At 45.4% G+C, this 138,982-nt stretch overlaps 12 protein-coding genes and 1 long non-coding RNA gene across 19 annotated transcripts in view; 4 read left to right on the top strand and 9 right to left on the bottom strand.

Moving 5' to 3' along the window:
* Positions 1-21,297: 21,297 nt before the first annotated feature.
* On the bottom strand, positions 21,298-23,746 carry mmachc (metabolism of cobalamin associated C). Its single transcript, XM_056415583.1, has 5 exons — positions 23,476-23,746; positions 22,795-22,992; positions 22,552-22,704; positions 22,300-22,476; positions 21,298-22,216 (listed from the first exon to the last, which is right to left on the bottom strand). Exons 1-5 carry the CDS (start codon positions 23,563-23,565, stop codon positions 22,058-22,060), a joined length of 777 nt encoding a protein of 258 aa, XP_056271558.1. The 5' UTR covers positions 23,566-23,746; the 3' UTR covers positions 21,298-22,057.
* Positions 23,747-23,751: 5 nt separating this feature from the next.
* LOC130194480 (fas-binding factor 1 homolog) lies at positions 23,752-31,435 on the top strand. Its single transcript, XM_056415557.1, has 11 exons — positions 23,752-23,855; positions 25,361-25,438; positions 25,767-25,809; positions 25,954-26,105; positions 26,176-26,257; positions 26,566-26,682; positions 26,789-26,865; positions 26,958-27,037; positions 27,111-27,199; positions 27,456-27,590; positions 29,664-31,435. The coding sequence occupies exons 1-11, from the start codon at positions 23,769-23,771 to the stop codon at positions 29,828-29,830; spliced, it is 1,107 nt and encodes a 368-aa protein (XP_056271532.1). The 5' UTR covers positions 23,752-23,768; the 3' UTR covers positions 29,831-31,435.
* A 1,853-nt stretch (positions 31,436-33,288) lies between these two features.
* Positions 33,289-41,992, bottom strand: LOC130194473 (mucin-2-like). 2 transcript variants are annotated; one of them, XM_056415545.1, is made up of 6 exons: positions 41,710-41,992; positions 37,753-38,135; positions 37,536-37,707; positions 36,424-36,960; positions 35,376-35,533; positions 33,289-34,649 (listed from the first exon to the last, which is right to left on the bottom strand). In XM_056415545.1, the coding sequence occupies exons 1-6, from the start codon at positions 41,774-41,776 to the stop codon at positions 34,605-34,607; spliced, it is 1,362 nt and encodes a 453-aa protein (XP_056271520.1). In that variant the 5' UTR covers positions 41,777-41,992; the 3' UTR covers positions 33,289-34,604. The 2 variants fall into 2 exon arrangements, with proteins under 2 accessions (XP_056271520.1, XP_056271519.1); XM_056415544.1 differs by having other exon boundaries at positions 37,536-38,135.
* A 2,260-nt stretch (positions 41,993-44,252) lies between these two features.
* LOC130194443 (importin-13-like) lies at positions 44,253-69,299 on the top strand. Of its 2 annotated transcripts, none has more exons than XM_056415498.1 (23): positions 44,253-44,282; positions 44,992-45,078; positions 50,633-50,758; positions 50,902-51,258; positions 51,980-52,233; positions 55,300-55,440; positions 55,911-56,052; positions 56,663-56,829; positions 56,971-57,091; positions 57,719-57,866; positions 57,960-58,141; positions 58,293-58,319; positions 58,618-58,752; positions 60,273-60,425; positions 60,503-60,583; positions 60,697-60,834; positions 61,896-61,992; positions 63,878-63,930; positions 65,761-65,827; positions 65,942-66,000; positions 66,485-66,574; positions 67,162-67,343; positions 67,450-69,299. In XM_056415498.1, exons 2-23 carry the CDS (start codon positions 45,010-45,012, stop codon positions 67,544-67,546), a joined length of 2,886 nt encoding a protein of 961 aa, XP_056271473.1. In that variant the 5' UTR covers positions 44,253-44,282; positions 44,992-45,009; the 3' UTR covers positions 67,547-69,299. The 2 variants fall into 2 exon arrangements, with proteins under 2 accessions (XP_056271473.1, XP_056271472.1); XM_056415497.1 differs by having other exon boundaries at positions 44,255-44,361.
* A 574-nt stretch (positions 69,300-69,873) lies between these two features.
* pfas (phosphoribosylformylglycinamidine synthase) lies at positions 69,874-83,253 on the top strand. 2 transcript variants are annotated; one of them, XM_056415490.1, is made up of 27 exons: positions 69,874-70,020; positions 71,447-71,569; positions 71,960-72,095; positions 72,365-72,470; positions 72,947-73,139; positions 74,409-74,514; positions 74,602-74,742; positions 74,886-75,010; positions 75,358-75,486; positions 75,575-75,706; positions 76,245-76,373; positions 76,459-76,532; positions 76,611-76,767; positions 77,162-77,223; positions 77,430-77,591; positions 77,660-77,887; positions 78,920-79,150; positions 79,402-79,582; positions 79,695-79,778; positions 80,500-80,655; positions 81,238-81,503; positions 81,590-81,797; positions 81,884-81,966; positions 82,071-82,185; positions 82,263-82,412; positions 82,503-82,643; positions 82,757-83,253. In XM_056415490.1, the coding sequence occupies exons 2-27, from the start codon at positions 71,449-71,451 to the stop codon at positions 83,068-83,070; spliced, it is 3,930 nt and encodes a 1,309-aa protein (XP_056271465.1). In that variant the 5' UTR covers positions 69,874-70,020; positions 71,447-71,448; the 3' UTR covers positions 83,071-83,253. The 2 variants fall into 2 exon arrangements, with proteins under 2 accessions (XP_056271465.1, XP_056271464.1); XM_056415489.1 differs by having other exon boundaries at positions 71,422-71,569.
* A 12-nt stretch (positions 83,254-83,265) lies between these two features.
* si:dkey-183n20.15 (RING-HC_RNF170 domain-containing protein) lies at positions 83,266-87,255 on the bottom strand. 3 transcript variants are annotated; one of them, XM_056415594.1, is made up of 6 exons: positions 86,995-87,255; positions 86,642-86,722; positions 86,030-86,141; positions 85,472-85,545; positions 85,195-85,305; positions 83,266-84,466 (listed from the first exon to the last, which is right to left on the bottom strand). In XM_056415594.1, exons 2-6 carry the CDS (start codon positions 86,654-86,656, stop codon positions 84,158-84,160), a joined length of 621 nt encoding a protein of 206 aa, XP_056271569.1. In that variant the 5' UTR covers positions 86,657-86,722; positions 86,995-87,255; the 3' UTR covers positions 83,266-84,157. The 3 variants fall into 3 exon arrangements, with proteins under 3 accessions (XP_056271569.1, XP_056271567.1, XP_056271568.1); XM_056415592.1 differs by having other exon boundaries at positions 87,015-87,255; XM_056415593.1 differs by having other exon boundaries at positions 87,050-87,255.
* A 1,728-nt stretch (positions 87,256-88,983) lies between these two features.
* hook1 (hook microtubule-tethering protein 1) lies at positions 88,984-99,982 on the top strand. Its single transcript, XM_056415513.1, has 22 exons — positions 88,984-89,317; positions 91,151-91,236; positions 91,354-91,426; positions 91,565-91,615; positions 91,756-91,888; positions 92,558-92,625; positions 92,743-92,802; positions 93,542-93,625; positions 93,901-94,064; positions 94,160-94,300; positions 94,670-94,871; positions 94,944-95,054; positions 95,152-95,239; positions 95,675-95,741; positions 95,832-95,972; positions 96,976-97,063; positions 97,167-97,198; positions 97,294-97,376; positions 97,467-97,567; positions 97,880-97,981; positions 98,057-98,125; positions 98,563-99,982. The coding sequence occupies exons 1-22, from the start codon at positions 89,273-89,275 to the stop codon at positions 98,722-98,724; spliced, it is 2,151 nt and encodes a 716-aa protein (XP_056271488.1). The 5' UTR covers positions 88,984-89,272; the 3' UTR covers positions 98,725-99,982.
* Positions 99,983-100,076: 94 nt separating this feature from the next.
* LOC130194519 (cytochrome P450 2J6-like) lies at positions 100,077-106,175 on the bottom strand. Its single transcript, XM_056415613.1, has 9 exons — positions 105,503-106,175; positions 104,881-105,046; positions 104,638-104,790; positions 104,398-104,558; positions 104,117-104,293; positions 103,885-104,023; positions 101,399-101,586; positions 101,166-101,307; positions 100,077-101,063 (listed from the first exon to the last, which is right to left on the bottom strand). Exons 1-9 carry the CDS (start codon positions 105,692-105,694, stop codon positions 100,888-100,890), a joined length of 1,494 nt encoding a protein of 497 aa, XP_056271588.1. The 5' UTR covers positions 105,695-106,175; the 3' UTR covers positions 100,077-100,887.
* Positions 106,176-106,269: 94 nt separating this feature from the next.
* Positions 106,270-109,544, bottom strand: LOC130194468 (cytochrome P450 2J5-like). Its single transcript, XM_056415539.1, has 9 exons — positions 109,289-109,544; positions 108,797-108,962; positions 108,542-108,694; positions 108,302-108,462; positions 108,027-108,203; positions 107,802-107,940; positions 107,006-107,193; positions 106,771-106,912; positions 106,270-106,670 (listed from the first exon to the last, which is right to left on the bottom strand). The coding sequence occupies exons 1-9, from the start codon at positions 109,478-109,480 to the stop codon at positions 106,495-106,497; spliced, it is 1,494 nt and encodes a 497-aa protein (XP_056271514.1). The 5' UTR covers positions 109,481-109,544; the 3' UTR covers positions 106,270-106,494.
* A 1,800-nt stretch (positions 109,545-111,344) lies between these two features.
* LOC130194469 (cytochrome P450 2J6-like) lies at positions 111,345-115,255 on the bottom strand. The gene is made up of 9 exons (XM_056415540.1): positions 115,012-115,255; positions 114,703-114,868; positions 113,594-113,746; positions 113,354-113,514; positions 113,032-113,208; positions 112,800-112,938; positions 112,036-112,223; positions 111,782-111,923; positions 111,345-111,685 (listed from the first exon to the last, which is right to left on the bottom strand). The coding sequence occupies exons 1-9, from the start codon at positions 115,201-115,203 to the stop codon at positions 111,510-111,512; spliced, it is 1,494 nt and encodes a 497-aa protein (XP_056271515.1). The 5' UTR covers positions 115,204-115,255; the 3' UTR covers positions 111,345-111,509.
* A 2,227-nt stretch (positions 115,256-117,482) lies between these two features.
* Positions 117,483-136,647, bottom strand: LOC130194470 (cytochrome P450 2J6-like). Its single transcript, XM_056415541.1, has 9 exons — positions 136,456-136,647; positions 136,142-136,307; positions 120,257-120,409; positions 120,017-120,177; positions 119,700-119,876; positions 119,457-119,595; positions 118,157-118,344; positions 117,903-118,044; positions 117,483-117,806 (listed from the first exon to the last, which is right to left on the bottom strand). The coding sequence occupies exons 1-9, from the start codon at positions 136,645-136,647 to the stop codon at positions 117,631-117,633; spliced, it is 1,494 nt and encodes a 497-aa protein (XP_056271516.1). The 3' UTR covers positions 117,483-117,630.
* Positions 126,472-129,135, bottom strand: LOC130194521 (uncharacterized). Of its 2 annotated transcripts, none has more exons than XR_008831849.1 (4): positions 128,931-129,135; positions 127,548-127,723; positions 127,355-127,393; positions 126,472-126,648 (listed from the first exon to the last, which is right to left on the bottom strand). It is a non-coding gene; the product is annotated as an uncharacterized LOC130194521 (long non-coding RNA). The 2 variants fall into 2 exon arrangements; XR_008831850.1 differs by lacking the exon at positions 128,931-129,135 and adding an exon at positions 127,864-128,884.
* A 2,114-nt stretch (positions 136,648-138,761) lies between the features above and the next one.
* Positions 138,762-138,982, bottom strand: part of LOC130194518 (cytochrome P450 2J2-like) — a 6,045-nt gene continuing 5,824 nt past the window's right edge. The window contains exon 10 of the mRNA XM_056415612.1: positions 138,762-138,982. This exon is cut by the window's right edge and continues 1,013 nt beyond it. The gene's annotated coding sequence lies outside the window, so the exon portion shown is untranslated.

The raw sequence follows: 138,982 nt of genomic DNA, 5'->3' as shown, positions 1-138,982 counted from the left end.
ACGGCCTCGTGGCGTTTAAAAGCCACGACGTCGTCCGCTTGTCAGAGTTTTAGCATTTTCCGTGCGTCATTCTACGCCACGGCGTCCACGGCGCTGCCTGCTGGGAGGTTGTGAGCATTTCTATTGGCTCCCAGCGACTCTCAGCGCGGTGACCGCTGAGCCGGCGGCTAGCGGCTAACAGCTAGCGGCTAACAGCTAGCAGCTAATGGCGCTAACGGCGGGAACAACAGCAACACCGGCGACAGAGTTGACGGTGTTTACCTGACGGAGAACCTTAACATCGTAAAAAAAACGGGACTTTATGTGTGACGCCGTCTGTCAAGGAAACGCTCGCAGTTTTCTTAAAGCAACACGACCGCTTAAGTTTGGGAACTCTGTCAAAATCATGCGGCAACAAAAAATTTACAAAAGAAAAGTGAGATTCTTTGTGCGATGGACAAGCGGTCGCTCTCACCTTTTGCACACATTACACGATGTACACACACATTACACAATGTACACACACTTCACACGATGTACACACACTTCACACGATGTACACACACTTCACACGATGTACACACACATTACACGATGTACACACACTTTACACGATGTACACACACTTCATACGATGTACACACACTTTACACGATGTACACACACTTCACACGATGTACACACACTTTACACGATGTACACACACTTCACACGATGTACACACACTTTACACGATGTACACACACTTTACACGATGTACACACACTTCACACGATGTACACACACTTTACACGATGTACACACACTTTACACGATGTACACACACTTACACGATGTACACACACTTTACACGATGTACACACACTTTACACGATGTACACACACTTCACACGATGTACACACACTTTACACGATGTACACACACTTTACACGATGTACACACACTTCACACGGATGCACTTACTTTGCAGGTCAGTCCAGATGGTGTGGAGCACAAAGCAAAAAAGCAAGAACGGCGTTCTCGTTGCTCTCTCTCTCTAATACACACACACACCTACACCTACACACACACACACACACACACACACACACAGACAGACTCCCTTACATGCATGATAAATCTCAAGGGCAAAGCTAAAGTCGGAGCCACGAGCCCGAGAACATTAACACTCCTGTTTTGGTCTCTCTTTCCACGCATCACCACATCCTCCATCTGACACTGTCATCAGCTCACACACACACACACACACACACACACACACACACACACACACCTGGACCTTCGATGCATCTGTTAAATCTCTGGGCTGTCGTTGTCAGATCATTTGTTCCAAGGGGAAGCTCGAGCTGAAGGATCTGCTCGCTGCTGACGTCCATCCTCCTCACGTTGCGTCACGTTCATGAAAAAAAGATAATTGACCTCGGAGAGCGCGACCTCTGGGCCAACCGACGGACCCGAACGCATCCCCGAAGCGGGTTAGCAGACGACAGAATGTCGCGGCTTCCGGGCCGGCAGCAGTTTAAGGCGGCGGTGCTGGCGTTAACCGGTCCCAGGACATCGTGAAGCGGTCCGTGAAGGAGCTGAACGGTGCGAGCAGAGGAAGGTTTGCGTGGGCGGATTACCCTTTACCCACAAAGCCTCACTCAAGACACTCAGAACGAGGACAAAGACACTCAGAATTTACTCAAATTAGCGACTAATAAACATACAGTGATGACAAAGAGACACAAAACAACTCAAAGTAGACGGAAACAACCAGAAAACTAGAACGGGCACTCGGTAGAGCGCATACCTTCGCATATCACAAGATTGGGCATTGAATTATGAACATGTTGGCATTAGTTGCATGCCAATTGGATAGAAATTGACCGTGCTATGGTAAAACAATTATTTTGACCTATCCATGACCTTGACCGTGACCTTTGATCCGATTGATCCCAAAATCGAATCAAATGGTTCCCGGATAATAACCAATCATCCCACCAAATTTCATGCGATTCGGTTTAAAACAAATTTTGTTATGCGAATAACACGCATACAAATAAATAAATAAATAAATACACGGCGATCAAAACATAACCTTCCGCATTTTCAATGCGAAGGTAAAGATGCAAACCGGCTACACACACACACACACACACACATACACAAAGACTCACAACGTAACCGTAAAGAGAGTCAGAGTGGGTTCACTCCGTCACGAGGAGCCCAGTTCTTTCAGAATAAGAGCGCACCCCGTGACCTTTATTTTTTTTATAACTGCTGGTTTTAATCACACCGACTTTTTTTTGTCTTACATAGAAAGATAGAATAACAACAACCCAGATAACAACAAACTTACTGCAAAGAGACTCAAATAGATGGCAAAGAGACACAAAATGGCCACGAAGACCCTCAGAATCGCTCCATAGAGACCCCAAAGGACGACAAAGAGAACGAAGAGACTCAAAATCACAACAAAGAAACTAAAGCTGATCCCAAAAAGACTACAACGACTACGACATGACTACAACATGAAATGACTATCAAGCCTCTGTGATCCAGGAGAGGTGGGGGGGGGGGGGGTCTCCTGTCGGAGCCCAGGGGCCCGTCGCCTCGTGAAGACGTGGCGGTGAGACCCTCTGGAGCAAAGCGTGGCGTGTTTTGCAGACGACGAGTTCAAAGACGTTGAAACGCGTCGTTACTCAGAGAGTCGTCGCCCCGCGGCGCTGATCCGGCTGCGGCTGGCATCGAGCTGGAGAGACGGATGAGAGGGAGTGGCGGCTCTTTGTGACTCCCGACCTCCTCTCGTCGTCTCTTGACAGATGTGTGTGTGTGTGTGTGTGTGTGTGTGTGTGTGTCTGTGCGTGTGTGTGTGTGTGTATGTCTGTGCGTGTGTGTGTGTGTGTGTGTGTCTGGTACATTCGTGCATTATTATGCAGAGGAGGAAACATCACCATCCCGCTGTTAGCTTGCAGATGTCCTCAAAGGCGACACATATGTCCTCACTGAGTGTGTGCGTGTGTGTGTGTGTATTATGTCTTTATTTTGTCGCTTCTTATCGAGTTCTCTCTGGTTTTCGTGCTCCATGAATCATGAGCAATAAAGAACACACGGATGCAGGATGGATAAACGGTAGTTTTTCCAAGACTTTTACTTTGTTAAATGCCGAGAGAGTGATTTTAATTCTTATTGAGAACAAGAGAAGAGGAGTTCACGTGAATAAAAACTATGCAAACTTCATAAGACTTTTTATACTGTGAGTGCGTCTCGGATCCCAGAGTTCATCAGATTAAAGCTGGTTAGCCTCGTTCTGTGATACCACGTATGGTCTGCCTTTCTTTCCTTTTTCTTTCTTTTTTTAAGCAAAAGTTTATTCAATATATTTCTATTCCGTAATTATATTTCTACATGGCTGTTTTCATGACCGAAGCACAAGAGATCACGCGATGCAGCACAGTTTTAATCTGGTTTATAGCGACATATCTCATGTATTTAAGTTCTTGTAACGCTAACTGTGTCCGACTGCCGCAGTTCACATTAAAACATTCAACTGTTGAAACACGAGGTGGCTTTTATTGTGAAGGTCGCATTTTATTATTCACCGGCTTTCTTTCTTGTTTGTGTTGTGACTGCACTGTAATCACAGTTCACAGAGGGAAAAAAAATCTTAAAATTCAACTGCAAAAAAAAAAAGTGTAGTTTGAAGTTAAAATTTCAAAGATTTCCGTTACGTTGTCTTTTGGTTCATTTTAAGTTTAAGTGGTGTCCGTTGAGATTGATAGTCAGGCGCTACTGTGTATGCATGCAGGGGTAGGTGTGTGTGTGTGTGTGTGTGTGTGTGTGTGTGTGTGTGTGTGTGTGTGTGTGTGTGTGTGTGTGTGTGTGTGTGTGTGTGTGTGTGTGTGTGTTTGTGAGTGCATTTTTCTGCCGTAAGTTCCTCAGATAACCTCCACTGTCAGGACAGGAATCAGCTGAGATTCTCAAACACACACACACAAACACACACACAAACAGTCCTGTCTGAATTATTATTAGGTTTCCATAAATCGACTGCAATGGAAATTAATTAATTATTTAAGCTTCAAAGGGACATTTTCTAAGGATATTTTAATATAGTGGCCAAACGGTGGTACTACACTTTACGGGTCTTTCCCCACACAATGACATCGGGAAAGAGAGCTCAACATTAATTTTGTATGTATGTGCTTATGTGCTAAGGTGTTTTTTTCCTGCTCCCACACTGTACCCCTCTCGGGGCATAGTCGGGGGGTTGGTGTTTTTTCTCGCCTTCTTCTTCCCTCATGTTATGCTGTAATCTTTCATCCACCCTTTCTTGTAATTTCGATGCTTTTGTACCTGTACTCTGGCAAACGACAAATAAATATATCATCATCATCATCATCATCATCATCATCATCAGTTTTAATCTGGTTTATAGCGACATATCTCATGTATTTAAGTTCTTGTAACGCTAACTGTGTCCGACTGCCGCAGTTCACATTAAAACATTCAACTGTTGAAACACGAGGTGGCTTTTATTGTGAAGGTCGCATTTTATTATTCTCCTGCTCCCACACTGTACCCCTCTCGGGGCATAGTCGGGGGGTTGGTGTTTTTTCTCGCCTTCTTCTTCCCTCATGTTATGCTGTAATCTTTCATCCACCCTTTCTTGTAATTTCGATGCTTTTGTACCTGTACTCTGGCAAACGACAAATAAATATATCATCATCATCATCATCATCATCATCATCAGTTTTAATCTGGTTTATAGCGACATATCTCATGTATTTAAGTTCTTGTAACGCTAACTGTGTCCGACTGCCGCAGTTCACATTAAAACATTCAACTGTTGAAACACGAGGTGGCTTTTATTGTGAAGGTCGCATTTTATTATTCTCTTTGGCTCTCTTCGAAGGCGGTCGCTTTTTCTCTCCCTCTCCTCCCCATGACCTTCCCTCCCCTGCTTGGCTTCTCTCGTCATGTCTTGTCTTGTTTTATACTTGAGAGACTCTCTCCTCATCGCTCTTCGAACTAAAAACCATGGACCGATCAACTGATCATCTGATCAACTGGTCTCTCAACGCAATTGACACCGTCTTCTCGACGAGAAGCTTGGGTTCGGGGGAACCTGCCCGTCCTGCCGGGATGTTGCAGCTGGTTACACGATGGACGTGTCGTGTGTCTAGCAGCCCTTTCCGTGGAGGACGTAGATGACATCTACCTATTCGGAACTATGATTACAGGATTTCTGCTGTTTGGATTTGGCGTTGCCCTGGTTTATCGGAAAATTAAGGAAACGGGGACAGCCGTTAAAAACCCCCTAAGGCTGCCCGACGAAATTGGATCGATTTGAATTTTTATGGGAGGAAAGTGGTGGAATAGCAGGTGCGAAAATTGGATGTAGCTGCTGGAAGACCAAACAATCCCAATCTTATCTGCTTTCGGCTCCCTCAACCAGAACGGGCCTCGGTCAAGGCCGTTACTGGAACAACAACTCCCCTGAAGATCGCTGAAGTGAGAACCTCTCTCATTCCCTTCCCCCTATCCACAGACACCTGTGGTTGTTTTTCTCCCAGGACCTTTCAAGGCTATCTCCATGGCAACGACCATCTTGCGGACTGAGAACTTTGTCTGTTGTGGCCTGGGGGAGGACGACATACCAGAACACGCACACACGAACTTTCAATAATACTGATTGCATTCACTACCCCCCTCCCCCCATCCCACGCCTTCGCCTGCTTTTTACCCCCAGTGTGACCGGACGGGGCTGTGCGGGCGCTGCTGAGTTGGCGCCGGACCGGCTGGCTGCTTGTCGGTGCTGGTTACCTTCTGCCCCCAATGGATGGGCTTAGATCACCCAGTTGTTGGATTACCTCCCCTCCCCCCTTCCTACTCGTTGCAAGTTATGTCTAAATGTATGTGCTTATGTGCTAAGGTGTTTTTTTCCTGCTCCCACACTGTACCCCTCTCGGGGCATAGTCGGGGGGTTGGTGTTTTTTCTCGCCTTCTTCTTCCCTCATGTTATGCTGTAATCTTTCATCCACCCTTTCTTGTAATTTCGATGCTTTTGTACCTGTACTCTGGCAAACGACAAATAAATATATCATCATCATCATCATCATCATCATCATCATCAGTTTTAATCTGGTTTATAGCGACATATCTCATGTATTTAAGTTCTTGTAACGCTAACTGTGTCCGACTGCCGCAGTTCACATTAAAACATTCAACTGTTGAAACACGAGGTGGCTTTTATTGTGAAGGTCGCATTTTATTATTCACCGGCTTTCTTTCTTGTTTGTGTTGTGACTGTTTTAATCTGGTTTTAATCTGGTTTATAGCGACATATCTCATGTATTTAAGTTCTTGTAACGCTAACTGTGTCCGACTGCCGCAGTTCACATTAAAACATTCAACTGTTGAAACACGAGGTGGCTTTTATTGTGAAGGTCGCATTTTATTATTCACCGGCTTTCTTTCTTGTTTGTGTTGTGACTGCACTGTAATCACAGTTCACAGAGGGAAAAAAAATCTTAAAATTCAACTGCAAAAAAAAAAAGTGTAGTTTGAAGTTAAAATTTCAAAGATTTCCGTTACGTTGTCTTTTGGTTCATTTTAAGTTTAAGTGGTGTCCGTTGAGATTGATAGTCAGGCGCTACTGTGTATGCATGCAGGGGTAGGTGTGTGTGTGTGTGTGTGTGTGTGTGTGTGTGTGTGTGTGTGTGTGTGTGTGTGTGTGTGTGTGTGTGTGTGTGTGTGTGTGTGTGTGTGTGTGTGTGTGTGTGTGTGTGTGTTTGTGAGTGCATTTTTCTGCCGTAAGTTCCTCAGATAACCTCCACTGTCAGGACAGGAATCAGCTGAGATTCTCAAACACACACACACAAACACACACACAAACAGTCCTGTCTGAATTATTATTAGGTTTCCATAAATCGACTGCAATGGAAATTAATTAATTATTTAAGCTTCAAAGGGACATTTTCTAAGGATATTTTAATATAGTGGCCAAACGGTGGTACTACACTTTACGGGTCTTTCCCCACACAATGACATCGGGAAAGAGAGCTCAACATTAATTTTTTAAGGTAAATAAACTTCCCAAAGTATTTCACGATCCACGAAATATCCAGATAATTTCTTCTGAATTTCAAACTCTGAAGACAAACTTTTGTTTTGCTTCATGCGCCACTAAAGCAACTTTCATAGGCTGTCTCACTTTATCCAGGAGACACACACACATACACACACACACACGCACACACACACATACACACGCACACACACGCACACACACACTGGGCTCAGCGGTTATAGAGCAGGAAGCAGAGGCTCACTCCTCTCTCTCGCCTCTCCTCCCTTTATCTGTCCTAACACCTCACTCCAACCTGCTGGGCTCACAGCGCACTCCTCCCTTCATACTTTCTCTTTCTTTACCCCCTCCTCCCTCCATCCCCCCATCCCCTCCAGCCCAACACACACACACACACACACACACACCCCGACCTCCTTTCGTTCTAGTTGCACTGAGCAGCCTCTAATCCTTCACACGGCCTCTCGAAAAAACCTCGGCCTGCTGGATCTCACAGCTCTGGAGCTTCTCTTTGGGAGAGACAGACAGACAGACAGACAGACAGAGAGAGAGAGAGAGAGACAGAGAGAGAGAGAGAGAGAGAGAGACAGACAGACAGGCAGACAGAGAGAGAGAGACAGACAGGCAAACGCATACGACGAAGAACACCAAACACCAGAAGCTCCGGAGCGATGCTGCTGGAGACGGACCTCAAGCATCACTGAGTGTTTTGTGAGTGTTGGTCGAGCTCGTTCCTCCGAGGGCGCTCCGGGAGCGTGAAGAGGCCATGAGTCAATAAGACATCTCATCAGTGCTCACACACACACACACACACACACACACACACACACACACACACACACACACACACACACACACACACAGAGAGAGAGAGAGGCACGCAAGCAACATACAAAACAGCCTCTCAAGGGTTAAAAAGATGAGCGTTTCGTTCTCCTCCTCCGTAGAGACTCCGCTTCGCTCGCTCTGTTCTACCCGGCAACAGCAAAGAATACAAGCAGCAGGTTACAAAAAAGAGTTAAAAGTCAACAACTGTTTGTGCATCACTTTCAGCGTGACCCCACTTTGAGAGCTCAAACACACACACACACACACACACACATATATATATATATATATATATATATATATAAATAAACACACACACACACACATGCAGACTTTCCAGCGTGAAAGCCTCGCTGTAGAGGACATCGTGCGGGAGCAGAGGAGAGTGTGGCTGTCAGCAGGATTCCCTCCGCTAGCTCGCCCTTGAACGGCGTTCAGAGGAGGCGGAGGAGAGAGCGAGCGGGGACTCATTTGCCGGTTGCACCGGGGGAATGTCACATCCCAGTCGCCGGGGAGAGAAGAAAAGGAATAACGTAGGAAGAAAAAAACCAGACATCTTGCACGTCGACGCGTGCAGAAACACACAAATAACGTCACGTAACAAACCAGAAGTCAACTTTTTCTTTTGGTGCTACGTCACTTTCAAACAAGGACGATGTGGGGATAGTTTTTTAGACTTTACTTGGGCCACACTCATAATTGTGGCGTTCCAAATAAGCTTTAATTTGACATAAATCGATTCAAACTGCTCGTCTATTGATCCTAATGAAACACATAAAGTAGCTAAATGGGAACTCCTGAGCTAACGGTACTTTGCCAAATGGCCACAATCCTGCGACGCGCTGGACCTCTGGTCGTCACGTCGGTCCAGAGACGTTTCTCCAGTAGCCGCTGGGTGTGTGAAACAGGCCGGTCAGGAGGTAGCGCTTCTAAAAGGAGAGAATCATATTTCTGCCGGGCTGGATGTGCGTCCTAGAAAAAGTCCACATAGTATGATTAAAACCAGACGGCGCTATTTATGTAACTCTATATTCATTAAGCTGAGGGCGTCTGCAAACGAGACAGAAACTTCGTCTCGCTTCTTGTTCACGCTTTTTTTTTTACCGCCGTGGACAGAGGCGATTTTGATGATTTAAAAAAATTAAAATAAAAAGGGGTGAAAAGTGACATTGAGCTGGGGTCAAAGGTCACGAGAGGCCGACGGACAGATGTTTCTATTGTGTAATAAAAGTGTAATAATACACTTTCTGCACTCAGCATCCGGTTCCCTCGTCTTCAAGTCAATGTTTTTTGTTTTTTTGATCTGTTATTGATTAGATGACTGACATATGACATCACTTTGCACGTCTTAAAAAGGACGGTTGGTTAAAAAGCGGCTAGCCCCTTGATATGCTGCTATAGGCTTATAGCTGCCGGGGGACGTTCTAGGATGCACTGAGTACCTATCTCCTCTTTTTTCTCTCCTTAAGGATGAATTTTCATCTCTCCATCACACGTTACTAACTCTGCTTTCTCCCCGGAAGTCCTTTTGACTTTACGTCTCATGGGGTCATCGGACCCTATGAGACGACATAGATCCTATCTGCTGATGGATCATCGAGGTCTGGGTCGTGGAATTCCTGCTCCTGACTACGCCACTGTCCTGTTGAGACTCCGCCCACTGTTGAGACTCCGCCCACTCCTCCTCCCCACCGCCATCTGCCTGATGGATCGTGGAGGTCTCCATCGTGGAATATGCCTACTATGAACTATTCATACACTCTGTCATATTCATTGAATGTATTTTAACTCTAAATCTGTCCTTCTGGTCACATTACATCTATTGCATCTGTCCATCCTAGGAGAGGGATCCTCCTCTGTTGCTCTCCTGCAGGTTTCTTCCCTTTTTTTTCCCCCTGAAGGGTTATTTGGGAGTTTTTCCTGGTCCGATGTGAGGTTTTGGGGCAGGGATGTCTATGTGTACAGATTGTAAAGCACTCCGAGACAAATTTGTAATTTGTGAAATTGGGCTATACAAATAAACTGAATTGAATTGAATTAAAGGAGACGCGAGGAGACGAGTCATGTGACCAAAAGCACCTTAAACCTGTGTTATGCAGATTAATATTAATTTATGCAACAATCCAAAATCCTTTTAGTTGAGGGAACCGGTTCGATGCTAACTCCAAGGTTGGTCGACGAACATACGTCATCCCTGGAGCACACACACACACACACACACACACACACACACACAGCCTGGTAACAATCGCTGGCCTCTCATCTCGGTTGTTCGACTTACAGTAGCTCTCCTTTTTTTCGAGTCTCTCATCTTTGGCTTTCCACACACACACACACACACATGTATGAATCCATGCAGAACTGGCACCCGTTGGACTGCCCGGTTCTGGCTATTTTAAAAACCTGCGGTAACTTATGTTAAGTACGGTTTGATCTTTTAAGATGATTAATAAACGAGGTTAACCCCGCGGCTCCCGGCGGTCTGTGGAGCGCCGCGTCGTCTTCAAACAAAGTGCAACTACGCCGTCAGCGGAGGGGAAGGAGGGCAGAGGGTGATTGATTTAGCCTCTGCACCAGCGGCCTGGCACTCTAAATGAGATGGAGTGATGGGGGGGGGGGGGGGGGGGTACATAATGCCAGGTCAACCCCTCACTTTTAGTGTATTTTTCTATCCCCCACAACCTTTGTTGATACCCATCTTTAGTTCTCTCCTCCTCCTCCGTGGCCCCGGTGTGGTCTCTTCCCTTCATCATTATTTTTTCCCACTCTTTCTTCCTTCAGCTCCTCTCTTCTCTTTCTTTTTTGTTGTTGTTGGCAGGAGCCATGGTTTTATTATCCAACCTCACCTCTGCAAGGATGGGTCAGATACTGCAGTGGAGCCGTCTTCACTTGGCACTCAACGTAGAGAGAGGGAATAACACACACACACACACACACACACACACACACAGCTGAGGGAGGTGGAAAAAGTGACATGCAGGAGGTAAAAAAGTCGAGCGGTGCCGGGATGCCGGTTCCGGTTCTGTGCTGCCGGCTCCTGGCGAGCCTCCATCCATCCTGACAGCTCAGTGTGTCACCGGGTCACGCCGAGGCGGGAGAACGAGGGGCGAGCGACCGCTTCAATCGGCCAAGAAATGTGCAAATCGAGCCAATCGGTGATTTTGTATTTTCTACTAACAGAGCTAAGACTTTTCTATATAGGCAGGACATTGAGAGTTTTCCTTTGGTTGTATAGAAGTCATTTATCTTCATGTGTTAAAGCTGCATTCTCTCTCCTGACCACCAGGGGGCGACTCCTCTGGTTGTATAGAAATATATGCTTCATGTGTTAAAGCTGCATTCTCTGTCCTGACCACCAGGGGGCTCCTCTGGTTGTATAGAAGTCTATGCTTCATGCGTTAAAGCTGCATTCTCTCTCCTGACCACCAGGGGGCTCCTCTGGTTGTATAGAAGTCTATATAGTGACTCTACTTCTCTCTTGATGTATTCCCTCAGTAAACATTGTCAACATGAGTTTATGTCTCAGTCTCTAGTTTCAAGTCTTCTTCTATACAGCATGATGTCATCATTTATACTTTATGGTCATTTAGAGTCACACAGACCATCAAATTAAGAAGGAATCATCTTAATCATATCAGAAGGTCAAACACGACACTTCACAGATTCAGGACCATCTTTTGGTATTTTCTGTCCCAGTTAGTGACTCAGAGTTTAACCCAATGACACAATCAGGGTTATTTTGACAGCAGAGCCGCGTAGGGAGAGCCGCGTGGAGGAGTGAAGTCAGGGCGCCGCCCCTTTAAGAGATGGATTCTAGCCTCAATTTTTAGATTCTGCCCGAGGTTGAAGAACGTTTCCTTCCAGTGACGCACAAATAACTCCCGACCCACGACGTCCCGACGCGACCCAGCGCTCCTGCTTTGAGCTCGACTGAAAATGGCGGGGACGACGACCCGACCTTTGACCTTTGACCTGCTGACCCCGCCCAGCCCGACGGAGAATCTCCCTCTGGCGTCGGCAGGACTGTCGAGGTCAATCAGAGGTCCGACAGAAGGGGATTCCCTCGCGAGCGCCGCCATTCCCCGGAAAAAAGCAAAGCCATCTCACGTCTCTCTTCCTCTTCCTCCGTTTCTTCTCTTTCTTCTCGCTGTCAGAGGACGAGCGTGTTCCGGAAGCCTCGGATCAGACCTCAGAATAGCAGCTCAGTCGCTCCTGTAATAGAACTCGTCTTCCTCTGAGAGTAGCAGCTCATTACCGCAGGACCGCCCCCGAAGGACCCCCCCCCCCCACCAGCTCACCCTTCTCAACACGACCTCGCCCCTGAGATGGAGCCCCCCCCCCCCCCCCCCCATAAACATGCTAACCTTTGTAATCTCCAAATTAACTCTCTTCGTTTTTTGTGTTTTTAACTTTCCTCTCCTCCCTCACTGCAGCTGCCTCGTTTGACCATCTTTCATTCACACACACATTCGCACACACACACACACACACACACACCTCCAACGCCCCCGCTCCCTCCGTCCCCTTACAGGTTGGTCCTGTCGACACCTTTCCTGATTTGGACGATTTTTTATGAGAATTCCCCACCTCAATCTCTACTTAACCTTCCATGGGGCTTCCCAGATCTGCTCTGACACACACACACACACACACCGGGTAACACACACACACACACACCGGGTAACACACACACACACACCGGGTAACACACACTCGCACACGCTCGCTCTGTCGGCGCCTTAATGAGGTCTCATCCCGTCTTTTACTTTCTCTACTCCTCTGCTCTTTGACAGCCCCGGTGTGGTGTTGTGTGTGTGTGTGTGTGTGTGTGTGTGTGTGTGTGTGTGTGTGTGAGGAACAGTCCTTTCTATGGATACAGCTCCAGCAGCGGGTCTCGGTTCTCGGGATGAAAACAAGGCCAACAGGATCCTTCTTCATGGAGATAAAATAAGGTAGAAAAGGTCCGACAGACACACAGGACGATGGACCCTGAGTGTGTGACCCTGAGTGTGTGACCCTGAGTGTGTGACGCTGAGTGTGTGACCCTGAGTGTGTGACACTGAGTGTGTGACCCTGAGTGTGTGACCCTGAGTGTGTGACACTGAGTGTGTGACCCTGAGTGTGTGACCCTGAGTGTGTGACCCTGAGTGTGTGACCCTGAGTGTGTGACCCTGAGTGTGTGACGCTGAGTGTGTGACCCTGAGTGTGTGACCCTGAGTGTGTGACGCTGAGTGTGTGACCCTGAGTGTGTGACCCTGAGTGTATGACCCTGAGTGTGTGACCCTGAGTGTGTGACCCTGAGTGTATGACCCTGAGTGTGTGACCCTGAGTGTGTGACCCTGAGTGTGTGACATTGTCGGTCTTTGTGCTAAGCTAAAATAATAAAATAAAAAGAAGATGCAGTTCCACTGTTGACCTGCTGGCGGCTCCACAGGCGTCTGTTCTTCATTCTTAACATCCTCGCAATATGACACCTTTTTCTTTAAAATAAGCAACTTTTTGTAATTTGTAATTTTATGTTCTGTATATTTCCTCTCGGCCTAAATGTGACCCCCCCCCCCCCCCAATTGTACAGCCTTCTGATGGTATTACCCCCCTTGAAGCCTGGAAGGCCTTCAAATTAGCGGGCAAAGGAAGTTAAGAGAAAGCTGCTTTTGGCGTTGATATTTCCACAGAGGGCTGAATAGATGAGTATTCTTCTTTCTGCATTTGATATCCCAAACCAATCTGTCACTACAAAAAGGACCCTGAAGGCCACACGGCGGCTAAATGGAGTAAATGTGTGTTCTTCGTTCCTCTTTAGAGCCGACCGGCGTATCAAAGCCGTCATGTGACTCCAACGCTCGCCGGTCACTGTGTTTTTGCGAGGGCCTGCAAGGTAACGGTAGGAGCTTTCCTTTGTGTTGTGTCAGATTCAAGAGCTCTCAGAAGCTCCGGCTGCACTCGGCCACCGGCTCTCTATTTATAAAAAAAAAGAAAAGGGAGAAAGAGAAAGTGCGTGGAGGCGTGGGAGGAGGGGGAGGAGGAGGAGGAGGAGGAGGAGAGCGTTGTGTTGTGTCAATATTTTAGATGGCATGAAAACCACGGTCCATGTGTGACTCAAGTGAGTAGAAAGGAAATGTCACACACACACACACACACACACACACACACACACTGTGGCCTGGCCTATAATGGTACCTATTTAAAATGCCTCCCGCAGGTGCTTCGCTGTGTTTGAAGCTAAATTGCTCGTCATAGCAGGTCAGAGTCTGAGAATGAAGGATCCCTCTGTTCTCTCATCACACCTTCTTCTTCTTCTTCTTCTTCTTCTTCTTTTCCTTCTTCCTTCCCTCTTCTTTTTCCTAACCCTTTACTCTGCATCTACCAACCAACAGAGTGGTTTTTTTAGAGCCTGTCTCTTTAATAGAAGAAGCCCAATCTGCTGTGATGCGCTCGGATGAAGGGCGGTATATATTTTAATGAGCCTGCATGTGACATAGAATCACTTTTTTTTATCCCACAAAATAAACAAATGTATACCGCCCTTCATCCGAGCGAAACACAGCAGATTGGGCTTTTTTTTTCGGACTCTTGATTTTTTAGCGCCTGTCTCTTTAAGAGAGACAGATGAAGGGCGGTATATATTTTAATGAGCTTGCATGTAGCATATAGAATCTCATTTTTCTAATCTAGGGAGCACACAAAAACTTTTTTTCATGATCCTGTGTTTCCCCTTTAAGGTCCACTTTAATGAGCAGCAGCACTTACAGGAGATTTATTACATACTTTGCTCTGACCGTTAAATAACAAAATAAAACTAGCGGCTCACACTGGAGGAAATGTACCTCTCAGAGAGGAGATGATTTACATGCAAATATATCAACATGCACACACACACACACACACAGTAGTGTGTGGAGTGTTTTTATTAAGCCTGCGGCTTAAAACACGGGATGCATGAAGGTGTGGGTGGATGGTAGGCACACACACACACACACACACACACACACACACACACACACACACACACACACACACACACGCACACGCCGCTGGAAGCTTTTGGCTAACGAGTAATTCTTGTTTACATCTAAACTCAATAAACTGAACAGTTTGTTCTTGATGGTTACTGGTCTGCAAATCTGTGCACACACACACGCACACACACACAGACACATAGACACGTGCACACACGCACACACACACACATAGACACATGCACACGCACGCACATACACACGCACGCACATACACACACATAGACACATGCACACACACACGTACGCACACACACACAAAATGTGTTTTCTTTCCATCTTTACGGCAACAAAACAGCCCAAAATCTCAGAATTGACCAGTAGATTAAACACAGATTAAAAAATTTCTGAGTCTATATTACGACATCATTGTCATCTCAACCACACACAGGTGGAGGTTAGAGGGTCATCTAGACCACACACAGGTGGAGGTAAGAGGGTCATCTAGACCACACACAGGTGGAGGTAAGAGGGTCATCTCAACCACACACAGGTGGAGGTAAGAGGGTCATCTAGACCACACACAGGTGGAGGTAAGAGGGTCATCTAGACCACACACAGGTGGAGGTAAGAGGGTCATCTAGACCACACACAGGTGGAGGTAAGAGGGTCATCTCAACCACACACAGGTGGAGGTAAGAGGGTCATCTAGACCACACACAGGTGGAGGTAAGAGGGTCATCTAGACCACACACAGGTGGAGGTAAGAGGGTCATCTCAACCACACACAGGTGGAGGTAAGAGGGTCATCTAGACCACACACAGGTGGAGGTAAGAGGGTCATCTAGACCACACACAGGTGGAGGTAAGAGGGTCATCTCAACCACACACAGGTGGAGGTAAGAGGGTCATCTAGACCACACACAGGTGGAGGTAAGAGGGTCATCTAGACCACACACAGGTGGAGGTAAGAGGGTCATCTAGACCACACACAGGTGGAGGTAAGAGGGTCATCTAGACCACACACAGGTGGAGGTAAGAGGGTCATCTAGACCACACACAGGTGGAGGTAAGAGGGTCATCTAGACCACACACAGGTGGAGGTAAGAGGGTCATCTAGAGCACACACAGGTGGAGGTAAGAGGGTCATCTAGACCATACACAGGTGGAGGTAAGAGGGTTATCTAGACCACACACAGGTGGAGGTAAGAGGGTCATCTAGACCACACACAGGTGGAGGTAAGAGGGTCATCTCAACCACACACAGGTGGAGGTAAGAGGGTCATCTAGACCACACACAGGTGGAGGTAAGAGGGTCATCTCAACCACACACAGGTGGAGGTAAGAGGGTCATCTAGACCACACACAGGTGGAGGTAAGAGGGTCATCTCAACCACACACAGGTGGAGGTAAGAGGGTCATCTAGACCACACACAGGTGGAGGTAAGAGGGTCATCTAGACCACACACAGGTGGAGGTAAGAGGGTCATCTAGACCACACACAGGTGGAGGTAAGAGGGTCATCTAGACCACACACAGGTGGAGGTAAGAGGGTCATCTAGAGCACACACAGGTGGAGGTAAGAGGGTCATCTAGACCATACACAGGTGGAGGTAAGAGGGTTATCTAGACCACACACAGGTGGAGGTAAGAGGGTCATCTCAACCACACACAGGTGGAGGTAAGAGGGTCATCTAGACCACACACAGGTGGAGGTAAGAGGGTCATTTAGACCACACACAGGTGGAGGTAAGAGGGTCATCTAGACCACACACAGGTGGAGGTAAGAGGGTCATCTAGACCACACACAGGTGGAGGTAAGAGGGTTATCTAGACCACACACAGGTGGAGGTAAGAGGGTCATCTCAACCACACACAGGTGGAGGTAAGAGGGTCATCTAGACCACACACAGGTGGAGGTAAGAGGGTCATCTAGACCACACACAGGTGGAGGTAAGAGGGTCATCTCAACCACACACAGGTGGAGGTAAGAGGGTCATCTAGACCACACACAGGTGGAGGTAAGAGGGTCATCTCAACCACACACAGGTGGAGGTAAGAGGGACATCTAGACCACACACAGGTGGAGGTAAGAGGGTCATCTAGACCACACACAGGTGGAGGTAAGAGGGTCATCTAGACCACACACAGGTGGAGGTAAGAGGGTCATCTAGACCACACACAGGTGGAGGTAAGAGGGTCATCTAGACCACACACAGGTGGAGGTAAGAGGGTCATCTCAACCACACACAGGTGGAGGTAAGAGGGTCATCTAGACCACACACAGGTGGAGGTAAGAGGGTCATCTAGACCACACACAGGTGGAGGTAAGAGGGTCATCTAGACCACACACAGGTGGAGGTAAGAGGTCACAAGAGGTCAAAGACGTCCCACGAGGACCTCATCATCACGGGTACGAGGGCCGGTAAACAGGAAGTAAGAGAGAACAAACAGAAGAAGGAGAAGAGGGAGGTCGTTTCTCTCGTGGTCGACCAGCAGCAGCTCATCCTGAGGTGGCGGCCTCCGAGTTGCTCGGCAGCTGTGATGTAATACTTAATGCATGCGGCGGCTAATAACTCCGCTCAGGGCACCGTGAGAGCTTTTTACCGCGAGCCGTGCGAGGGGGCGGAGCTAATCTGAAGCGGCGTGAAGCATTTTATTCACTTTCAACAATCAGCCAGGCCTCGTATTTTATTTATTTATGTATACTATCTTTTCATGTTGATTCGGTGCTGCTTTTATTATTAAGTCAAATCTACTTTCGATTGGCGGATGCAACCAAACTCGTTGCACCAGCTGGGGGAATTGAAAGTTTTATTCAACTATTTTTGTCTACGTGGTAATACTAAAAACACCTGTAGTTCCCCTTTAAAGGTGCACCGTGTAAATTATCAACAGAACGTGCGATGAGGTTGCAGAATATGTTGAAGAAATATATCGAATTTTATAGCAAATATATATATGTAATATAATATTTATGACTCTTAGGCCTTTCAAAATACTAAACCAAGACAATGACCAAATCATACATTTCTTTTTATCTAATATTTCCACTACAGCTGCAGCTCATCGGCTCTCTAATTTCAGCGTGACAGAGCAACCCGACTGTGTCCATTTCATTTCACACCGTTCTCAGGGGAATGAAGCTAATCCAGAACGGCTGTCCCCTACATCATGTAACTCAGAGACACTGACTAGCAAGAGACTCAAGATCACCACAGAGAAGTGTATTACTACAAAGAGACAGAACATGACTACAAAGAGACACAAAACAACGACAAAGAGACACAAAACAACTACAAAGAGACTCAAAACAACTACAAAGAGACTCAAAACAACTACAAAGAGAATCAAAACAACTACAAAGAGACTCAAAACAACTACAAAGAGACACAAAGCAACTACAAAGAGAATCAAAACAACTACCCATTTGCCTCTCCATTGCCCCCCCCCCCCCCATTGATCTACTCATTGGCCTCTGCAACCACAGCCAATCACCGCTTGGCTGCCAGGGGGTGGATTCTGAGGCTTAATTATGCTAATCCAGAAAACTGACGGTTTTATTTAAAAAAAATTAGAGAAAGAGAGACATTCAGAGACATTCAGAGAGAGAGAGAGAGAGAGAGAGAGGAAGTTCTTTCTCTCCTGTAGATCTACATCTCTGCGTCACAATGCTCCTCACTTTTAAATACTACAACAGCAACATTTAATATTAAAGTCTGAATATGACGAGATCCTCTGGCTGCCCCCCCCCCCCCCCCCCCCCCCCCACACACACACACTCATGTTCCTCCTCTGTTGCAGGTGTGCTGCTGGCCTTTCCCCTCTCTTCTTGTTAGCCGATGTCTGTGGGCGGATAACAACGCTCCACTGATCCACAACTCATCGCAACACAACAAACACGTGCACGACATTTATTTGACTGTGCGTCACGGTGAACGTGAGCAGCAGAAACTGTTCTCTGAGCAGGAATGTTGGTCGACATATCAGATCAATAATTCAGCATGAGGAAAACACTGGTGGGAGGTGTGTGTGTGTGTGGGGGGGGGGGGGGGGTCTTAACTCGTCCACAAGCAAAGGCTTTTCAAGCGGTGGACGAGTTCACTGCTCAATGCAGCGTTGTTCTAAAACCACAAGATATTAAGAGTCTGAATGTAATGGGAGGAAAAACAGTTATTAGTTATTACAGTTATTAGAGTTATTACAGTTATTAGTTATTACAGTTATTACAGTTATTAGTTATTACAGTTATTAGAATTATTACAGTTATTAGTTATTACAGTTATTACAGTTATTAGTTATTACAGTTATTAGTTATTACAGTTATTACAGTTATTAGTTATTACAGTTATTAATTATTAGTTATTACAGTTATTAGTTATTACAGTTATTACAGTTATTAGAGTAATTAGTTATTAGTTATTAGTTATTAGTTTTTAGTTATTACAGTTATCAGTTATTACAGTTATTACAGTTGTTAGAGTTATTAGTTATTAGAGTTATTAGTTATTACAGTTATTACAGTTATTAGAGATATTAGAGTAATTACAGTTATTAGTTATTACAGTTATTAGAGTTATTGCAGTTATTAGTTATTACAGTTATTACACTTATTAGAGTTATTACAGTTATTACAGTTATTAGAGTTATTGCAGTTATTAGTTATCACAGTTATTAAACTTATTAGAGTTATTACAGTTATTACAGTTATTAGAGAAATTAGAGTTATTACAGTTATTAGTTATTACAGTTATTACAGCTATTACATGTATTATAGTTATTACACTTATTACAGTGTTTGTCTGTGTGTGTGTGTGTGTGTGTGTGTGTGTGTGTGTGTGTGTTTGTGTATCTGTGTGTTACCCTCCGTGTGAAACAGCCTCTGCAGTCCTGCAGAGAGCTCGGCAGTGCAGCTCCCTCGCACTGTGTTGAGGATGCTAAACCGAGGGAGGAGGGGAGGGGGGGAGAGGGGGGGGGTCCCCCTCCTTCACCCCTCTCGCCCTCTGTGTGTCTCATTGCCTAAATGTTCCACTCCCACGCACAACAGTGGATGCCAGGTTTACAGCTGTCGGAGTCATCAGAGGACAACAGAGACCCGGAAACCTTCTGAGGGTTTTGGGGCCGATCCCTCCTCGTTCCCAGAGGCGCGAGCAAAAGAGAGACGGCGAAGAGAGGGGAACAAACCCAAAGTTCCCTGATCCCGTCTCCTTCTTGTTCTCTCGTGTTGTGCCAAGTGCGTTCCCCTGCGGTAAAAGGCCTGGAAGATGGAGCCTCCGTCCGACACCGGCATCCCGAAATGGGACAAAGCTGCTTCCTGGACTGTTGAGCTGCGTCACAAACTTAGATGGAAACTGAGAACTAACAATGACAGTTCATTTGGGACGTGACTTGTGAGCTCGCGGTGGCAGTTATCTGCAGAGTTAACTGACTTCAAGGCGAGAGGAGAGGGAGAGAGAGAGAGGTGGAGCAACAAAAGAGGGCTATAGGGGAGAGATCGAGTATCTGAGGGGGCATAATTAAGTCCACGGTCTGCCTCTCTGCAGGCCTGCAGCATACTGCTCTAAAAATGCTGATTCAGTACACAGATAGACAGAGTAGCACAGGGAGGGAGACGGGGGCGCAGTAAGAAAAGAGAGGGGGAGAGAGAGGGGGAGAGAGAGAGAGATGGGGTGTTTCAATAAAGAGGCAGCTCAGTGGGACCAAATGTCCCAGATGAGAAACGCAAAGTTTAACCGGTGAGGGCCGGAGGAGTGAGAATATAAAAGCTGCTTTAAAAGGAAGTAAAACTCAGAATGAGAGCCACCCAGCAGCGGAGGAGGCTGGTGGGTGTACTCTGTCATTCGGTGGGAGGCTTTCTGCAGTGTGTGTGTGTGTGTGGGGGGGGTCGACTTTATTGAGCGTTGAACATCTGCAGATGTTTCAGAGAGAAAGAGCTGCGGTGCGAAACCTCACTGCGTTTTATCTGGATAACAGCGACCTCTAGCGGTGGGACGGGAGACTACAGCTGCTGCACTGACTGCTGCAGAGCCGCTGATGGAGACAGTGGCCGACTGTAGAAGAGGAAGAGGAGGAAGAGGAAGGAGAAGAAGATAAGTTGCCGTATGCACAAAGTGGGCTGTGCTCACACATTTAATGATGTAAATGTGAATATTGTAAATAATGAAACAGAAGCTACGGCGTGAGTAATGTCTTAAAGTGTCGCATCAGCAAAACTATGCAGCGTTACATTTTTCATAAAATTGTGTCAACGTTGTGAATATTTCTTTGTCAATTACGACACGGTCATGAATGAATGAATTCAGGATTTCGACGGAAACAGCTGCATTTTAATGAGTCTTATCCACGAAGACTCTGTTACGCTGACGCAGAGACTGCAGGATTAAATTAACTCAAATAGAGGCAAGGGTAATCTCAAAAAGTAAAAATCGTTAATTAAAGTGAAAGGTTTTTTTTGTAAATGGAGTTTGGGATATATCTTTATTTAACTCCATGAATAAGAAATTACGACCATCAGCCATAAAAAATATAAAAGTAAAAGTGCATGTATGAACCCCTCTGCTAAGAGACTCATAAGATATATAGGAAATTACATGTGAATAAAGAAAACACAAGGATATCTATATAAATAAATATATACTCAATATATACTTCTTTTTTTATGACAAGTTTTCTGGCATCTTATGTTTAAATATTTAAAAATGCAGCAATATCTAAAGGAAACTGTTGGTGAATTTAGGAGAAATCTATAGATGCAAATAGACTAAGTAGTTAAATAAACTCTTTATTGTATATTTTTTATGTTTTATTTCAACAAGTCTTACCCAAAAAATGTTTTCGAAGCAAAAAAAAGAAAAGAAAACGGGCACAAAATCTCAAAATTGATCAGTGAATTAAATAAAAACAAATTAAATCAGGAATGCATTTCTTTGTATTCCTCTTTGCGGTCATGCACCAGCACACAAAGATCCAAAATTTAAAGGCAGTCTGGGAGTTTTTTTAATGAATCCTCTTGTGTTGATAGTGTCAAATGACACAAAGTCCAAAGAGTGTTTCTGTGTGACACGAGCAGCAAGGACACCAGGTGCATTCCTCTAAATAATGCGGTCCCGACACTCACAAGGTGCATGCGAGGGCATCCCGTATCGACCTTCATTCCCACCGACGCTCGCCGTCGGACGGGAGAGGACGTGCGATGCTTCTTCTTCGGCGCAGCCGGGATCAGCCGTGTCCGTACGCCGCCGCCCGCTCGCCTTCTCTGGGCGCGAAGCCCCACGTCTTGAGCAGAGCGACCCGCTTGGAGGGCGGAGTGGAGAAGTAGTCCTTCTGCCTCTCAGAGTAGATCTGCACCGGAGTCACAACGTCTCTGTAGCTCCAGTCCTGAGCACACAAAGTGCCTCTCTGGTTAATTATTCAATTAGAAGATTGTCGTGTGTGTCTCGGGTATTATTGAGGTTCTGTACCCGCCAGTGGAAGTTGAACGCCTCCAGCAGCTCTATCCTTCCCTCCCTGGAGGGCACGCAGTCGGGAGGATCGGGCTGCGGCGTCTCCGCGCCCGGCGTCACGCCCCCGAACACCAACAGCGCCCTGATGGCGAACCAGCCGCCGAACCTCGGGTGCACACACACTCCGAACATCTTCTGCAGGGGTGAGGAGATGATGATTGAAAACCTATATATATATCACACGTTGTTCTTTAAACCAATCGGCATTACCTTCCCAGCCCAGGGTTGCTCTGTGACGTCAGACTGTTGGTAGTAGAACGCCGCTCCGGACACGTGAGCCGCGGTCTGCGCCACAAACTTTGGCTTCCTGCTGGGCAGCATCTCGTAGTCGTACCTCACGTCCACCTCCTGTCCGGGGAAACACTGCAGGGCGGGGTAGAAGGAAAGTGCACATGTAATCCTATCCCATTTAGCAACTGATGTGCATTATTTTTTCACGACGTCACCGCTCACCTGGGAGACGGCGGAGGACACGCAGTGTTTGACGCACTGGTCGATGGGGTCGGACAGCCCCTCGTAGCCCCTCTCCTCCACGAAGGGCAGGAAGGCCTGCTCGAACATGGCGGGAGTGCTGAGCACCAGCAGGGCCAGGGTGTCATCGGGGTGATCCAGGCGCAGGGTGGGAGGCAGCATGGAGTTATACCAACCCACCTGTGGGACAGAGAGTCAAGGGAGGCACAGCATGGCCACTTTATTAGACCTGAACCATCTAGTTCAATTCAACTCAACGTATCGGTCTTAAAGTATACTTTTATATGGTTATTTAATTGCAGTGTCATATAGGTGTAATTTCAATAGTGTGATTATTAGTGAGGTCATAGTTCGTGGTGGTGTTGTGCACTATATTAAGGTGTCTCTATTATTATGACCACCCTCAAACTACAACTTCAGCAATAAAACAGGTCATTAAATTAACACATTTCCGACAACGCCAACAAAAACGGATCATAATAAACTTGATTGAATAGATTATACAATGTGTTCCTCTTAAAGTGGCCACTGAGTGTGTGTACTCTGTCTGTAGGCTACTGATGTCATGTGAAGGTCGGTGGATGTATTATGGGATATGTCCAGACGTTTAAGCCTTTCTTGTTGTCAAGGCAACACATTGGTAATAAATTAGTGCCACAATACCTTCAGAGGGTAGATTTCAAATCCAACTTTTGATAAATGGTCTTTTAACAGTCCTGTAATACCTTCCACATTGGCAGTGGAAGCCGCCATTTTTACGCGGCAACACAACGCGTTGCATTGTGGGATGTGGTGTTCTTTTGACTCATGGACGTCAGAAATAACTCTGGCCTCTTGCCTTTTCTCACCGCAATACTTTCTCCCGACGAACACGAACGACTTCAATATAATATACGACACAACGTGTTTTGGAGAAATTCTGCCGAAGCCAGTCGTCACTATCAACTACATTTCCCATGAGACCCCGCGCGGCGACGTCATACGCAATCACGTCGCCGCTGTTGTGGGCTGCTGGATTTAAAAGTGGAGTCGCAAGATTTTCTGTGAGTAGCCTGATGATTAGCCAGCTAACATAAACCTGTGTCGTTGTCGTAAAAAAATGTATTATGTTTTCAGCGACAGTTGGTGTGTTATGTATTTAACAGAAGATTACATTATGTGTTGAAGAAAATAATTACTTTGCCAACGTAGACGGCAATGGTACGTTACGATCGCTGAAAAGAATAGTCACCGTAAAGCTGCTGCTATTTACAATTATTTTACGACAAAGACACTGGTTAAACGTTTGTTACTCCCCCTTTACGTTAGCTGTATGTGTTTTAGTGTGTGTTTTGCCATAATGTATCTGCTCTGCCGAAGTGTCCTTGAGCATGGTCACGCATTGGTCCGAAATCTGGTCCTGGAAGCTCAGGAGATACTGGTCCCGTCCTGGTCCCTAGTTGTCTTCCCATTAGACGCCGAAGTTAGCTTCCTTCCTGCATGCTATTTAAAAAAAAATTGTAATAGATAAAGGAGAACTCATCCTGTTTTTAGACTATGTATTGGACCAGATCCAGATTTTAAAATAATAATAAAAAAGACCTAGACGCGTCTCACAGACCAGAGACATTCTTGATCAAAATACATACAAATAAGAAATAAGACAGACATAACTGTTTTTTTTCCTCACATCTAGACCACTTTGGACCTGATCTGTAAATGAACCCTAATGTACCTGGACTAATTTATCCCAGGGAAGCCAAAACACACTTTTAGATTTATGAAACCTTTATTGTATTTGTGAAAAGGGTTTGAAGGGGACATGTTGATTATTTTGCACACATCTAGAACACATTGGACCAGGTCCATATCAAAAGACCATATTACTAGATCTGGACTATGTTTACCCAAAGAAGCCTGAGACAAAAATTGTCAGTCTTGTGTGAAAATTCAACAACAAAAATACGTTTTTTTTCTGTTTCAAACCCCACGACAAGGTTCAGTGTGGACTGGTGGGTCCAGAACTAGATTATAACGGAGAAAACCAGTTTCAGATGTATAAAATCCTATTATTATATTGCAAACAATTTAGATTTTATTGGTTTTTGAACCAGCATTGAACCAGATCTAAAACCATTATAACTAGTTTTAAAGAAACCTGGACTAGATTTTCACAGAAAAGCCGGAAGCTCTTAAGAACAAATTTGTGGACATGCAAAACCTTTTAATGAAGCTTAATAGGGAGCTTTCACTGCTCCCCCCCCCCCCCCCCCTGCACATCCAGGCCACGCTAAACCAGGTCTAGCTCAAAAACCACTACACCTACTTCATTATCATTCTGGCACCTCGGACACATTCATCTGAGTAGCTACACACATGCAAATATCCAGGCGTGCTGTCATGTAAAACCTCCACAAAGTGTCAGATCTCCCCTTTATAAACATGTCTAACGTTACTGTGTCGCTGTCTCACGCTGGTTTTTTTTCACAACACTGTCTCGTGTGATGTTTTTAATTTTTAATTTTGCACTCAAAGGATCAAGAGTTAAAGACACGCATCTCTTTTTCAGTTCAACGGCGTCATGAACTGGGACAACCAGCTGAGCTCCATCCTGTCGGTGGCAGAAGGCAGCGTTGCGAAGATGAGGGTGAGTAGATTCAAAGGGCCTTCGTCTTGTGTCTTAGTCTCGCTGAAGATAACAGCAATTCATTGTGTGTGTTTGTCTGTGTGTGTGTGTGTGTGTGTGTGTGTCTGTGTGTGTGTGTGTTCTTAAAGGAGCCTTCACCCTGCTCTTGCTTGTTGGTTGTGAACTGTCATAACTGGAGCTGCCTGTAGGGGGCAGTAAAGCCCCACTACATATTTTTTTAACGGGGTAATTTATTCCTCTAGATTTAAATATGCAGTGGTGATAGTGAGAGTTTGGAAACTCTCGACAGTTCTGAAAGTATTTTATAATTTTTTTTATGTGTCCACAGGAGAGACTGACCTCACCAGGAAAATTCTCCAAAGGAGGAGAAGGTGGGTGACCTCTAGTGGAAACGACCTATTTCTGTGTGTGTGTGAGAAACTTCTTTCCTCGCGGTGAAGCGTGGATAACGACAGGAGTGCCAGCGGTTTGTTTGACCTCATTTACCCCCCCCCCCCGTGCCTCTTCCTCCCCAGATTTGTTTCCAACGAGGGAGAGGGTTCCTCCCGCTCTTCCTCCGCGAGCCCCCCTCCTCCTCCTCCGACAGCCCTCCTCTTCCCCCCTCGGCTCCCCCGTCCAGTGGGCCGACCTGGCCGCCGTCCAGTCACAACTCCAGATACAGAGCCAGGTGTGTGTGTGTGTGTGTGTGAGGTTTAAGAGTCGCCGTCGCTGACGGGATCCCGGTGTGTGTTTTCAAGGCGATCGAGTCGCTCGCCCTCCAACTCCGTGACGTGGGGAGAGAGAGGCAGTCTCAACAAGGCCTCATCCAGACGCTACAAGGTAACACCGGCTGCACCGCGACCGCCTGCCGGAGGTCACACGGGGTCACGGAACACAGCCACACCTGAATACCTCCCATCGACACACACACACACACACTACCGGGACACGTGTTGAAAATGATGCAGCGTCTCACCACGAAGGAATCATTCTGACGTCATTGTTGACGCATAAATCAGATGACAAATTGGTCGTCAAATTCAAATTTCATTCGACGCAGAATTTGTTCAACAACACATCCCTTCCTCGCCGTCACCTCTCTTTCTCTCTCTCTCTCTCTCTCTCTCTCTCTCTCTCTCCTTCTCCAGAGGAGGTTCACCGGCTCAGGGAGCGGGAGAGAGAATCGAGGAGGGGGCAAAGTCCGGGAGCGGAGGTGAAGATGGAGCACCTGCGGAGGGAGGTGGACCAACTGAAGGCGCAGCTGAGTGAGTCACGCGTCACGGCAGCGGCACGCGGGCCCGATTCCCGGCGCCCGGACCAGCGCGGTCTCGTTCACGGCTCTCTTTCTCCTTTTTTGCTTTTTTCCGACAGGGCGACAGGGGGAAGACGCGACCCTCCAGCAGTCAGAGACCCGGGAGTCCAGGAGACGCTACGAACACAGCTGCAAGGTACACACACACACACACACACATACACACACGCACACACGCACCTTCTTCCTTCGGGTGCTTCACCTCTTCCTCTCGTGTGCTCTGTCCAGACACTGGAGGAGCTGACGGACAGCTGCAGGGAGACCACCTCTCAGTATTCTCTCACAAAGCGAGAGGTCCGCCAGATCAGGTGTGTGAGAGTGTGTGTGTGTGTGTGTGTGTCTTTCTGTGAAGTCACTTTTTAAATGAACTCTCTACAACAGAACCACTGTGTCGGATCTGAAGGACGAGGTGAGGAGACTCTTCCTCAAAGAGCGCCAGCCATCACCGTTGTTGTCGGCGCACACATCAGGCATGTCTCCTCTCATTGTCTAGCCCTCACACACACACACACACACACACACACACACACCATTATACACTATCTAAGGGGAGACACGAGAGGGGAATATGCTAAAAAAAAGTGTAACGAATAGATATCGTCATGCAGCTTCCTCAGCTGAGTACTTAAACATAGCCTCAAATACTTCAAATTGATCAGTGTGTGAAAAACCACATTAATGTTTCATATTATAAACCCTTCCACCACGTCTCGCTCCGGGCTTCAGGGGCGTCGGCTGCCAGCCACAGCAGAGGGGTCAGAGTTGAGGAGGCGGAGTCCGACTCTGAAGACTTCAGCCCGACCCCGAGCCTGGCGGAGGTCAGCTCGGATGACCTGTCATGGCTGGACGACAAAGACCCCGGTGAGGACGAACGGCGTCTGAATGAAGTAACAAACCAACGTCGCGTGTTTCCATCGTGTAATCCTCATGAGCCTCATGTGCTCCAACCCAGAGAGAATGAGACCGGGGGGGGGTTAGGGTTAGGGTGAACCAGCCGGACGCGCTCCGATGGCGGTTTACAGCAAGACGGGACGTGTTGTTTCCCCTCCCGCCCCTCCCCCACACATCTGGCTCAGCCCGCGGTCTGATTCATCCCAGAAGATCTGACTCAGCACTCAGTCAGTTAAAGGAATAGATTTACATGGTGGCGAATGTACCCGTCTCACATGTGTGCTGGACGCTCACGGGGATGACAGGAAGTCACTATATTGATATATTCATACATTTATTGACATTTACATATATTTATTTATATTTAAATGTATATTTATTTATATTTACAATCAATTATAGTGACATGTATATATTTATTTATGTGTACATTTACATATGTATATTTATTTCCATATATTTATTTATATTTACATTTTCATATATGAATATTTATTTACATTTATATATTTTGATTTACGTTTATATATTCGTATTTACATTTACATTTATTTGTATGTATTTATACGTATTTATTGACATATACATATCTTTATTTACATTTATATATATTTATTTATATGCACATTTACATATGTATTTACATTTATATTAATGTATTTATACATATTTATTTACATTTATTTATCAATTTACCTTTATATTTATTTACATTTATATATATTTATTTGTACATTTATATATATATTTACATTCATACATTTCTATTCACATATATATTTATAGACTTCTAGACGTAGCGAGCCGTTTCCAGGCTTCACGCTCAGCTGGTGGCCGCTTCCTGGAGTGGAATCGATCTTCTCCTCTCGGTCGAAAGGAGAGAAAGTGCTTCAGCTTATATTTCAAGTCATTCTTTTAAATATATATATATATATATATATGTAGAAATATAAATATATTACAGGACTGTCTCAGAAAATTAGAATATTGTGATGAAGTTCTTTATTTTCTGTAATGCAATTAAAAAAACAAAAATGTCATGCATTCTGGATTCATTACAAATCAACTGAAATATTGCAAGCCTTTTATTCTGATTTATTGCTGATTATGGCTTACAGCTTAAGAAAACTCAAATATCCTATCTCTAAATATTAGAATATCATGAAAAAGTATACTAGTAGGGTATTAAACAAATCACTTGAATTGTCTAATTAACTCGAAACACCTGCAAGGGTTTCCTGAGCCTTGACAAACACTCAGCTGTTATAAATCTTTTTTTTTACTTGGTCTGAGGAAATATTAAAATTTTATGAGATAGGATTTTAGAGTTTTCTTAAGCTCTAAGCCATAATCAGCAATATTAAAAAAAATAAAAGGCTTGCAATATTCCAGTTGATTTGTAATGAATCCAGAATGCATGACATTTTTGTTTTTTTAATTGCATTACAGAAAATAAAGAACTTTATCACAATATTCTAATTTTCTGAGACAGTCCTGTATATATAAAGAAAAAGAAAGAAACTCAGTCACACGTGTGCATGTTGGTGTTCTTCCAAAGCTTTTATTCCCTCTCCAACCCTTTCTGTGAAACCAGTCAGTTCTTGGTAGGTGTGTGTGTGTGTGTGCGCGCGTGTGTGTGTGCGCGTGTGTGTGTGTGTGCGTGCGCTGCTCACCCTTGAGATTTACCGTCGCAGAAGGTTGATGTTCCCGGAAGAGATTACTATCTTTCCTCTAAATGTTTCCCAGAGTGATTTGGAGCCATGAAGCCCAGCTAATTCGCCGATAGTTTCCACGCACACACACACACACACACACACACACACACACACACACACACACACACACACACACACACACACACACACACACCTACCTGTTTCATAGTTATGGGCAGACAGTTGAATGTTTTCCAGCCTAATCCCAGGAGAAGCACTCAGTCACTTTCTCTCTCTCTCTCACACTCACCCACTCACACACCCACTCTCACACACACACACACACACACACACTAACTGCTCCCTCTCTGCTCTTCCTCACTTCCAGCTCCTCATCAGAAGCCTCGAGTGCGTCTGAGCGTTCAGTCCAGACGGAGCGACTTCGCCGGTCCGGGATCAGACCTGGAGGAGGGCGACGATGACGAAGGTGACGATCGCCTTGATGAAGATGTCAGCCCAGATCTAGGATCCGACCTAAGTCTTGATGACCTCTGACCTTTCCTCGTCACGACTGTTTTGGACTTTGGACTCGGGAAGGATTCTCCCGACAGAAGATTATTCCTTCAGGCTTCTTCGTGTTGTCGCTCTTTTATTGTGAAAAGCCCAAACTCTAAAAATAGAATCAGCCCGGATAACACTAACGAGCATACGGCTTATTTCCTCTGTGGTCTCGAGAGAAAGGGAAACCAAGCGGCCGACTTCACATGGCAACCGAGGCACAAACGAGTAATTAAGTCAGCCTGCTTAGTGATGTGACTGTTTCTTAAAGGGACAGTAACGTGAAGCGGGGTTGCGACTGTTTCTTAAAGGGACAGTAACGTGAAGCGGGGTTGTGACTTTCTTAAAGGGATTGTAATGAGAAGCAGGGTTGTGACTGTTTCTTAAAGGGACAGTAACGTGAAGTGGGGTTGTGACTTTCTTAAAGGGACAGTAACGAGAAGCGGGGTTGTGACTGTTTCTTAAAGGGACCGTAACGTGAAGTGGGGTTGTGACTTTCTTAAAGGGACAGTAACGAGAAGCGGGGTTGTGACTTTCTTAAAGGGACTGTAACGTGAAGCGGGGTTGTGACATTCTTAAAGGGACAGTAACGAGAAGCGGGGTTGTGACTTTCTTAAAGGGACAGTAACGAGAAGCGGGGTTGTGACTTTCTTAAAGAGACAGTAACGAGAAGCATTACTACAGTAGCCGGGGAGGGAGGCAGCAGAGAAAAGTGTTCTTTAGAAACATAAACATATTAATATAGGTGGAAGAGGACGCTCTCTTCACCGCCATGGACAAAAACATCAGTTTAGCTGCTTCCTGTTTGTCTTAAAGAGAGAAATGATAATGGCTCAAGACCCCCGTCTGACATGAAAATATACTAAAATACAACGTTCACATAAACAGAGATAGATGTTTGTTTTTCCAGGTGTCTAAAATAGGTCCGTCCCCCCCCCCCCCCTCATCCACAGCAGGAAATGCCTCTCATGCTGGTGCATCCTCTACCTTCAGCAGAGTTCCCGCCATTAGGGGGAACTTTCTTTTGTTGTGGCGGGGAACTCTCCGCTGCTATTTTTAAACGGTTTATTCACGAGGAACCCAGAAGGACCCGACAGGCCGCGCAGGTGCGAGACCGAGCCGGTTGGATTTCTTTTCACATGTTTTGAATGGCGCGTTTGTAAAGGAAACAACGGCGCGGCCCCCGGTGGGAGCGCGGGCCGCTCGAGGGGCCCGCCAATCCTCTAATTTATTTATTTAAATAATAGCTGTCTCCACACGCTCAGACTGGTTGGAGGCAGCTGTCGGAGCAGAAGCTCCTTTGCGGGGAACTCTTCAATCAGAACCGTCACGGCGCCACGTGGACTTTTACATCTTTAAATCATCACTTTTTTGTATTTATTTTCTCTCTGGTTGAAGCGTCGCCCGCGAAATCTTTAAAAGAAAGAAGATCAGTTGCCGCCGAGTGAATGTGACGCCCTCCGCGCCCACGTTTCGAGCCACTGGAAATAAATTCGGGGTCCTGCCCGAGCGGCGTGCACAGCAGCTCTGTGATTGGCCGGACCACAAGGGTTCGGTTTCAAGGGTTTCAAGGAGTTAAAAATAAACTCTTTCATGGTTCCAGATAGTTTTTATGTTGTTTTTTTTAGGTCTGCGGGACTTTCATCTCTGGCCACGACGACCACAGTGGGCTTATGTTGGAATAGCCCCCCACACACACACACACACACACACAAGTTGACCACCGGTGCATTAATGACTCGCCCCGTGTAACCGTTGAGTTATTGAAGAAAACGTTAATCTCTCACGGTCACCGGGGGGAATCCAAAAATGGTGAAAAGTCAGGATGAGTTGAAGTAAATAGTCACACACACACACACACATCAGGCTTTTTAAAGGATTTTAGCAAGACGGACAATTTGTTTTTCAATGCGTGGGAAACGAGAGCTCTTAAGAAATTAAAAAAGGAAAGAGTTAGCAACCAAATGAAATAAATAAACATAAATGGTTTCAATTAAATAGTTCATCCACAGGGTGCGTAAAGAGGCCGTAAAGTAGTCCGTCAATATGAGACGGGAGTTAGCGGGTAATAAAATACTTTTATTTATTTATTTACTCATTCATCCAGACTTTGCTCTCTCTCCCTCTCTCTCTCTCTCTCTCCCTCTCTCTCTCTTGTTGTTTCTCCTTCCTCCTCATGGCGTCTCTGAATGAATCCATTAGTTGTCGAAACGGAGTGATGTCACCTCGCGACGCCACGGCTGTGCTGGTCGGGCGTCGGAGGAGCAGAGTGATGGAGGCTGAATGCACTCGACCTCCATTACGCTGCTCCTCTGGACCTCGGGCATCCAACCCAGGAGAAATGGGATGGAGGAGGGGGGGGGGGGGGTGCTTGGCGGTTTGATTCCTGGTAATGCAGCAGAAGTTAAACAAATCCATCGCCATTACCCCCCGACACCACCAACCCTCCACTGCCAGGTCTTTATATTTATATAAATACACACAAATACACACACACACACACATAGAACTCAGTTAAAAGTCCTTTTTTAATGTGGTCATGTCTGACATGAGTCACACAGGCTGTTAAATAACCCCCCCAGACCCACATTGAGGACCCCAGACCCACTTTGAGGACCCCAGACTCACTTTGAGGACCCCAGACCCACTTTGAGGACCCCAGACCCACATTGAGGACCCCCCCAGACCCCGGTGCAGAGCTGTCCAGTGGGCCGTGGTGATGACGCAGACGTCTCATTGGTCGACGAGAGGCGAGGTCGAGCGGCACCGAGCGGTCCGCGAGCGCACCGTGTAAACAAACGCTCGCCTTGTCTGTGATGAAGAAGAGGCTCATTCATTTGTTGTTGTTGTTGTTGATGAATCGGACCCGTCTGCTGCTGTTTTAATTGCATTCTGCAAACTGAAAGCCTGCAAGAAGATTACGTTTTGTCTCCAGCAATAAACGTCTGTGTAAAAGATGAAAAGTGTAACTCTTTAAAAAACACGTTCAACATTGAACCTTCATCATGTAGATTATGTGAAGAGGAGGAGGAGGAGGAGGAAGAGCACATGCGTTTCTATTTTGTAGACCAATATTGGCCGAAACATTTATTTTATCTTTTTAAACGTTGTATTGGGATGAAAACTGTCGCCTGATCATTTATATAACTATTGTGTTTCCGGAAGAAATATGTTGCAATGACAATTTCTATTGGGGAAATAATAATAATAATAATAATAATACATTTATTTTATAATTGCTACAATGTAGCACAATAGTTTATAAATGTAGCAAACTAATTGTTTAGTTACTAAAGAAAATCATATTTGTTTCTTTTTGTCTCTTCTCTGTTGTGTGTTTTATATTTATTTGTTATACATTTCATGTCTTATTGTCACATGTGTTGTGTGTATTTTTTGTTGTTGCCATTATTAAATAAATAAATAAAAATAACTCTAATAATTGAGACCTTGAGGATGATTTCAAAATACCTTTAATCACAGAACACCAACCGTCCATGAACCTCAACGCATCAGGAACACTCACAGAACATTACTTAAACTCTTAAACGCAGAAATATCAAGAGTATAATTTAGAGCTGGACTTTCAGACGGGGACAACAGGAAGTGATGAAGTATCTCTCCCTCCTCTTCCTCCAGTCGAGACTTGTGTCATCGAGGAACGAGCTCTGGAGATGTTTTTAGGAACGTTTAACGGGGATTCACTCGCTCTCCATCTGGACTCGTTCATGGCACAAAGATGAAATATTATATATATATATATATTTATATTATTAAGTGTCATCTCCTCGGCGCTCGTCCTGGACATTATATTCTAATCAATGAGATCCTGTCGGTCCGTGTAATGTCTTCCATTCGACGAGGATGACGAGCTGTCTGTGAGGCAATCATCAGTAGTATATGAGAGAGAGAGAGAGAGAGAGAGAGAGACACTGGGAATGACTGGGAAAGCTGAAAGTTAGTTTGAATATAAATAGAGTTTGCAATGAAGAGCTGTTCCAACACTGTAAGGCACTCTTTCATGGACACAAGACTCCAGGAAGAAGAAAAAAATGACAACAAAACACACACTGCACATATCAAAATCAGGTCAAAAGCCAGCAGGACCTTCAAAACAAAATATGGAGAAAGAAAAATGGGGAAATAATGAAATCTCCCCTGCCACGCCTCCACACACCCACACACACTCACACACACCTTCAAACATCCACACACTCACACACACACACTTTCAAACACACCCACACACTCCCACACACACACCTGCAAACACACCTGCAAACACACCCACACACACACCTGCAAACACACTCACTGCTATGCTTCTTCTTTTTCTTTTTTTCTTATCTCTCACACGAAAACATTTTTTTTCCAATCCTGAAAAAAAAATAAAGTGCAACTTTTTTTTTACACTATAATTATTCTTATTCTGAATCATATTTCTTTTCTCTTGGCTTCTTAACACTGAATTCGACCCTCGGGCGTCCAGGTGTGAACCGCCTTTTTCTTTCAACACATTATTATTACGCAACTCCAACCACCCAAATATGGGCGTGTCATGTGACGCTGTTCAACGCGGGGCTTCTTCTCTGTGGATCGACGCTCGGCTCAAAGCGACGTCTTCGGTGTCTCTTGTCGTGTCTTTTTTTCTCCTACGTGTCGAGGGGTCTGGAGGAGGTCGCTCACGCCTACCCAGCATGCACCGTGTTTTTCGGGGTGCAGGTGTAAGGAAAGGAGGAGGGGTTGAACAAGGAGGGTGTCCGGGCCTCCGTCAGTAGCTGTACATGGACAAGGGCGTGTCCTCCATCATGTCGTCCTGCAGCACAGGACACGGAATAACACCAGTAATTATACACGTGAATGTAGTATAGGTATTATATTTATGCTTTCTAACTCTTTAAAAGGGTTATAAGTTGTAATTGATGGTTAATAAATCATATATACTGTTTCATAGGGATAGTTTAGATGTGTTGAAGTACAGAAGATACAGTATGAGTTAAAGGTAAATAATCTGACTGTGGATGAGCACCTCGTGGACTTATAAAATATATATATATATATATATTTTACAAATATATATATATATATATTTTACAAGTGCACGAGCATATCCCTTTAAGTCTGCACGTTTAATAAATGCAAATACATAATACTACAGCAAAGATAAGTTGTAACCGTATATATATACACTGTAAACACACATATATACACACACATATACACACATACTTACACATATATACATATATTTATACATATATATATATATACATATACACACACATATACACACATGTATACATATATACACACATACACACACATATACACACACGTACACACACATATACACACAGGATGCACTGGGGGAGGGCTCCCTCTCCCAGGATGCACTGGGGGGAGGGCTCCCTCTCCCAGGATGCACTGGGGGGATGGCTCCCTCTCCCAGGATGCACTGGGGGGAGGGCTCCCTCTCCCAGGATGCACTGGGGGGAGGGCTCCCTCTCCCAGGATGCACTGCTTCGAGGCGACCGCCGCTCACCATGGGGAGGTCCTGCAGCCGGCGGAACTCCGGCCGGTTGTCTCTCTGCCGCAGCTTGATGAAGAGGAGCAGAGTGATGATGACGGCGGTGATGATAAAGGCCGACACCAGGCCGGCCAGCAGGGGGTCCAACGTGGGCGGGTCGTGGACCATCGTCGCTGCAAACAAGAGGGGGGGAGAAACACAGATGGAGAGACTCGAAAAGAAAGATGGAGGACTTGTTTCGAGCTGCGAGGCTAAAAATAGACGCGGGACACGAGTGTCAAACACGGAGCGGTGACGCCAAGCTTCCCCGAGCGGGAGTCATTTATTTAGTGGAGGAGGGGGGAGGAATCTTTAGTTTATTCTGTGTGCGTCTGTTTAATCTCTTGTATATTCCTGTGAGCGCCGTGTCTCCGCCGCCGTGTTCCCGGACGTGGATGTTTCCATGGAAGGATATTTTGTAAACGTAGCTGTTTTTTTTCTTCTTCTTTTCTTTTTTTTTTTAAACGTATCATACCCTCTGGTTGAAAGAAGTCACAACAACCACAGAGCAGCCGACGCTCCCCCGGCTCCTCCGGGCTTCATGGAAAGAGGCGCGAGGGGCGCCAGGCGAGCGGCGGCCTAATAAAAAAAAACACGGCGAGCGAGCCAGAGAGAGAGAGAGAGAGAGCTCTGCATTTGAACTGCCTCCAGGAGTCGGCTGGTGGGGAGAAACGAGGAGGCGAGGAGGGGAGGAGGCGAGGAAGGGAGGAGGGGAGGAGGGGAGGAGGCGAGGAAGGGAGGAGGGGAGGAGGGGTGTCCTCCGCTTCGTGACGACATCGTGGTAAAAGAAAGAAAACGTCGAGACCAAAAAAAAAAGAGGAGTGAAAACAGAGCATTCTTGAGGCCTCGAGTCCCATGACTGCGTCTGTCTCTCCCCCCACCGAACAGAGAGATAATTGTGGAGTGCTTGGTGGTGACGGTGAAGATGTAGACGCCTGGGGGGGGGGGGCATGTGTGGAGGCTTGTGCTGGAGAACAGAGACACAGCGCGCCTTTGTCGAGGACGCCGACGCAGAAGAACTTACGGTCGTCGCCGACGTTGAGCTGGGACGGGTTGTCGGCGCGGGGCTTGGCCTGGGCGGAGGGGCTGCTCTGAGGGCCGAGGGTGGTGGTGGTGGTGGTGGTGGTGGTGGCGGGCCCCGGCTGGGCGGAGGTGGACCCGGGAGGAGAGGAGCCGGCGCCGGACGTCGAGCGGCCGATGGCGGTGGCGGTGGTTTCGGCTCTTGCCGGCTCAGCTGTTTGGACGGCGGGGGATGGGAGGGTGGTGTTGAGAGCGGGCTCGTCTGACGGTGTCACGGGGTCGGGCAGCGCCGCCGCGGGATGGGTGGTGGTGGCGGCGGTCGGTGTGCCCGCCGCGGTGGTGGCGGTGGTGGCGGTGTGAGTCGTGTGGGTGGGGCCAGGGGTGGCGGCGGCGGTGTTAATGGCGGTGATGGTGTTAATGGTGGTGGTGGTGGGGGTGGGGGTTGTGTGGCTGTGGCTGTGGGAGGTCGGGGGAGGAGGAGCCAGAGGCCGGGACGTCTCGTGCTCGCCGTCGGCCTCCGCGGGAGAGACAACGTCCGTATCTGCACCAAGAGAAAGAAAACACGGCGGTTTTAATTGGCACACGTGACCTCGTTGAGTTATGTCCAGTAACCTGCTGTCTGAGGCCACCTTGACCTTTGACCTTTCGAGCACAGAGAACTCCGAGGAGCCGACGTCGACTCGGTAGAAAAAGTTCCAACCTTCAGATCTCACGCGCGACAGATAAACGGAGGCGTCTCGCCTGTGAATATGTTCGGGAGTGAAACGTGTGAACCGGAGAGTGTTTGTGAGAGAGTGGGGGAGGGGAGGGGGGGTGTATTACACTTCTACCTCTCTCACCCCCGTGTGAGAAGTCACACAGCATTTGATCACTCCTCGACACCCCGCCGGCTCGTCTCTCGGCTCCCGTCCCCCGGCTCTCAGCTCTCCTCTTTTCTTTTCTAAAGTTCTCTCTGTTATTTTAAATAAATAAATCTGGAGGGAAAGTTCCTCGTTTGTGAAACGTTGTCGACAAGATAAGGACTTAAAGATCGAGCCTCTCGGCGGCCCCCCGTCACCGACACACCGAGACCACGTCGTGTTTCCTACATTTAGAAACGGGCTGTTGCATGGGTACCTGTCTTCAGCTCGGGGTCCTCGGGGGCCTCGGGGGCGGCTTCTCCTTCTGCCGCGGCGTTGCCGCTCGGACCGTCGGAGCCACCCGGCGACGGTGCGGCGGCATCGTGAGTGGTGAGCTCCAGGCTGGACCCGACCTCGGGGGTCTCTGGAGCCACGGGGGCTTCAGGGACCTCAGGGGCCACGGGGGCTTCAGGGAACTCGGGGGCTTCAGGGACCTCAGGGGCCACGGGGGCTTCAGGTACCTCGGGGGCCACGGGGGCTTCAGGTACCTTGGGGGCTTCAGGTACCTTGGGGGCTTCAGGGACCTCGGGGGCCACGGGGGCTTCAGGTACCTCGGGGGCTTCAGGGACCTCGGGGGCCACGGGGGCTTCAGGTACCTCGGGGGCTTCAGGGGCCTCGGGGGCTTCAGGGACCTCGGGGGCCACGGGGGCTTCAGGGACCTCGGGGGCTTCAGGTACCTCGGGGGCTTCAGGGACCTCTGGGGCCACGGGGGCTTCAGGGACCTTGGGGGCCACGGGGGCTTCAGGGACCTCGGGGGCCAGGAGGGCCTCGTTTTCAGAAGCGGAGGAGGAGGAGGAGGCAGCAGCTCGGACGTCATCTGTTGAGGAGAGAGTCACATTGAGAGAATCATCGGCCTCAGAGTCATTAACGGCTTATTGGCTCGTCACACACACACACACACACACACACACACACACACACACACAACCCCATGTCAGTCAGCACAGGACACCTTTTGGATAAAGTTTATCCCGAGAAAGTTATGGGCCCCTGCATGTTCTGATAAATAGCTCCTGCACAGTCACATGACTCCATCAGAGGCCCCACGACAGGAAGTCAACGTGTCAGAGCGGCTTCATTTTCTTTTGCGTCAGGAGCTAAAGGATGCGTCCATTTTGGATTTTTTATTATTTTTTAAATGAAGCTCCTCCTTCACGTGCTTCTCGTTGCCTCTCCTGTCACGACGCCAAACCGCCATCAAAGGCCCCAAAAAGAAAAGCAGCACTCGAACGCACCGCGAAGACGAGAGCCAGCGGCCGACTGGCGGCTACGTTCCTCGCCTGCGAGAAGGGGAGTACCTCTCCCAACCAGCAGGTGGCAGTGTTCTGTGTTGGTCACCGGAATAAAGGCGGGAAACCAGCAGACGCCATTGTTACGATAAAAACGTGAAACATGGCGGTCGTTTGCCGACCCGCCGACAAACTAGAAGCTCAACGACGACCGGTCCGGCGCGTGAGGCCCCTTAAGACCCCTCCGGGGACCGGGGGCCGCGGGTTGGGAACCTCTCAACGGTCACACAGAAACACATGTGAGTGGTTTTTTTTTCCGCGAGAAATGAAGTTGCACTCGAACACACCGCAGAAACCAGCTGATGACGTTGTTCCAAAAGGAAGACCGTCGTCGCTCTCTTGGTCCCCACACACACACACACACGCAGACACACACACACACACACGCAGACACACACACACACACACACACACACACCTGTTGATGAAAACCAGAGCACCGCTGTAACGTAATGTCATTACCGCTCACTAACACACAGCCATGATGCCTTTCATTACCTCCGTAATCACTCACTCGGCTCATCAGCCCACACAGAGAGAGAGAGAGGGAGAGAGAGAGGGAGAGAGAGAGGGAGAGAGAGAGAGAGAGAGAGAGAGAGGAGAGAGAGAGGGAGAGAGAGAGAGAGAGGAGAGAGAGAGAGAGAGGAGAGAGAGACAGAGAGAGAGGGGAGAGAGACAGAGAGAGAGAGAGACAGGAGAGAGAGAGAGAGAGAGAGAGAGAGAGAGAGAGAGAGAGGAGAGAGAGAGAGAGAGAGAGGAGAGAGAGAGAGAGAGAGGGAGAGAGAGAGAGAGAGAGAGAGGGAGAGAGAGAGGGAGAGAGAGAGAGAGAGAGAGAGAGAGAGAGAGAGAGAGGGAGAGAGGAGAGAGGGAGAGGGAGAGAGAGAGGGAGAGAGAGAGGGAGAGAGAGGAGAGAGAGAGAGAGAGAGAGGGAGAGAGAGAGGGAGAGAGAGAGGGAGAGAGAGAGAGGGGGAGAGGGAGAGAGAGAGAGAGAGGGAGAGAGAGACCCGTTTGAACTCTTAACTGATACACAAACAGACATAAATAGACGAAGGCGCTGCCCGGCTGCAGAATACTGGCCTTGTTCCCTCACTTGACCTCCATGCGCAGGTCAAAATGCTGGAGTAGCACGTTGTGTGTGTGTGTGTGTGTGTGTAGAGTAGGTTCATAAAGAGAAGCAGTGTTTCGCACCGCTGCACTCTCCTTCTCACCGGATGCTTCAGGCTCCCGCTTCACCCGCTACTGTAAAGTCCCAAAGAACCGGAGTGTGTGTATGAACCTGAAGGCATCGTTACACCCCCTTTCTATTTGGAATTTCACTGTTATTTCTATTCGATTTTGGTTGTTTTTGTGTGTTTATTTTCATATTTACTTACAGGTAAAGCCCAGCTGTCATTCCCCTCAGCGCACTCAAAGTAATGATATCATTAATTGTAATAAAAATCTCTTATTTCACATGTTTAGTCCGGACGGGGCCTCCGGGCTCTCGGCTCCTGCAGAGTCCTCGGCCTCATTGTGCCTCACCAGAGTCTTTAATTCACTGCACTTAGTGGGCGGCTTCCTGATGTTGTTCATTGTGTCACAGCTACACGACCGTGTGAAAGAACGTTAATTATACCTGTAACCATATGCAGTGAAGATAACTTTATTTTGGGGTCTTTCAACACGGATAAAGGACGTGTTACTAAAAAGGTGCAGTCGTTAGGTCGTATAATCATTCAAACTTGAACAAAAAGAGACGATAAATAACCGAGCGTTCACGTTCGAATGTATTATGTATTTTATTGCATCGGTCATAAGGGGTACTTTTTGGTTTCTGATGTTTTTTGTAATATATATTTTTTAAATTGTTAAGATATAAACATGTCTCGAAATATCCTGGGCAAAATAATTTGAGGTATTATCCTGATAATCATCCAAATATGCTTAAAACTCAAAGAATATTGTTTTAGTGCATCAAGTCGGACAAAAGTGAAATATAAACCATAAAACAGTATTAAATACGGTTATGTTTGATCATAAAGTCCACTTGCATGAGTCATACATTAATACATATAAATAACATTATATGGTTATTCCAATAGATTTCAATCAGGCTCTATTTTCTCCTTCATGATCGACAGTCACTCATATTCACGATTATATGTGTTCAATTATTATTTTTTATCAACCATAATGAACACATTGCAGTTACATAACTAGAAGAGTATATAAAGAGAGTAATTGGTTATAAACACCAGGACATGTTAAACCAAAAAAAAGAAGAAGATTTGTTTCTTTTTAACGTGTTTTCTGTTGTTGCTGCTGCTGGGAAATACATTACGGACAGAAATAGAAGATTTAAATTGCATTTAAAGGTTGTTGTTGTTGTTTTTAAAATCACATCCTGTATGGTGTGTGTGTGTGTGTGTGTGTGTGTGTGTGTGTGCCATGTACATGCAGCTCCACACACACACCGTGAAGTGTGGTGGCTCTGCTTTGACATCTGCACATACGGAGGTGTCATATCTCTCCCCCCTTAAGGACAATACATGTCAATAGTCTCCCTTTTTGTTTAATTAAATCACTGGAGGGTGAGGGGGGGGGGGGTTGAAAGCAGGTAGAGAGAGAGAGAGAGAGAGAGAGAGAGAGAGCGGAAGTTGGGTAAGAGTTCAATACAGGGTGTGTGTGGGAGAGGAGTGCACATATGTAATGCAAGCAGAAGGAGGAAGAGGAGGAGGGGGAGGGAGGAAGTGATGTGACAGATAAAGCGTGAGACTGTGAAAACAAATAGAAGAAGGGGAAGAAGAAGAAGAAGAAGAAGAAGAAGAAGCTGTGAACAAAGTGACTTGATCTCACAGAGGGTTTGGAAGAAACACACAAACACACACAGATACACACAGTTCACGCTTTTCTTTATGGTGTAACAAACTTCAGACTGTCAGATTAAATCTCTGCTCAAAAACACACCTGGAGGCAGGTGAGATCGTGTATGTGTGTGTGTGTGTGTGTGTGTGTGTGTGTGTGTGTGTGTGTGTGTGTGTGTGTGTGTGTGTGTGTGTGTGTGTGTGTGTGTGTGTGTGTGTGTGTGTGTGTGTTTGTTTAAAGCAGTGTTCCAGCTCCTACCGTCAGCAGCGGCTCCGCCGTGAGCCAGCAGCAGCGCGCAGAGCGACAGCCACACTCTGGGCTCCATCGTCGGTCCGCCGGGCAACACGGGAGAGAAACACCGGGACCGAGACACCGGGACCGAGACACCGGGAGAGAAACACCGGGACCGAGACACCGGGACCGAGGCTCCGAGGGACGGCTTCACAAATCCCAGGAAGGCTGGAGGCTCTGACTGTACCAGCCACTGCAGACGGCAGCTCGGTGTGTGTGTGTGTGAGTGTGTGAGTGGCTGGAGAGACTGAAGGAGGAGTGTGTGCGCCCCCCATCCCTCTCCCTCCCTCCCCCCTCCCCATCCCTCTCTCTCTCTCTCTCTCTCTCTCTCTCTCTCTCTCTCTCTCTCTCTCTCTCTTTGCCACGTGTTCCCTGTTCAAAATAGTTAGTGAGAGCCACTGACTGTGTGCCACCTACCCGCACGGTGATAGAAGAGCATGCATAAAACAACACAGGCTTATTATGGGATGCACAAAACACAAAAACAACTATGTATACGTGTAAATAATATTATTATTACTAGTATTCATGTTGTTGTTTTTTAAGTGTATATAGCTTTAACCATGTTTATTGTATTTGTCCATGCTGTTTATTTATACCTGGTGTTTTGTGTCTTTAATTTAATGTAATTATCTATTATATATATATATATATATATATATATATATATATAATGATTTTCATGGTTTCCTTTGCGGCAATCAAAAAGGCAGTCTACTGTGAAGGAAACCATGATGATTATATTTTAAATTTGAATGATTTTTATAAGCATCAGAAATTAGTCATGACTCATGAGTATAAAGCCAGTATTATATATACATATGTGTGTGTGTGTGTGTTTGTATGTGTGTGTGTGTGTGTGTATCATCTAAGGACAATGAGTTCTGAATTAAATTATGTATGTTGTTAAATGTGCAGGATTACAGCAGCAAAGGGCTAAAGTGCACACCAGACATGTCTTGGCGTTATGCTTTATGAAGAAATTAATTAGTAAATTATTATTCATAAAGTTAAAGTATATACTCTCAGGTATGTGATTTGATCCGGAAGGTTAAACTAACTGTGTCATCATCACTTTTGTTTTTGCATGACTGGCGCTTTCTGCAAGTCGTCTTCCTGTCGTGTGATGCCTCACTTTGACCACGAGGGGGCAGTGTTGCGCTATAGATGATTTTACCATGAGAAGAAAAATATACGCATTATATAAAATGGCAATAATATAATAATAATAATATCCATCCATCCATCCATTATCAATACCGCTTATCCTCATTAGGGTCGCGGGGGCGCTGGAGCCGATCCCAGCTGACATAGGGCGAAGGCAGGGCACACCCTGGACAGGCCGCCAGTCCATCGAGGGCACATATAGAGACATACAACCATTCACTCTCACATTCACACCTATGGGCAATTTAGAGATCAATTAACCTGCAGCATGTCTTTGGACTGTGGGAGGAAGCCGGAGAACCCGGAGGGAACCCACGCTGCCACGGGGAGAACATGCAAACTCCACACAGAAGGACCGCCTCGACCGGGAATTGAACCCACGGCCCTCTTGCTGTGAGGCGACAGTGCTAGCCACTACACCACCGTGCAGCCCAATAATAATATAAATATATATATTATTATTATTATTATTATTATGATGTATATATATATATATATATATATATATATATATATATATATATATATATATATATAGCCTTTGTGTATTCGCCATATATTCACTATATAATTGGGGGGTGTGGGGTGTATTAATTATGAAATATGCTCAGGTGAATCTTAAGATATTTTTTTTCATGAATGAACGTTCACTGCACTCCTCCTGTGGGTTTACACGTTAACCAGCAACAGTGAACACAACAGGTCTGTTACACAGGAGGTAGTCCACGTCACTGACGCACATGTTAAATATAAACCAGTGTGTTGCTGCTGCTGCTATTGAACACATCTGGTCATCTGAGTGTCCCTCCGTCACTTGTCTTTTGCCTCTGTGAGCCAACCTGACGTCACCTACCGCTTATGTAGTCTGAATATCTGAATATCCATCAGAAACTGAACATACAGTCAATCAGTGTCTGACTGAAGATCGCCATTGAATCCTTCCGTAAGGGTGAGGCATTCACATTTGAGTATATAATGTCAGTTATTTTTGGTTGCATGTATTATATATGTTTTCAGGTAATGAATTACATTTATTTTCCGTTGGAAAAAAAAATAATATAAAACAATGTGTGCGAGGAGGAAATGCCGCATTCAAATGTTGTTTCATAAATATGAAACTATCAGAGAGAGAGTCGGACAATTTGACGAAACGAAACCGAAACACAAGATCGGATCTGTTTATCAGAATAACCGCATAGCTATGTACATAAACTAATTCGGCATAACTGTAAACAACACACACCGCTCCATTTTTATATATTTTGGGGGGGTATTTCAAAATCTCGCGATATTTCCCACAGAGCCTGAACGCAGCGGAGAAGCCCTTGGGTGACGGAGCCCAGCGTCGTCTTGTGCAGTCGCAGGACAGAAAGGTGTGGAAAAAACACGGGTCTCCTAGGAGCGATACACGGACGCGGCAGTGTTTTGAGAATGCTGTCTCACTCTGAACATGTTAGTATATCCGTGTGTATACTATATTCACGTTAAAGTCACGCGCATGTTAGTTATTGGACGTGAGCACGGCGCGCGCGAGCCGTTGCGCCAGTGTCCGTCTAGCGGGAGCTAACGTTAGCTCGAGCCGGTGTTACGGTTTAACAGGCGACCCTGTTAACTGGGGACTTTTCAGCTGACTCGTCCGTTGTTGTCGTAGTTACGACGGCCGTTAGCATATAGAACACGTATAGCTGTCTTTGTGAATGCCGCTTGGTTTGATTATGTAATTCAATGTCAAACCCTCCCAAATACATAATATATGCTATACAAATTAAACAATGCGGCATCCACGAGGGGCAGCTACGTGTTCCCTTCCCTTTTTCAACAGCTGTCTAACTACGACAACAACGGACGCGTTTGGTTCAAAGTCTCCAGTTAACACGGTCGCTTCTTAAACCGCAACACCGGTTAGCTTCTCGGTGTCATCCTTGTGTCTAAATTCATGGGGTCGTCGAGCCTAGCTCGCTTGACTCCAACGGCTGCCGTGGATACTATTGTATTATATATTCTTGTGTTTGTGTTGGTGAGTTTGACGGCGTCGGTTGGCTCCTGAACGTGTGTTTTTGCTCCCGTTTGATCGTTTGACAGCTCCGTGCCGGTGGAGACATGGACACTCCGGGGAGGATAGCGGCGACACCGGACGCCCTGGACTTCACGGTGGAAAACGTGGAGAAGGTTAGTCTCGGTCCGCGAAGTGGTCTTCTTTTCTAAAGCTACAGAAACAACCGGAGGGGGAAGAAGCTGAGGAGCTTTATTTACCGTGTCGCACACGATGATATTGAATTTGTCTGGAGAGATGATGTTTGCATCCGGGGATTTAGCTCACCTGTCTTTTATGAGTCTTGAATGAATGGCTAATCTTTATAAAATGCTCATCTACGTGCGCGCGCGCGTGTGTGTATGTGTGCGCGTGTGTGTGTGTGTGCACGAGCGCCTTCTTGGCTGTGTTTACTGTGACTGCAAGGTTGCTGTGATGAATCTCTCTCCTGCTGGGTGGCCACTGACTCTGACGTGAGGGGATGGGTGAGGGGAGACAATGGGGGAGGATGGAGAGCGAGAGAAAAGGTGCTCCTGTGGAAGAGCGGAGACGATGTGATGATGAGATGAATCGAGGGGTAGAGGGCGTCGGAGGGAGGGGTGGGACGGGGTCGATGTCTGACGGTGCCAGTAAAGAAAGAGGGGGAGGGGGGGGGGGAGGCGGTTTGACGATGCGACAGAAAAGGAATTCGAGGCAGGTTTTAAGAAGAAGAAGAAGCACATTCCTGAATGGCTCGGCCTGATCATCGTGTGATACAGGAGGAAGAGGGATGACGAAAAAATGAGCGAAGGTCCTGTCCTCCCTCCGGAAGTGGTGCTCTGTTATCATTTGGGAAGTGAGGGGGGAAAAGGCATGAAGGAAATGTCTCTCACATTTCCTCTCACCTTCAATAAATCGTAGAAAATACTAGTTAGCAAATGTATAATTCATGTAACGAGGAGCGTCATAAATAATTTGTTGTGATGTATTAGGGAAGCCTTTAGTGAAAGCACCTGATACCCAACCAGATGGATTTTCTTTGAATCTTTTTTCCGATCAAGCTTTTATTTTTCTGGAATTAAATGTTTAATTGATAATGGAAGTGAAACCTCCGTTGCCAAAATGCATCCAAAACCCCTTCCAAAGATACAAAGCAGCCAATAAAATAGTCTACTCTGATTGCTCTGGGTTTTTTTGTGTGGGTTTGTGCAGTTTAAGGTCCATTTTCCGACCCAGTTAAAAGCGTGCGGTCCTCTCCGAGTGCTCCAGCGCCATCGGGAATCTCATTAACTGATACGACATGACAAACAGCATCTGAGGTATAATTTCCCTTCAAGGCATTGAGCCCTTTTGTAATAACAACACGCTTGCATTTTCAAACCGATGAGATACTGTACTTAATTAGTCGTGGAAGCCGTATGAGGTGGTTCGCTCACGAGAAGGAGAGGGAGACGAAAGGGTCTCGAGTGTCCGACTGCGTGTGCACCTGAAAGCTTCGTGTGATGCATTTAGAGAAGTCTGAGCTGTTGCTTTTACCTGTAATTATATTGACTACACTCTCTGCCTCACAGTCACAACGGCATCCGACCGAACAGAGCCGCAGACACGTCGACGGGGTCATCCGCAGGAAGACAAACGGGGGTAAAAACGATGAGCAAAATCAGTTGGTAAAAAAGTGAAAACATTAAAAGGTGCAGGAGATTTGAGGGGCGGAGAGGGGGAGGGAGGGAGGGAGAGGGAGGGAGTGAGAGGGGGAGAGAGAGAGGGGGAGAGAGGGAGAGAGAGGGGGAGAGAGAGAGGGGGAGGGGGAGAGATGGAGGGAGAGAGAGGGAGGGAGGGAGAGAGAGAGAGAGAGAGAGAGAGACTCTTAACTGATACAAAAACAGACATAAATAGACGAAGGCGCGTGGTGGTGGAGACGATGGTTCCTGGCCCAGTACTTCTGTGTGTGTCCACGAGAGAGAAGAAACCCTTTTGTTCAATCTTGTGTGTCTGGAACAAAGTTCCTCATTGTCAGCATCTGTCCGTGCTGAACGGGCTCGTAGACGCCGCGCTACATTTCCGCTCCGCTATAATTCCCCTCGTCTAGATTAATCACAATCCTCAAGCACGTGGACTCGGGAGGACATTTGGGGCTCTTCACGTTTAGGTTTTAAGCCGATTTGCTTCCCCCGAGACAAACTACCACCAGAAAGGCCCCGCAGCACAGTTCTGGGTCAGTGTGGGTCAGCACCTTCAACTATTGCGCAAGGTGCTGACTTTGCCAAGGGGGTAGGTGGTGGGGGGGGGGAATAAAATGCTTAATGGAAGCATCTTGTTTCTCATCCTTCACAACGTCCTAGTTTCTTTTCTCCATCTGACCGGCAGCGTTGAAGTCGGAAACCACACGACCCTTTGATTCTGCCATCGCGTGCCACACTTAGTGGACCGGAGGAGATCCTGAAACGATCACACCTGTGGACGCGATGGAGAATCGATCGAGAGTGGAGCGGAGGTATAGGATGGAGGAGGGTAAGGTGTGTGAGTGTTTTATGGAGATGATTCATCAACACATTGCAGCACAGAGCAGGGGAATCTGACGCACGGTCTATTGAGTATCTTTGTGGTGGTTGGAGAGGCTATTTTATAGAAGAGGGAACCCGATGACCATTACCATCCAAAGACCGTACGAACGGTCATGGAAAACCTGGAAAAGTCATGGAATTTTAAAATGGTCATTTCCAGGCCTGGAAAAGTCATGGAAAAAACTTAAATCATCAAAGTTTTGGAAAAGTCATGAAATGTGTTAAAATCACATGTTCATTCACGCCGAGTTTGAAATAATTAATATATTTTTTAAAGAAAGACGCTCAAAATATAAGCCGGCGATAGCTCTCAATACGCAACATTTTCTTCAGTTTTCATGTTTATACCGAGATTTCAGTTTGGTCATGGACATTTGGTTTAAAAACCTGGTAATCCACTGGTCAACATGTGTAAGAACCCTGTTTATATATATGGACTCACGGTGGACATCTTGTCTTGTGGGTTACACGATGCTCACACATCCTGGAGCGAGCTCTTTTGTTTCAATCTTTTCATGTTTTGCAGACAGTATTCTGAGTGATGTGGCGGGAACCGTTCCTCTAGCTGAGGTCTGCACGTCGAGCCGCTCGCCGCAGGGGTTTGTTTAGCTTCTCGTGCGCTGAGATTCCATCACTATTGGCAACGTGGTATTATTAATGTCTTTCTCTGCGGCAAGCTGTCAACAACCGCCCGCGCACGCCGACCGATTGTTCTCCTGCACGTCTTCGGTTCTCCGGTGACAGATGGGCGAGAAGACGCGCCGCCATCACCCGCTGCGTGTAAACGCACCACGCGTGCAGCCTCGCTTTGTTTACAGAAAGAAGCCACGCTCACCGGTCGATGCTCGGTAGTCGTTTCATTTGCTTCTTGTTTGTCCTTTTTATATTTTTACACACGGCCTTTTCTTAAAGGTCATGTCTCAAGATTGCGAGCGTCCCCGTTGCCTCCCGACACACAGCGGCTCGCAGCCGACGGCTCAAACTACGGCAAGAGAGCCGATGGGGCGTGAAGCATTGACCTGATGGGGGAATCCGAAGGAAGGGCGGACTCTCATAACACAAAAAGTATTGAACCGAATCGCATGAAATTTGGTGGGATGATTGGTTATTATCCGGGGACCATTTGATTAGATTTTGGGATCGATCGGGTCAAAGGTCAAGGTCATGAAAAGGTCAAAATCATCTTGAATCGCATGAAATTTAGTGGGATGATTGGTTATTATCTGGGGACCATTTGATTAGATTTTGGGATCAATCGGGTCAAAGGTCAAGGTCATGAAAAGGTCAAAATCTTCTTTTTACCATAGCGCGGTCAATTTCTATCCAATTGGCAACTAATGCCAACATATTCATAATTCAATGCCCAATCTTGTGATATGCGAAGGTATGCGCTCTACCGAGTGCCCGTTCTAGTTCCCAGCTGTAGCCGGCCGGCTCGGTCAACAAACAACGGAGGAGCTCAGATAACAACAAATCTTCTATATTGCATCTTCAACGCAGCTAATTTCTTTCTCCAACCTACCTCTCAGCTATCCTCCCGGGCTCGGGAGCGAGTGCACGAGTGTGTGTCCCGGTGGCAGTGAATGTGCGGTTCTGCGTGTGAGCAGATGGGCTCTCCCAGCCGTGTTTTCATCTCGCCTGCGGCCCTCTCGACCCCCCTCCCGCTGGCGAGCGGCTGCAGACGAGGCTAAAGACCTTTTTTTGACGCCATCTGCCAGGAGCTCGCCGCCGCCCTCGGGGGGAAGCCGGGCGGTTCAGGCCGGTTGCAACCATCTGTAGATACAATTAGTTGCTTCGACGTATTAAAAACAAACAAAAAACGCTGCATTTTTTTAATGAAAACAAACCAGTGATGAGCAATTACGGTGAGTTAGTCGAGATGGTGGCTCTTTGCGAGAACAATAATGCAGAGAACGGACCGTTTGTGTGTCTTATTCTTTGATAATACGCCGCGGGGGAAACCAGACGCGGCGCTGTTTGCGATGGGATGAGGAGGAGAGGTCTGCGGTGATGATCCGCTGCTGCCTTGAACTCCGAGATCACAGCTTCGCTTACAGAAAAGGGCGGAGCGGACCAACCAGAAACATCCTGGTGCTTTCTCTGGCGAGTGAGGGCGAGGTATTGATCACAGAGAGAGAACTAAATCAGAACACAATGCATATTTCATCTGGCCCGTCATGCATCTCATTTTTTTTATAGTAATCTGATCAAATTTGAAAAGAAAAACACCCATTTTCTTTTGTAAAACTGCACTGAAAACACATGATCTGGTCCAGGGCCGATGGGTGAAAACAGATCAATCGGCTGAGCAGCTCCAGCACCAGCCGTCTCTACGTGAACTACTGCCACCCGACGAGCAGCCGGCTCATCAACACCCAGCCGGTCGTGTTCAGAGGCTCGGACAGGAAGTGCAGACGGAGATAATTGCATTTTGCGAGACGGCAGAGAGCGAGAGAGAGGGATAGAGAGAGAGAGAGAGACTCCCCCGCTTTCAGTGGGCATTGACGCTGTTGATGTTCCTGCAGCTGCACCGTCATCACACTCGGTGCAGTTTGAACCTCTCTGAGGGACCGAGGAGACGTGAAACTGGATGGAGGGATGAAAGAGGAGAGCAAGACTGCTGGTGGAGGAATTTATGCGAGCGGGCCTCGGGGGGGTAAAAGACGAGCTGAATGGTTTTATTTTTATCCCCCCCCTGTGTTGCTTGTCAGACATCGACTGAGCGTGTGCATCGGAGGAGTGAGGGGGGGGTAAAAACATGCCGGAACATTCTCTCCTGGCCGGTTAAGAGGTGTCACTTTAATTAAGGCTCCCCTTTCCCCTTTCCTTTCCTTCCCCTCTCTCGTACTCATCCCTTTATCCACTTCCTCGTTGGCTTGCGTCCTCTTGTTCCCCCCGCACTCAAGTGCTCAAATTACTCCGAGCTGTGCTTCTCCGAGTGCTGCTTTCAGGTCATTGCTTTCTCCATCGCTCAGGTTTTTTGAGGTAAACCGTCGGCATGCGTGCCTGGTGCTCTATTCTCTCTCAAGGTAACGCGAGAGCTCAACGGACTGCGTTTCTCTTCCCTCTGTCGGTCTCTGACACCCACTGAACGTTTCTCAAACGAACCAATCAAATTCTTTGCTTACTTCTTCTTCTTCATTTCCAGGCCCTCCACCAGTTGTACTACGATCCCAATATAGAAAACAAGAACCTGGCCCAGAAATGGCTCATGCAGGCTCAGGTCTCGCCTCAGGCCTGGCAGTTCTGCTGGTCCCTCCTGAGCCCAGATAAGGTACACACAAAACACTCGCATGGAAACACACACACACACACACATTTGCATCCATCTCAATTCACTGTGGCCTCATCGGCCTGAACGCCTGTCGGCGAAGCATCAAAAACACCCAATGATATTGATGTCGTCGTCTCTCACAGGTGCCAGAGATCCAGTACTTTGGCGCGAGCGCGCTTCACATCAAGATCTCCCGGTACTGGTCCGACATCCCCTCGGACCAGTACGAGTCCCTGAAGACCCAGCTGTTCTCCCAGATCGCCTGCTTCTCCGCCGGCTCCAAGATGGTGCTCACGCGGCTGTGCGTGGCTCTGGCGTCGCTGGCGCTCAACACCATGCCCGAGGCCTGGCCCGGCGCCGTGGCCGAGATGGTGCGCGTGTTCCAGGAGGAGGGGGGAGGGGTGGACGGGCGGGCGCGCTGCCTGGCGCTGCTGGAGCTGCTCACCGTGCTGCCCGAGGAGTTCCAGACCAGCCGCCTGCCGCAGTACAGAAAGGGACAGGTACGTGTGCAAGGAAGCAGCTTTCTCTCCCCCCTGGCCCATAGTCACAGGCTTATTTTGCATTTATTTTATCTTCAAAACCTCAAATACAGAAATGTGTTTCTGAAATGTGTCTTTAGTGCATCGTCGGGTACCTAAATCTGGCAGTTAATGCTTTGTAAAAAATTATCAATTATATATAGATATGTAAATATCTATATATATACACGTTGTAAATATAAATATATATATATATGTTGTAAATACATATATACATTTAAAATATATATATATGCGTTTGTGTATATATATTATATATATATATGTTGTGTATATAATATATAGACAACATATATATATACGTATATACATTGTAAATATTTATATATACATTGTCAGTATATATATATATATATATACAAATTGTAAATATATATATATGTTGTGAATTGAAATAAAAAATTTACTAATTGTTACACAACAAATAAAACGTATATACAGTATATCATATGTTTATATATATATATATATGTGATATACTGTCAATTCTTTTGTGTAAATTTACAACGTAGTAAATGTTAATTTTCCAATGAGTAATGTGTCAAGAAATCATCCTATTGGTGTGTCAACACGCTGTTATGACGTAGAGAGAAACTTCAAATGAAGCTGCTCACAATCCAGAGGACCTCATCACACATGAGCGTTACAGTAGCGGTCCCTAACCCCCCCCCCCCCCCTGCAGGTTCGGGGCGCCCTGGGCCGCGAGTGGGGGTCCGTGTGTCCTCTGCTGCAGCAACTGCTGCGGCAGACCGACAGCCCCGGGGCGGTGAAGGCCCGCGTGCTGCGCTGCCTCTCGTCCTGGGTGCTGCTGGACGTGCCCCTCAACGAGAGCGAGGACCTGGTGCACGACTGCTTCAGCGCGCTGCCCGACCCCGAGCTCTTCGACACGGCAGTGGAGGCCGTGGTCAACGCCATCTCGCAGCCCGACTCCCAAAGGTGCGTACGGACGCGGACGTATGGCGGGAAAAAGCTCGTCACGAGCAATTTATGACGGAGGAGGGAGGAACAGAGAGGGGGGGTGAAAAGAAAGATGCATTAGCCAAGGACAGGAAACAGGCACCGGGAGAGAAGGAAGGAGGGAGGGATTGATAAAGGGCAAGATGACAGCCAGGGGGAGGAGAGCGGCATTTCTCGGTTGGCTGGCGTTGCTATGGTTACAGGGAGCTGGGGAGAGATGTCATCATGCCCCGGTTGATTCAGACGTGCCATTACCCCTCCCCTAGAGAGAGGGGGAGGGAGGGAGAGGGAGGAAGGAAGAGAGAAGGGGAGAGGAGAGAAGAAGAGAGAGAGAGAGTGGGGGAGGGAGAAGGAGGAAGAGATCTAGAGATATGAAGGGAGGGGGAGAGGGAAGGAGAGAGAGGGGGGGAGAGAGAGATATGGGGGGGGGAGCGAGATATGGATGGACGGGGAGAGGTAAGGAGAGAGGGAGGGGGAGAGAAGAAAAAGAGGTGAAGGTGTGAAAGGGTGTGAGCGTAAATAGACGTCTTCCTCCGTTCCTCTCTGGAGTCGCTGCTGGCGAGTCGGTTTAACCACCGTCACTTTGTAAACAGACGGAGGGAAGACAGTGAACGGAGTCCCAGGTTGTCTGAGCTCCTCCAGGTGCAACGACGTCAGCGAGAGGCGGGAGTCTGCAGACCTTTCAGCTGGTTTCATCATTTGCAAACGCGTCTTCCTTTCTCCCCGTTGTGTAACTTGATGCTGATCACGGCCGCCTCCCAAAGTCTTCTTGACTCATCGACGGCGTCTCTTGTGTGATTTATTGGATTATTTTTGGATACCTATATTGTGTGTTGTTTCGGCCTCCACCCTCTAGGAAGTCATATCTCATATTTAGTAATCGTCCATCTTCAGATTCTGCTTGTTCGTTCTATCTATTTTATCTCTTCTTTGTGCTCTATCTTTCCCCTCTCTCTCTCTCTCTCCTCTCACCATCAGCACTAAGCCCTCCTCCCTGCCTCTTGTTCTCTGCCTCTGTTTAAACACATTACAGTCAACTCATTTGGGGGCACGCGATTGGTCCAGCTGCATCCTGTTGCCAGGCAACCCATTTCCCCTGTCTCGGAGTGGTAGCAGTAATTGCAGAGGGGATCAGAGGTGGGGGAGGTGGAGGGAGAATAAAGGAGGAGGAGTCAGGAAGGAAACATAAAGTGTATAACAGCAGGGCAGGGGAGCATAAGAGGAGAGGACAGAGGAAACTAGGAGTTAGCAGAGAGGAGACTGGGAAATCTTTTGTTCATGAGAAAGACGGAGGTCAAAACGCACAAACAGCATTCTGCCTTTGAATCGCATCACAAGCCCTTCTCTTCCAATGATGCGTGACCAAAGCAGCTTGTTAAAAATAAATGATCTTATGAGTGCAATCTGACACACACACACACACACACACACAAACACACACACACACAAACACACACACACACATATATACAGCCCCTCACTCAGGCCCCCCGAGCACATTGGAGGATGTAGGTTAACACAAGTACAGCCTAGTGGACGGAGGCCAGAGAGGGCGGAGCTCTCCAGAGAAGGCGGAGTCAGAGTGAGTAGCTGTGGAGGGGGCTGGGCCTCCGCGAGGCTGACGGAGGCTCCTGAGGGAGATCGACTGACGGATGCTTCCAAAGGACCAAAATGAAGAAAAAAAATTATTTATCGGTGATCAATCTCGTTTAGAAGGATCTTCGTCCGATTGGCGTTTCGCCCGATCACCGTCGATATTGTCGGGTTTACTATTGGGTGCTTTTACTTAATATTTACACGCTTTTTATGCATAATAATCATCAGTAATATGGATATAATGATCTTTTTTTTAATGTTTTTACTTGAATACCATGAAAACACAACCCGTATGCCAAATTCAAATTTTACAGTACAACAAAATGTAGGACGATATAGAATCTTATGTAACAATAATGACAATAATGTACCAATTTCTATTAATCGTGCCTTTTTAATTGAAATACTGTCACAATAATGTATGAAGCAAACCTGTCCAGGCTCTTAACCCTTGTGTTGCCTTAGGGTCGTTTTGACCCGAATCAATATTACACCCTCCCCCCGCCTTTGGGTCATTTTGACCCGATTCAATGTTTCACCCTCCTGTTACCTTTATATTTACTAACATATTTTACCCTTTGGGTTCAATTTGACGCCAGCAATTAAAACCTCAAGAAAATTATTAGAATTAATATTGTTTTCCAAGTTTAAGTGTGAGGCACTTTATGTTTGTTTGTTGACTACCGAAAGAACACCGACATTAAACATTGAATGGGGTCAAATTAATCCTAAGGCGGGGGGAGGGTGTAATATTGATTCGGGTCAAAATGACCCTAAGGCAACACAAGGGTTAATTAGTCACCGTGGTGTTTACGGGTTGATTTTGTTTATGTCTTTTTCTTTTTTTCTCACACAACCTTGCCGTGCCATTGATGAATATTTATTGACGTTCTCATAAAAGACGGAGCATCGCCTGCATACCACAACCCCCCCTCCACCCCCCGGTTTACATTTATAGTGTTCACGCCCTTCATCTCCAAATATCACCCCTTTCACACGCCGTCATTAAGGATGACGAGCGGACGTCGTCTGATGTTGTCACATGAGCCGATCTGAGCCTGTGCCGAGGTGTGTGTGTGTGTGTGTGTGTGTGTGTACGCACATACGTGTGTTATCACCCGGAGTGGGGGAATTATCGACGGCAGGAAGAAGACAGAATAATAACTGACAGTCGCTCTGAGCTGACGCTTTGAATAGTCTCCCCGGTTCCCATGTCGCGTGTTCTCCTTCGGGGGGGTGTGATGGGTCAGAGGTCGGATCGACTTGGGCTGAAATGTGGTTTTAAATAAACTCGTCTCGAGAAGGAGCAATAAATACATCAAACTCGCTGTGAGTCAGTTTCATGCTCGCCGCCGGAGCGCACCGTGCACTCCTCACCCTGTTCTTCACCCGTTTCCTTGTAGATGAACCAGACTCCTAACCGTGTCGTCTGTTGTTGTGTGTCTGTAGATATGTGAACACTTTGCTGAAGATGGTTCCTCAAGTGCTGGCCCTGCAGGAGCAGCTCCGAGAGGCGGTTCAGAACGGAGACATGGAGACCTGCCACGGGATCTGCCGTATCGCCGTCACACTGGGGGAGAACCACTCCAGGTGTGTGTGTGTGTGTGTGTGTAAAGATCTGGGTTTGTACGGTCAAACCTGGAAAAGTCATGAAATTTAAAAAAATTGTTATTTCCAGGCCTGGAAAAGTCAATTGAATCCCAAAAGTTTTGTTAAAGTCATGGAAATTTATTATATTCACATGTTCTTTTACGCAGTTTTGACTAAAAGATTAAACATTTATATCCATATTTATTCTTTAAAATCAAACTATTGTCTCTCGTTCATTTGTCATAAGGTTTACAAAATATTTAGTCATGGAAATTCGGTTTAAAGTCGTGGAAATCCATTGGTCCACATGTGTCTCAACCAAAATGATACATAACTCTCTAATCCTCCAGAGTTATTATGGTATTAAAACATCTCTGATTCAATGGTATGGAAGGCAATCCGATAACATAAAACAAACATCTCAGACGAACCGGTTTTCATGTGTTCTTTGTCTCCTCCCTTTGCTCTAGGACCCTGTTGGAGCAGGTGGATCACTGGCAGAGCTTCCTGGCTTTAGTCAACATGATCATGTTCTGTACGGGCATCCCCGGCCACTACCCGGTCAACGAGACCACCAGCTCGCTCACGCTCACCTTCTGGTACACGCTACAAGTAAGACCGTCCTCTCGCTCGAGTCTCGAGCTTCTGCACGTCGTACCTTTATCTGCCACCAGAGGCGCCAGACTGTATAAAATCATCGATGGCTACGATATGACGGCTCTTTTCTTTACTTCATCCGACACGAGGGTTAGCAAGCAGACGATGTAAAGTTACTTATTTTAGATAATGTGTTGTTTTGGTCACACACCCGCTGATAAACACGAGGAGGAGACGTAGATAACGTTTAGCCTGACGGCGGCGGCTAAAGGGTGGCAGTCCAGTAACATCTCTGTCCTTCCTGCGCTCACTGGAGCTGAGCGAGGCCAATCAGGACGAGGCGTGTGACTCCAACCGGAGCGGAGCCTTCCAGAAGCGTCTCTCCGCTCCGACGAATTTAATTTACTTTTTTCTTTTAGGAACGATTCAATCGCTTGTTAAATGCCCCCTTTGTTTACACACCATCGCAACTTATAGTTGGACCAAATTGACCTGCGTTGGTCTGGTGCCGGGTGCTATTCTCCAACCTTGCTGTCTTTTAACAGCATCTGCATGTGATAATAGATGTTTTGGGGTTTTTAAAGTGCAAAAATAGTTATTGTACGTGTCCTTCCTCCTTCCTCAGGATGAAATAATGTCCTTTGAGTCGGATAAGCAGGCGGTGTACCTGCAGGTGTACCGGCCGGTGTATTTCCAGCTGGTGGATGTTCTGCTCCACAAAGCCCAGTTCCCCTCCGACCAGGAGTACGAGTCCTGGTCCTCCGATGAGAAGGAGCAATTCAGGATCTACAGGTGTGACTGCCGGACCCTGTCCCTCGTGTTTCAGGAGAGGAAACCGTGTGATTTCCTCTCATGGACTCTCAGCTGAAACGTAGATTAGCACCTCACGTTCCATGGTTGCTCACCACATGTCTGCTTGTGCATGTCCTTCAGGGTGGACATCTCGGACACGCTGATGTACGTGTATGAGATGCTGGGGGCGGAGCTGCTGAGCAACCTGTACGATAAACTCGGGGGGCTGTTGACGAACGCGGAGCAGCCCACATCATGGCAGGTGAGACGCGGACGAGGGTCCAGGACGTGTGAACGCCTTTCTGTCTTTGAGGAAGCGGCGATATTTTGTTTTCTATTTTTCACTCTCATTATTCTTATATTAGCTTGTAAGTCGACGATCTTAAATTTAAATAAACCTCGAGAAAAACTCAAAGTTTATAATATATATTTGACAGGATTTAAACCACTTTTTAATGTTGATTTTTGGGTAAGTTTCACTTTAAAATAGTAATTTTCTTCTCAACTTTTATTACAATCTTTGCTAATAAAAGAAAAATAATAATGTATTGCATCTTTTTACACAAGAAATTCAGCACAAAGTAATAATAACAAGGGGGGAAAACAAACAACAAAAATAGCAGTTAAGATGAAAAAATATGAAATAATAATATGAAGTTGAACAAAACAATAAGATGGAAATTAAAATCAAAATGAATAATATATTTAAAAAGAATAAATACCCAGATTTTCAGCATGCAAATAAATAAACAAACACTGCAGCAGCATCAGAGGATCTTCATTCTTTTCTTTGTCGCTATTTATATTTCGAAGACGTTTTCTTTTCGACCTTTTCGTTGTTGAAACGTCGTATTCGTCAGCGGTTCTCCTCCTCCTTCTCCTCCTCCAGCACACCGAAGCTTTACTCTACGGCTTCCAGTCCATCGCGGAGACGATAGACGTGAACTACTCCGACGTCATCCCGGGCCTCATCGGACTCATCCCCAGGATCAGCATCAACAACGTCCAGCTGGCGGACACGGTGATGTTCACCATCGGTGAGAAGTAGAGAAGCGTCATGAGAGATCAAACAGACTTTAGGTGTCATCCAAAGACCTCATTCGCCCTCTGAACTGGTGCTCTCCCACTAGGCGCTCTGGCTGAGTGGCTGGCCGACCACCCGGTGATGCTCAGCAGCGTGCTGCCCCTGGTGCTGCAGGCGCTGGGGAACCCCGACCTGTCGGTGTCGTCCGTCTCCACGCTCAAGAAGATCTGTAGGGAATGCAAATACGACCTGCCGCCCTACGCGACCAACATCGTGGCCGTGTCTCAGGTACCTGTGCACGCTTTCCAGGAATACCTCCTCTCCTTAATAATCACATCCGTTGCATTATTATGGTTCTTTATAGCTTATTTTGGAAGTTTTGCGTGTGCTTTTCAAAGTATTGTAACCTTCACCCTGACTCTCTCTCTCTTCTCTCCAGGAGGTGCTCATTAAGCAGATTCACAAGGTCAGTGTGTATCTTTTTTTTGGCATTTTACTTTGACATTTAAATAAGGACGGCTGGGGAAAAAAAGTTGCGTCACGTGTTTCCCACTTGTAGCCTAAAAATTGTGATTAATAAGTCTTGTGAAAAACTAAAAAAGTGCACTCGGGAGAGAGATAACAAATCCCCCCCCCTCTGGTGTGTTTTTGTCTAACCACCGCCGCTGAATGAATACAAGGTGCACACGCATGATCCTCCTGGCTGTGATGATGATGATGATGATATTAATAATAAAGATGTAACCCTCGTCCTCCTGCTGCAGACGAGTCAGTGCATGTGGCTGATGCAGGCGCTCGGCTTCCTGCTCTCCGCTCTCCCCGTGGAGGACATCTTGAGGAACCTTCACTCCCTCATCACCCCTTACATCCAGCAACTGGAGAAGCTGGCGGACGAGACGGTGTGTATGCGGAGCAACATGTAACACACACACACACACACACACACACACACGCACACACACACACACACACACGCGCGCGCGGAGAGAGCGGGCAGGCAGAGCTGGGCTGTGGCCAATACGAACAGGCCTTGTTTCTGTGTGGTGTCACTGCAGTGGAACATTTCTCTGCGGGACCAGATTGGATTTGACCCTGCAACATGGGCTAGTGACTCACGTGGAAGAAGCAAGAGACACACTTTTCACACATACACACACACACATACATACACACGCATCACAGCAACGCGGGAGGGGGACAACTTGAGCTGAGAAGAAGAAGAACATGCATGCACACTTTACACGGGATCCTTCATCCCCGCTGAACGCTCTCGTCTAATAGTCTCTGATGTCCAGATGTGGAGCGGATATCATCTGGAAACACACCGTTTGACGTCTGCTATACGTGGAACAAAGCAGAATTCCTCCCGATGTTCTACGATCATTGGAGCCGTCGGGTCGGCTGAAGCGTCTCTCTCTCTCTCTGTTCCCGCCTCGCCCCCTCCCCGACTTCCTCCCTCCTTCAATGTCTCGCCCGTCTCTCTTTTCGATGTATCGGCACGACGTCAGACTAGAGAAGCGGGTGCCGCGGACAAACAGCGGCACCTCGTGGCCGAGGCCTCCGGGGTCGCATTACATCACGGGGGTGAAATAGGGAGTCGCCGCTGAGACGGCGTACGGTTGACGGCGGCGCCTCGGAGGAGAGGTGCGGCTGTAAGACTCGTGTTCCTCGGAGTGTTTTGGCTCCGTTACATCACCGTGGAGACGGAGCATCGATCTACCGCAGCGAGGGAAACCGGATTAATGATTTCACCTGCGTGTTCCTTCCTGTCTGCTGAAATACATTCCTGGTTTTTTTTAAGTAATGAGAATTATTCTCTATTTATTCTATAAATAATAATGACAACTATCCCAAATGTTCGATGCAATGGTTTAAATGAGGGGTTCACAAAATTGGGACATTTTTTTCGCGATAATATATTTAATTTAATTCTATCAATGAAGGAAATCTGTGCACAATAAATATGATGTGTACACCGATAGTGTTTCCATTCATCTGCTTATGGGCGCATTTTAAAGCCTCCAGAAAAGCTGAATGGAAGCTTTTGATAAAACGTCCTCAATAGATTTATTTTGACCTCTCTCGAGGTGGTTTGAGCCTTTTTGTCTTTTTATTCAGCATTTCTACTTTACTAAGCAGAACTTGCACTGGATCAGTGTTTATTTGTGCAAGATAAGCATAATTAACAAATGCCTTCTTTTGTGCTACGTTTGCCTTTTGTGTGTTTACATTATAATAATAATAACAATTTACACACTTTACTGCGCTTTCATGCCAGAATTGGCCCCACCGTCTTTAGAATAGATCCTGATGCAAGCCCCTCGGGACTAAATCAAGACCTCATTTTTTGGGTTAGTTTTGCAGTTATTCCCCAAATAAATCGATCTGTTTCTTCTCCCTTTGTTCTTTCCTCTTTCAGCCTAATCCCTCCAATAAATTAGCGATCATCCACATCTTGGGGCTGCTGTCCAACCTCTTCACCACGCTGGACATCAGCAAGCAGGAAGACGAGTCGGCGGACGGCTCGGCGCCACCCGTGAAGACGGCCCCGCCTCCACCTGGACCGAACCCAGTCAGTCCCCTCCCCCCCCCACACACACACACAGGTCATTGTCACTTTCCATTCATTCCCTCGTCTGTGTCTCCCAGGTCGTGGTGGTCTTGCAGCAAGTGTTCACGCTCATCCAGACCGTCCTCAGCAAGTGGCTCAATGACTCGCAGGTCGTGGAGGTGAGTCGCCGCGGACCTCAAACCCGCCCGGCGCTCCGCCCCGTGACCCATCGGTCTTCACAATCGGAGATGACAATATTTTCTAAGCGTCTCTGATCTCGTCGTCCCTTCAGGCGGTGTGCGCCATCTTCGAGAAGTCGGTGAAGACGCTGCTCCACGACTTCGCCCCCATGGTGTCGCAGCTCAGCGAGATGCTCGGCCAGATGTACAGTACGATTCCCCAGGCCTCCGCCCTCGACCTCACGCGACAGGTAGCACATTCACCTCCTTTCGACGCATGGGAGAGATCTTATTGATCCGTCAGAACCCCTCGCCCCCGTGTTTCTGCGTCTCAATGGAGAGAACGGTCCTTTGAGGCGGCAGCTGCTCAACGGGAGGCTGAGCGATCGCTCGGGGCAACTCGTCACCTACACAGCACATCCTTTCAGAGAGCTTGTGTTCTCCAAGCAAAGGGTTTTTATACATCGCCGGAGGGTTGTTTCCATTATGTTGTCGCTCCCTTTTTATAATAACTATCTGAGTCCGTCGGTGGCAAAAACAATTTTTTAGTGGCGGTGACGAGAAGCCCCGAGCGATTACACGCCGCCGCCTGCTTAGCGGACGCTGTCGGCAGCAGCGCTCTCCCTCGATACCCAAAGTCATTTAAAAAATGTGTCCCTCGAAAAACATTACAGAGAAATGTCCAGCCTTTAAAGAGAGGGAGAGAGGGGGGAAAAGACAGAAATGAAGGAAGGAAGGAAAGAAAGGAAAGAAAGGACATTAAGGAAGGAAAAGAAGAAATGAAAAGGACGGAAGAAAGGAAATAGGGAGGAAAGGAAGGAAAATATGGAAGGAAAAGGAAGGAAGGAAATGGAGCGGGAAATAAGGAAAATGAAGAAGGAAGGAAATAGGGAGGGAAGTAAGGAAATGGAGGGAAAATGAGGAAGGAAATAGTGAGGGAAGTAAGGACATAGGGAGGGAAGTAAGGAAAAATAAGGAAGGAAAAGGAAGGATAGAATGTAGGAAGAAAGGGGAAGGAAACGGAGAGGGAGTTCAAATGCGACAACAAAATAACTCACCAAAGAAATTAAAAGAATAAACATTTATATGAATATTTATTCTTTTAATCAAACTATTGTCTCTCATTTAAGCTGAATGGAATCTTGTTCTATGCACAGAGATTTCACAAAATGTTTGGTCATGGAAATTTGGTTTTAAAGTCCTGCAAAAGTCCTGGAAACCCGTGACCCCGTGACCCCGTCGGTGGGCGTGACGCCTGCTGCCTGTGAGCTCTCAGTCATCAGGATTCTGACTCCGCCTCCTCGTGTTTCAGATGGTGCACATCTTCGCCAGTCAGACGGCCGACTTCCCTCCCATCAAGGCTCTGTTTGAGCTGGTTACCTCGGTAACGCTGTCCATCTTCCAGCAAGGTAGGGGGGGCTGGGCGGGACTATGAACGCTGTCAGATGTGTCCGCAATAGGCCGTCTGAATGTTTTTCAATCGTGTTTTTTTGATTTCACAGGATCCAAAAAAAATCTAATGTTTTAATAGCAGAGGTGGAATTATCAAAAATAGAAATTATCAAAAATATTCTGTGGCTGTACCGAATGTCTTTTTTGTAAAAATTTAAAGCATTCGAAGAGTTATAAACATATTTTATGACGTCATCGCTTGCCTCCTTTTTAAAGACGCCAACAAACTCAGATTTTAGTGGATCTTCATCTTCAACTGGCGTCTTTAAAACTGAGTGGATGACGTCATGAAGCTACAGCTCGAGCTCATCACGGCTGCGACTGTCCGTCTTTCTAGATTAAAGAGTCAATAAAAGCTCTGACCAGAGGTCAGCGGGCTCTGTCACAGTCGACCTTTAAACGTTTGCAATCATCAATCATTAATCAATCGGTCTGTGTTGAAGTTACAACATTTTTAAGAATATTATGGTTTGCTTCAAACCTGCGTAATGTTTTCTATATTTCTCAGCCGAGCATTTGCTTCTTTTTTTTAATCCATTTATTTGTATTTTCTGTGTTAGAGCTGCATGTCGTTTGTTCAGTGTTGATAGGTTTTAAATGTTCAGACTCGACATGAGACACGAGTGAGATGATGTAACCTCGTCCCACTTCCACCCGGGTTAGGGCTCTCGCACCAGCTCTTGTCTGCCCCCCCCCCCCATTGTGTCGTCCCCTCTCTCCTCCCCCCCCGTCCCGCTTTGACTGGTCCAGTAATGGCTGCCTCTCCTCCCGCCTCTAAACTCTCTTCCTTTTTCGGAGCAGGTTCCTCTCTTTTCCTCGTAGGCGGTCGTCGGCGCCGACGACCGCCAAGCTCATGTCACGCGGCGCTGCGGCGCCGGGGTTGGAGTCGGGGCTCACCGGCGCTCTGAATAAGCCTCTTTGGGGAGGGGGAGGGGGGCGTGGATGAGGTCTGGAGTGTGTGTGTGTGTGGGGGGGGGGGGGGGGGGGGGGCGTATTGAGCAGGGAACTTGTTTGGAGTCTGGGAACAGCAAACGCTGAGCGCTGACTACAGACGGTTATTCTGTTTCATTACAAGGTTGTTGTTGTTGGAAACACCCAAACTACCCCCCCCCCTTAACAACTGTGGATTCTTCATAACCAGGGAATGTGTTTTAATGTGCATCAAAGTAATACTGTGTGTGTGTGTGTGTGTGTGTGTGTGTGTGTGTGTGTGTGTGTGTGTGTGTGTGTGTGTGTGTGTGTGTGTGTGTGTGTGTGTGTGTGTGTGTGTGTGTGTGTGTGTGTGTGTATCTTTGAGTGGGATTCATATGGGTTCACCTTTTTGAAGCAAAGAGGATCTCAATGGACCCCCTGCAGAAGCCCCTCCCCCCCGAGGCCCAGTGTGTCTCTTGTTCTGATCACATTGGGTGAAAGGGGGGGTTCATTTGGTACCTCCCTCCCCCCCCTCCCAAACTGTAACAGAGGTGCCTCCTGGGTTCCCACTCCAGACCAACTTTTCTTTCTTTTAGATTTGTTCTTTTTTTTTTTTTTCTTGTTACTTCTTTCTTTACTTTGTTGTTGTTGTTGTTGTTCTCCAAGCAAACCCATGTCTTTTGTCTTCTGCCTGTTTTTCTGTTTTTGGTCGGTCTGTTCTACCAAGACTCTGCCAAAGCTTCATAAGCCCCCCCCCCTCCCCCCTCCCCTCTTCTCCCCTTCGTTCCTTACTCACTTGTGAATTATTTCAATGAAATATTTTTGAGTTCTCTTTTATTTCCACATGACTGTTGAATCTATTCAGTTGCTGTTTGTATATTATTCTTATTCTCTTATGATTTCTTAAGTTTCATCTTTATTATATTTTAGGACCCAGGGATCATCCTGATATTGTTGATTCATTTATGCAACTCCAAGCTCAGGTGTGTTTTTGGTTTCTTATTTCATTCACTTTGGGTTTCTCTCTCTCTCTCTTGCTCTCTCTTTTCTCTTTTTGTAATTTCTCCATTTCTCTCTCTCACTCTCACTCTCTCTCCCTCTTCTACCTCTTCCTGTTCTTTGTTACCGGGCCCTCGTGTGTCCCATCACACGGGCGAGGCAGTGGAATGAAAAGCGAGGGGAATGTTTGACCTCAAGCTTTTGATTCCAACAGTCACCTCATCACACAAAGCATATAATAATAATAATAATAATAATAATAAGCTCTTTATGCTCACCACCAATTTACAAAACGGAGATAAGTATTTTTAAATGGAGGAAATACTCCCATAAAACTTCAGAAACCGCCGACATCACGAAGACGAAGCGCTGATGAATGATCCAAGAAAAAATAAAAACATGGCCGATCTTGAACGTCTTCTAAAAGCCATGCGGCTGCGGTGAAGTGAGACGGACTCGTGGAGCGTCACCGCGGCCGAGTCGTAAATCACGAAGACGAATTTCGACAAATTGCCCATTATTTTACTGACGTGAGACTCTCCGGCGGCTCTGAGCACGTGCAACTCCCGAAACTCGCTCGTGAGCTACGTCGACTATTTAAAGCACTTTTGAGCATTTTTACTCACTATTTTCTTTTTTTTCTTTTAAAGTCAACATGAAGGCACATTTGCTTCTTTTTAAAGAAAAGAGAAAAAACATTAGCTCTCTCTGCGCCTTTTTCTTTTAAGATTGAAATGTCCTCATTATTATTTTAATTAATGTCCCGAAACTCGCTCATTAACTAAGTCTGTCATCGATTTAAAAAAATAAAAATAATAATGCTTAAAATATCAGTTTTTCGACATTTCAATGCATGAAGATCGACTATTTTAAGAACTTTTTACTCACTATTTTCCTTTTATTTGTAAGTCAACATTCGGGCACATTTGCCTCCTTTTGAAATAAACATCAGCTCTCTCTGCGCCCTTTTTCTAAAGATTAAAATGTCCTAATTATTTAAATTAATGTCCCGAAACTCGCTCGTCCATCATCGCTTTTTTAAATCGCCATTTTTACGGACTATTTAACTTTTTATTTTAAAGTAAACATTAGGGCACATTTGCTTCTTTTGAAATAATAAACATCAGCTCTCTCTGCGCCTTTTTTTAAGATAAAAAATGTGGTGGTCCCCGGTGACTGTTGCTCTCTGAGCCCGGTCCCCCCCCCCCCCCCCCCCTGAAGGCATTCCAGCCCAGAGCCAATCAGAGCCCAAAGAATTAATATTCAACTAATATTAATCAGTCCAGACCAATTGGCTGATGGCTCTACTGTTTTTTATTCTTATATTTTTGTCTTCATTCTTCTTCCTTTTTTCTGTTTTCTATCCCTGGATAGATCTTACCTCTCTCCCTCTCTCCTCCGTCCTCAATGAGTTTATTATTACAAGATGAATATTTCTCATGTTAAGTACTTACACACTTCTGTTTTGCATATTCAATCCAGTGAACCAAAACCAAATGTTTCAAATAACAATTTGACGTCAACAAAAAAACAAAAACCCATCACTACTTTTTTTGTATTTTTTTGTTTGTTTGACTTTTTAAGTTCCCAATTATTTAAAAGTTTTATTTTATTTTTTTGTTGCAATTTGTTTGCTTTAAACCTGCCGAGTTCTGCATTGGAGGATCTCCGTGTGGGGTTGGATGGAGATGGTGGAGGGCGCCGTGAGAGCCTGGGAGGCGGACCTGTTGCCGCAGCTCCGCCTGCCAGGCTGACGGAGGAGCTCGTGCGGCTGGCTGTGGGTCGTCGTGGTAACGCCTCTCTCTGCCCCGCAGGCCCTCAAACGGAAGCCCGATCTGTTCTTGTCCGAGAGTCTTGACGTGAAGGCAGTGTTCCACTGTGGTAAGTTCTCACACACACTCACTCACTCACTCACTCACTCACTCACACACACAGTTTTTTTTGACACCATCCTCCGGTATTTATTTATGTTTCTGACTCTTTTCCCTCTTCCAGGAGTTCTGTCACTCAAATTTCCAGAGTCTCCGACAGTCAAGTCGACGTGCTTGTTCTTTGTGAGCACGCACACATGTATACACACACACGCATGTACACACACACACACACAAGTACACACACACACATGTATACACACATGTACATACACATGTACACACACATGTACACACACATACCCACACACACACACAAGTACACATACCCACACACAAATACACAAGTACACACACGCACATACACATGCACACATGTACACACATATACCCACACACACACAAGTACACACATACACACACATATGTACACACACATGTACCCAAAAACACAAACACACATGTACACACACACATACATATGTACACACACATGTACCCACACACACACACAAGTATACACACACGTACACACACACACGTACACATACATACAAACGCACATACCCACACACACACGCACGTACACACACATGTACACAAATGTACACACACACACACGGCTGCCTGTTCTCGGCGAGTCTTTAAACTCTTCCGTCTTCCTCAGACTGAGCTGTTGGCTCACTGCTCCGACGTGCCTCCGCTGGGCCGGGTGGTGCAGGAGGACGGCAAGCTGCTGATGCACGCCGTGCTGGAGGTGAGCGCCGCACGCTGAACGCCGTCCGGAGTCGAGGAACACCGCATGCCGCTGCTCGAAGTCGTTTTACAAAGAAGAGACGAGAACCAAATAAAACAATGACTTCAGGCGAAGAAGAAGTTTAATTGAAGTCCTCCGTTGAGTTGACTCCCACCGAGTGAGACGATGTATTCGCTGCCGAGACTATTCACGGAAACAAAAGGAAAAAGATTTAAAAAACGATCTTTGTTCGTGAAGAATAAACTGAATTTAAAAAAGTAACCACCGAAACGTGACCCACCAGAATATAAACAAACAGCCTCATTTGTCTTCTGGCAATGGGAAAGTCTATAGACGCATTTATTTGTCGGGCGACTGTGTGGGTCAGTGGTTATCAGGTACATCTTTCAATCAGGGCATTGCCGGTTCAATCCCCGCCCTACTCGATGTGTCCTTGAGCAAGACGCTCAACCCTGAATTGCTCCCCGTAGCCGTGTCTCATTGTAACATGTAAAATGTCTTTGATTATTATTATTTTGGTGGAGAAAAAGGTATTGTTGTTGATAAATCCCGGATGTCTAATGGCCCCTCCCCCTCTCTCTCTCCAGGGCATCGGGGGCGGGGCTTCTCGGTGCCTGATGGACCATTTTGCAGAAATGCTCTTCTCCCTGAACAAGCACTGCTTCTCTCTGCTCGCCGTGTGGCTGAAGGAGGCGCTGCAGCCGCCCGGCTTCCCGTCATCGCAGGTCACGACCCTCCAGAAAGACACGTTCTCGCACCAGATCCTCAGGTGAACGCGGCCGGGACGCTTCGTGTTTTTCGCGCTCGTCGGTCGCCGCGATGCCCGCTCGGCGTTTAACCGTACGTCTTCGTCCCTTTTCTCGTCCGCCCCGCAGAGAACGAGTGAACAAGAGGCGGGTGAAGGAGATCGTGAAGGAGTTCACGCTGCTGTGCAGAGGGCTCCACGGCACGGAGTACGCCGCCGATTACTGAACCTCTCGACCCCGCGAACTCTCGACCTCTGGCCTCGGCGACCGCGCGGCGGGTTGCCACGGCGACACAGTACTCACAACAACAACAACAAAAACCTTCATCAGCGAAGACGTCATGAAATGATTGTAACTATAAACCCCGCCTCCCACGCCGCAGGACAAGGATCCACTCCAGACCCGCCGAGCGGATTAATGGACGGACATCGAGTCCCCCGTGGCGTCCGGGAGGCTCTCCTCTCTGGTTTTCTGTTTTAAGATTGGTTCTCTCTCTCCCTCTCTCTCTCCCTCCTCCTTGTTTCTTTTGAACCAGCTCCGGGCAGCATGCTGCCTCGCGCCTCCTTCTATCTCCGTCTCGTTCCGCCTCCCTCTAGATTCTTCCTGTGGTCCTCTAGGTTGTTTCCTGGTGATTTAGCATCCATATGAAATGGAATAGTGGTATCGGTACGTAGCTAAAGCTAATTGACATTATTTTTCAAAAAAAATTAATCAAATGAATTATATAAATGTATACGTATACACATATAGAAAGACAGGGGGGGGAGGGGGGGGTCGTCAGTCCTGCTGCTGCTAATGGGAAGAGAGAAGGACCAATGTCGAGAGGGGTTTCTGACTAACTCAACAATAGGTGACTCTAAGCCCCGCCCCCTCTGATCGCTGCATTTGCCAAATTATTATGACACGTTTTGTGATTTGTCCTTTTTTGTTGCACAACTGGACTAGAAACAGGGCTGTACCTCATGTACACACAGCCCCACCCGGCCACGCTGCAGGCCCCTCGGCTTGGAGAGGGTCTCTGATGCATTGGTCCCGACGGCGAAGCAGGACTGCCTGGGGAGAAGGCTAGAAGAGGGGGGGGGGGGGTGGTTGTAGTAGCTGGTAGTGAGAAAGACGCACAAGATGCAAAACCGAGAAGGGAACCGAGTGCTCGGAGGGATCAATAAATCCCGTCGATGGACGGCTTAGTCACTGTAATCGTGCAAAAATATTAATCAAGTTGTGCATATTAACAGTTATCGCTGAACACGTCTGTGTATTTGAGTGTGTGTGTTCAAACCTGTGTGTATGAATGAATGAGAGGTGTGTGTGTGTGTGCACAGATGTATCTTTTTCCCCTCCACTTGTTCAGTGCACTTATATTGGACCTACAGTACACATCCATCACGTCCTCCTATCTTTGAAGCTGAAGAGCGCTCACTCGGTCCCTTTCACCGCACCTCATTCAGACGACGACTTAGACGTCACCGACAAAATCCCCCCCCCCCCCCGCTGTTGTTTTAACCCCCTTTATCACCTGGAATGACCAGCAGGTGATTAATCATCGACCAGACTCAGAAATATATCTGTTGTCGACACACAAAATGCCACTCGAATCCTTTTACATCCATCTATCCATCCCCGGGGGTGTGTGTGTGGACAGGACACAGACGGATTAGAGGGTTCAGAGACTCATTCAGACCTTCTGAGCTCATCCAGATATGAATATAAATAAAACACGCCCGCTGTCCGGTGAGTCAGGCGGATGACGTCAGCGTTGAGTTGAGCTCTGTGGTCTCTGAGGATCTTTGATCTCGGTCTAATCCTTCCGTCTCATCCGAGGTGCCTGCAGACATGTAGCATGTATGTGTTTTGTGGGGAAGGGGGGGGGGGCACACTGCAGAAGGACCTGATTGGACGAGGTGGGAATTAATACAAACGGGTCGTCACAGTTTAAAGAGGAGGAGGGGGTGGAGGAGGGGAGGGGTGTGTGAAATGTACATTGTATTTTTTTTTTTTTTTGTACCTTGGCTTTAATTTATTAAATATATCTAAGACTGCAGCGCCGGAGTCTCCAGTGTGTGTGTGTTCTGAAAACACTTCTTTTCATCATCGTTAACACACACAACACAACACACACAACATAAGTAGAAACAGGCTTTATTAACTTTGATTAAGGATCTGAAGGGTCCTTGTTTATTGAAATACATTTAAAATTATTAGTATTATCAGTGGATGTATATAAAGTTGCATGAAATATAATTATACATTTAGAAACTGCATTCATTTGTTATTTTACAGCCTTTCCTTTTGTTTTGTTTAGTTCCCATGAAAGCCAGATATAAATAAATACTGCATCCTGACTTTAAAAAGCTCAAACAACTAATATTTGTTGCCTTAAATATATATATATTTTTTAATTCACAACTTAGTCCAGATCTCAGGGGAAAGACGTTTTCAAAGTCTTTCTAAAAGTAAAAAAAAAGTGATTATTTGTTTGTATCTTTTCTTTTAACCACTTCGCTCGCTCGAAAGCCTTCACAGCTGCGCATGCGCATGACGGTCGAGCCGTCTCCCACGTGGGCGCAGCGGTCCGCCCCGTCAGTCTGCAGACCTCTCCAGCCCAAACCACCCGCCGGAGAAGTTTCCTCCAGGACTCCTCGAGCCGTCTCGACCGTTTTCATCCCGACTCGAAGCTCCCAGAAGCGGAAGTGGCTGCACGTGAGTTGAGCTCAGGCGCTCCTCTGCTCACCTAGCCACTTTGTAGCCACTTAGCAACGTTAGCTGCAAGAAACCGAGCCAGAAACTCACTTTACGATGTCGTGTGCTGAATATTCATTATTTTTATCTGGAAGCACCGCTGTATTTCTAACATATATAGCTTTAAATACACAGTGTACTCGAGTACTGTACTTTATTGCAGTTTTTGGGTACTTAACTTCATGATACTTTATACTTTTTACTACACAACATAAACCAATATTGTGCTTTTTACTGGACTAAATCACATTTATCTGACAGCTTTGCAGGTTTTAATTTTTAAGACGGAAATATAAATCAACATGTACATTTTAATATATTTATATTTATGGATTTAGGACACAAAGTCGTATGTAAAGTAATTAATTTGAGCTTTTAAAGATAACCACGTGATCAACACATTAATTGCATCTGTTATTATATTACAATATATATTATTCTGAAATAAGCCATTCTGCACAATTTATACTTTTATTTGTTGGTAATTTAATATGTATTTTTATGCTAATACTTTTGTACTTTTATTTAAGTAAGTTTAAAATAATTTAACATTATAATATAATTTATATATATATATATAGCATTGCACATGGCTCTGTAAAAGTAAAGTACTTCTTCCAAAAACAAACACCAGTAGACATGTTCAGTACAGTTAGATAAATAAAAGTACATTGTTGTTTTAAGTCGGCACTTTAATATTTAATATCTGAGTTTCATTAGATTTTTGCCCGATCGTCCAAATTTAGATGAACAATCAAGTTTTTTTACAGTTATATTTTCTCTCTTCGGATAAATGTGAGGAGACGCCTCTGAAGACTACTTTTTAATAAAGTAATTACCTAACAGGAATCTCCTGACTGAGCAGCGCGTGACCGCACGACCCACGAGATAATTGAGTTTAGAGTTTACTTCCATCTCGTCATGAAGGACGTGATGTGTTTTAATTTAAATAGAAGAGGCTGTTTCTCAGTGTTTATTTAAAACTTTTAAATAAACACTGAGAAACAGCCTCTTCTTTTTATCACTTTAGACTTTATTGCCTTTTAGACTTTTTGGAGAATAAATAGAACCAATTTGCTTTAAAAAAAATGTTATAATTTTAAGTTTATCTGTCGACAGAATGAGCTCCACACATGTCCGTGGTCTGAATCATCAAACTACTCGTCATCATAATAATACATTTATTTATAAAGCACCTAGAAGTGGAATGAAATAAAAAAGTGAATGATGAAATATATGAAACCTGGCAAAGAAAAAAAGGAAACAAGAAATTAAAAACTAACAAATGAGGCGGACGGATTGGATAAAATTAGGATTTTAATATTGAGAAGCGGTTCATCATATATATTTTTCTTCCTGAAGGTCTGACTCCGCCTCTCTCCGTCAGTCATGGCCGTCATGAGGCTCTACAGTAACGAGGCGGTGAACGGGCACGCCGTGCAGCGGGCCGCCAGGCTCCACCCCCTTCTGTCCATCGCCACGGAGCTGTGCTACAACGTGGAGCTGACGGGTGAGTGTGCCGACTTTTATACAACCAGAGGAGTCGCCCCCTGGTGGTCAGGAGAGAGAATGCATCTTTAACCCATGAAGCGTATACTTCTATACAACCTGAGGAGTCGCCCCCTGGTGGTCAGGAGAGAGAATGCATCTTTAATCCATGAAGCGTATACTTCTATACAACCTGAGGAGTCGCCCCCTGGTGGTCAGGAGAGAGAATGCATCTTTAACCCATGAAGCGTATACTTCTATACAACCTGAGGAGTCGCCCCCTGGTGGTCAGGAGAGAGAATGCAGATTTAACACATGAAGCATAGACTTCTATACAAACCAAGGAGTTTCCCCCTGGTGGTCAGTAGAGAGAATGCATGTTGTTGTCTTCATTGTTTGCTTCCCGCTGCAGGCTGTGAGCGCCTCAGTGCCGAGCAGAAGGAGGTCCTCCTCTGGTTGTTCCGTCCTCCCCTTCAGGCCGAGCCGCTGTCCGACGAGCCGCACCTCACCGAGGGCGGCGGGGGGACGCTGGTGGAGATCGGGCCGAGGTACCGCTGCTCCGTCTGATGAGTGACCCCTGTTGCATGCTGGGAATACCAATTAGTTTATAAATGCTTTAGAAACCAAAATCTACGTTCAACCAAATCAAAGGTCGCAGTTAGATTTCTATCGTTTTAGGAGCAGAATTCAAAGCCGGCTGCTCGATTTATGGCAACATTCATAATCGCGATTATTTAACACGATTATTCATTGACTAAATTTAACATCTTTAAACTGTCTTCATGATTGTTGTTGTTGTTGTTGTTGTTCTCTTCAGGCTGAACTTCTCCACCGCCTGGTCCACTAACACCGTGTCCATCTGCCAGAGCGCCGGCCTCACCAGCGTCACGCGGGTCGAGCTGTCACGCAGGTTTCTGATCAAGGTTTGCACACACACACGCACAAATGCAGACACACACACGCAGACACTCACATAGACGCACACACACACACAGACACACACACAGATGCACACACACACGCAGACACTCACATAGATGCACACACACACACAGATGCACACACACATGCAAAAATGCACACACACACGCAAAAATGCAGACACACGCACAAATGCAGACACACACACATGCAGACACACACACACAAATGCAGACACACATGCAGACACACACACAGATACACACACACAGATGTACACACACGCACACACACAAGCAGATACACACACAGACAAGCACGTACACACACACAGATACAGTCTCACACACACAGAAACACAGACGCACGCGCGCACACACACAAGCAGATACACAGACACAGACACACACAGACACACACAGACAGACACACAGACACACACCCTCGGCGTGCCTCAGCCGCCTCTCTCTCTCTCCAGGGTGCAGCGGGCGTGCCGGTGGCCGGCGGGGTCGTGAGCCGGTTGATTGACGGTCTCTACGACAGCATGACGGAGTGCGTGTACCGGCAGCCCGTCGCCTCCTTCGCCGTGGCGACCGCGCCGCAGCCGGTGTTCGAGGTGGACGTGCTGGGGAACGGCCGCGCCGCTCTGCAGGCGGCGAACGACGAGCTGGGTGAGGCTCCGCCCCCTTTTGCGGCTCACGCGGTCTCTTCGTTGAGTCCCTTCCTCTCGGTCACGTGACGCGCGGCGGCCTCACTTTGCGGGTCGAAGGTCACGGGGCCGTCGCAGAGAGGCGTCACTGACGCCTAACGAGGACACAGTGGAGGAGACACAGTGGAGGAGACAGTGGAGGAGACAGTGGAGGAGACAGTGGAGGAGACACAGTGGAGGAGACACAGTGGAGGAGACAGTGGAGGAGACACAGTGGAGGAGACTCAGTGGAGGAGACTCAGTGGAGGAGACTCAGTGGAGGAGACAGTGGAGGAGACAGTGGAGGAGACACAGTGGAGGAGACTCAGTGGAGGAGACTCAGTGGAGGAGACACAGTGGAGGAGACACAGTGGAGGAGACTCAGTGGAGGAGACTCAGTGGAGGAGACAGTGGAGGAGACTCAGTGGAGGAGACTCAGTGGAGGAGACTCAGTGGAGGAGACTCAGTGGAGGAGACTCAGTGGAGGAGACTCAGTGGAGGAGACAGTGGAGGAGACACAGTGGAGGAGACAGTGGAGGAGACTCAGTGGAGGAGACTCAGTGGAGGAGACACAGTGGAGGAGACTCAGTGGAGGAGACACAGTGGAGGAGACTCAGTGGAGGAGACTCAGTGGAGGAGACAGAGGAGGAGACACAGTGAAGGAGACACAGTTCTGTAATGTATATTAAACGCTGTCAGCCGCTCTGCACACGGCACTAAAAAGTAGATTTTGATGCAAAATTTGAGAGACTCTCTTTCTTTCTTTCTTCCTTTCTTTTTCTCCCTCTCTTTCCCTCTCCATCTCTCCCTCTTTCTCCCTCTCTCTTCCTCTCCCCCTCTCGCTCTCCCTCCCTCTCTCCCGCTTCCTGTTTCTCCCTCTCGTTTCCTCTCTCTTTCCCTCTCTCTCTCGCTCTCGCTCTCACTTTCCATATCCGTCTCTCTCTTTCCCTCTCCCTTTTTCCATCTCTCTCCTTCTCTCTCTCTCTATTACCCTCTCCCTGTCTTTCCCTCTCTCTCTTTTCCCCTCTCTCCATCTCCCTCTCTCTCTATTACCCTCTCTCTTTCCCTCTCTCTCTCTCTCTCCCCTCTCTTTCCCTCTCTCTCTCTTACCCCCTCCCTCTCCCCCTCCCTCTCTCTCTCTTTTCCCTCTCTCTCTCTCTCTCTTACCCCCTCTCTCTTTCCCTCTCCCTCTCTTTCCCTCTCTCTCTCTTACCCCCTCCCTCTCTCCCTCTCTCCGTTGTTGTTGTTCCAGGCCTGGCCTTTGACTCCTGGGATCTGGACTTCTACACGTCGATGTTCCAGAGGATCGGGAGGAACCCGACCAGCGTTGAGTGTTTCGACCTGGCTCAGTCCAACAGGTGAGCTCGGCGCCCGAGTTCATCTTCACGCCACTCTGTGCTTGTCGTTTATCATCCCCTCTTTTCCTCTCCTCCTCCGGTCCCCAGCGAGCACAGCCGCCACTGGTTCTTCCGCGGCCGCATGGAGATCGACGGGCGCCGGCAGGAGGAGACGCTGTTCAGCCTCATCATGGCGACGCAGCGGCACAGCAACCAGAACAACGTCATCAAGTTCTGCGACAACAGCAGGTGTGTGTGTGTGTCTGTTCACACTGACTCCATGTGTGTGTCTGTGTGTGTGTTTCTGGTCACACTGACTCCATGTGTGTGTGTGTCTGTGTGTATTTCTGTTCACACTGACTCCGTGTGTGTGTGTGTGTGTGTGTTTTCAGTGGTATCAGAGGGATGCAGCTGGAGAACATTTACCCAGAAGACACCTCCACAGCGAGCCGCTATGAGACGCGGCGCTCGCTGAGACACGTCATCTTCACGGCCGAGACGCACAACTTCCCCACAGGTCGAGTCCACCGCACGTTGTGTTTGACTCTTAAAGGAACAGTACACTAATTAACTCTCAAAGGAACAGGTCACCAAACATTGTGTTTGACTCTTAAAGGAACAGTTCACCCACGTTGTGTTTGATTCTTAAAGGAACAGTAACCAAACATTGTGTTTGACTCTTAAAGGAACAGTTCACCCACGTTGTGTTTGACTCTTAAAGGAACAGTAACCAAACATTGTGTCTGACTCTTAAGGAACAGTATACTAAACAAATGTCGGTCAATCTCCAGGTGAAGTGTTCTTTTAAGCGTCCTTTTTGTTTCTTTCTTCTTCTTGTGTTTTCACCCTCGAACCCATCTGTAGGTGTGGCGCCGTTCAGCGGCGCGACCACCGGCACCGGCGGTCGTATCCGAGACGTGCAGAGCGCGGGACAGGGAGGCCACGTCATCGCCGGCACCGCGGGATACTGCTTCGGCAACTTGCACATCCCAGGTCTGCGGAGGTGGCGACGCGCTCGACGGTCTTCGCTCTGGAAGCGCCCGACGGTTCATGATTAACGATGTTCCTCCCGTCGCCGCAGGTTACGATCTGCCCTGGGAGACGGAGGGCTGGGAGTACCCGTCCAGCTTCGCCTCGCCGCTGCAGGTGGCCGTGGAGGCCAGCAATGGAGCCTCGGACTACGGCAACAAGTTCGGAGAGCCGATCCTGTCGGGTCAGAGAATTTTCTGTTTTCTACGTTTATTGTTTCGTCTTTAAACTAAAAAAAGAAAGAAAATGAAATTAAACATTTTCTTCCCCAGTGATTTAATTAGTTTGATCCAAATCTTGAAGATTTTCAACAACTTACTGACAGCAAATCGTTGGCATTCGAGAAGCTGAACTCGAGCTGCTGATTGATTGGTCGATCGGCTAATGGATTAATCAACTAATCCTCACAGCTGGCAGCTAATGGAGGGCATTTGTTATTGATTACTCTATGTTGTTGTTTTCTTTTATTATACATCAATCTTGTGTAAAGCCTCAGAAAAGAGCAGGAGATGTTTCTGGAGATAAAACCAGAACCTGTGTCTCGGGTCAAAGCTCTTTTATCTTGATAAGTTGCTAAAAATAAATATATATTTATATATATATATATATTTAGAATATATATAGAATTGTTTCAACCGGATGAATGGCTCAAACAAATCATCTGTTTTACTAAAATAATTTTCGACATGGATTTTCATGCATATTCTCCCCCCCCCCCCAAGGCTTCGCTCGATCCTTCGGCATGCTGCTGGCCGACGGAGAGCGGCGCGAGTGGATCAAGCCGATCATGTTCAGCGGCGGCCTCGGCGCCATCGAGGACGCACACGTGCAGAAGGAGGCGGCCGAGATCGGTAATGCTGCGGCAAAACGGGTTTAACCGACGGCTTTATTTACATGCTGATCTGATGACCGCGCGTCCCTCTGCTCGTCCGTCAGGGATGGAGGTGGTGAAGATCGGAGGGCCCGTGTACAGAATCGGCGTGGGGGGCGGAGCCGCCTCCTCCGTGCATGTACGCTCCGCCGCAGTAGCCTCGCACAGCAACCTACGGAGTATTTTATTTTTTTCACGCGTTGGTTGTGGCTTGCAGGTGCAGGGGGACAACTCCAGCGCCCGGGACCTGGGCGCGGTGCAGCGGGGCGACGCCGAGATGGAGCAGAAGATGAACCGAGCGCTCCGGGCGTGTCTGGAGAGGAGCGGCGGGAACCCGATCTGCAGCATACACGACCAGGGAGCGGGGGGGAACGGTGGGAGACTGCTAATATTAACAGGAATTATTATTATTTAAAATAATTTTATTTATTCATATTAAAATATTTTTATTTATTATTATAATATTATTATACAATGTTTGGTGTATGTCTCAACATATTATTATTATTATAATAAATATTTCATTAAATATTTAAATATATTATATATTATATCAATTTTTAAAGGAATATTTTTTTTATGTTCATATTTAAATATAATAATACATATAATATTTTATTACTGTATAATATCTTTTAAAAAATATTATATTTGAATAAATCTAAAAATATATATTTTTAGATATTTATATATTTTAAATACAATTTATGTAAATAAGATACAAATCTTATTAAGAGACTCAACTTAACATCTTATTATCATCGTCAGGTAATGTGCTGAAGGAGCTCGTTGAGCCGGCGGGAGCCGTCATCTACTGCAGCAGATTCAAGGTAATCGGCACGTGAACCAGGGGCGGCCCTCCAGTGGTCGACTATTTTAGTAATCGTTTTTTTATCTATCCGTCGACTAAGATCCCGGTCGTCTGTTTTAATGCTTTTCTTTCATCCCGAAGAAGAAGTAAAGTATCGTGAAGCCTTTCCTCTTTTTTCCCCGCCAACGCATTCCTTATTGTTTTTCTTCTTCTCTCTCCTAATAGAAAGGAGACCCCACACTGAGCGTGCTGGAGCTGTGGGGGGCGGAGTACCAGGAGAGCAACGCCCTGCTGCTGCGCCCGGCCGACAGGGACTTCCTGGAGAGGGTTTGCCGCCGGGAGAAGTGCCCCGTGGACTTCGTGGGAACCGTCACCGGAGACGGGAAGGCACGTCTGAGCCGGGCCCACCAACGGGTTAAAGATCGATATATTCAACCCGAGTTCCCCCCTCGCAGATCGTGCTGGTGGATGACGAGGGCGCCGGCGCCGACGGGGGCCGCCGCCCCGTGGACCTGCAGCTGGAGTGGGTCCTGGGCAAGATGCCCCAGAAGCAGTTTGAGATGCGGCGTGTGGCCCGGGCGCTGCGGCCGCTGGCGCTGCCCGCCGGGCTCTCGGTCCGAGACGCTCTGCAGAGGGTCCTCCGGCTGCCGGCCGTGGCCTCCAAACGCTACCTCACCAACAAGGTGTGTGTGTGTGTGTGTGTGTGTGTGTCTCTGAGTTTGTGTCTGTGTCTCTGTGTGTGTTTGTCTGTTTGTCTGTGTGTGTGTGTCTGAGTGTGGGTTTATGTCTCTGAGTTTGTGTCTGTGTCTCTGTGTGTGTTTGTCTGTTTGTCTGTGTGTGTGTGTGTCTGAGTGTGGGTTTATGTCTCTGAGTTTGTGTCTGTGTCTCTGTGTGTGTTTGTCTGTTTGTCTGTGTGTGTGTGTCTCTGAGTTTGTGTCTGTCTCTGTGTGTTTTTGTCTGTTTGTCTGTGTGTCTGAGTGTGTGTGTGTGTGTGTGTCTCTGAGTTTGTGTCTGTGTCTCTGAGTTTGTGTCTGTGTCTCTGTGTGTGTTTGTCTGTTTGTTTGTCTGTGTGTGTGTGTCTGAGTGTGTGTGTGTGTGTGTCTGTGTGTGTGTGTGTGTCTCTGAGTTTGTGTCTGTGTCTGTGTGTGTTTGTCTGAGTGTGTGTGAGTGTGTGTGTCTCTGTGTGTCTGTGTCTCTGAGTTTGTGTCTGTGTCTCTGTGTGTGTTTGTCTGTTTGTTTGTCTGTGTGTGTGTGTCTGAGTGTGTGTCTGTGTGTGTGTGTGTGTCTCTGAGTTTGTGTCTGTGTCTGTGTCTGAGTGTGTGTGTGTGTCTCTGTGTGTGTGTGTCTGTGTGTGTTTGTCTGTTTGTCTGTGTGTGTGTGTGTGTCTGAGTGTGTGTGTGTGTGTGTGTGTGTGTCTCTGAGTTTGTGTCTGTGTCTGTGTGTGTGTTTGTCTGTTTGTCTGTGTGTGTGTGTGTCTGAGTGTGTGTGTGTGTGTCTGTGTGTGTGTGTGTGTGTGTTTCTGTTTGTCTGTGTGTGTGTCTCTGTGTGTGTGTGTGTGTGTGTGTCTCTGAGTTTGTGTCTGTGTCTCTGTGTGTTTGTCTGTTTGTTTGTCTCTGTGTGTGTGTGTGTGTGTGAGTGTGTGTCCTCATGCTCTTAGAAGTACATCCGTGTGGACACGTTGTGACTCTCCGTGTCTTCACCCCTCCCCCCCTCAGGTGGACCGGTCCGTGACGGGGCTGGTTGCCCAGCAACAGTGCGTGGGCCCTCTTCACACCCCATTGGCTGACGCTGCGGTCGTCGCCCTGTCGCCGTTCGGCCTGGAGGGAGCGGCCACGGCCATCGGCGAGCAGCCAATCAAAGGCCTGGTGTGTCCGGCGGCCGGCGCCCGCATGGCGGTGGGAGAGGCGCTCACCAACCTGGTGTTTGCCCGGGTCACGGCGCTGAAGGTGAGCGCAGCCAATCAGAATGGAGCATGCTGGGATATGACATTCAGGTTCACATGAAGGGGCGACGATAATATAACAAATAGAAACCACCATGAAACCTCTCGCCCTCCCTCTCTCGCCCTCCCTCCCTCTCCCTCCCCTCTCTCACTTCTCCCTCTCCCTCTCTCCCCCTCTCTCTTTCTCCCCACCCCTCTCTCACCTCCCCTCTCTCTATCCCTATATTTCTCTCTCCCCCCCTTCTCTCTCTCCAGGATGTGAAGTGCAGTGGTAACTGGATGTGGGCGGCCAAGCTGCCCGGCGAGGGCGCCCTCCTGTGGGACGCCTGCGTGGCGATGTGTGAGGTCATGGGTCAGCTGGGCGTGGCCGTGGACGGGGGCAAGGACTCGCTGAGCATGGCGGCCCGGGTCGGCCACGACACGGTCAAAGCTCCCGGTACTGCGCCTGAACACGCCGTTATTCCATGATGCACGGCTGCACGTGAACGGGGAATATGAATATATTATTTTCCTCTCGGTTTAACTTCGCTTCCCTCTCTCCGTCTCAGGCGCTCTGGTCATTTCTGCGTACGCCGTTTGTCCCGACATCACGGCCACCGTGACCCCCGACCTGGAGGATCCGGACGGCACAGGTATTTCCCGACATTGCGCAATAACGTGACGACGATAACACCCGCGGAGAAAGAAACAATATTTTATGCGTTATCAGCTTTACGTTTCCTGTGGTCAGCCCGGCTGTGTTTTTTAAATTCAGAACCGGATTAGAATCGCTTTTTCTCTACCTTCGATCTAAACTCACAGATATCTGCCCGGCAACCGATCTAACGTGTCAATAGGCCTCCTGCTGCTTTGTGAGCGCCAGCGGACACATTTGCAACAAATTGCCACATTTAAAAGCACATATTTAAATACTGAAGATAATCCCCGCACCGTGTCGTGAGCAGTTTCCTGTCATCAAACTGGATAACGGGGTCGTGCTTTCTGGGAAGAGACGTTGCTGTTTTTCAAATGTGTTATTGGCAATCGACCGCAGGACAAGCGCTTTATATATATATAAATTTATATAAATATATATATAAATATATATAATATCTATTTATTTTGATATATATATATAAACAAAATAAATATATATAAATTTTTTTAATACATATATATATATATTAAATACAACACGTGTGTGTGTGTGTGTGTGTGTGTGTATATATATATATATATGTGTGTATATAGATAGATAGATATAATGGCACTATATTGGAGAGAAGGCAAAATAGACACACAAACAAGAATGCAAATCTCCTCATCTTCCTTTGACCTGTCCTCTGTCCTCTGTCCTCCGTCCTCTGTCCTCAGGCGTGCTCTTGTGGGTTCCTCTCAGCCCGGGCCGCCACCGGCTGGGCGGCTCGGCCCTCGCTCAGTGCTACGGCCAGCTGGGCGACTGCTCGCCGGACCTGGAGCAGCCGCAGCTGTTTGCCGCCTGTTTCAACGCCACGCAGGAACTCCTCCGCGGTGAGCTCACCTCACTGTGACTTACGTCTGTGAGCTGATTGGTCTTCAGCTTCCTCGAGTTTTAAGGCCACCGCTTTGTGCCACCTCGTGGTATTATTGGTTTATTTATTTATTATTTAAACTGATTATTTAACCTTTTTTCTTTGTAATCTATTTATTTATTCAACCTGATTATTTAACATTGTATTCTATTTTTATTATATCCATTTATTTAACCGGATTTATTTATTTAACTGGATTTTTTTGGACCTTTTTTTCTATTTTTATTCTATTTATTTATTCAACCAGATTTATTTATTCAACCAGATTATTTAACCTTTTATTCTGTTTATTTATATAACCTGATTTATTTATTTAACTTGATTATTTAACCTTTAGTTTAATTTTTATTTATTTAACCTGATTTATTTATTTAACCGGATTATTTAACGTTTTATTACATTTTTATTCAGTTCATTTATATAACCTGATTTATTTATTTAACCGGATTATTTAACCTTTTAGTCTATTTGTAGTCTATTTATTTAACCTGAGCAACCAGAGCAACCATTGTTATAATCAGTTAAATCTCCGCTCCTTCAGACCGCCTGCTGACCGCGGGACACGACGTCAGCGACGGCGGCCTTATTTCCTGCCTGCTGGAGATGGCGTTTGCCGGGAACCGCGGCATCGATGTGGAGTTGCCGTCGCAAGGCGCCGCCGTCCTGGAGCTGCTGTTCAGCGAGGAGCTGGGTTTGGTTCTGGAGGCGTCGCAGCTCCACGCCGATGCCGTGTGCCGGCGGTACGCCGACGCCGGCGCGCCGTGCCACCGCGTCGGCAGAACCCGCGGCTTCGGGCCGGAGGCCGAGGTGAGGTGGCGCGCGCGGCGGCGGGTTTTCACCGCGTCAATCGGGTGGCCGTCGGGTTCTCCTTCCCCCTCCTCCTCGTCTTCCAGGTCAGCGTTCGCGTGGACGGGCGGGAGGTGCTCAGGGAGCCGCTGCCCCGCCTCCGCGCATTGTGGGAGGACACCAGTTTCCAGCTGGAGCGCCTGCAGGCCAACGAGATGTGTGTGAAACAGGAAGAGGAGGGGCTAGCCAGGAGGACGCAGCCCTACTACAAACTGACCTTTGACCCCTCCGACGTGCCCAGCATCAGCCAGCGCCGTAAGACCTTTTTACAACGATCGAGTGTCTTGAAACATGTTGCAGGTCAATCTTTAATAACTGATTATTGATTATTGATCGTTCAGGGCCTCGCGTGGCCGTGGTCCGGGAGGAGGGCAGCAACGGGGACCGGGAGATGTCGGTGTCGCTGCACATGGCGGGCTTCGAGGTGCCGTCGAGCTTCCTTGACTTGGACGTCTGTCGCCCTGAGCTGTGCAGCTGGTGTGTGTGTGACGCTTGTCTTTGTGTGTGTGTGTGTGTGTGTGTGTGCAGGTGTGGGACGTCAACATGCAGGACCTGTGCTCCGGGTCCACGACGCTGGAGCCCTTCAAAGCGGTCGTGTTCGTCGGAGGATTCAGCTACGCAGACGTCCTGGGATCGGCTAAAGGCAAAAGAACGCCCGCACACACACACACACACACACACACACTCACTCACTGTTTAACTCCGGTCCTCCTCCTCTAGGCTGGGCGGCTACCGTGGCGTACAACCCCAGAGCCAAGGCCGAGTTCGACCGCTTCCGGCGCCGCGCCGACACGCTGAGTCTGGGCGTGTGCAACGGCTGCCAGCTGCTGGCGCTGCTCGGCTGGGTCGGAGCGGACGAGGCCGCCGCCGGTAAGAAGGGAACCGAACGCTCGGCGCCACCGGCCGTGGACGTGAAGAGGTGGACGAAAACGCTTTGTTTTCCTTTCTTCCCCCCTCCAGAGAGCGAAGTGGTGCTGACCCACAACGAGTCCGGCAGGTTCGAGTCTCGCTTCGTCAGCGTTGGGATCCGGGAGTCCCCGTCCGTCTGGCTGCGGGGGATGCAGGGCTCGGCTCTGGGCGTCTGGGTCGCCCACGGCGAAGGTACGCGGCCGTGAAGCCCGCCGTCGATTAGATTCTGCCGACTCGTCGCGGGTCGCCGTGTTCCGGAATCAAACGGCCGTGTTTTAAATTTTTTTTCCTCCTTTCCTGCGCAGGTCTGATGCGGTTCCGTAGCCCGCCGGCCGAGGACCGGATCCTCTCCGGGGGGCTCGCCCCCCTCCGTTACCTGGACGACCAGGGTGACCCCACCGAGGAGTACCCGCTGAACCCCAACGGCTCCCCGCGGGGCGTCGCCGGGCTCTGCTCCGGGGACGGCAGGCACCTGGCCATGATGCCCCACCCGGAGCGCTGCACCCTGGGGTGGCAGTGGCCCTGGGCCCCGAGGGACTTCAGGCCGTCGCTCACGCCGTCGCCGTGGTTACGCATGTTCCAGAACGCCGCCGCCTGGTGCAGCAGCGCGGAGGACTAAAGCACCTTTTGACTCCCCGTGGTGTAATACTGTAATACTTCATGACTCTTTGTGACTTTGTACACATTCCAGGTTTTCTTAACAATCGCTGTCGTCTCCTTTCTTCTTTTCTTTATAAAGACGTTTTGTACTATTCTGACGTCAGAAATGGAATTTAGCAAATAAATACACGTTTAAACCACAGGAGCTGGCGTAGTGTCATTTGTTTTTTGTTAATATTCTTAAATATTCTTTATTTTACACAAACATGAATTCATATGATAGCAAGTATTTACAAATAGTACAGATAGTTTTTATGGATTTAAATCATATATATATATTTAATATGTATATACAGGACTGTCTCAGAAAATTAGAATATTGTGATGAAGTTCTTCATTTTCTGTAATGCAATTAAAAAAACAAAAATGTCATGCATTCTGGATTCATTACAAATCAACTGAAATATTGCAAGCCTTTTATTCTTTTAATATTGCTGATTATGGCTTACAGCTTAAGAAAACTCAAATATCCTATCTCTAAATATTAGAATATCATGAAAAAGTATACTAGTAGGGTATTAAACAAATCACTTGAATTGTCTAATTAACTCGAAACACCTGCAAGGGTTTCCTGAGCCTTGACAAACACTCAGCTGTTATAAATCTTTTTTTTTACTTGGTCTGAGGAAATATTAAAATTGTATGAGATAGGATATTTGAGTTTTCTTAAGCTGTAAGCCATAATCAGCAATATTAAAAGAATAAAAGGCTTGCAATATTTCAGTTGATTTGTAATGAATCCAGAATGCATGACATTTTTGTTTTTTTAATTGCATTACAGAAAATAAAGAACTTTATCACAATATTCTAATTTTCTGAGACAGTCCTGTATATACTATATGTAATAGATATTACATATATATATAATGTGTATATATCTAATATATGCATTGATAATATATATTTATGTATATATATATATATAATATGTATATATATATATATATAGGGTGTGTGTGTGTTAGAGGATGAGCTGCTATCAATATGTTTAAATCCACTAGTCCAACGAGCTCCAGCCAGAAGTAATAAACATAAAAGTCAAACATCTACAGCGAGCTCCCCATCGCTGCTCGTGAGCGTCCATCGCTCTCTGGCGCCATCTGCTGGTAGATGTTGATAACGCAGATGAGGAGCAGGATGACCGCCGCCAGATCATCCAGGACCCCGAGCAGGCCGCACAGGGAGGGGTCTGTCTCCGGGGGGGTTGCCAACGAGGGGGAGGAGAGGGACACCACGGTGCGCACGCAGCATACGGCCACCCTGAAGAAAAACAACCACACGAGCCCCCCGACGGTGCCCAGGCTGCGGGCCAGCAGCTGCAGCAGGAGGGGAGCGTCACACAGGTAGTCGGTCACCTGGAGGGGGGGTGGGGGTCGAAGAAGAGATGACGTCAGATGGATCAAAGGGTTCCATAAGCATTCAAATATGATAGTTGGTTTGTACATATTAATATTAAGAGGCAGGTAGAATCTGACTGTTGTACTTTTTTATTGTGTGTCTCACTTTGAAGTAAGATAAACAATATTAAGAATATAAGACAACAAATACAGTTAAACCCATTTAATGTTTTTAGAAACAAAAAGAAGACTATGATTGTGTTAAATTAACCTGGCGTTGATCTCAGCTGTCAATCATGTTCTATTACCTGAGAGTATTTTTTAATAAAGAGTGAATAAAGATACACATTCATTTTGATCTAAAATGGTATATAATATATTCAGATTTTTTTTAATGGTTGCAAATAAAAAAAAATATTTTACATATATATTTATTTATTTAAAAACATTTGTATATTTATTTATATATTTAAAAATATATATATATATTTAACAATATATATTTCCCAGAAAAAAATTGTCCAAAAAAGGTTGTGTACGTATTCCAAAGGAAAGGTGACACTCATCCCAACGGCTGGGTGTGTCAATGCCAGGTGCAGACAGTAACTCCAGACACCTCCATTGTCTGGAGTTAATGGAGGGAAGGGTGGAGGAGAGAGTGGCATCACCTGATACCCACACAGGTAAAGCGGGTGAAGGACTGTGAGAACGGTTTCTATGAGGAGGTCAGATAAAGTACTACTGACCCTTCGCGGGGCTCCAGAATAACGTCGGTTGTAGTCTGTGATTTCCCCGAGAACTTCCTTTGACTGGCGGTCGGATCGAGTCTCGTTGAACAGGTGACACAGCTCACTGACCTGCGGCATCATTTAATGACACGTTTCACACTCATTCTGTGGAGACAGTCGGGTGATACGACTCAAACGTTGACTCTGACTACAATCTAGACCAAAACTAAACAAAAACACAAAAAATGTGACTTTAAACCATTTAAAATAACCACTAGTCTGCATAGTGCTGTACCTTCTGCCGGCACAGCGGGCAGCTGATGGCATCCAGCCAGGACCCGTGTCTCCAGTAGGCCATCAGGCAGGGAGCTGCAGGATCCAACACATTTATACAACAGTTTATATCCCACAATGCACTGGTTCCCAACCTCGAGGGGGGCTTCACGAGGCCTTCGTATTTGAAGTGGTGTCAGATGACGTTTGTTATTATTATTAATTTGTCCGTATATAAATATCCTGATATATATATCCCGATAAATATATATATATATATATATATGTATAGATATACAAATGAATAGATAAATATATTTAAATATAAATATATAAATATATATATATACATATATATGCATGTATATATAAATATATACATATATATATATATATAAAAATAAAGATATTTAAATATGTATATACATATAAATAAATATATATGTATATATAATAAATACATGTGTATATTTATAATTATAAATATGTAAATATATATAAATATATATATATATAAATATATATACATCCGGCTCGAGGCCCACCGGCCGGTGGACACACACACACATGAGTCTCGTACCACAGAACAAATGTCCGCAGTTGGTCCGGACTGGGAAGCTGGCCGTCTGCAGGCAGACTGGACAAAGCCGGTCTCGGTTCCCGGACGGACCCGAGGCTGGACGTGGAGATCCCTGGAGAGATGATGAGGAAGAGAGACGAATATATATAAGGGACGACAGGAAGAAGAAAACAATTTATAACCAAATAAAGAGACAGAGGAGCTTGAATATATATATATATATTCAAGCTCCTCTGTCTATTTATTTATATATAATATATAATATAATAATAATATATATTTATATTTGTACAAATATATGTATCAATATTTATATATATATATCTATATATATTCAAGCTCCTCTGTCTATTTATTTATATATAATATATAATATAATAATAATATATATTTATATTTGTACAAATATATGTATAAATATATATATATATACTTCTCTCTCTCTTCCTCTCTCTCTCTCTTCATATATATATATATATACAAATACATATGTGTGTGTGTGTGTGTGTGTGTGTGTGTGTGTGTGTGTGTGTGTGTGTGTGTGTGTGTGTGTGTGTGTGTGTGTGTGTGTGTGTGTGTGTGTGTGTGTGTGTGGGTGTATTAACCTCTCACCTTGTGGCGGCTCATTGATGCTGTCTGCTCAGCCCGAGGTGGCGTCGACCCGCCGGAGCTTCAGGGTGGAGGCGGTCCGGCCTGCGGAGCGTGACCCCGACACGGAGACAATGAGGCACACACACACACACACACTGTGCGCCTGGTTGTGAGAAGAGAGGCTGATGCTCTGAGTTTAAAGGACTGTCCGTCTACCGCGACGCAATTGTGTAAATAAAAGATGTAAATAATTAATATTCCATCTGTTTGAAATGTGTTTTTCCTGTTTTTCCTTCTCATGGTTCAACTCTTCTCACTTCTTTCTAGCTGACTTTGTCCCTCAAGCCAAAAACAAAAAAAGCAAATCATCTCACCTTGCACCACAAACTCTCACCTGTGTTACCATGGAAACAAAACACAAGGACTCACCCGGACTGAGCGGCGTGGCCCGGCTGCGCGGTGGGAGCCAGGAGCAGCAGCTGGTCATGCCGTCTCCTGGAGGGAAGTGAGGAGCCGCCTCCCGGCGTCCCTCGACCAGGAGGAAGCCGAGCGGCCTGTCAATGATCCACGAGGCCTCTCGGGCCCCGGCTGCTCTCGGGCCGTGGCTGCTCTCGGGCCCCGGCTGCTCTCGGGCCGCGGCTGCTCTCGGGCCCCGGCTGCTCTCCGGCTCTTCCCGCCGGTCGGATCAATAAAAGCGGTGGGCGTGCTTCTGTGACAGAGAGATATCGACTCTGAGGGTTAAAAGGTATTCAGAATTCACCTCCTTCCTTCTGGTCAGAGGCAATGTGTTTTTTAGGGGGGGTCAAATAAGCCTTCCGCCCAGATGAAAGCCACGCTGTGTTTAGTAGGTCAGATCTGACCTCGACAATCATTTACTCAAAGTTTACTCCAGGTAGTTTTACTCTGACCATAACATTTCAGCTGGAAGTCAAATTAAAATGATGCAATACAAAAAACTATCAAAATAAATGTCAATATGGTCAAATGTTCAGCTGCTAGATAATAAACTCCACTGTTGATTATTTACATTAAAACAGTATTTTTCTTGGGGTTTTGCGAGATTTCAAAAATGTTATGTTCCAATATGCAAATGAGGCTCATATACAATCAAATATGTGCTAATCTGCATATTAAGACCATAAATCTGAGCATTGAATAAAGTCCGGTTCTAAATTCTTGTTTTTATTTTGATGACAGATTGGATTCAAATGTTTCTGCATTTTCTTTATCACTCTATAAATCAGAAATATAAACAGCATTAAAATAAAAAACACATTCGCCATGTTTTTATTCATAACAACTCGAATAAATCAGGTTCTGATTGATGTATGAACCCCTCTGAAAAAACATTCAGAATAATTTTGGAGTGATTTAAAGCGGTCAGTACACACACACACACACACACACACACACACACACACACACACACACACACACACACACACACACACACACACACACACACACACACACACACACACACACACACACACACACACACACACACACACACGTGAGCTATATCAATGGATACCCTGAGCAGGTGTATGTGTCACCTTCTGAAAATGGTTTACCTTCTGCCAAGTCTGTTTTTTGACTGGCTGCATGTCTGAGAGCAGGTTTATGACCGGGAAAGGCTCTCTTCTTCTTTAATAGAGCTATTGAAAGCAGCATTTTAAGGGGATTAACATACTATTTGTAGTCATTATGCACATCAAAGCAATACCCGCGTAACTGGCTGTGCAGGATTATTGTTTGTGATGGCTATAAGGTGAGCCTGCGTAGCCTTTACAGTCTGTCAGGTTGTCCAACGTCAAATCAAATGTGAGTGAGGTTTGATGTTGTATTAGCAAATGCTATCAATTCAATTAATTTGTATAATACATATTTAAATGTATTCACTTTTGTGGTTGGCAAAGACAATAAAGCCAAGGAGTGAGAAAAGTTATTAAGATAATTAATGCATTTTCTTGAAATGTTGTATTTTATATTAGCTATAAATGTATGTTTGTTTGTTTGTCATACTTTTCATCTTTTTGCATTAATTGGTAACCTTTCCTCACATTTATTGATATAGTTTTTTAACAACATATTAAATAATGTCGATATATATACATATATATGTATATATGTATATATATATATATATATATATATAGAGAGAGAGAGATATATATATATTGATATATAAATATTTATATATATCTATATATAGATATATATAGATATACTATATATATAATAATACACATTTAACTTATGATACATAACCACCAATAACGAGGGGAAGCCTTGCGACAAATACACAGATCAGCAATGTTTTGATTTTGGCCAGTTTATAGGGGCGTGTGTGAATCGCGGATCACGCTCACTGATTGGCTCCGGCGCGGTTTCACAGCCGTCAATCTTCCCAGATCTCAACGCTGATTGGATACGACCTCCCCCCTTCGTTTCAACGAAGGACGAAAGACGCTGCGCCATTCGCGTACGTTTTTACGTTATTTTAATGGCGTAGCGGCCGTCGCGGCTCTCCGGTGTACGCGTTTGCCGTTGAAGAGCTCCCTACCGGCAGCAGGTGAGGTCAAATGCAGAGGAAAGGAGCGGAAGAGCGATTGCTGACAGGTGGAGGAGAAAGAAGCCAAGAAGGGACAAATGGACGCCAACAAAACGGTGCTGTCCGAGAGCCTCGTGATATGGGTGAGTTCATTTCGTTAGTGTGTGAACGTGAAGGGAATGTGTCGCGTGATACGCGGAACCAGGTCGGTTTACCTGTTTGAAGGTGGCGGAGGGGAGGAGGAGGAGGAGGAGGAGGGGGGAAAGAAGAAAAACACTCGACAAACAAAATAATCAGGCAAACGTAAACGAGAAAACGTAACGTGAAGCTAATCGTCAGTTTATCTAACGGCAACATTGTGAATATATTTCAGATTATAAATCGACATTTACAGCAACTGTCCGCCGATGTGACGTGAACGGTCGGTGACGTCACGGGAGGAGCAGGTAGCTGGCTTCACGAGTGTAAAGTTACTCGTTTTAAAAGGTGTAAAAAACAACAATATCCTTCAGGTTTAGTCCATCCTGGTCGGAGCCAACGCCGGCAATAACTCTCGTTCAGTCCCATAATTCAGGTGCGTCCGCGTGGGTGAGTGAGTCCACGGCAGGGTTGGAGTGGGGCCACTTTTCAGCCCGGGAATTTCAGGATCAAGACCAGCCCACTTTTTTTATGGTAGTGGAAATTGGATAATGCAATGCAAATACTTGCGCGCGCCGGCATCGAGCCGAGAAGAGTTGTTGACGGGGGGGGTGGTGCAAGTGACTATTTTTTTGCTCCGTCCCGATGCGCGCAGACCGGCGTCGGAGCTCTGCAGCGACCGCGATCAACCTATCGAAGTGTCAACAAATAAAATTCTCGACCGGCCCAGAAGTGAAGCGGCCCACCGGGAACTCTCCCGATTATCCACCCCGGGCCTGGTCCACGGCGTGTTGGTTAATAATAGGTTAATTAAATCACCTGGCCTTTAAATCCTCTCAGCACGCGCACAGCGGCCTGACGACGAGTGGGTCTCACTGCCTGGTGTCCCAGGACACGTCAATACACACACACATATATATCTATATACATATAGATATATATGTGTATATGTATATATATATATATATATGTGTAAGTATAAAATATATATATATACATATATGTGTATATATATGTATATATATCTATATATGTATATATATATATACAAATATATTTGTATAATGACGTGTGTGTATATATATATATATATATAATATGTATATGTATGTATATAATATTAAATTCCACATGCCAGTTTGTTTACATAATGCTAGTGTTTTTAAAAAATTATTAAAACTAAAATGCAAATGTTTAGTTATATTCTGTATACAGAGTGTGACTTTTTTTTCCTTTCACAGTTTTGTGTGTGTGTGTGTGTGCAGTGAATTATAATTTATAAAAAAATCAGAAAATAGCTCAATCTGGTGGACAAATAGTCATCACTACAAGTTTGAATCCAGGGCTCTCGATGGAAAGCTGGTCCAAGAGAACGCATGCTTCTCGGCTGTACTGGCCGTGGGAACATTGGGGGTTTAATGGGTTTATTTGGGGATATTTAGTCCCAGCAGGGGTGGAAGAAGAATTCAGATATTGACTTAAGTAAAGAAAACATTACCATAGTGTAAAAATACATTTGTTGCACTTAAAGGTCCTGCATTTAAACCATAAGTATCCACTTAAACATCTACTTGAAGTATCAAATGTCAAATGAATCATTATTCAAAATGGCTTATGTCATATGTAAATATATTGTACTAATGGATTGTAATTGGTTCATTATTTGACAGTTGGGGCTACTTACTATAGTTTAGTATAGTACTATATATATTATAGTACTGCTGGATAGTTTTGTCTATAACCATAAATCAAATATTAGTTATTACATATTTGATATTATTCTTATAATTATTATTAACAATGTTTAATTTGTCGTTGCTGTGTTTTGTGCCTCTCAGCTGCAGACCTTCAACACTCCTGCGCCCTGCAGCACCGTGGAGGAGCTGACCACTGGGACGGCAATATCACAGGCACTGCATCAAATGTGAGAACACACACACACACACACACACACACACACACACGAGAATGCAAAATACTTTCAAATCAGAGTTTTCCCTCGATGCTCTGAGGAGTCCTGATGTCGCTCTCTGTGCTGTAGAGACCCGGCCTGGTTCTCCGACGGCTGGCTCGACCGCATCAAGACGGACGTCGATGGCAACTGGAGACTGAAGGTACGAGCGGTGCAGTCGCCACATCCCCTCTTCGTCCTCTCTGATTTTGAAATGATGTTTGAAGTGACTCTCTGTCGTGAGTTTGTCCTCTCGCTTCTGACTGAGACGATAACATGGTATAATCTTGTGTGATTTCAGATGAACAACCTGAAGAAGATCCTTCAGATGGTGCTTGATTATTACACCGAGGTAGGCTGTGGTCGTGTGCACAGTGTCCCCCAATAGAAACACATTGAACTCCTCTTCGTCCCTGTAAAACTCAGAACCTCTTCCTCACGTGTTTACGTTCTGAGCTCTTATTAATTATAAAACTCGCTGCCGTCCGTCAGGTCTTGGCTCAGGAGATGTCCGACTTCTCGCTCCCCGACCTGGCCGTGGTGGCGGAGCACTCGGACCCCGTGCAGCTGGGCCGGCTGCTGCAGCTGGTGCTGGGCTGCGCCGTCCGATGTGAGCGTAAACAAGGTGTGTGTGTGTGTGTGCGTCTTTGTCTCTGCGTGTGTGTGTCTCTGAGTGTGTGTGTGTGTTTACATATTATTTCGGGGGCCATTTTTTCCCCCATTGACTGAAATCCAGGAGCATTGAAAAAGAAATTGGAGGCACTTTTTGAAACCTGTGAAATAACATTTAAGCTTTGTTTAAAAAATAATAAATCTACTTATTTAGGCTTACAGTATCTGAGCAATTGTCATAAAAATTACAATAATAAGACGGCGAAAATCGAAACACGATATAACAACTGGACCGCGTCGCATAGGCTACGATATTTTTGACAAATTCATGAAATTATTAGAGGAAATTCCGGGGGCCTTTTCCGCCCCTCCTCGTGATATCAGGGGCCAAATGATATTCCTTAGGGGCAGTGTGTCTTTTTCTTCTTCTTCTTCTTCTTCACATCGTGCTGTACGGGAGCCTGGTTAGCTTCGGGCCCCGAGAGGATGGACAGTGTTTGGTTCTTTTCCTGCCAAGCCTCGGACAAAGAGCCCGCCGGGCCGGGAGCTCCGTGAATGCTGCATTTCATTTAGAAGTGGGACACGAGAGCAGATAAATAATCATAAACCATGCGGTCGATCTGTGTGTGTGTGCACGTGTGTGTGTGTGTGTGTTGATGATTCTCTCTCCTTCCACGGACAGAATACATTCAGATCATCATGACCCTGGAGGAGTCTGTGCAGCACGTCGTCATGACGGCCATCCAAGAGGTCAGAGCATCCGAATATCAGACGTACAGATGTTACGCATGTGTGGCTGAGCAGACGTACGTTATAGTCGCTTGTTGGAGTTATTCTAACGAGTCAAACGTGTTTCTTCCTCTCCAGCTCATGAGTAAAGAGGTCGCGACCCCGTTTGGAGAGCTGTCGGGGGACCTGGAGCAGCAGGTCGGTTTCATAAGGATTCACAACGGGGGCTTTGTTCTCATGGAGCCACAACGTTCTGCTGTGTAGTTCGATTAAACTGTTAAATAATCTAATAATAATTCATCTTAAACCACTCAAATAGGAGCACAATAAGAATCCCTTAATATTGCATAACATTCTAACATTACTGTAACGACTATGCACGTAAATATATTTAAATGTGCAGTTTACGCTTAATGTGTATATTTGGTGCTGAGCGATTTAAACATGTATATATATAATATTCACATTATTTTGACTGATATTGTAAGTTTGATATCATCCGTGATATTAGATGGATACTTCATTTTGTATCATTCTCTCTTTTTTTCTTTCTTTCTAAAAATGTATATCTAATGTTTTGATTTATTTTTTGGGATCTGTACCAAACAAAAAGGTGTGGGTGTAAGTAATATGACACCAGTGTTTAATTTTAAATGCTAGTCTTACATGAGCTGTAAGGTGAGAGACCTGAGAGTCTCAAACAGCTGTTGCTACACACCTCCGCCTGCGAGGGCTCTGCTGGTACTAGGTTCTAGTACTAGAACCTAGTACTAGGTTCTGGTACTAGGTTCTAGTACTAGGTTCTAGTACCATGCTCCCCACAGTTTTAGCAGCCCCCTCCATGGCTTCATCCTGGGTGTTCGAAGGCCTTTAGAGACGTTGCAGCCGTTGTGTCTCTGTGTCATTTTGCTTCTCTCTGCTTCTCCCTCGTCTGCAGCTGAGGAAAGCCCTCGAGGAACTCACCCAACTTCTAGCGGAGAAGGAAGCGTTGGCCCAGCGCTGCCAGGAGCTGGACATCCAGGTGAATAAACCAGTGTTTCTACAGAAGAACAAGAAGAAGAAGACATGAACGTGATTCATTCACAGCGGTGTAGCCTCAGGTCTGCCGATGGTCAGATCCCCGTGCCTGTGCACACGTGCACTGTATTGTCTGCGCTCCAGTATGAGCAGGAGTCGTGTGATTGGCCGCGGTGCCGGGCTCCTTTGTCCCGAGTTGCTGGGGCAGAAGGCCGGTGGGCTTAGAGCCCGGGTTCTGCCGGGTCCCGAGTGGCTCTAAAGCGTCCTGCGCCCCGACAGGTGGCCGTGCTGCAGGAGGAGCGGAACAGCCTGCTGGCCGAGAATGACGTGCTGACGGACCGCGCCCTTCAGCTGGACGCCTTCGACGACCCGAGCACGCCGTCGGGGAAGAAACACGGCCAGCTGCAGCTCCAGCTGGAGGCGGTGGAGGAGGAGAACTTCAGGTGGGCCGCCGCGTTCGGGACGCGCGAATCGGCCTCCGTCGGCAAAGTCTGATCGAGCGCGTGCGGTTTCATCTTTTTTCCTTTTTTTTTTTTAGGCTGGAGGCCGCCAAGGACGACTACCGGATCCACTGTGAGGAGTTGGAGAAGCAGCTGATCGAGGTTCAGCACCGCAATGACGAGCTCACCGGCCTAGCAGAAGAGTCTCGAGCCCTCAAAGACGAACTGGACGTCCTGAGGTGTGTATGTGTGTGTGTGTGTGGTGATTTTAAGTATTGAAAACTGTAGTATGTTTTCCAGCTGCTCTCTGTTCCCCGGCAGCAGCTCACTGACGGACACGACGCCTCTTGTTGCCTCCAGAAGGCCAGCTCATGATTTCACAGATTATCAATGTTCTTATGTGTCGTGAGACAAATATTTCTCTCTCCAGGCTTCTGAGAGAGGAGGACGACCTCCTTGGTTGCATCCAAAAAGAAGCAGGAAAGAGACATTTCAAAATAAAGTCTAAATGTAACGGCGTGAGGAGACCAGAGAGTCGAGCCCGAGGTAGAACAGCCTTTTCCCTGAAGCGTATCTTTTATGAATGCATTAATATCCATGCGCTGCAGGAGCTGCTCCGACCGGGCGGTGGCGCTCGAGGCCTCGGTGGACACGTACAAGCGGAAGCTGGAGAACCTGGGCGACCTGAAGAGGCAGATGAAGCTGCTGGAGGAGAACAACATGACGTACATGCACAACACGGTCAGCCTGGAGGAGGAGCTGCGCAAGGCCAACGCGGCCCGCGCTCAGCTGGAGACGTACAAGAGACAGGTGGGGGGGGGTCACGGGTCTCACACGGTGGGGGGGGGGTCATACCTCTTTAATCGCTCTGCCGTCCGTCAGGTCCAAGAGCTGCACAGGAAGCTGACGGAGGAGTCGCGGCGGGCGGACAACCTGGCCTACGAGATGAAGAAGTTGGAGGAGAAGCACGAAACGGTGGTGAAGGAGAAGGAGGTGAGGCAGCGTTCTGAGAGGCGGCGGCGGGGTTTGTTTTCGTGTTCTGGTTTCCGGTGACTTCCCTGAACCCCGTGTGGCCCGTTGCCTCCGCCAGAGGACGAGCATCGAGAGAGACTCGCTGAGGGAGACCAACGAGGAGCTGAGATGCACACAGGCGCAGCAGCACCAGCTCTCACACACAGGTGTGTGTGTGTGTGTGTGTGGTTGTACTAGTGTGTGTGTGTGTGTGTTTGTTTGGGTGTGTAAGTGGTTGTACTAGTGTGTGTTTATCAATTACTTTTAATGATAAACTTTATTATGACTAATTTCTAAAAGGTAATTGTCGTAAACTATTTTACTTTTTTACATTTCTATATAATACTAAACTGTTTTAAATGAATGACATACTTGATGAATTGATGTTATACTTTGACTTTTCAAGGCATTCTACTAAAACTATTTGTTTTTTAATGCTTAATGTTGAACTTTATATGTTTAACTATTCAAGGACTTCTTAGTGAATATATTTATGTGATACTTTGACTTTTTCAGACAAACTACAACATGCATCTTCTATATCTATGTATGTGTTACTTTAAATGGCGTCCTATATGTTCTGCCTCTCTGATCGTCTGCAGGGATTCTTCCCTCCAGCAGCCCGAGCCACGAGAACCTGGCCGCTGAGTTAATACCCATCGAGTACAGGTAGCACGGATTCAGTGTGTGTGTGTATGTGTGTGTGTCTCTGTGTGTGTGTGTGTGTGCACTGACCTCCTCGTACCTGTGGCTCTTCAGGGAGCAGTTCATCCGGCTGCAGCACGAGAACAAGATGCTGCGGCTGCAGCAGGAGGAGTGTGAGCGGGAGAAGATCGCCGCCCTGCAGGGCGAGCTGGAGGACGCCCACAAGACCCGCAGCGAGCTGGACACCGAGAACAGGTCCACGCTGTCGTATTCATGGAAACTTGGTCAAAACTTAGCCATATTTTCTGGTGGCATGTTTACCGGATGAAAAGCTGAGAGTGAAGACTGAATTGTCACGTCGGTGACTTCTTCAGTTTCTCTGTTTTTAAACTTTCAAACCAGAGTTGTTAAGTGAGAAGATGTTTATGATGAGTTTTATTTAGTTTCTATCCAGATTAAACATCCTGTGGTCCAGTGACTCCTCCCCTCTTGTTAATATTTCCGTCCTCTTCATTATTACGTGACATGTCATTTAGCAGACGCTTTTATCCAAAGAGACTTACAATAAGTGAATTCAACCACGAGTACAAACTCGGAACAACAAGAATAAAAAAAAACACTGATCTGGTTTTATTTTTTCTATTTTTTATAATGGTTTAAGGGACAGTGCACATTGATAAAAACTTTGCAGTAAATGTGCCAGAGTTAGCCAAGAGGCTATTTTTCATCTGTAGTCCCAATGTTGCTGATGTTAAGAACAAACCTAAAAACATAAGATTACAAATACAATCTACAGATAAAGCAAATAAAATAAGGGAGAACAATGTTAAAATGGACAGAATAAAAACATAATGTCAGAGATACAACGTAAAAGCTTACAGACTAAATGTGACATATAACTGCAAACAGGTGAACGACAAGAGAAGACACGAAGGAGGAGCAAACGGCCGACCAGCAAGTCAAGATCTAGGTATTCAAGGTCTAGTCAGAAAAGATGCCTTTTTAGTTTCCTTGCTTTTATTTTTTCATTTTTTTTCTGGTGTCATGTTTACCGGATAAAAATTAAAGACTGAATTATGTCGGTGACTTCTTTTCACATCGGTTACTTCTCTTTTTTTTTTTTTACTTTCAAACCAGAGTTGCTGAGTGGGAAGATGTTTCATTTAGTTTCTATCCAGATTGAAAGTTGTGCGGTCCAGTAACCCCCCCCTCCCCCCCTTTCTTAATATTTCCATCTTCTTCACTGGTCAATCTGCAGATTGAGTCGCGAGAGGATCAGCGAGCTGCAGCAGCAGGTGGAGGACCTCCAGAGGGCTCTGCAGAGTCAGGCGGCCAAGCCGGACGATGTGAGCGTGGCGCCCGCAGCGTTAATCTCATGAAGCCGTTCACACTTTGTGCTGGAAGGAAAGTCACATCACTTTATTGCTTCTCCCTTTTTTTCCCTCCCAGTCAAACCTGAAGCGGAAGCTGGATGCGCACATGTAAGTGTGAATTAGGCCTCGCTCCTTGTTTGAGAGATGTGAGTGCACGTGTCCACCACTAGAGAGCGGTACAGAAACGGCATGTGTCTCCTCAGGGTGCAGCTGAACGAGGCTCAGGACGAAATCATGAAGAAGAAGGAGCTGCTGGAGGACCTCCAGCCCGACGACACTCAAACCTGTAAGAATACAAGAGGCCTCCTCCTCGTCTTCCTCACCTCACACGGCAGCACAATGTGGTGAGACCTTCTGTTCTTCATCGCCCCCGCAGCCTTGAAGCTGGACGAGCTGAACGCCGCTCTGAAGAAGAAGGACGATGACATGCGGGCCATGGAGGAGCGCTACAAGATGTACCTGGAGAAGGCCCGCAACGTGAGGGGATGCATGTTGACTTATCGTTTATTTATATATATATATATATAATTGAGTTTATTCATATTTTTATCATTTAGTTTTATTTATATTTGTATGATTTAGTTTATTTATATTTGTATGATTTTGTTTATTTATATTTTTGGAATTTAGTTCATTTATTTCTTTATAATTTTATTCTATTTATTTTTTAAATTTGTAAATAAAGAGATTTTGACTGAATACTGTTAATTTTAATTCAATTTGTTTGTATTGTTTTAACTCATTTGTTCCATGTGTTAATTGAATACATAAATAAATAAATGCGTGTAGGTAATCCGAGCTCTGGACCCCAAACTGAACCCGGCCACCGCTGAGATCCAGGGCCTGAGGAGCCAGCTGGCAGACCGGGACAAGCAGATCCTGAACCTGGAAGTCAGTCAGCTGTACAACACACTTTATTTTATGTTTGATTGCTTTTCCAACTGGTGTTTGTTTGTTTGTCTGCAGCGTCAGTGTGAGCAGGCCAAGCTGAGGGAGTACGAGGAGAAGCTGGTGGTCACCGCTTGGTACAACAAGGTCCAACACAATCCTGCTTTTTATGGATTTATTGTTCAATTCAGACACTTTTTAATCAAACCCCGGATGGGAAACTTGATTTGTAGTCAGGTGTACAAGATTTAAAAAGTATACAAAACCTCAACACAACAATCTCTAAAAGTTCTATATATATACATATACATATTTATTTGTATTTTATATATATATATATATATATTCTTTTTAATTTAAATATATATATATTTTATTTTATATTTATTTATATATATATATATTAATATATATTTTGTAAAGGTTTTTTTTAATTGTTACAAGGCTTTAATTGAATCCATTCATACTAAAAGTAAGATCGGATTCAATAAAATCCTTATAATAATAATAATAATCTAGATATTAATAAGTGTCTGACTCCCTGAACCGGTCGGCCCTCTAAACGTCTCCGTCTCCGTCCTCAGAGCCTGAACTTCCAGAAGCTGGCGATCGAGTCTCGCCTCGGCGGTGGCTCCGCCTCCTCCGCGCTGTCCCCCGGCCAGTCCTTCTTGTCCCAGCAGCGGCAGGTCTCGAACGCCCCGCGCCGGGCGCTGTTCATAAACGCCTCGGCCGCGACCTCCAAGTAGACCTCATGAAGGTCACCTTTTTTTTCTCAAACACTCAAGGGGACAAAGCCTCCTCCCTCGCTCCCTCCCCACTAGGGAGCGCTACAAGTGACCTTAAACACCTCGGGGGAGGGGTCACGGATCAGCTGATAGATCAATGAGCTGACGGGGGTCTACAGGCGGAGCTCTCGTAGACCTTCAACACCGCCTTCACGCCCTCTTATCCTTTCATGATGTGCACTTGAACAGCAGTGAGAGGAATCTTAATGAATGCTTCACTCTTTCACTCCAAATTGAATATATATGTATAAGAATGCCATTTTCTTTCTTTTTTTAAAGCTAACTAGATGATTGTTGATTTCCGGAGAACTCCACCCTCCCACTATGCATCTACAGGAGGACGCAGCAGTCCTCCTGTAGATGTCTCTGACCTCTATATTTGGTGCTGGCCGCCAACCGCTCCGGAGCCTCGGTCACATGTTTTTCTCGTCCAATGGAACGAGCCGATCACCTGAAGCCGCAACGCGATCACTGAAGACGATCAATTCCTCGCCTTGTGTTACTGTCACATGTTTTTCTCTCTCGTGGCTCCACGCTGAGCAGAGAATTTAAATAAACTGAGAAGTCTGGAGGAATTAAAGTAAATAACCAGAAGACTCCAAGTCTCACGTATCCAGGCGTGCTCTACTTACTCCCAAACGCATTTAGTTTTGCTCTATTTTTTTTTTTTATGTTCGCCTATTTTGATTGAGTAAAGTGATTAATGTACAAATGGTCCTTTTCATTTTTAGGTGATCAACCAGCCGATGAACGATCACATGTTGAATCTCGTTCACAGTGAGAAGCGAGTGTCTCGCAGCGTGAACACGGGACTCCAACGCCAGCTTCTTCCCCGCAACGAGTAATCACATCGCACGTAGAGGCAGGTGCATTGTGGGTGATTGGCTTCAGCTCAAACTGCTCGAGTCTCAACGTGAGACGGGTGCCGTGACTCTGAGTGTTGACGATGAAGAAGAGGAGGAAGTCTGTTTTGGCGTCTGGCCAGTCGATTGTTTTCCTTTGCAGTGGAGGACTCTCGTGTTTATCGATGATTTAAACATTAATGTGTGTGACCGTAAGAAGTACAATCGAACAGAAAGCTGCATGTGTAGTGTGTAAATGGGGGGAGGGGGGGGGGGAGAATGACATCATGACATTTTCAGGAATGTAGGGAGTTTGACCATTTAACGCCTTTTTTTGGTTTTCTTGTGAATAAATAAAATGAATTCTTTTTTTCTAAGCGTGTGTTTTACTTTCAGTGGCGTCCGTCTCACTTTGGGTCCAATAGATTTACAAAGAAGCTAAAAATAATTTCACTACCACAAACCTTTTGACACATTTGTTTATTAATGTACTTCTCCAAGTTTTTTTTTACCCCTCTGTTCGTCTTCTAAGGCGATAACACAATGTACCACTAGAACACTGGAGATGGACCTCTACACACCTCTGGAGAGACTTCATTAAACACCAGAGAATAGTCATTTACACATTAAATATATGTGTGACTACATGCATTACTAACATTAAGGACAGAAAACACCAAAGAAAATCTATTAATTACAGTCTGCACCAAGCTGCATGTGACACTTGACATATTTACTTTAGCAGCTATGTGAGCAACAACAATCTCCAAGTGCAAAACAGGTCTTTCAGTGACCTGAGACTGAGGTTGGATGTGTATCGTGTAAAGTGTTGACCCAGAATACAGAAGTACAAAGTAGCCTACAGTGGGAGCAAATGGCATGGCACTGATTCATTGTGCATGTAAAAAATTACAAAAATTATAAATTAGTTACCAATAGCCAGAAACAGATCCAGGCTAAATAGAAACAGGGTTCCATCGTCAAAAGCTGGTTGGCTGTTTGTGTTGTGCTATCAGGCAAAGCAGAGGAACAAACAGGCAGTTTTTGGTTCGGTAAAATCTGAACAGAACCATTAACAAAAGAATATTTTACTGAAATAATAATGTTAGCATGTATAATAAAATGTAGAGTTGGGGAGAATAAAGGTCATCAGTACATGAGGCAATGATACAACAGTGAAAGGTTGAGATCGATTACAGCTTCCTCTCCAGAAGCCTTTTGCTTTGTGCAGTTTATTACACATTGTTTAGATGAAAAGTGATTCATTGAGATGTTACATAATTCAGCGAGCCTCGGCATGAACTTTGAAGGGGTGTGGTGCACGTATAACTCCAGATAATCCTTCTGTACTCAACTCTACTCCATCAGGAACACAGAAAGAGAACTTCTGGAGTAAACCGACCAAAAACAGGAACAGCTCCATCCTGGCCAGGCCTTCACCGAGACACACACGTTTCCCTGAGGAGTCCACAAACACGTAAACGGATGAAGGTGTAAGAGCTCAGGATACAAAATATGCTGGTTTAAGTTATGCTTAATTTAGAGGTGAATGTAGTTTACCTGCAGAGAAAGCCATGAAAGCGTCTCTCTTCACAAACTTTCCCTCAGCATCTAGGAAGTGTCCGGGGTTGAAGGTGTCTGGAGTCTCCCATTCAGTCTTGTCAAACAGCACAGAGGTTAGGTTGGGCATCAAGGACGTACCCTAGAGAACATCTATCGATTAAAACCAAGGCATTCAACAACAACAACACATCTTTCATTCCATCAACATGTTGACTGTGTGGTAAATTCACCTTGGGTATCAAATAACCGCCTAGTGTCGTATCCTTGGCAGCTAATCTGAGTCCGTTTAAGGGAACAATGTTTCCCATCCTCTGGATCTCGTGGATGACGGCATCAGTGTAAGGCATGTTGGGTCTGGCTCCCATACTGGGCTGTCGGGTCCGTCCGATCACTCCGTCTATTTCTGCCTGAACTTTGTCTATAAAAACAAGATCATTTAAGGAAGCTGAAAAGGATGAGAAACGCATCATATTGCGATTAGTGTTAATTACCTTCGCATTGAAAATGCGGAAGGTTATGTTTTGATCGCCGTGTATTTATTTATTTATTTATTTATTTGTATGCGTGTTATTCGCAAAACTCAAAAAGTATTGAACCGAATCGCATAAAATTTGGTGGGATGATTGGTTATTATCCGGGGACCATTTGATTAGATTTTGGGATCAATCGGGTCAAAGGTCAAGGTCAAGGTCATGGAAAGGTCAGTTTGTATTTGTAAACGATGACGCCTCGATAACCACCAACGTTAATCACGGAGTTCCACAAGGTTCTGTGCTTGGACCAATTTTATTTACCTTATACATGCTTCCTTTGGGCAATATTATCAGGAAACACTCCATAAACTTTCATTGTTATGCAGATGATACTCAACTATATTTATCGATAAAACCAGAGGAGAGCAACCAACTCGGTAAAATTCAAGCATGTCTTAAAGACATAAAAACATGGATGACCTGCAACTTCTTGATGTTAAACTCAGACAAAACCGAAGTAATTTTAATCGGCCCTGAGCACCTCAGAGATCAATTATCTGGTGATGTGGATTCTGTAGACGGCATTGCCCTGGCATCCAACACCACTGTAAAGAATCTTGGCGTTATCTTTGATCGGGACTTGTCCTTTAACTCCCACGTAAAGCAAATCTCAAGGACTGCATTCTTTCATCTACGTAATATTTCAAAAATCAGGCACATCTTGTCTCAAAAGATGCAGAAAAATTGGTTCACGTTCGTTACTTCGAGACTGGATTACTGCAACTCCTTATAATCAGGCTGCTCTAATAAATCTCTTAGGTCCCTCCAGTTGATCCAGAATGCTGCAGCTCGTGTTCTCACTAAAACTAAGAAAAGAGATCACATCACTCCTGCACTAGCTGCTCTGCACTGGCTCCCAGTAAAATCAAGAATCACTTTTAAAATTCTTCTCTTAACCTACAAAGCCTTGATTGGTGATGCACCATCATATCTTAAGGAGCTTGTAGTACCATATTGCCCCACTAGAGAGCTACGCTCACTAAATGCGGGACTACTTGTAGTTCCTAGAGTCTTAAAAAGTAGAATGGGAGCCAGAGCCTTTAGTTATCAAGCTCCTCTTTTATGGAACCAGCTTCCAATTTCAGTCCGGGAGGCAGACACAGTCACCTCGTTTAAGAGTAGACTTAAGACCTTCCTCTTTGACAGAGCTTATAGTTAGGGCTGAATCAGGTTCACCTGGTCCAGCCCCTTGATATGCTGCTATAGGCTTATAGCTGCCGGGGACGTTTTAGGATGCACTGAGTACCTATCTCCTCTTTTTTTCTCTCCTTAAGGATGAATTTTCATCTCTCAATCACACGTTACTAACTCTGCTTTCTCCCCGGAGTCCTTTTGACTTCACGTCTCATGGGGTCATCGGACCCTATGAGACGGCATAGATCCTATCTGCTGATGGATCATCGAGGTCTGGGTCGTGGAATTCCTGCTCATGACTACGCCACTGTCCTGTTGAGACTCCGCCCACTGTTGAGACTCCGCCCTCCTCCTCCCCACCGCCATCTGCCTGATGGATCGTGGAGGTCTCCATCGTGGAATATGCCTACTATGAACTATTCATACACTCTGTCATATTCATTGAATGTATTTTAACTCTAAATCTGTCCTTCTGTACACATGACATCTATTGCATCTGTCCATCCTGGAGAGGGATCCTCCTCTGTTGCTCTCCTGCAGGTTTCTTCCCTTTTTTTCCCCCTGAAGGGTTATTTGGGAGTTTTTCCTGGTCCGATGTGAGGTTTTGGGGCAGGGATGTCTATGTGTACAGATTGTAAAGCACTCCGAGACAAATTTGTAATTTGTGAAATTGGGCTATACAAATAAACTGAATTGAATTGAATTGAATCTTTTTTTTACCATGGCACGATACATTTTTGTCCAATTGGCATGCAACTAATGCCAAAATGTTCATAATTCAATGCCCAATCTTGTGATATGCGAAGGTATGCGCTCTACCGAGTGCCCGTTCTAGTTAACCAATGTTAGCATGCTGTTCACCATATTATATTAGTTCAGCATGTTAGCACATTGATATTAGCATTTAGCTCAAAGCACTGCCTACTATATACTTTTTTACTGAGTAAAAGCACCAAACGGAAGATACTTGCTTCACACTTTGTTTGGATGAGCTTGCCACCGATCAAGCTAAGTCTTGGTTTCACTGTAGGGTACAGCTTGCCACCTACCCTGGACCTCGGGGAATTTTATGAGAAAAACCAAAGCCCACAGTAGAGTGGTGGAGGTTGTCTCCGAACCAGCCTGGAACATATCCAGAGAGTTCAGAGCCAGATTGGTCTCAGTGAAGCCCAGAACAGACTCATGATTCTGTTCAGGAACAGAGAGAGGATCCTGTAGTGAGTTGCTGGTGAACGGACAGGAGAGGTTACACAGTTCTGAACACTGCGGTTGTTATCTTACATTCTCCATTTCAATGATGAAGGCGTCAATGTAGTCCCGGGGATCGCTGCGGTCCAGGTCCTTCTTGTGGCTCTCCACCTCCTGACTGATGAAGTCCAGGACGGCGTCGATGTGGCTGAAGATTTTGTTGTGAGGACCTGGCAGGTGCTTCATCACTCCAGGGAACGCCTCATACAGCTACAGTATTCAGAAGAAACAGAAGATCACCTTTCATCATCACCATCTACCTTTTGTGATTGTGCCCAGAGACTTTCTCCTCTAAAATAATAATATTGACTTACCATAGCCCACACAGAGCCCTGCAGCCTAAGAATGTCACAGAGATACTTCAGCATGGTCTGGAAGTTGTGGTCGCTGTAGTCGAACCGTTTCCCCATCACCAGCTGGCAAATGATGTTGGACACAACGTTGTTGAGGAGCCTTGCAGGGTTGAAAGGTTGACCTGGAGGAGAGGAGTCAACAGTTCAGATCATGCTGTACTACTGAAGAGCTGCTGATGATGACCTCATCGTTCACACCACCTTTCTCCTTCTCTATCTCCTCCTGCAGGTGTCGGATCTCCTCACAGATACTCTGCTCCATGGTTACTTTGCCCAGGCCGAAGTTGCGTAAGGTAGACAAGGCAAAGCGTCGCTGTCTCTTCCAAGTTTCACCGTTGCTCATGAACAGACCACCTAGACACAAGCATGCAGAGGAAGTGGGGTTGAAGGCTCAGGGGAACTAATGACGTCACAACACGAGACAAGTAACAGAGATTTGTCGACCTGTTTCTCCTAAGTACATCCTGTTGCCCATTGCCTGGTGTGGACGATCCACAAAGTTGTCGGCTTGTGTGACTAAGGCTTCCTTCACCGTCTTGTACCCAGAGACAAACACCATCTTGAAACCGCCGAGGCGGAAGCTGCACACATTCCCATAGACGTCAGCCAGCTGCGGAAAATAAATCAAGTAAAAAAACAACCATTTAGTCGGCCACGGAGTGCCAAATGGTTAAATTAAATAAAAGAGTTTTTCTTTTTAATATATGAAGCCAATTACTTTTTTATCTCAATGTGCTCAATAATTGTCAAATTGGTAAAGGCAAATGTGTTAAACACAATGTGCTGTTCCTTTAACACTTTGAACCATGTGGTCATGTTATTATTTTTTATTAACAACCAGTTAGGCCTTCAGTTATAATTTAAAGTAACATCCTGTAGTCTAGATTAATTAAGAACAATTGGCTGCAGTTGTGTTTAGCCAAAATACCACAGTTTGTAAAATACATTGAACTTACATTTAATTAAATCAATCAAACAAACAAACAAACGTATGAACTGTAAATGTATTAGAATTCCTCAATAGAATTATTCACACTTAAAAATGAAAATATGTACTTTACTTTGCCTTTGTAAAATAAACATATGGACGTTTCATGTCCATACCGGACACATTCCCCACCAGGGGAAGAGACATCGGTCCGGGAGGAAAATTTGGAGGATTTCTGTTTTTGAGGAAGTCTGCTATTATAATAAAAACAAAAGTAAACAGGAACAACACCTTGAGGTCCAAACCCAGCACAACATTGTAAAGCCACATAGTTAAAGAGAGTTAAACCAGCAGCAGGAGAACTGTTTGAGCTTATCAAAACTTCTTTCTAAAGGAAGGCGTTTCGTATAAAGCGTTACATAACACCTGATCACGCTTTTGTAACCCTTCATTGGTCCCCACAGCCAGTAAACAGTAATGCAGTCTGCACAAAGCTGTGTGTGACTGTGTACTGACTTGCATAACAAGCTACAGACACACCTACTTTTCCCTTTGGATAAAAGATCTCTGGTCTGAGTTTTACTACACTACACACTACTGACATTACAGGACATAAACACTAAAAAACAAATCAGTCATTTGGACTTTGCACAAAAGTCATTGTGACAGCGGACTTAGATTACCGGACAGACACACTGATGTTTTCCTTCGATGATAGAAATAGCTTATGAGCAACAATATCAGATTGGCAATATGATAACACACACATGCAATACCTTCACCGGGACCTTGTATTGGATGTTTGTTCAAAGTAAACTAAACAAATACAGCTTGAGTGTAACTTTATTGAACATCGTTTGTGTTTATGATATATTGTATATTATGTCATTAAAAAGGACAAAGTGAAATGTCTTATGAACAGTGTCATTTTTTATTTTAGGTCAATCATAACTTAATCAAATACAATTAAAGGTACAGGCTGGGAGATGAAAGGTCCTGAGTAGGTGAAGCAAGGACACAACTGTGACAAGTTGAGACAAGCGACAGCTTTCTATTCTAAAGCACTTTGCTTTGTGCAGTTTATTACACATTGTTTAGATGAAAAGTGATTCTTTGAGATGTTACATAATTCAGCGAGCCTTGGCATGAACTTTGAAGGGGTGTGGTGCACGTATAACTCCAGATAATCCTTCTGTACTCAACTCTACTCCATCAGGAACACAGAAAGAGAACTTCTGGAGTAAACCGACCAAAAACAGGAACAGCTCCATCCTGGCCAGGCCTTCACCAAGACACACACGTTTCCCTGAAGAGTCCACAAACACATACATGGATGAAGATGTAAGAGCTCAGGACGAAATACTACTTTTTAAGGTTATGCTTAGATAGAGTTTAATGTGGTTTACCTGCAGAGAAAGCCATGAAAGCGTCTCTCTTCACAAACTTTCCCTCAGCATCTAGGAAGTGTCCGGGGTTGAAGGTGTCTGGAGTCTCCCATTCAGTCTTGTCGAACAGCACAGAGGTTAGGCTGGGCATCAAGGACGTACCCTAGAGAATCATATCCACAGGTTAGAACCAACCACTACAAATTTTTCGTTTCCCCAAATTCCTGTTAAAATGTTGACTGTGTGCTAAATTCACCTTAGGTATTAAGTAACCTCCCAGTGTTGTATCCTTGGCAGCCATTCTGAGTCCATTGAGAGGAACAATGTTACCCATCCTCTGGATCTCGTGGATGACGGCATCAGTGTAAGGCAGCTTGGGTCTGTCTGCCATACTTGGCTGTCGGGTCCGTCCGATCACCCCGTCTATTTCAGCCTGGACTTTGTCTAGAAAAACAAGAACATGGAATTAAGCTTGTAGGAACAGCGGGAGAAAAAGTTCCCGTTAATTTCTTACATTCCTGTCAGCCTCGGCTCTACTTTGTGATTAGTGCTAATTACCTTCGCATTGAAAATGCGGAAGGTAATGTTTTGATCGCCGTGTATTTATTTATTTATTTATTTTTATTTATTTATTTGTATGCGTGTTATTCGCAGAACAAAAAAAGTTTTTAACTGAATCGCATGAAATTTGGTGGGATGATTGGTTATTATCCGGGGACCATTTGATTAGATTTTGGGATCGATCGGGTCAAAGGTCAAGGTCAAGGTCATGGAAAGGTCAAAATCTTCTTTTTACCATAGCACGGTCAATTTTTATCCAATTGGCATGCAACTAATGCCAAAATGTTCATAATTCAATGCCCAATCTTGTGATATGCGAAGGTATGCGCTCTACCGAGTGCCCATTCTAGTTAATATTCCTATACTAAGATGGTGGACAGTATGTGCTGATCAAAGTCCCGATGTGCATGAGTGCAATCTCACAAAGCTGTTAGCAAAGCTGGAGACTCCTATAGTCTTGTTTGACCTGTGGGGCCAAGCATGTCACCTACCCTGAATATCGGGGGATTTTATGAGGAAAACCAAAGCCCACAACAAAGTGATGGACGTTGTCTCCGATCCAGCCAGGAACAGATCCAGAGAGCACATAGCCAGATTGGCCTCAGTGAAGCCAAGACCATGGTCATGATGCTATTCAGAAAGAGAGAGAAGATGCTGTCGCTGGTAGACTGACAGGAAGGACAACATATTGTTGAACGCTGTAGTTGTTCACTTACATTCTCCATTTCAATGATGAAAGCATCAATGTAGTCCCGGGGATCGTTGGGGTCCAGGTCCTTCTTGTGGCTCTCTACCTCCTGACTGATGAAATCCAGAACAGTATCGTAGTTGCTGAAGATTTTGTTGTGAGGACCCGGCAAGTACTTCATCACTCCAGGGAACGCCTCATACAGCTACTCAGATCACAGGAAGATCCCTTTTCATCAACACCATCTACAGTTTGTGATTGTGCCCAGAGACTTTCTCCTTTAATATAATAATATTGACTTACCATACCCCATACAGTGCCCTGCAGCCTAAGAATGTCACAGAGATACTTCAGCATGGTCTGGAAGTTGTGGTCGCTGTAGTCGAACCGTTTCCCCATCACCAGCTGGCAAATGATGTTGGCCACAGCGTTGTTGAAGAGGCCTACTGGGTTGAAAGGTTGACCTGGAGGAGAGGAGTCAACAGTTCAGATAATGCTGTACGACTGAAGAGCTGCTGATGATGACCTCATCGTTCACACCACCTTTCTCCTTCTCGATCTCCTCCTGCAGGTGTCGGATCTCCTCACAGATACTCCGCTCCATGGTTACTTTGCCCAGGCCGAAGTTGCGTAAGGTAGACAAGGCAAAGCGTCGCTGTCTCTTCCAAGTTTCACCGTTGCTCATGAACAGACCACCTAGACACAAGCATGCAGAGGAAGTGGGGTTGAAGGCTCAGGGGAACAAATGACGTCACAACACGAGACAAGAGAGAGAGAGAGAGAGAGAGATTTGCAAACCTGAGTTTCCTGAGTATATCCTGTCAGCTATTGCCGGGAATGGTCGATCCACAAAGTTGTCGCCTTTTGTCACTAAGGCTTCCTTCACCATCTTGTACCCAGAGACAAACACCATCTTGTCCCGTCCGAGGCGGACACTGAACACCTTTCCATAGACGTCAGCCAGCTGTGTACAATGAATTATAGAACAGACTATGATGAACCAGAACACTCTACAACATATACAAATATTAACAAACAAAACCTACCAATGCACATTAAGGATCAAATGAGCTATCAGGTGTACCAAACATTATTATTATTAACAAATTGACCACCATAAGTATATGCCAAAAGCTTCTATAATAAAAAAGTTAGATGTGTGATCCTCTATTATCCTGATAGCAACAGCAAGTTTGTAAAAAATATTTAGAACTTAAATGTTATTCAATCACACCAATTATTAAAGAATTAGAACATCTCAATAAAATTCACACTTTGAAATTACTTCACCTTTGTAAAATACATGTATGGATGTTTCCTTTCAACACTGAAGAAATTCCCCACAAGAGGAAGAGACAATGGTCCTGGAGGATAGTTTGGAGGCGTCCTGTTTTTTAGGTAGTCTGCTATGATGATAAAAATTAAAATACACAGGAAAAACCCCTTGAGGTCAAAAGACCGCAACAGATTATCAAGCCACATTGTTGTTAAAGAGAGTTGAACCAGCAGCAGGAGGACTGTTTGAGCTCCACAATACTACGACACTACACACGACTAACTTTATAGGACATACCACTGAAAAGGGAATCAGTCCTTTGGACTCTGCATAAAGTCCTTGAGATAGTGGAATTGCATAACCAGACAAAAGAGACTGACAACAGGTTGCCACTGTCAATTCCCAGTTCACTGTTTGTTGCACTGTGAGGCACACATGCATAGATACACATATAGTGTTTTCAGACACATGTATTGGCTTTGTCAACAAATATATTCAATAACAGGTATTTGTATATCCCAGTCATTCTCAAACTTGTTCTGCCACGCCCCACTTCGAGGGAAGAAGAATGTCCATGCTGAATTTTTATTGAAATAACTATTTGTGACTCCTCTATCTGTGCTTTTTTAAATAGAAGAATAAATAAAGTTGCCATCACTTTCAGGCAAACCAGATTGCTCCATGAGACAAATAAAATAAAATGTGCACTCACTTTGTTAGAACAATGTAAGCTAAGTTTTACCTGTGAAAACATAACTTATATTTTACATAAAAAAATAGCTTGTCGCTGTAATTTTTCCCTGCACCCCACCTGGAACCACTTGTATAGTCCAACATTGGAAATCACAAATGTGCCCCTGAGGGCTTTACAATCTGTGGAACAACCACATCCTCTGCCTTTGGACCATCACATTGGAACAGGAAAAACTCCTCCCATAAAAAACTTTAATGGGGAAAAAGCAGGGAGAAACCTTAGGGAGAGCAACCAAGAAGGGATCCCTCTTGTGTACAGAACATAATAAAATTACAACACAGCCGATCCATATGACATGAAGAATTAATATAATGAGAGTAGTAAGCAGAATAATGATGGAAAAATTACGACTACTAATAACAACAGCTGCAATGGTTACAGTAGAATACAGATGAAAATAAAAGCATCAATAGTAATAACAATTTAACTAATAACAATGGTAGCAGTAGGTGTCAGTATGACCACAATCCCGGGATAACAACGATCCTTGGAATTTAGGATTGCCAAATTAGAATTGTGTATTAATGTCCCATTAATGGACAATACTAACAGACGAAGAGAGAGAAGAGGAGAGAGGAGCTCAGTGTATCCCAGGAAGTCCCTCAGCAGTCTTGGGCTATAGACTGGTCCAAGGCCCTGAACCAACCCGAACTATAAGCTCTGTCAAGAAGGGAAGTCTGAAGACTATTCTTAAATGTGGTGTGTGTGTCTGCTTCCCAGACAGAAACTGGAACCTCCATTGTAGAAATGCAGCTCTCTAGTGAGTTAATAGGTTAACTTTGAGGGGCAACTGTGGCTCATCTGAACCGTCTTGCACCTGATTTAGGTAAAGCCAGGCATTCACTGCATGATTTGAACCCGTTTTGGACCCGTTCATCTTCTGGAACTCTAACCACGAGATATTCCGGTATTTTGTTCTTCTCAATCTGCCTCGTATCCTGCAATTAGTCCTCTTTGAACTGTGAAACCTTAAGAGTAGGACCTGACCATAACATGGACCCAAGGGCCAATCATCATATGGTGACTTTGAATCTCAAGTTCCTTCATAATGACTGGAGCGGCAACCTTATCATTGGAAGCCCAGGACGTTTATTTATGGTCTTGGTTGAAGAATGTCCTCCCTGGCTGGGTTGATCTCTTCTTAAAGAACACTACCAAGATCCAGAATATCTCCCAGTCTGCTTGCCACCAGGCTCCACTCCGGTATATTAGCCTTGGATTTCTGAGCAATTTCTTAACCTCCAGTTGGTTAACCGTTGGTCTGCTAGCCTCTAGCGGAACATAGCTCATTGTCATTGATAACAAAGAAAAAGGGACACATTTTATAAACAGTTTAATTTATTTAAGAATATGTACAGTCGGAGAGAATAAAGGCCGTTAGGACATGAGACAATGACACAAAGGGGAAAGCTTGAGATTAACAACAGCATTCAGTCCTTAATAGTTAAGATGAAAAACAATTCAGTGAGATGTTACATATTTCAGCGAGCCTTTGCGTAAACCTTGAAGGGGTGTGGTACACGTGTAACTCCAGTTATTCCTTCTGTACTCAACTCTACTCCATCAGGAACAGAAAAAGAGAACTTCTGTAGTAAACCAACAAAAAACAGGAACAGCTCCATCCTGGCCAGGCCTTCACCGAGACACGCACGTTTCCCTGAGGAGTCCACAAACACATGAAGATGTAAGAGCTCAGGATGAAACTTATGATCTGGTTCCGGTTATACTTAATTTAGAGGTGAATGTAGTTTACCTGCAGAGAAAGCCATGAAAGCGTCTCTCTTCACAAACTTTCCCTCAGCATCTAGGAAGTGTCCGGGGTTGAAGGTGTCTGGAGTCTCCCATTCAGTCTTGTCAAACAGCACAGAGGTTAGGCCGGGCATCAAGGACGTACCCTAGAGAATCACATCCATAGGTTAGAACCAAGCCATTCTTCAACCACAATACAATTTTCCTTCCTCAAAATTCCTGTCCAGACTTAAAATGTTGACTTTGTGCTAAATTCACCTTGGGTATGAAGTAGCCACCCAGTGTTGTGTCCCTGGCAGCCATTCTGGGTCCATTGAGAGGAACAATGTTTCCCATCCTCTGGATCTCGTGGATGACAGCATTAGTGTAAGGCATGTTGAGTCTGTCTTCCATAGTTGGCAGTCGCGTCTGTCCGACTACTTCGTCTATTTCTGCTTGGACTTTGTCTAGAAAAACATGAAAATCTAAGGAGTTGCTCTTATAGCAACAGGGTGAGAAAAACTTGAATGACATTCTAATGACTAAATACAGTGGTGGCTAAACTTTTTGAGATTGGATGCCATATACAGACAAACATGCCAATCAATCGTAAATAGATAGTTTTCAACCAGTTATCTTCTAAAATGTATTTACTATGGAAATTAAGACACACCAGTACTTACCAGTTTAATGTCCGACATTAAAGCAGTAGTTTATTGGTGTGTTCACATCTCACAAAAGGTATTTATTCATCTGCTCGTGAATTCACGTTAATTGAATTCAATTAAATACAACTCTAATACAGTGCAAGTGCCCATATCAAATTTTAAATATGTAAAACTGTAATTAATTGAAGTTAATTCAGGCAGAAATACCTATAATGGTTTATATTCTTAGTTGAAGGGCCCACTTATAGATATTTAAGATTATGATGTAAATGTATGATGTACTATGATGTATGAAGTACTGTTCCACAGAGCCATGAGCAAAGCTGTCACTCATTTACTCGTTATTTTCACTGTAGAGCCTAGAATGTCACCTACCCTGAATATCGGGGTTGTTTATGAGGAAAACCAAAGCCCAGAGCAGAGTGGTGGAGGTTGTCTCCGTTCCAGCCAGGAACAGATCCAAAGAGCACAGGGCCAGATTGAACTCAGTGAAGCCCAGAACAGAGTCATTATGCTATTCAGGAACACGGAGAACATCCAGTAATGAGTGGCTGGTAAAAGGACTGGAGAGGTTACACAGTTCTGAACACTGCGGTTGTTATCTTACATTCTCCATTTCAATGATGAAGGCGTCAATGTAGTCCCGGGGATCGCTGCGGTCCAGGTCCTTCTTGTGGCTCTCCACCTCCTGACTGATGAAGTCCAGGATGGTGTTGTAGTGGCTGAACATTTTGTTGTGAGGACCTGGCAGGTGCTTCATCACTCCAGGGAACGCCTCATACAGCTACAGTATTCAGAAGAAACAGTTGATCACCTTTCATCATCATCATCGACCTTTTGTGATTGTGACCAAGGACTTGGGCCTGAGAGGGTTGACCAACGATCCCAGATCCCGATCTGTCAATGATTGAACTCAAGGACTGACTTACCGTACCCCATATCGAGCCCTCAAGCAGGATAGCTTCAGACAAATACTTCAGCATGGTCTGGAAGTTGTGGTCGCTGTAGTCAAACCGTTTCCCCATCACCAGCTGGCAAATGATGTTGGACACAGCGTTGTTGAAGAGGCCTACTGTGCTGAAAGGTTCACCTGGAGGAGAGGAACCTGTGGTTCAGATAATGCTGTACTACTGAAGAGCTGCTGATGATGACCTCATCGTTCACACCACCTTTCTCCTTCTCTATCTCCTCCTGCAGGTGTCGGATCTCCTCACAGATACTCTGCTCCATGGTTCTTTTGCCCAGGCCGAAGTTCCGTAAGGTAGACAAGGCAAAGCGTCGCTGTCTCTTCCAAGTTTCACCGTTGCTCATGAACAGACCACCTAGACACAAGCATGCAGAGGAGAAGGCGTTAAATGCTCAAGGAAACTAATTTCTGCACATAAGCAACACGTTCTTATCCGAACTCGTCGCATACCGACGCTTTGTCAGGACCCCTCTAAGTCATTTTTTAACGCACTCTGCAGATCAGCTCTTCAAACTACGGTCACTCATAGAAAATACTTGTTTAGGTTTTAGGCAATAAAACCACCTCAAAATAACTATGGGAACTTAAGTCAGATGTTAATAATGTAACATGGAAAACATGTCCCGAACATAATCACTTTCAAAAAAACTCAAAATAAAAAAATCATGTTTATAAATATTACAGGTGTACACCTGTAATATTTATTTTTTTGTAGGTCCTAAGATCTCATCACACTCAGAGCATTTTTCTCTAATCATCTAATAATAAAACGGGTTGGTTTACAATGTTGATACTTGAAAGACCAGCAGAAGCTGAACGGTGACGTGGAGAGGGGGGCGTGACAGAGCGTTGTGATTTGACCCTGTGAATGAGAACTGGAAAACTTTATTCAAGAGGGCAGCACGGTGGCTCAGTGGTTAGCACTGTCGCCTCACAGCAAGAAGGCCCTGGGTTCGAATCCCGGTCGTCCCGGCCGTTCCAGGTGCGTTCTGTGTGGAGTTTGCATGTTCTCCTCGTGCCTGCGTGGGTTTCCTCCGGTTTCCCCCACCATCATAAAGACATGCACCGCAGCCTCACCCCGGTTCGTATGGATGTGAATGAATGTTGGTGGTGGGGGAGGGGCCGTAGGCGCTGATTGGCTGCTTCCGTCAGTTGTGGCTACTGATGTAGCTTACCACCACCGGTATGACTGTGTGTGTGTGACTACTGGACTCTGCACTCTGTAAAGTGACTTCGGGTGACTTGAGAAGCGCTATATAAAATAAATGATTATTATTATTATTATGAAGAGAAAGGTAGAGATTTGTATACCTGTGTCTCCTTTGTAAAACCTGTTGGCGATTTCATTGTTTGGTCGATCCACGAAGTTGTCGGCTTGTGTCACTATGGCTTCCTTCACCATCTTGTACCCGGACACAAACACCATCTTTTCACCGCCGAAGCGGACGCTGTAGACATTTCCATAGTCGTCAGCCAGCTGTGGACAATGAATCATGAAACACACTATGATAAACCAGAACACACTACATCAGCATAATGAATAATTTAAAAACTCAACCTGCCATTGTGGTATTTGAATGTCTCAAGAAAATTCACATTTAAAAAATATGCAGACTTTACCTTGGAAAAATAAGTCTGTGGATGTTTACTGTCCACACTGAATAAATTCCCCACAAATGGAAGAGCCAAAGGTCCTGGAGGATAATTTGGAGGATTCCTGTTTTTGAAGAAGTCTGCTATTATGATCAAAATAAATATAAACAGGAAAAAACCCATGAGGTAAAAACGCAGCAGAAAATCATACAGCCACATAGTTAGAGAGTTGAACCAGCAGCAGCAGGACAGTCTGAGCGTCTCAACACTGTGCTGTTCCTTTTAAAACACCAGTAATACGACACCCTTTTTTAGTCCGCTCACCCAGTGGTTACACATCGTAATGACATTCCAGGACGACTTCTGTAATCATTCATTCTGTCTACACACACAGCTACTTTTTCTTTGTCAAACAACATCTGTCATCAAACTAATCAAAACTAATAATGAAAAATGACGAATTATCAAATATAATCCTGTCCAGTAATCTGATGGCAATAACTCATGAGCAAAACAATCTGCTCAGAAATGTGATAACACACAAGTGCAAAACATCCACTGTCTTTCCTTCCTCTGATATTTAATGGTCATAGTGTAATCTGAGTCAAGCCGTAAATACAAAGTGCAGTTGAACTAAAAGTCAAGTTTGAACTGAACTGAACTTAACTGATTGTTTTCCACGTAAAAGTGGAAACAGGTTTGACCCCTTTGATACAGCTAAAGAGTGACCTCTTATGTTTGCCAATTTGAAAGATAGGAACACAATATCACAACACAATTTTCAATACATTTCAACTGGTGTGATTGTGTTGAGCTTTTGATGCTCTGCTTTACCTCCGAGACCTCGTCTTCTCCAAATCTTCATTTGTTCATTTAAGTGAAAGGCCAACTCTGGGATTCAACTACAAACATTTATTGATTTAAGAACAGAGTAAAACATCCTTCATAGAGACTTTTAAACATTATTTTACAAGTTTTGTGAAAGAAGTTATGATTTGTATTAACTCAATAAATGAGTCACCTCAATTAATGGCAAAATCAGATAATTTTATGCTATTTGGTATAATTGTTGTACTTTTTCATCCTTGTTCAAATCTGTGAAAATGACCTGTAGGCATGGCTTTAGATGAAGATACAAGGTTATGTGTGCAACAGAAAACATGTTTAATTTACTCTTAAGAAATTCAAAGAGACTAATCCTAATTGTATAACAAGTGTGTATTACCGTGGGTTGTACCCCCCTAGAACTGGCAACGTGAAATGTTCATCGGTTTTTATTTATTTGCTGCAGATGTGGTCTACATCGTGCTCTCTCCGATTCCAGCCCAGCTCTCCTTTGTCCCTACTGCTGTTCATAAAGGAGCAAAGTCATCATTAGCCTCAGGTGAGGCCAATTAGGCCTCCACCTGGCACCATTCCCTCAGCGCACTCCCCCACTTCCCTCTGCAGCTGAACCTAACAACGCCCGCCAACATATGTTGCATTCATATATTGCATTGTACTAGTGAGCATACATGCAAAAGCAAAGTGGGAACAGATATGCATATTTTATGGCGGTGTGAAAAATATTAGCATTTAGTATTTCAAGTGAGTCTGGACTTTGAAGCAAATCATGCTGAACTAATGTGTAGCTCATGCAATAGACATCATGGTGGCTATATGACGACCTAATACATCATGATCTCCTGTTGCTTCATAATGATGAACGATCTGCTCAGTATCAGCTCAGTAAATTATACAACACTTAATGGTTCAAATGTTTATGAATGTTATGAGTTAGTGACATTAAGTAGATAACAGCTTGTCAGACCATAGAGAGATCAATACTTTGATTTTGTACAAGAGTATATCCTTCTTAATTTGGTATAAACATCAAAATTCATAAAGGTGAGAAGGTGACATTTTATAGGTGTAAGTTAACTATCATTAGTCGCTAGCTGTTTATTTATTTTCTTATTCCTAGCACCTCTCTGACATAGGAGCAAGACACAAAGGCTTTATAGTTGTTTTATATCTCTTTGTCTTCATTTTGAGTCTCTTTGTGGTGATTTTGGAAACTGGTTCCACAAAAGAGGAGGTTTTGTGATACTTAGTCCTCTTTGAAATGTGAAACCTTAAGAGTAGGACCTGACCATAACATGGACCCAACAGCCAATCATCATATGGTGACTTTGAATCTCAAGTTCCTTCATAATGACTGGAGCGGCAGCCTTATCATTGGAACCCCAGGAACTTTATTTATGGTCTTGGTTGAAGAATGTCCTCCCTGGCTGGGTTGATCTCTTTTTGAAGAACACTACCAAGATCCAGAATATCTCCCAGTCTGCTTGCCACCAGGCTCCACTCCGGTATATTAGCCTTGGATTTCTGAGCAATTTCTTAACCTCCAGTTGGTTAACCGTTGGTCTGCTAGCCTCTAGCGGAACATAGCTCATGTGTATGGTATATCTATTAATGTTGTCATTAATAACAAAGACAAAGGCACACATTTTATCCACAGTGTCATTTATTTAAGAATATGTACAGTTGGAAAGAATAAAGGGTCAGTATATGAGGCAATGACACAAAAGTGAAAGCTTGAGATTAACAACGGCGCTCTATCTTAATAGTTAAGATGAAAAACGATTCAGTGAGATGTAACATATTTCAGCGAGACTTGGCGTAAACCTTGAAGGGGTGTGGTACACGTATAAATCCAGTAATTCCTTCTGTACTCAACTCTACTCCATCAGGAACAGAAAAAGAGAACTTCTGTAGTAAACCAACAAAAAACAGGAACAGCTCCATCCTGGCCAGGCCTTCACCGAGACACGCACGTTTCCCTGAAGAGTCCATAAACACATGAAGATGTAAGAGCTCAGGATGAAACTTATGATCTGGTTCCGGTTATACTTAAGTTAGAGGTGAATGTAGTTTACCTGCAGAGAAAGCCAGGAAAGCGTCTCTCTTCACAAACTTTCCCTCAGCATCTAGGAAGTGTCCGGGGTTGAAGGTGTCTGGAGTCTCCCATTCAGTCTTGTCAAACAGCACAGAGGTTAGGCTGGGCATCAAGGACGTACCCTAGAGAATCACATCCACAGGTTAGAACCAAGCCATTCTTCAACCACAATACAATTTTCCTTCCTCAAAATTCCTGTCCAGATTTAACATTTTGACTGTGTGCTAAATTCACCTTGGGTATAAAGTAGCCACCCAGTGTTGTGTCCCTGGCAGCCATTCTGGGTCCATTGAGAGGAACAATGTTTCCCATCCTCTGGATCTCGTGGATGACAGCATTAGTGTAAGGCATGTTGAGTCTGTCTTCCATAGTTGGCAGTCGCGTCTGTCCGATTACTTCGTCTATTTCTGCCTGGACTTTGTCTAGAAAAACATGAAAATCTAAGGAGTTGCCATAATAGGAACAGGATGACCTAACTTCTTTAGACTGTGATATATGTACATAAGAATATATGGAGTCACAGGTCATCCATCCATTCTCTTCCGCTTAATCTGGGTCGGGTTGCGGGGGCAGCAGACCCAGCAGGCTGAACCAGACTTCCCTCTAATCCGTAACATTTTCCAGCTCATTCTGGGGGATCCAGAGGCATTTCAAGGCCAGCTGGGATATATAATCCCTCCAGAATGTCCTGGGTCTTCCCCGGGGTCTCCCAGTTGGATGTGCCTGGAAAACCTCTAAAGGGAGGCATCCGAATTAGATTCCCGAACCACCTCAGCTGACTCCTTTCGACACAAAGGAGTAGTGGCTCGACTCCAAGCGCCCTCCTGATGTCCAAACTCCTTACCCTATCTCTAAGGCTGAGCCTGGCCACCCTACGGAGGAAACTCATTTTGGCCGCTTGTATCTGCAACCTCGTTCTTTCGGTCACGACCCAGAGTTCGTGACCATAGGTGACGGTTGGAACATAGACCGACCAGTCAATTAAGAGCTTTGACATTCAGAACCTTACTCCCCGCAACCCGTAGGCGCAGGAAAGCGACTATCTCGTTCTGCGGGGAAAACTCCCAACACAGCAGCGCTCAGCCGGGGGCTCGTGAGTATCCCCACTCCCGCCCGGCACCTCCCACCCTGGGCAACTCCAGAAAAGGACAAAGTCCAACTCTTCCCCAGGAGCTTGTTTCCAGAGCCAGTGCTGTGTGTGGAGGTGAGCCCAACTATCTCTAGCTGGTACAGCTGCACCTCCCGCATCAGCTCCGGCTCCTTCCCCGCTAGCGAGGTGACGTTCCACGTCCCTAGAGCTAGTCTATGCTGCCGCGATCGGCTGAAATTATGATCTGATGTGTAAATCTGTAAAGAAATGTTGTCTACATCTCATATTTAAACTAGAATATAAAGACAGTACAATTTATTAGAACTTGGGCCAAGCCATATTCTAGTTTGTTTTTAAAGATTTGTGGTGTTGGGCTGCAGTTTCGCCCCAGATGGAGACTCCTATAGTCTTGTTTTTCATTGTAGAGTCAAGCATTTCACCTACCCTGAATATCTGTTTTTTGAATGAGGAAAACCAAAGCCCAGAGCAAGGTGGTGGAGGTTGTCTCAGATCCAGCCATGAACAGATCCGCAGAGCATAGAGCCAGATTGGTCTCAGTGAAGCCCAGAACAGAGTCATTATGCTATTCAGGAACACAGAGAAGATCCAGTAGTGAGTAGTTGGTAAAAGGAAAGGAGAGGTTACACAGTTCTGAACACTGCAGTTCTTACATTCTTACTATCTTACATTCTTCATTTCAATGATGAAGGCGTCAATGTAGTCCCGGGGATCGCTGTGGTCCAGGTCCTTCTTGTGGCTCTCCACCTCCTGACCGATGAATTCCAAGACGGCGGCTTGATGGCTGAACATTTTGTTGTGAGGACCTGGCAGGTGCTTCATCACTCCAGGGAATGCTTGATACAGCTACTCAGATGGAAAAGTTGATCACCTTTCATCATCACCATCTACCTTTTGTGATTGTGACCAAAGACTTGGGCCTGAGAGGGTTGACCAACGATCCCAGATCTCGATCTGTCAATGATTGAACTAAAGGACTGACTTACCGTACCCCATATCGAGCCCTCCAGCAGGATAGCTTCAGACAAATACTTCAGCATGGTCTGGAAGTTGTGGTCGCTGTAGTCAAACCGTTTCCCCATCACCAGCTGGCAAATGATGTTGGACACAGCGTTGTTGAAGAGCCCTACTGGGTTGAAAGGTTGACCTGGAGGAGAGGAACCTGTGGTTCAGATAATGCTGTACTACTGAAGAGCTGCTGATAATGACCTCATTCTTCACACCACCTTTCTCCTTCTCTATCTCCTCCTGCAGGTGTCGGAACTCCTCACAAATACTCCGCTCCATGGTTCTTTTGCCCAGGCCAAAGTTGCGTAAAGTAGACAAGACAAAGCGTCGCTGTCTCTTCCAACTTTCACCGTTGCTCGAGAACAGACCGTCTAGACACAAGCATGCAGAGGACAAGGGGTTAATGGCTCAGGGGATTATCTGCACATAATCAACAAATTCTTATTCAAATTCTTCACATAGCAATGCTTTGTCACCCCTCTTAGTCACTTTCTATCACCAGCTGTAGACCAGCGTTTCAAACTACAGAAAACACTTGTTTAGGTTCAGGCAACAAAACCACCATGTCTGGGCTAAAAATAACTATCGTTACTAAGTCAAATGTAAATAATGTAACACGGCAAACTTGTTCCAAACATAATCACTTTAAACTCAACACTAGTGTTCTGGTTTAACCCTTGTGTTACCTTAGGGTCATTTTGACCCGAATCAATATTACACTCTCCCCCCGCCTTTGGGTAATTTTGACCCGATTCAATGTTTCACCCTCCTGTTACCTTTATATTTACTAACATATTTTACCCTTTGGGTTCAATTTGACGCCAGCAATTAAAACCTCCAGAAAATTATTAGAATTAATATTGTTTTTGTTAAGTTGTAATAGTTTATTTTGATAACATCTGCAGAGGTCTTATGTTTTAAATTAATACATATAGAAAGATATTATAATAGACAATATTAAGGAGAATATTGATATTGTTATTAATGTATTATGAAGCATAGGGGTAATGTTTACTCTATGCAAATGTAAATGGCAAGAATTAATGTATGTTGCATGAGAGTGACTGTATGTTAGTATTATAGATTGACGAAGCCGGTTGAAATCCGTGACGTGACTTACAATAACAAGAGACTTTTATTGTGAAGGTGACTGTAATTGACGGGATTCTTATTGTGAAAGCGACGGGACCGGAAGTGATGTTTCGACCGGTGAGAGAAAACTCCGCGTCTCAGAGAGACCGGCCTCTTTCTCAGGTAAGCTCGACGGGGGAGGCTGTGCTGCCGAGCTCCCGAGCCGGGAGGCGGCGCCGCGCCGGACACGAGGAGAGAGCGTTGAATGTTTGATTCACTTTTCTTGCCATTAAATGTTGATAACTTAATCCATGCGTGTCCGGAAGCCTGTTTCTCCACCATCTGCGTAGTGCCCCAGTTTTGAGAATACTTTACAATTTGGAAACCACGGAAGGCGAAACTGAGATGGCCTGCCTGAGTTACGGGACTAAGGACGCGTTCATGCGGTGAGTAGCCCGCGCTAAGGTATCGAACTATTTATGCCGTCAGAACACGACGGAGGGCACAAGCCCGCGGAGAGTTTAACAAGCAATCGACGCTGTGTGTTTTTGTGTTTTATGTGTGTTTTGTTCCAGTTGCGTTAGCATGTTCTGCATGTTTTGCGATACAGCTACTGGTGCAGGTCTCCCATGGTTGGCCGCGTGGTTGGTCGCACGTTGTTAGCGTCGCTGAGATGTAGGTGTGTGCGCGATTGTGTGTGTTTGTGTTATTTTGTAGATATTTTTCAATGTTTAGTCTCTTTTAATGTTTTTCTACGCTTTATCTTGTGTGTGTGTGAGGCCTTGTTGGTGAGGCTGGGTGCCACGTGCACGTGTGAGTGGCCTGTGTGTGCGCTTTACACCAGGTGTGTCGCTGCTGCGACAGCGTTTGTGTGTGTGCTTCACGTTTATTTAGTGCATATTTTTTGTCATATTGTGCGATCCTCGTTCGTTTGTTTTGTGAGTAACACGGTTTTGTAGACGAGACTTGCGGCTAGTTGATGTGCAAGAGAGGTTAGTACTACAAGCAGGACCAATATAGTGGCTGTCAAGTTGCAGTGTAGATGTTCGGGTCTTATGCTGACAATTCTGATAAGTGTGCAGTTGCTGGGCAGTTCGTGGACAAGGATCATTACCCCCATTGTGGCCAGTAGGAGTGACTGTAGCATTAGCTTGGTAGTTTGACGCACATAGGGAAATCGGACGAAGACGACGCGGGGTCTCACTAAGACCACGCTAGATATCTAATATAATATCCTAAGTTAGTGCGTGAACGTTGCTATTTACGAGATTAAAATTACATAACGTAAGCTAGGCGGACGTCGACGAACGTCGCAGTTACAAGATCATTAGACCGCATAAATCGGTTGAGTTGCCCACTAAGGGGACCCTCTGATCCACTTGGAAGCGAGAAGTACAGCGTGTTTTTGTTTTTTGTTTGTCCTGTGTTAAATCCACCATTTTGAGTTGGCTGAGAAGGAGGGACATTTGGGGGTTGTATACATTTACATAAGTTAGGACGCCATTACACATTCGAGGTGGCGCCTACTCGTGAACGAGGCATGCTAGGGCTTAACCTAACCATATTGAATTGAGAGTTTCTTGGTTTTTGATTAATATTGCCATTTTTGGATTACAGTGGATTGTTTGATTTTCCCATTATTGCTTGTTTGTGGAGTGGCTCGTGTTTTTATCAGTTGCCTTTGACAGATTGTCGATTTTTGAGTTTCAATTATTGACATTTGCCTTGTGTTATTGATTTGTCATTTGCTTTTCCGCAGATTGGCGTCTTCGGATTTCTGCGGTCGGCTTATTCATAATTGACAGTATTGGTTAAATTAACAGCTTCTCCCATTTCACAGAAGAAATAACATTTGTTTCATTGGTTAGAATAACACCTTTTTAAATGAACATTTTCATGCTGTTCAATTTCACTGTATAACTGTATTGCTTACCTAATTTGCATGTTTCCCCCCAACTGCACCGCACCCACAATTAGACACATAGTGTAGAATAAAATAGGATTTTTCTGTGCTCTACATTTACATTTCCTTACATATATTAAGCCTATCAGTACCTGATCCCTTTAACAATGTCAGAATCGACGTCAATCAAGACCCCTGTCACTTGGATAGAGAAAGTTTCTCTACACTGCCATGAATGGTAGAGGAAGCCGACAGACTGCACCACGACAAGAAGCTGAGGAAGCAGCAGGAATGGCATGCAGAGGGCTTACTTGATGTAACAACCCTGGAGGGGCCCCACATAAGAACAGAAACTTAGCAGCAGAAGACCAGAAGCAAGACAAGAAGTGGTTCCGATCCCGACCAGCAGAGAGCGCCAAAGCCAAGAACGCTCACAAAGAAGAAGCTCCCCCGACTGGAACCCTGCATAAAGAGGCAGCCCCGGAACCAAGGGCCCAGTGGTTGAACTCAAAGGAGGCAGAATTGAGTCAGACCCACGTAGCATGGTCGCACAGCTGCAGAAGGACTTAGCTGAGTCCAGGACAAGGGAGCGACAGCAAGAAGAAGAGGAGAGACAGAAAGTTAAAGTACGTGACAAACAGATGGAAGAGGAGAGACGACGAGAGGAGAGAAGACGAGAGGAGAGGCAGAAAGCTGAAGAAAGTCGGAAAAGAAAGGAAGAGGAGAGAAAGAAAGTGCCCCATCATCCCCTGCTCAGCCCAGAGCCCAGCCACAGATGCCACTGGAAGCCAGATGCAACCGAGAAAACTCCCCTTCCCCCAGTAGTACATCGACCCCCACCCCTAGTACAGACCCCCAGGCCCATCAAGATGCTCTCACACCTATGACCACCCCGCCAGCCATCAGTCCTGCCCCCCAGCGCCTGCAGTCAACAATGGAGCTGCATTCATCAGTCTGCACCACAACAACAGAAGCAAGACTCATCCCAAGAATTGGACTTCAATGGCACATTGAACGTGCCTACAAGCTGGACCAGAGAACTAGGTCCCCACGGAGAGCCAAGCAGACTCCGCCAACAGATGACTTCCAGCATCAACTAAGGAGATACCAGCCCCCATACAAGAGCGCTACCACAGACAGAGCGCCCCCAAGACAAGGAACAACAGCATATCCAAGCTCACAACACCGAGCACCGGGTCACCCAGTACAAGCCGTACAGCCCAAGGAATATACTTCATCACGGACCAGCTGCCCCCATAGAGGGAGGAGGAGTCCCCTGGAAAGGCACTCGATGCTGCCACCGGGATCCCCTTGGCAGTCGGAGACGTGAGGGAAATCCTGGCAAAATGCTCCTCGCTGAGAGAGCTAGAAGACCTGGAGAGAGATGCTGGCTGCTCAACTGCCCATAACAGCCAAGATGTGGACACTGTCAATATACACCTGTTCGCTGCCATCAGAACACGGTGGCTTTTACCCCTGACATGGCCAACCTGTTTGGCATCAAGTTAAGACCAGATGAAGATCCCTATCACTGCACCTACAACTACACCACTGCTGTCGACGACGCCTACCAACAAGCCTGGGACGAAGAAAAGGAGGTGACATTGAAGGCATCAGACCAGGAGCCATTAAAAGAAGGCGTTGCCGCTGAATGCCTGCAGTCTCCCGACCAACGAGACTGGTACGCACTGCAATCTGACTCTGCCCCTCACATCACACTGCTGAGAGGAGCAGGCCACGAAGCAAGAACTCTTGGCCCCATGATGAAAGCAGTCTCAAGAGTAAGGTGGATTCCTACCACATCCCCCTGTCTGTCACACACCCCCGATGGTGACTAGTGGAAAATACAACAACATTCGTATTCTAAAGGACTGCTCCAACAACTTGACCTTGACAGAAATCATGGGAGAGAACATTCCAACCATCCTGCCACTGATGAAATGCTAGAAGACGTGCCGCCCCAAATATGGTCAGCAGGAGACTACGATGTTGGTCACACCGCTCAACACAACGTGGAAATGATTATCAATATCCCCTGAAGCAAGAACAGAAGGATGGCATACGAGAGACCATCCAAGGCTTGTATGAAGCAGGAGTGCTGATTGACACAAAGTCCAAATGGAATACTCCAATATTGCCAGTTCCCAAATCCGGCAACAAAGGCTGGAGGATGGTACATGACCTGAGAGCCATCAACAGTGCCACAACGCCACAGAACATTCAGGTGCCGAACACCTACACAGCAGTGTCCTGCTTGTCACCAAAACAACAATACTTCACTGTCATTGACTTGGCAAATGCTTTCTTTTGTCTGCCCCTTGACAAAGCAAGTAGGACTATGTTTGCCTTTACATTTGAAAGCAGACAATACACCGATTCCAGAATGCCGCAAGGCTACAGAGACAGCCCGGGATTATTTAATGCAGCCCTGAAGCAAGACCTCACCATTCCAGAACACACAGTTCTCGTACAGTATGTAGATGACATACTGCTTGCCGCACCAACTGCTGCAGTCTGCCTCAGAGTGATCAAAGACAACGCTGCTCTCCAGAGCAGGTTATAAAGTCAAGCGCTCTAAAACACAGATTGCAAGAAAAACAGTGACATTCCTGCACTGTAAGAAAAAAAACCGTAAAAAGAAGGTCAAATGAGTGGCAGCTACGGCTGCCAAACAAAAACCGTAAATTTAAGGTAAAATACCTTACTTCAAATAAAGGACGAAAACCATAAATTTACAGTAATTTTCATTAAAGATTTTGCGGTGAAATTACTGTTTTTTTACAGATTTTTCCTGTAATATTACAATCAAACACCTTAATTAAAGTGATATTTCTATAGGTTCTGCAGTGAAATACTGTTATTTTACAGATTTTTCCTATATTATTACAGTCAAATACCTTCAATAAAGTGATATTTCTAAAGGTTTTGCAGTGAAATACTGTAATTTTACAGAATTTGCCTATATTATTAGTCAAATACCTTCAATAAAGTGATATTTCTAAAGCTTCTGCAGTGAAATACTGTAATTTTAGATTTTTGCCTATATTATTAGTCAAATACCTTCAATAAAGTGATATTTCTAAAGGTTTTGCAGTGAAATACTGTAATTCTACAGATTTTTCCTATATTATTACAGTCAAATACCTTCAATAAAGTGATATTTCTAAAGCTTCTGCAGTGAAATACTGTAATTTTACAGATTTTTCCTATATTATTACAATTAAACACCTTCGATAAAGTGATATTTCTAAAGGTTTTGCAGTGAAATTCTGTGATTTTACAGATTTCTCCTGTATTATTACAATCAAACACCTTCAATAAAGTGTTCAATTATTATGAAATATAAGCTTTTGAGATTACTGTGAAAAATCTAAATACATTTAAACATCTACAAAACTTCCAATGTTTCAATTTAACTAGGGGTTAGAAACTTAATTACAAAGAAAGTACACACCAATATTGATTTTAAAACATTTTATTTAATGTACATTTTCAAAATCAACCAATTATTCACCATCAGTTGATAAGTCAAAGCAAAACATACCGCAAAAGGTCCATAAATATTTACCAGAAGTGACAGTGCAGATAAAGAACAATCTTCCTAATTTCCAGTAATCAGCCAGATCCTCGGTGCATCTGGGGAAAAAAGAGAAGGACAAACAAATTCACTGGAAAGTCCTTAGAAAGTTAGCTTTGTTTTCTTACCATTCCTTTAAACAAGCTTAAACAAACTATTTTGAAATTGTCTGTACCAACAGTTGCCGTTATGAAACATCCTGTCAATCTGAACACAGTCAGCTTTTAGAATGATAGTAATTAAATGTTTACCTATTTAAAGATGCACCTAGTGCATGTCTTAGCACTTCCATCAGAAACACATTTCAATAACTTCATGAGTCACAAACCATAGCAACAGCAAGCCTGTCCAAGCCGTGTTCATCACGATTTAGTGCCCTCTTGAAACACCTTTTCTTAATTTGCAGCGCTTTTCTGTACCGTGTTGTGTCGACTGAATTTGCAGCGCTTTTTCTAAATGCTGCACATGTGCTGTCAATTTGATGAAGTTGTTTTCTTAATTTGCTTGTGTTTTGTCTATTAGCATGTTTTATTAAGTTGCAGTGCCCTGACCTCTCAGGGCCACCGTACAACTCAAAAGAAGGAAGGCCGAAGGAAAAGCTCCCCAGTTTTTTATGGCCAGTGGGGGAAATGTCTTAAAAAAGTGCTTTGCTAAGATCATTAAAGTACTTAAGAAATAATATCTAATATTAATCACGATGTAAGGTTTAGCAATAGTGGTTCAAATGGACTAATATCTTTTATATATGCTGCAGTGGATACTTACGAGTGATGGACTTTGGGTGTTTTCCCGTCAATGCTTGATCTGAAAAATGTAAGCAAGTTTTGCACAATTAGTTATTATCAGTGTTGAAAAGGGTAATGTGAAAATGAATCAGAAAAAAAACTGCCACCACATATTTTAGTTTGAGTTGTGCTGGCACCCATCATTTGCTAGACTGAACTACATCACCGCTTACCTCAATTTAGCCTCGACAAGACTGGTGTCCGAATCATTGGGTCCAGACTGAAGACAGGTGGGGACAGAATCTCATGCCGACATGATGTTCAGGAAACTGGAACTTAAGGCGTAGTCATCATTACTGCTTGAAGACTCACAGGTCAACCGGTTGTCTGTGGGCTGACATGATTCTCTCTACAGCCAGAAAAAAGACAAAATAGAAAAGATTAACAATAATAATATAACTTTAAATAGCATTTACAACATAAAAGTGGTTCTAACAATAACAATGTATTCTGTTGTTAAATTAAGACACTGAACTTAAAACAACTTACTTCCGTTTATCCTTGACAACTTGTATCCGATCATGGGTAACTAAATGTTCTACTTCTTAATGACATAAATGTAAACATTGACTCAAAGGACACTCTTTGGTGACGTCCTCATCTGATAATGTGGACAGTAAATGAAGATTTGATCATGAAACCATCCCCTCACTGGACAGCTCACGGAGCTTCTGAGGAGCTGTGAGCTGTCATGTCCGCCACAGCGCAGTTATACGCGTCATGTCAACAACAGTCACGTGAACAGAGTCCCGACCACATCAACAGCATCAAGTTAAGAGTGTCACGTGAACAGAGTCCCGACCACGTCAACAGCATCACGTAAAGAGCGTCACGTGAACAGAGTCCCGACAGCATATGACACAGCGCAGTTATAAGCGTCATGTTAACAACAGTCACGTGAACAGAGTCCCGACCACGGCAACAGCATCACGTTAAGAGCGTCACGTGAACAGCAGTCCCGACAGCATATGACACAGCGCAGTTTATAGCGGTCACGTGAACAGAGTCCCGACGTCACGTGAACAGACACGTACAATAACGTGTCTGGTCACGTGACTGTCCGGACTGACCGCTCCGGTATTTGTGAGCTTGTCTACACATGTCTGCTTGGAACCAGTTTCAAAGCACTTCAATAAAATCGTGGTTATTAGATGAAGTGTGTAGCACGTGACCCCTCAGGTGTCTTAACCCACCTGCCACTAATGAACCTATAACACGAGCGTTAGCTAAACATTACCTGGGCTAACATGTGTAAAGTAAGCTAATGTTGGCTCTTTCAACACAGAAACCGACAACCTACGTTACATCGACGATGTTAAAGAAACGTGAACACACTTCACACTTAACAGATAGCCAAGTTAACTTACTCTTGATGTCCAAGGCGACACAGAACTGAAGAAAACTATGCCTCGAATTCAAAAGTAGCTACCCGCTAGCTCACATGAGGCTAGCTCAACCCCTCACCAGAGAGCCGAGTAGAAACCTCAAAGTGTCACTAACGTTGCCCGTTCAATACAACGTTACTCTCTGAAATTAAATTAAGTTGGCATTCTTACCTCAAGAAGAGCTGTCATGTCAGGAGGCTGTCGTTCCCTCTGTGGCGTTTCCTGAGTCACTGAAGCAGGAGAGCAGCGCGCCGCTCAAACTGCGGAGAAGTGGCGCGAAACCGGGTTCAACAGTTCAATCTGCTTTTTGTGTTGATTGCTGTGATCAGACTGATCACTGACACCTGGCCTCTCCTTTGAACTCTCTCTCTCTCTCTCTCTCTGTTGGACGGTTGTCTGTCTGTCTCTGTCTGTGCTATTTGCTTCTCTAGTAACTAGATTCTTAGAAGAATACAATACAATACAATAAAATAGCAGGACAGGACATATTACATTTAAGAAGTTAAATAATAAAGGAAATTTAAAAAGTAATAAAAATGAAAGTAAATACAGTGTATCTAAGTGTATATAAAGTGAAAGCGGTGCAATGTTCATTGATGTTGTTCAATTTGAGGAGGATCTGGCCAGAGGTGATTCATTGTAAAGTCTAATAGTTGCCAGGAATGTTCTCCTGTAACTGGAAGGTTCTCCTGTATCTGGAAGGTTCTCCTGTTTCTAGAAGGTTCTCCTGAATCTGGAATGTTCTCCTGTAACTGGAAAGTTCTCCTGTATCAGGAATGTTCTCATGTCTCAGGAATGTCCTCCTGTATTAGGAAGGTTCTCCTGTATCATGAATGTTCTCCTCTATCAGGAATGTTCTCCGGTCTGTCCTTGTGAAGCAGAGCTAAAGCAGTCTGTTGGAGAACGTGCTCCGCTGTCCCTGCAGTAGGTGGTGGAGAGGGTGGTCCGGTTCTCCAATATGGACAAACATTTCTTCATGTCCTCCTCTCCACCTGTTCCGGGTAGTCCTCTTTGCAGCCAATGATGGAGCCGGCCTTCCACACCAGTTTAGTGAGTCAGTTGGTTTTCTCCAGTTACAATGCTGCTCCCCCAGCAGACTACGGAGAAGTTCAGAGCACTGGTCCAACAGCCTGGTAGAACATCATAATTGAGATTTGTCATATTACAAACATTTGAGGACTTGTGAACCTTTGAAGGAGTGCATTTTTTGTTCTTCTCGGTTTTTAAACCGCTGCCAAGCAGGGATGCTAAGTGCTAGATATTGCCAGCCTACATGGTTGGGTCCCATTTGGGAGTGGCTACAACCTGGTAAAGAAAGCTAAGCTATGACATGTTTCGAAAAAAAGAAGCTAAAATCAGCCCAAACTCTTAACAGGATCTCAGATTTGCAAAGCCACACACCCTCTTCAAGTCCTGGATTTCAGACAGACAATTAACTCTTGTGGGTGTTTTGGGGGAAATGTCACCCCATCACCTCATTGTAGGCCCTGTCCTGAGTGTCTGTGTTCAATCTTGGATATCCAGGACTAATATTTAGGAGATTATGACCATTTTTGCACTTGTCAAAAAATATGCGAATATAAGAGAATTCGGCCCAATTTGACCCGTTGGACCTTTTTTTGAGGCCCTTAACTCAGAGCTATCGGTCCAAAACTCTAGGGTATTCATATTAAGATGTTCCTCTTTGAATCTGAAGAGGATCCACATATCTAAGTTGGTTGAAAGTAGGACAAATTAACTAAAAGTTTGGTTTTAAGGATTTTCCTCTTGTAAAGATTCTAGAGGCGATTTCACCCCATGATGTCAATGTATTATATTTAGGTAAATATAATATGTAAGATTAATTTTAAAAGACAATTAGGAGGTTAAGGGTCAGTTGGCAGAGTAGTGTGTTTGTGTGTGTGTGTGTGTGTGTGTGTGTATGTGTGTATGTGTGTGTGTGTGTGTGTGTGTGTGTATGCATGTGTGTGTTTAAAAAGATGTTAGTGTGTCAGAATTTCTTTTAATTTATTTATTATCAGTTCTGATTACAAATATTGGACTCTGGACAAATAACAGCAAATACTCATGGTCGCCCTATGCTCCTCTAAAGAACAAGTATCAAAACTTATCATTATTTCTTCTACTTTGTACTCTTGAAAAAACTGCAATATGTAGATGTTTAATGAAATGAAAGAAGTTAGCTAAATTTAGATTTAGAATTACAGAGTTTGAATGTAAAAGTACATGTTAATATAAATATAATATGATCTACCTTAAAATTACAAAGAAAATCGTTAAATTGTTAGTATGGAAATAAACCTTCATATAAGGAGCTACACATTTAATTACAGGTAATAATTGTTATTTTACATGAATTTGTATGTCATTTAAGAAAACGGTAAAAAGACTGTATTAATAATACAGTCATTTTTCTTTAAAAAAATGGGAAAAAAATGTTATTTTGAATTATTAGCATAATACTTAAATTAACAGTTGGGTTGTTAATTTACGGATAATGTCTGTAATTTCACAGAGTTTTGTATGTAATTTAAAAAAAAGGTAAAACTACTGTAAATATTTAGAGTTATTTACCGTAAAATTAGGATCTTTTCTTACAGTGTGGGAAGACTCATCTCAGGAGACTCCAGCGCATTGTCTGCAGGACAGAGGTCTGCCATCTTGAGTGCAGCAAAACCAAAGACTGTACAAGACATGCTGTCATTCCTTGGCCTAACTGGATACAGCCGCCATCACATTCCTGACTTCACGCCTCTCACACAGCCACTCCGAGACATGTTGGCTGAAGCAGGAAACCGTAACCTGAAAGCCACATTGACATGAACCACTAATGCAGAACACTCATTCACAGCAACGAAGCAGGAGGTCAGCAAAGCCATGAGCACCTTCATGCAAGAGGGAGGACAACACCAGCCTGCCTCCCAACAGAAGCAAGACGCCATAATTCCTTGGCAACAGGGACAAGCGGATCCCAGAGACAGTGAGCCATGTTTCCTCCAGTTTGGATACTGGATGCCGGACTGCCAGCAAGAAGAAGACCGAGAGGCGGACCTGTCATCTGTCACATGTCATCTGTCACCTGACCTGTCATCACAGCCATCGATGGAGCAGCACCTCAGGATTGTGCATTGCCTAATTGCACCATGAAGTACCACCACTCTCCACTTGAACACTGTCAGTGTGGAATATCCAGAGACATCACAAGAACGTTGATCCAAGCAAGAAGTTTGGCCAAACATCAGAAGCCGACCACAACATGCGTCCACCTTGAGTTTTCTGAATCAAATGTTTCAGAAAAAGGAGGGATAGAGGAGATAGCTAATGTACTACAGCTCAAGTGAGACCATAGAGGGGTGAGCAGGTTGCACAAAGCAACTGGGATCCCTGTAATGTGTCACGAGCTCGAGGTCAACACAGAACAAGGCGTTCACACATTTTTGACTTAAAGTGCGTTCTCTATGACAGCAACAAGACAAGATCTCAAAAGTCTTACAACAGCCACACCAACTTTGTCAACGAGCCCAACAACATGGCAGACGGATTACAAGTTAACCTGGAAGAACCACATGACTGCAGAGATTGCACGGTCAGAATGGACTTGGAGAAAGAACCACTGGACAGTCCTGACTGAACACTGTTCACTGATGGACACTGCCACAGAGGAAAAGAGAGCAACAGCAACATCAACAACAGAAGAGACATTCAACCATTGCAGCTGATATCATCCCACAACCAGCATCTTCACAGCTCACAAAATTAGTGGCTTTGACAAAAGCACTGGAATACGCCAAAGGAAAATCAGTCAACATTTACACCGATTCAGCTAATGCATATGGAGCCGTGCATGTCGACGGTCCCCAGTGGTTGAGAAGAGGATTCTTAACTACAGCAAATGCACCAGTAAAGCACAGAAGCCAGTTGGAGCAACTACCAGCTGTCATCCTGCTACCACACAAAGTAGCAGGAATGAAATGCAAGGGACATCAGAACTTGACAACGACGGTGGCAAGAGGCAACGACAGCCATTGACACACCGGAACTCCCGAAACTTGGATTAAAGGACATTAAGCGCATGCAGAAAGAAGCAGGAGTTTATGAGCAGAATCAGTGGGCACACAAAGGAGCCAGCCAGAAAGAGGGTCTCTGGAGATCACATGATGGACACATGGTGGCACCTGCGAAGATGTGTCAAGGACTCATAAGACAGGCACATGGTCCCTCTCATGTGAATCCCAGAAGAACGGAGCAGGAGGTCTCCATCCTCTGGTGGCATCCCTACATGACAGAGATATGGCGTTCGAGGAGTGATCAGGTCTGACTGGCACAGTTTTGCAACCAAACACTTAACACATTCACATTCACACAGGAGCAGACTATCGCCCAGGGAGGGGATAGCAGAGTTCATGGCGTGGTTTTGGAGAATGTTTGAGAAATGAACTAACCACAGTTAAGTTTTTCTTTGAGCAGGTTACCGGAGCCCACCAGGAGCCAGTGGACTAAGTCCAGGCGAATGGGGTGCTCTGAAGTCATTGCAAGGACCTCGGAGCGCCCTCGATGTGAGTGGTCTCACACAAGTGACACCATTTCACATTTTTGTAAATATGTTCATATTTGTATTATACTGAGACATTAGAGCTAGAGTTAGGACTGCAACACAGGAAGATGTGTGCAGATAACATCGACTCTCACTGCTCACTGTCTCCTGTCATTAATGGCACCTCGATGTGCAAATGTTCTGTTTTTCCCCATAAGCTGTTTTAGGGTTCGAGCACGAGAGAGAAGGGTGCTGGACGAATACCTGCCTGCTATCAGATCCTAGTAGGATTTGAATATTTCTATGCCCTAGTCAAGGGCCATAGATAGGATCAATTACATTTATCATAATCAGTAAAGATAAATAAAGTTAGATTGGATTGGATAAGTAATTGAGACTCTGTTGGACGACGGATGGCCATTTAATAGATGATTCCTCCCAAACGGGGTGAGAAGCTGTTCCTCCGACTCAGTTAAAAATTGCGAATTCAAGCCTAGAAAGTATTAGATACTTATTAAATATAGAAAATTATTCGTAGTCAAGTGTCACATTCTGTATAGAGCTGGCCTAGTGGCCGCTGTGTGGTGTTGTGTTGTGTTTTCTCATTTTCTCCAACAGCTACACCTGACGCTCCAGCATCGACCTCCATCGTGTGCTGACTGCCTGCTGTGAGGAGCTGCCATGAGGAGCTGCCCACAGGAGCATCGGACACCATCATCACCTGGCTCAGAGAGACTGAGGAGCAGACGGAGCCATCCTGAGGACCCCTGCGATGCCATTCGGAGAAGAGGAACAGATGACATCATGTGGATATGCGAATCCACCGAAGGACCAACGGCTCAGCCAGTGAAAACCAAAAGGAATAATATCTCCCCAGGGGCTGGGACGCCCGGGAGGTATGAGACAGGTTCCAGAGAGACAAGGCTTTTCCGGCCTTTTGGATGACGGCAGAGAACCACGGCATGCAGGTAGCTGCATGTAAGCCGAGATCCTTGAGAAGTCCTCAGCTGAGATTTAGTGAGTGTGAATTGCTGGTAGACAGTTAACTGCTTGCAGTCTGTGGACGCAGTAGTTCATGCTCCCTCAGCTGAGTGGGACGATCGCAACCATCATTGACAATGGAACTGGAGTTGCAGAGCATGTATGCGGAGGGACTGGATTCACAGGGATGCACAGACACCTGCACAGAGACGCTTAGACAGTGCACACGTTACATCAACCGGAGCCATCAGAACAGCAAGAATTTTCACCTGTGTGATGAATACATTCACACTGACACTTAGTGTTATTTAGTTTCCTTGAGAAGCAGGGATGAAAGGAGGGAGTGATGTTCTTCCACAGGGATGCTGAATGATAATGAGTGATAATTCAAATGTTGTACAATGTTTGTTTACATAGAGCGTCAAAATTAAAGGGCTATTACTTGGTTGTTTATACTATTGGATAAGTATAAAAGGAGGGATTGTTAAGTTGTAATAGTTTATTTTGATAACATCTGCAGAGGTCTTATGTTTTAAATTAATATATATAGAAAGATATTATAATAGACAATATTAAGGAGAATATTGATATTGTTATTAATGTATTATGAAGCATAGGGGTAATGTTTACTCTATGCAAATGTAAATGGCAAGAATTAATGTATGTTGCATGAGAGTGACTGTATGTTAGTATTATAGATTGACGAAGCCGGTTGAAATCCGTGACGTGACTTACAATAACAAGAGACTTTTATTGTGAAGGTGACTGTAATTGACGGGATTCTTATTGTGAAAGCGACGGGACCGGAAGTGATGTTTCGACCGGTGAGAGAAAACTCCGCGTCTCAGAGAGACCGGCCTCTTTCTCAGGTAAGCTCGACGGGGGAGGCTGTGCTGCCGAGCTCCCGAGCCGGGAGCCGGCGCCGGCGCCGGGACACGAGGAGAGAGCGCGTTGAATGTTTGATTCACTTTTCTTGCCATTAAATGTTGATAACTTAATCCATGCGTGTCCGGAAGCCTGTTTCTCCACCATCTGCGTAGTGCCCCAGTTTTGAGAATACTTTACAATTTCCAAGTTTAAGTGTGAGGCACTTTATGTTTGTTTGTTGACTACCGAAAGAACACCGACATTAAACATTGAATGGGGTCAAATTAATCCTAAAGCGGGGGGAGGGTGTAATATTGATTCGGGTCAAAATGACCCTAAGGCAGGGGTGCTCAATACGTCGATCGCGACCTGCCAGTCGATCGCGGCGTAGTATTGGTAGATCGCATGACATAAAAAAAATTTGGCCCGCCCCCCTGTCACTTTCTCTATAGCGTCACATTACAGCAGAAGCACGTCATTTCTGTCTCTACGTGTTGCGTTAACAGTCCTCTGCGCTGTCTCGTGCGCCGCGGAGCTCCCGACACCGGTTTGCGCGCATCGGGACGGAGCAAAGAAAAAGTCACTAGCACCCCGTCAACAACTCTTCTCGGCTCGCGCGCGGCAGGTGAGCACACTTACTAGCCCCCCCCCCGTCGGTCGATCGCCTTGACTTGGTCACATAATAAGTAGCTCGCATGCTGAAAAAGTGTGAGCACCCCTGCCCTAAGGCAACACAAGGGTTAAAATGGTGTTTATTTTACCCTTCCACCTGTAATTTTTTTTTTTTGTAGGTCCTACGATCTCATCACACTTATGGAGCATTTTTCTCTGAGCATCTAATAATGAAACGGGTTGGTTTACAATGTTGTTACTTTAGGGAGCGGTCTGTTTGATGCAGATGCTGAAAGGTAATCTCTCGAGGGGGCGTGACAGCGCATTCTTATTTGACACCCTGGGAATAAGAACGAGAAAGACAAGAGAAAGGTAGAGTTTTGTACACCTTTGTTTCCTTTGTAAAACCTGTTGGCGACTTCATTGTTTGGTCGATCCACGAAGTTGTCGGCTTGGGTCACTATGGCTTCCTTCACCATCTTGTACCCGGACACAAACACCATCTTTTCACCGCCGAGGCGGACGCTGAACACCTTTCCATAGACGTCAGCCAGCTGCGGACAATGAATCGTGAAAAACACGGTGATAAACCAGAACGCACAGCATAATAAATAATTTAAAAACTCAACCTGCCATTGTGGTATTTGAATGTCTCAAGAAAATTCACATTTAAAAAATATGCATGAATGGATCCGACTTTACCTTGGAAAAATAAATGTGTGGATGTTTACTGTCCACACTGAAGAAATTCCCCACAAATGGAAGAGCCAAAGGTCCTGGAGGATAATTTGGAGGATTCCTGTTTTTGAAGAAGTCTGCTATTATGATCAAAATAAATATGAAGAGAAAAAACACCATGAGGTAAAAATTCAGCAGGATATTATACAGCCACATAGAGAGTTGAACCAGCAGCAGGAGGACAGTCTGAGCGTCTCAACAATGTGTTGTTCCTTTTAAAACACCAGTAATGCGACACCTACTCACACCTGCCTACCCCTTTTTTAGTCCGCACACCTAGTGGTTACACATCGTAATGACATTCCAGGACGACTTCTGTAATCATTCATTCAGTCTACACACACAGCTACCTTTTCTTTGTCAAACAACATCTCTGTCATCGAACTAATTATGAAAACTGAGTAATTATCAAATAAAATCCTGTCCAGTAATCTGATGGCAATAACTCATGAGCAAAGCAATCTCTGCTCAGAAATGTCATCATACAGATTTTTAACCCTTGTGTTGCCTTAGGGTCATTTTGACCCGAATCAATATTACACCCTCCCCCCGCCTTAGGATTAATTTGACCCCATTCAATGTTTAATGTCGGTGTTCTTTCGGTAGTCAACAAACAAACATAAAGTGCCTCACACTTAAACTTGGAAAACAATATTAATTCTAATAATTTTCTGGAGGTTTTAATTGCTGGCGTCAAATTGAACCCAAAGGGTAAAATATGTTAGTAAATATAAAGGTAACAGGAGGGTGAAACATTGAATCGGGTCAAAATGACCCAAAGGCGGGGGGAGGGTGTAATATTGATTCGGGTTAATAGGACATTTCAAGGCTATCTCCATGGCAACGACCATCTTGCGGACTGAGAACTTTGTCTGTTGTGGCCTGGGGGAGGACGACTTACCAGGCCACTCACACACGAACTTCCACACACACACTGATATGCATTCACTACCCTCACCCCCATCCCACGCCTTCGCCTGCTTTATGCCCCCAGTGTGGTCTACTGGCGCTCTAACGGGCTGCCGGATGGCTGGCTGCCTGTCTACGCTGGTTACCTTCTGCCCCCCTACGGCTGAGCTTGACCACCCAGTCTTTGGTTTACCTCCCCTCCCCCCTTCCTCCACGTTGCACGTCTTGTTTAGATGTATGTGCTTTTGTGCTGAGGTGTTTTTTTTCTGCTCCCACACTGTACCCCTCTAGGGGCATATTCTGGGTTTTTTTTATTTTCTCCTCTCTTCCCTCGTGTTATGCTGTAATCTTCCTGGATCTGCCTGTAATTTCCCGCTTGCGGGATCAATAAAGTATACATCTATCATCTATCTATCTATCTATCCTCACCGCAGGCATCACTGTGTGGTACGGAAACACCACACAGGCAGAGAGGAAGGCTCTGCAAAGTCATAAGGACCGCGGAGAGGATCACAGGGACACAACTTCCGTCCATGGACTCTATGTATGTGCAGCGCTGTCGGAAAAGAGCAGAGGGAATCATTGGAGACTCACTTCATCCAGCTCACTCTCTGCTCCGACACAAACACTGCACATACAACCTGAGACACAGCAGAGCGGACAGCATCGTCACCCACAGGACTCGCTTCTTTAACAGCTTCTTCCCTGCCACAGTCAGACTGATGGCACAACACAACTACTGAGAAATGCGCACTCCTTGAAATTGTGAAAAAATGTGCAATACTACAATCAGTGCAATACCCCCACACAACCTTCCCCCAACATCTGAACATGTGCAATATCCCCATATAACTGTCCCCTTCCCCCTCTTTCTTTCTTTTTACAACCTAGGTACAGCACTAACCTATAATTACCTACTTATTATCTCTGCACTCTCCTTTCTTATGTTTATTTTTGATAACCTGTTCCTGTACTTAATACTGTTAATACTGAATACACTTTACCACTATGTAGGCCTACAGTGTGTTTTTTGTACAGTGTTTAAAAAAATATATTTTTCATATTTCTATTATTATTACGGTTACTATTATTATTATTACAGTGTGTTTGTTTTGTACCTCTGTTGACTCGGAGAACCCTGCAAAAATAATTCCGATGTGTCTGGACTGCTGGTCAAGGCACAGATGTCATTGTCAAATAAAAAACCTTGAACCTTGAACCTTGAACCTTGTGTGCAACAGAAAACATGTTTAATTTACTCGTAAGAAATTCAAAGAGACTAATCCTAATTGTGTTGCATTCATACTAGTGAGTATACATGCAAAAGCAAAGAGGGAACAGATATGCATTTTTTATGAAACTGAAGAAATTCCCCACAAATGGAAGAGCCAACGTTCCTGGAGGACAATTTGGAGGATTCCTGTTTTTGAATGTGTCTGCTGTTATGATCAAAATAAATATAAACAGGAAAAACACCATGAGGTAAAAACGCAGCAGAAAATTATACAGCCACATAGTTCGAGAGTTGCAGCAGGGGGGAGAGTCTGAGCGTCTCAACACTGTGTTGTTCCTTTTAACCCTT

Source organism: Pseudoliparis swirei, chromosome 5 (assembly GCF_029220125.1).
Source record: "Pseudoliparis swirei isolate HS2019 ecotype Mariana Trench chromosome 5, NWPU_hadal_v1, whole genome shotgun sequence".
Taxonomy (NCBI): domain Eukaryota; kingdom Metazoa; phylum Chordata; class Actinopteri; order Perciformes; family Liparidae; genus Pseudoliparis; species Pseudoliparis swirei.
Note: the sequence above shows the minus strand (reverse complement) of the source record. Positions and strands in the feature narration are given on the sequence as shown.

What these genes read in the sequence shown, in the direction of transcription:
- mmachc (XM_056415583.1), bottom strand. Translation starts at nt 23,565, where the DNA reads ATGGCGGCTTCCACTGCCAATGTGGAAGGTATTACAGGACTGTTAAAA. An exon ending in AGCAACCCTGGGCTGGGAAG is followed by an intron (nt 22,477 to 22,551) that starts GTAATGCCGATT and finishes TCACCCCTGCAG; the next exon opens with AAGATGTTCGGAGTGTGTGT. An exon ending in CGTTCAACTTCCACTGGCGG is followed by an intron (nt 22,217 to 22,299) that starts GTACAGAACCTC and finishes TTGTGTGCTCAG; the next exon opens with GACTGGAGCTACAGAGACGT.
- LOC130194469 (XM_056415540.1), bottom strand. Translation starts at nt 115,203, where the DNA reads ATGTGGCTGTATGATTTTCTGCTGCGTTTTTACCTCATGGGTTTTTTC. An exon ending in CACAGACTTATTTTTCCAAG is followed by an intron (nt 114,869 to 115,011) that starts GTAAAGTCTGCA and finishes CATTGTCCACAG; the next exon opens with CTGGCTGACGACTATGGAAA. An exon ending in AAACAACCCCGATATTCAGG is followed by an intron (nt 112,224 to 112,799) that starts GTAGGTGACATT and finishes ATGTTTTTCTAG; the next exon opens with ACAAAGTCCAAGCAGAAATA.
- LOC130194443 (XM_056415497.1), top strand. Translation starts at nt 44,341, where the DNA reads ATGCTGTCTCACTCTGAACAT. An exon ending in CCTTCTGGTACACGCTACAA is followed by an intron (nt 56,053 to 56,662) that starts GTAAGACCGTCC and finishes CTCCTTCCTCAG; the next exon opens with GATGAAATAATGTCCTTTGA. An exon ending in CACGGTGATGTTCACCATCG is followed by an intron (nt 57,867 to 57,959) that starts GTGAGAAGTAGA and finishes CTCTCCCACTAG; the next exon opens with GCGCTCTGGCTGAGTGGCTG.
- LOC130194473 (XM_056415544.1), bottom strand. Translation starts at nt 41,776, where the DNA reads ATGGAGCCCAGAGTGTGGCTGTCGCTCTGCGCGCTGCTGCTGGCTCAC. An exon ending in GCTCAACGTCGGCGACGACC is followed by an intron (nt 35,534 to 36,423) that starts GTAAGTTCTTCT and finishes TCTTGTTTGCAG; the next exon opens with CGACGATGGTCCACGACCCG. An exon ending in GGCTGCAGGACCTCCCCATG is followed by an intron (nt 34,650 to 35,375) that starts GTGAGCGGCGGT and finishes CCTGTGCTGCAG; the next exon opens with GACGACATGATGGAGGACAC.
- LOC130194470 (XM_056415541.1), bottom strand. Translation starts at nt 136,647, where the DNA reads ATGTGGCTGTATAATATCCTGCTGAATTTTTACCTCATGGTGTTTTTT. An exon ending in GGAGATAGAGAAGGAGAAAG is followed by an intron (nt 120,178 to 120,256) that starts GTGGTGTGAAGA and finishes CCTCTCCTCCAG; the next exon opens with GTCAACCTTTCAACCCAGTA. An exon ending in TCATCATTGAAATGAAGAAT is followed by an intron (nt 119,596 to 119,699) that starts GTAAGATAGTAA and finishes GTTCCTGAATAG; the next exon opens with CATAATGACTCTGTTCTGGG.
- LOC130194519 (XM_056415613.1), bottom strand. Translation starts at nt 105,694, where the DNA reads ATGTGGCTTTACAATGTTGTGCTGGGTTTGGACCTCAAGGTGTTGTTC. An exon ending in AGGGCTCTGTGTGGGCTATG is followed by an intron (nt 104,294 to 104,397) that starts GTAAGTCAATAT and finishes TGAATACTGTAG; the next exon opens with CTGTATGAGGCGTTCCCTGG. An exon ending in AAAATTCCCCGAGGTCCAGG is followed by an intron (nt 101,587 to 103,884) that starts GTAGGTGGCAAG and finishes TTGTTTTTATAG; the next exon opens with ACAAAGTTCAGGCAGAAATA.
- LOC130194468 (XM_056415539.1), bottom strand. Translation starts at nt 109,480, where the DNA reads ATGTGGCTTGATAATCTGTTGCGGTCTTTTGACCTCAAGGGGTTTTTC. An exon ending in GGAGATCGAGAAGGAGAAAG is followed by an intron (nt 108,463 to 108,541) that starts GTGGTGTGAACG and finishes CCTCTCCTCCAG; the next exon opens with GTCAACCTTTCAACCCAGTA. An exon ending in AGGGCACTGTATGGGGTATG is followed by an intron (nt 108,204 to 108,301) that starts GTAAGTCAATAT and finishes TGATCTGAGTAG; the next exon opens with CTGTATGAGGCGTTCCCTGG.
- LOC130194480 (XM_056415557.1), top strand. Translation starts at nt 23,769, where the DNA reads ATGAGACCCCGCGCGGCGACGTCATACGCAATCACGTCGCCGCTGTTG. An exon ending in AACTCCAGATACAGAGCCAG is followed by an intron (nt 26,106 to 26,175) that starts GTGTGTGTGTGT and finishes TGTGTTTTCAAG; the next exon opens with GCGATCGAGTCGCTCGCCCT. An exon ending in CGAGAGGTCCGCCAGATCAG is followed by an intron (nt 27,038 to 27,110) that starts GTGTGTGAGAGT and finishes TCTCTACAACAG; the next exon opens with AACCACTGTGTCGGATCTGA.
- hook1 (XM_056415513.1), top strand. Translation starts at nt 89,273, where the DNA reads ATGGACGCCAACAAAACGGTGCTGTCCGAGAGCCTCGTGATATGG. An exon ending in CCGATGTGAGCGTAAACAAG is followed by an intron (nt 91,889 to 92,557) that starts GTGTGTGTGTGT and finishes TTCCACGGACAG; the next exon opens with AATACATTCAGATCATCATG. An exon ending in ACCTGGAGAAGGCCCGCAAC is followed by an intron (nt 97,568 to 97,879) that starts GTGAGGGGATGC and finishes AAATGCGTGTAG; the next exon opens with GTAATCCGAGCTCTGGACCC.
- pfas (XM_056415490.1), top strand. Translation starts at nt 71,449, where the DNA reads ATGGCCGTCATGAGGCTCTACAGTAACGAGGCGGTGAACGGGCACGCC. An exon ending in GAGCCGCCTCCTCCGTGCAT is followed by an intron (nt 76,533 to 76,610) that starts GTACGCTCCGCC and finishes TGTGGCTTGCAG; the next exon opens with GTGCAGGGGGACAACTCCAG. An exon ending in TGCACATGGCGGGCTTCGAG is followed by an intron (nt 81,967 to 82,070) that starts GTGCCGTCGAGC and finishes GTGTGTGTGCAG; the next exon opens with GTGTGGGACGTCAACATGCA.
- si:dkey-183n20.15 (XM_056415594.1), bottom strand. An exon ending in CTGCGGACATTTGTTCTGTG is followed by an intron (nt 85,546 to 86,029) that starts GTACGAGACTCA and finishes TGGATCCTGCAG; the next exon opens with CTCCCTGCCTGATGGCCTAC. An exon ending in GCCCGCTGTGCCGGCAGAAG is followed by an intron (nt 85,306 to 85,471) that starts GTACAGCACTAT and finishes ATGATGCCGCAG; the next exon opens with GTCAGTGAGCTGTGTCACCT.